This window comes from Manis pentadactyla, chromosome 14 (assembly GCF_030020395.1).
Source record: "Manis pentadactyla isolate mManPen7 chromosome 14, mManPen7.hap1, whole genome shotgun sequence".
NCBI lineage: Eukaryota > Metazoa > Chordata > Mammalia > Pholidota > Manidae > Manis > Manis pentadactyla.
Window position 1 is genome coordinate 77801100 of NC_080032.1, and position 144179 is coordinate 77945278.

General features: G+C 36.3%; 1 protein-coding gene and 1 non-coding gene across 30 annotated transcripts; one reads left to right on the forward strand and one right to left on the reverse strand.

Moving 5' to 3' along the window:
* Window positions 1-852: 852 nt before the first annotated feature.
* Window positions 853-1042, forward strand: LOC118914597 (U2 spliceosomal RNA). Its single transcript, XR_005025677.2, has one exon. It is a non-coding gene; the product is annotated as a U2 spliceosomal RNA (small nuclear RNA).
* A 3414-nt stretch (window positions 1043-4456) lies between these two features.
* C2CD5 (C2 calcium dependent domain containing 5) lies at window positions 4457-99433 on the reverse strand. Of its 29 annotated transcripts, none has more exons than XM_036889318.2 (29): window positions 99006-99432; window positions 91493-91579; window positions 87813-87984; window positions 85340-85435; window positions 82902-83057; window positions 79480-79678; window positions 74377-74528; window positions 71274-71465; window positions 69582-69667; window positions 68935-68967; window positions 63841-63949; window positions 61097-61162; window positions 43580-43694; window positions 40719-40814; window positions 37296-37487; window positions 34026-34212; window positions 31141-31305; window positions 24228-24368; window positions 22793-22856; window positions 22342-22403; window positions 22026-22124; window positions 21454-21543; window positions 20946-21033; window positions 19897-19983; window positions 11544-11594; window positions 10535-10606; window positions 9036-9226; window positions 6975-7121; window positions 4457-5774 (listed from the first exon to the last, which is right to left on the reverse strand). In XM_036889318.2, exons 1-29 carry the CDS (start codon window positions 99093-99095, stop codon window positions 5643-5645), a joined length of 3417 nt encoding a protein of 1138 aa, XP_036745213.1. In that variant the 5' UTR covers window positions 99096-99432; the 3' UTR covers window positions 4457-5642. The 29 variants fall into 29 exon arrangements, with proteins under 29 accessions (XP_036745213.1, XP_036745212.1, XP_036745218.1 ...); XM_036889317.2 differs by having other exon boundaries at window positions 10535-10636; XM_036889323.2 differs by lacking the exon at window positions 22026-22124 and having other exon boundaries at window positions 10535-10636; window positions 99006-99433.
* Between the last annotated feature and the right edge of the window lie 44746 nt (window positions 99434-144179).

A 144179-nucleotide genomic window follows, 5' to 3' on the forward strand; every position in this document is an offset into this window, starting at 1 on the left:
AAAAACATGACATACTTCTGTATAAAGCCCCCATCCCCACCTAAAATGCAAGATTTGTGTACTGAACAATGACAAATACCCTATGATCTCACTGACAAGTGGAATCTAAAAAACAAACAGAAATAGACTCATAAACACAAAGAACAAACGGGTGGTTGTCTTAGGGGAAAGAGCTGGGGTAAGGGTGAGATAGGTAAAGGGGATAAAGAGGTATAAACATCTACTTATAAAATAAATTAGTCACAGGGATGGAAGTACAGCCAGGAAACGGAGTCAATAATATCGCAATATCTTTGTATGTAAACAACCAGCAACTACACACATCATGGTGAGCATTTAGTAATGTATATATAATTGCTGGATCACCATGTGGTACACCTAAAGCCAATATCATATTATATACCAAACATATTTCAATTTTAAAAATATATTGAATAAAGAGGGGAAAAAAAGATTTGTATACTGAACACTACAAAATATTGATGAGAGAAATCAAACAAGATCTAAGCAAGCAGAGAAATAGCATGTTCAAGGATTGGAGACTCAATATTAAGCTGTCAATGCTCCCTAAACTGACCTATAGATCCAACCCAACCTTAGTAAGAAAAAAACAGTAAGTTTTTTTCATATAAAAATTTGCAAGCTAAAATTTATATGGACAAAACAAAGAAACTAGACAAAGTTTGAAAACACACATTCCTTGATTTCCAGAACTACGATAAAGTTGCAAGAATAAAATGAGGAGAAATATGTAGAATACAAGTCCAGAATATAGGCCCATACACACATATGCGGTCAATCAATTTTCAACAAAGATGCCAAGTTCAGCCAACGTAGAAAGTTAGTTTTCTCATCACTTCTTGGACTTTTGGCTAAGATCAACTGTATTACCTGTTCTTGTCAGTTAATATCTGATACGCCCTCTATCAGAGGACAATATATAAAATGGATTTGGGGAGCAGGGAGATGGAATAGGAACTTGTTCCATCTACACTACTCATCAACCTGGTATTGCAGTATCTCTGGGAACAGTGCACCCCTTTGAGGGGAAAAAACCCGAAAGTCTTTGCAACAAACTGTGCAGTAACAACTGGACATCAATATGCCAAAAAGAGCACTGATCCGTATCTCACACCATATACAAAATGTAACTTGAACTGATCGTGTACCTAAATATAAAGCCATAAACTGTGAAATTTCTAGAAAGTCTTTGTGATGTTGGGTTAAGCAAAAGTTTCTTAGAACACAGAAAGCACAAACCACACACAAAAACGACTTCATCAAAATAAAAAAAACTTGTTCCTCTAAGACAATGTTTAAAGAATGCAAAATAAGCCACAGACTGACAGAAACTTGCAAAATATGTATTTTTTAACTGATATCCAGAATTTGCAAGAAACTTTCACAATTCATTAGACAGTTCGGTTGAGCACAAGGAACTGAAAGTCGGCTGGCTTTCCTGGGTGGGGGAGACCTGGAGGAACTGAGAACTGGCTGAAGAATATGCAAACCTGTATAGGTCATCGCGGCAGGACTCGTCTTCTACTGCGTAGTACCCAATTCCAACAGCGACACCTCGTGGCAGTGGGAAGCAAATGCAATAGTGTACAACGGGTTCCTGTACTCCACACCTCGGTGTGGAAACTCACCTTAAACCTCTTGTGGGCTGCGTTGATAACTATGGATAATTTCCCCATCTCAAGATCTTTAAACTTTGATCATACCTGCAAAGCTTCTTTTGTCATGTAAGGTAATATAGTCGCAGGTTTTGGGAATTAGGCTGTAGACATTTGGGGGTGGGGGATTCATCATTCTGCCTACCATAGGTATACTGGGTTTTTTTTTAATATTTAAAAATCTAATCTTAAAAATGTCTTTACTTTCCAACTAGGGAAAAGCGAACTTCTTAGGATAGCATTTACCCTATCTTTCCTGCTGTATCCTTCACTGTTCCTTATTCCCCGCCACTCATGCTATACTAGATTTAACCCAGGGTCAATAAAGGGATTTCAATACACCTGAAGTTGTGAACAAAATTTCATTCATATGCTTACTTGTCTAGAGAAGTGCAGTGCTTACAACAGATTCTCAAAGTACTGTGGAAGACCCTCCCCTGGAAAAGAAAAAAAACTACAGAAGTGTTTATAAATAAATGTGTCGCTTCCACATTTTTATGCATCTTGGTCTGGGAGACTGGGAGGTGTAGTGGAAAGAGTACAGGCTTTAGAGCTCCCTCGGGTATCTGAATCAAGCTAACACTGGCCAAGTGGTGATGGCATTTATCTAATTAAAAATAATGAAGGGCAGCAAGCTTGACACGGAGTCAGCGAGATGACAGCAATTTGGAACATGTTAAAAGTTTGATGAACCTTCAAGATGGCCAAAAAATCAAGGGGACATCACCTTAACTAAGGGAATCTCAGGAAGGAAAAATAGTCATATTGCCCATAATAAAATTAAAGTTTGGATATGATAAAACCTACCATAAAATACATGGCTGGATGGCAAAATAAGGGGAAACTTTGTCAAACGGGAGATTATCTATCCGTAAGAGAAGTCAACTCCATAAACAAAAATTCAATTTTCACAGAAAAGTACAAACTTAAATAAAAAATAGCTCTTTTCATATAGCCAAAAATGTTGCCCACATACGGATGCATCTAGAGAGCATTGTGAGTGACAGCTGCCAAGCACAAGGTCCCATTTACACGGAATGGGAAGTGGGCTGACTGCAAAAGGACAGAGGGGACTCCTGCGGAGATGCTAGTAGTGGTCTTGTGTGTGTGTGTGTGTGTGTGTGTGTGTGTGTGTGTGTGTGTGTGTGTGTGTGTGTGTGTTTAGTGGAAACGATCTTTAACTTGGCTAATGGCAATTCATTTGTCAAAACTCCTTTGACTGTACATTTACAATAGATTTTTATTGAGTGTTAAATTATACCCCATTAGCACATCTTAGTATGTAAGGATAAATACTAGGTTTTTAACAAAGATTGGGAGGGATGTGATGGGGAAAGAAAGCCAGGCAAAAAGGTAAAAAATAAAGCCAATTTAAGAATTGTGTATATGATCCCATTTATGCATTTATGGAACATTTTGCGTAAGCATAATAGAGTTTGCCAGCTATCCCACATCGTGATACTACAATCCAGCCCTTGTATTCCTGGCATGTTCAACCTCAGGGACAGATTAGGAGAGGAAAGCCAGTTGGTAATGGATTACGAAAGAGTAGGAGGGGAAGATATGGGACAGGGAATGCAGCAAATCTAGCAGTACCTTCAGAGCAGCGATGAAGAGTGAAAGAGATGTGAGATGTGCTGTCAATACTGTTAACTGGCCCTGGTATTTCCTAAAGAGTAAGTCCCAGCACATCTGTTTAAAGGGACCACATTTCTGAGGGAATCCACTCACGGCGGGGAAACAGCTTTTCGGGCACAGGGTAACCTCAGCTTTTCTGGAAGACGGCCATCTTGGTGTGGGCTGACTGTGCTTCAAAGGTCGCCACAGGAGCCAACAGCCCACGTGAGCAGACAGACAGCAAGCCTGAGGGGTCGAGGAAACCCCAGCTTTCCTAGAAATCAGTCTGGGCCTCTGCTGAGTATACAACTGTTCGTAACAAGAAGGAGATAATGCCATCTGGCTAGTTTTTTTATAAGAATTAGTAATAAGGTATATGGCACAGGGCACAAAACAGATGCTCAGATCAGTGAGATTAAATGACTATTCCCCTGCCTAGAAAGCACTCTGAAGCACTAGGCAGTCACAAAATAGCTGTTGGAGGGATGAATGGCTGGATGGATAAAACTATGAAAAAGTCAATTCCAGTGAACTGCCTATTTTTCCAGACTAAGCTTAAACATTTCCTCTGGGAAACTACCTTCATCCCAAGATACACACATTTTTTTCACTTTTCACTTAATAGTGTAGGTTACACAGCCAGATTGCCTGTGCTTGAATCTTGGTTCCACTACATACCGTTGTTTTGGGGCAAATCGCACAAACTCTAATTCAGTTTCTTCAACTATGAAATGGGGCTTAACCTCATAGGGTTTCTGTAAAGATTAAAAGGGTTACTACAAAAATACCTCTATTAGACTGCCTGGCTCATAGTAAGCATTCAATAAACATTAGCAACTGTGTATCACATTTTATAAATTATTTGTGTAGTCACTGAAAATAAGCTCCACAAGAGCAGGAACTTGGGTATGTTTTGTTTGCCACCTAAAACTGTGCCCTGAGAGATCTAGCAGGCATTCAATAAACAGCTGTTGAATGAATACCTACCTACCAAATACATATATTCTCCCCAACCCCAAATTAAGAACAGGGCTTTGCATATAGTAGATGCACGACAGATGTTTGCTGACTGAAGGAATGAATGGATTATGATCACATGGAAAGTGATTTCAGACTACTGACAGTACTATATCAAGGAGGCAAAAAAGAGAGTTAGGAATATCCCAGTTTATCTTTATAAACTTTTATTTAAAAAATAAAATTATAAACAAAATACAGAAAAATATTGACACCTATGATAACAAGGAAATGACTCCTAATCTTTAGGGCAGTTTGTTATCCTGGAAAAGAAATATGAAGTTCATAAAGAAATTTTATTGTGCAAAGGAGGAATGTACTTTTTAGGGTTCACTTATAATAGGTATTTGGCATTGACAGAAAAAGTATTTCTATGTATACATTCAACATTTTGCAGCATTATCTACACTCAAGTTACATTTCCAAATTCTACGCCAAATACAATCTAACTCACCACCAAAAATCCCTAAGATATTACTAAAATTCTGTTTATTCGGTAGAAGTACAGTATGGTTTCATTAGAAAATAATTTTATGTTCCTACTAGATCAATTATATTTTACCCACTTCAACAAAATTCAAGAACCTGTTCTTCCCAGTTGAAGCCAAGTCTCTTCTGCATAAATTAAACATTAACTGAAATTCGGCCATTTACAAAGTTCCAGGATAAGTTTTTCCCTCCCTCCTTAAAGACATTAAAACTTTCAATGGAAGGACACTGGCTTTGTTAAGTTATGTTTTCTTTAACAGTGGTTAGGACATATAATGGCTACAAGTTGCAGAACTTTAACTTCTTTTAAAAGATGGCTGAAGCACTTTTCCCTTACAGTTGCTACCAAACCCTCATTAAAATAAAACACAGTTGTCTGAAAACTTTTTTCCATTTTCCCCACACATTCCTCAAATCAAATTACTTATTAACAATTTGTGAATTTCTTGCTTAGGTTTTTTAAATTATGCTAGGGTGACTATCCTAATTTCCTGATCATCTTACCATTTGATTTTTTTAAGTATGATTTTATTAAAATTAACATAAATTACAAATAGCTTTCGTGTTTGCTACAGTTCTCTGAGAAATTTATCTGAACTTACTGAGAAGTCAAGATTCCACAGGGCCTGTAGGTCTAGACTTGGCAAACGAAACACCGAGATTCGAAAATTCTCATGCCTCCAAGGGATTCGAGGCAAATCAAATCTACTCATAATATATCAATTCCTTCTTAATTGTCTCAAATGAAGGTCATGTTTTAAAGTCTAATAAGATAATTAATGACAAAAAAAAATGGAGACAGGTTAATTTCCTTTAGTTGAACTCTTTCTTTCTAATTTATTTTCAGGTTGTAACTTCTCCTCCAGTACATGAGGGCTGGCAGTTGGCAGTAGGTTGCTGAGTTGACACTACTTCTAATTCAGATTCACGTACAAAAATCACTGCATCACCACTTACATTTATAAGACACTGTGCCTGTAAGAACAACAGGAAATGTTCAGTCACAAAGGCAGCAGTGTGTTCATGCTCTTGCATTAGATCAGGAGCAGTGCTGTACAGCTGAAAAACCATAGGCTTGTTAAGTCATCAGAGAAAAGACAGACAACCCAACAGAAAAATGAGGAAAGGATAAGAAGGCATTTCACAGGAAAAGAAACTCAAAAAACCAGTTAATACAGTTATTTGATTTTTGTAAAGAATCTTGAACAATTTTAAGTGAATTATTTGTTAACAAAACTGATAAAAAAATTAATTCTAAAAATTAACCTAAGCAACACCCCTTTGCTCCTATTAACAGAATTATATTACCTATTAGAAATAAACAGTGTGGCCGATGGAATATTATTCAAGCATAAAAAAAGAAATACTGCCATTTGCAACAACATGGATGGATCTAGAGGATATTATGCTCAGTGAAATATCAGGCAGAGAAAGACAAATACCATGTAATTTCACTTATTTGTAGAATATAAAAACAAAGCAATAAAGAATGAACAAAACAGCAGTATACTCACAGACACTGAGAAGTGACTGGTGGTTATCATGGCGGAGGGGTTGGGGTGGGGGGGGCGGTGTAAGTGGGATAAAGCAGCATAAAAATTCTCAATCATAATGTAGGATGGTCATGGGGATAGTAGTACATGGAGAATATAGCCAATGATACTATAACATCTATGTTGACAGATAGTAACCACACTAGAGGGTGAGGATTTAATGCGTAACTGTTGAACCACTGTTTTGTATATTTGAAACCAATATAAGATTGTATATCAACGATTCTTTAATAAAAAAAAAAAAAAGAAAGAAAAGTGTGGGCCCATCACAATGTGCTTTTCACCAGTACAGCAATTAAAATTGGATGGCAGCACAGTGCAAACCAAAGGGCGTCTTTAACTCTCCTCAATCAGCTATCACGGTAAGGCCCACCAAGAAGATGGTGGAAACAGTAACTTAGGAGCAAAACTTACAGAGGTATTTAAGAATTAAACAACTAGTCACCTGGGATGCAAACACAGCATCTGATCTATGTACGACCACGGTTATTAATATATTCAATTAAAACATGTTTTAAGAATCTAGAATCAAAGAACTCTGTAGAGCAGTTCTCTTTTGTGGGGGAGGGTGGGAGGTGGGAAATTCTCAGGTTCCCCATCAGAGAGTTCTAACTGTACTCACCTGGTTTTTATTTGGATTCTCCATGAAAACACACTGCTTCATGATGTAGGAGACGACAGCATTCCCTCCTAAAGCGGCGACATGAGCTCTCACCATAGCAAACACTTCAGCAATAAAAGCATGGAGAAAACCACTGACTCCTCCTTCCTAGGTAAGAATGCACAAGAACAGCCAACCTCTACACATGCACACACCAATATACAGAATACATCAAAGAATATGTATTAAACATTTTAAATGATCTTAATGTAATGGATAACTTTAAATTTCCTTCAGCATGGGGACTTCCTGCATGAATGAAAAAAACAACCTCCACTGAACACATGGCTGTAACAGGGATTGCTCTCCTTACTTTACAGATGATGAAAGTGAAGCTCAGAGAATCTGCAATAAGCCCATGACTACAGCTAGTAAATAAATAGCAGCACAATAATTCAAACTGTTCTTCCATCTTCAGCATCTCCCTGTATCAAATCGTTCCTATCATCATTCACATAAATTGATAGTAAACATAAACACTATAACTTCTCGGCTCTCCGGATGTTATTTCAGCCTACCTCCGACTCAGTCATAGCTCAAGTACTTCTTTTCTTCTCCTTTTATGAGTTTCTTCCTGCCTTTTAATCAAGAAATTCTAATGGCAGAGTACCAGAGACTTCAGAGGGTAATTTTAAATAGATTAAATAATTGTAAGCAAGTAACTCATCAAGCAATGAGTAAGTTTGGGGTATTAAGCCATACAGTCAATATTACAAATATCTGTTGAAGCAACATTTTTGGGTATGGTTGCTTAAGCATAAAATTTTATAGATTCCAAATAGTGCACTGTCCCTGTGCTTTTAAGAGCAACCGGAAAAGGTTAATCCACTAAGCCATGCCAGCTTCTCATACCCAACTTGCTCTGTCAAACTTAAATGGACTTCAAAGTATCACATATTTTAATTCTATATTAAAATGCCTTTGAGAATATCCTAAGGAGGTTCCTTTTCCATCTCAACACAATTAGAATATGTTAAAAACCTAATTTATTTTAAAGAAAACATCTAATTAATCAATCTGCCAGAAGTCATTCATTCATTTCTACGAAAACAATGTCCTAATTTGCACTGTGCAGGGCACTATGCTAGGTGAAGGATGATGAGCATATATTAAAAAATGGTATGTGGGCTTGTTATTTCTAAGAAAGTATGGAAATATTGCTGGCGAAACAATGGGGAAAAGCATAGTTAAGTCATCTTTATAATGCACACACTTTAAAAAATATAAAGTGCTGCTAAAGTAAAATCTGAAGAGTTACTGGGTTTCACACCTTAATAATTAAAAATTTTCCCCATTCACAGTATTGAGCAGCTCAACAGCCCTGTTCTACAACACAAGACACAGTATAAACACAATTTTTTTTCTCATATTTAAATTCTTGTGTAACAAAAAACATACTAGGCTAACTCAGATTCTTTGACCACATCAAGCAAAATGTAACTACCATTACTTGAAAACCAAATTAAAGTTTAATGATACCCAATGTGAAGTAAGATTCTGCATAAATGCAGTTTCATAAACTGATGGACAGGGAAAAAAAGGAGCAGTCTCACTGTTTCTCAGAGGAAGAACACAGAGCTAAATCATATAAACTATCCCTATAAACATCGACCTGTAATATAGCCCCCTACTATTTCTAAATGTAAACCCTTAAAAATTGCTATTTAAATATATCTTAGGCAAATAACTTCTGAGAAAACTAAACTTTTTTTTTTTAAGGGGCTGTTTCAAACCTCTAGTCATGGGTAAATCTGTTTTATTTACCGTATGATAAAGAATGTCTGGAATTACTAATAATAAATAGGTTTAAACTCAGTATGATGCTTGCGATAATACTAGCTGCTACACAAAATTTAGTAAATCTAATGTAAAGCCAATCCAGACAGGTTATTGAAAAATAACTGTGTGTGTTTGTTACTTAGGCAAAAAATCACAATTTGGATAGAACTTTTTTGGTTTTCTTACTAATATCTTCAATCAGAGAAAATTCACAGAACAATGAAATAACATCTATAAAATTACCTCACGAAGAGAAGTCGTTTCCCGAATAAAAAACATATTAATTATCCCAAGATATTTAGTTATTTTTGCTCCAGGAATGAAAGAAAGAGGTGTCATCTTAACAACCCCAACTGAAGAATTTGCACAAGGTGCAGCAGAACGATTCCGTACATTTCCTTCACCCACTGGGCTTGCTTTTTCAACCGTCACTGCTAAAATTGGAGAAAGGAGAGAAAGCATCAGGATGAGACGCTGGAACGCAAGCATTCCCTAAGGTTTCCAAATAAGTGGTGACAACATTCAGCTGTCTGTGAGGCTAAGCCATGTCATGAAAGAAAAGGAATTATCATGCACTGCATGCAATTAAAAAGAGAAAGAAAAACTTAAGAGGAAATGCTGCAATGGAATTCTTTTGGAAGAAAAATGGCAAATGGCATTCCTGCAAAAGAAAATGTTGATGCGGTGTGGCTACACACACAACGATCGTTATAAGGTGAAGGGAAAGAAAAAGCAGTAGAGCATTAAAGATTATCTGCTGTAGGAACAAATTATTATAGAGAGTGTGAAAGTTGTTTTATTTCCCAGTGCGGTTTTTTCCATCTTTTTCAGAGGACTTCGTCATTGTCAACTTGTAGATAAACCTTACATTAACTAGTTGTTAACAGGTTTCTCCTCCAAGCCTTTTTGATCAAACTCATAACTTAAAAAAATTAACAGATGACCTTGGCCATCTAAAAGTTGATTGTTTTTAGAATAACATAAGTAATAATAGCTACCACTTAACAAATAACTACTATAAGCCAGACATACATGTATCTATCCTTTCAAAAACACAGCAACATAGGTATTGTGTCCCCATTTTACACATGAGGAAACTGAGGCTCTGAGAAGTTAAATAACTTGCTCAAGGTCAAACAGCTATAATGGCACATCTAGGATTCAAAACCAGATCTCGCTGGTTCCGTATCCTGTGACCTTTCCTCTAAAACCTAGAGCTCCTTCCCTTTCATCGTACTGTAAACTCTTTCACTCAAATACATTTACCTTAATGTCTACCAAACCACAGGGCATGTAGGACATAAAAGTACTGATCCTGATTCTGGTAGTGAGATGAGAATTAACTTTCTCTTCAGAAAGACCTTGTTCTTTCAGCCCTCTGGCTATCACTCCTCGGAAACTGACAGACACCACATACTACCTAGTATCTTGGGTCCTGAAAGAGTGTCTCTTCGTTAACAGCTCATAATTTTCTTTCATTAGGATAAAATATCTATTTATATACTTTTAAGAATATCTTCACAAAAAAAGTAAAATTCTAAAAAAAAAAACAATCTAGGATAAACTGAACGAACTAAAGGCCCTTCAATAACTTTGGCTAAATGGCCATTAGAGTCTGCAGCTTTCACACTCCACACGTGATTGATTGGCAATGTCACTCCTGGTAGTAAGGGCCAGCCTTCACCACTGGGAAATCAGGGATAGGCTTCTCAGGTCATAATGTGGTAGAAACATCCGCCTACTTGTCTTAATTGATCCGCGCCTTATGGTCTGAGCTTTCAGTTTAATGAGCTCTATCCAGCTGCTGCATCTGTCTGCAAAGGAACTGTAATCAACTGACGTTGCTGAAAACACAGACAGAAAACAAAAGAAAAAACAAAGAAAAAATATGGATGACGGCTCTTACTCGTCATAACACTCCTTCTGATGATACAATTTAACCATGACTTAGAAAGAGAATGGTCCTTTCAAGTCGGAGAAGAGAGATAGGAAAGAGTCAAGCTTTAGACACTGATTTGTCCAAAACCGAGTTCGTAGCTGGCTGGCTGAGCCCCCTGGCGGTGTCACAGCTGTGTGGTCTCTCGGGGGGAACAGGCGGGGGCCCCGCAGAGGCACCAAGGAAAGGACCATCTACTGTGTTTTAGCTGACTCTACTTCCCATTCTTCTCACTTAACAATGTTTTAGCTAATCTGTATGTAAGGACTTCACTTATAATCTAAACTTCATGAATACTCCCCTTCCCTCTTTTTACCCTATTTATTTAAAATCAAAAATAAAAATGACAATCAATGGTGAAGAATACATGAAAAAAAAAAAATCACTAGTCGAGTTATCTTTTATTAAAAACACCTTCTTTCTACCATCAGCCACAGGAAGGCCAAAGGGTCATTTTGTCAGGAATTCTGTTTCTATGTCTGATTTTGGCAACAAAGCTTCTGATGACATGGGGCTGAGGGGGCAGGTGTGAGCTTCACAAGTTCTTTTAAAACAAGTAGCATTCACTATTACTAGGCCAAAAAAATAATGTAGAAGAGCTAATATTTTATTTTTAGAAACTGGGCAGCTATTAAAATGCTAAAAAATTGAAATATTAGTTTAATTAATATTTTTAAAGACACAGTCTAACTACAATAAAGCCACATTTTAGTGTCTACTCCATTGTCCAGTGCATTTCTCCGGTGTCTGTCTGTGCACCACCACACTAGAACTTCACACCTTGGGCGACTATTTGCTTAATTAGACAAACTCACCTCTCTGTGCAGCTGGTATACCTGAGTTAGAACTTGCACTCTCCAGGTGTTCTAATAAGACAATATGAACAACATTAGCTTGGGTGCTAAATACAAGGCGGTATTCTCTTCTTTGTTGTTTGTTAATACTCTCTATAAGCCAGAAGAATAGGAGGAAATCTTTATGGCTTCATTATAAAAGCAAACCAAACAGAAGTATTTAGGTTTAAAATGCAGTTTCTATTGATATATGAGAACTAGCTCAGTTAATAAATACCATGTCAAGGACCAACTACTGGTTAGTTACTGTAACACAATCAGAGTTTCAGAAACTTTACAGACATGAGAAAATATAAACACAGTAACAAATGTTAGTAGGATGAAAGCAGGATATGAGAAAACTGAGCAGAACAAAGGGTCAATGTATTGGGAAAGAAATCTGAAATGAAAAATGGAAGGGAAATGTTTGTGGGGGAAGAGCCAGTAAGATTAGAAATTACAGAGAAGGCAATGGTTTATGTCTTACAGATAAAGACAAGCTGCCTACTAGCTATAACCCTCCGCTTCACCACCGCGATCAACAGCTCCCTTTGGTGATATCAAGACTTTGTGGAGCTAAAACATGGCTGCTTTCCACAGAAACAATTAGGAATCCCGAACTAGTCACTCCTTCCCCAGTTATCTCTTACAAAAGTGGCATCCCGAATTTTCCCTGAAATTTTGTAGTTTTATTATAGATATTTTTAGAATATTGAAAAAATGTAAACAGTACTGTAAAAAAACATCATAAACTGTTTCTAAGGTTCAGGCTCTACCCACACTAGCATACTTGAATTTTTATTTCAAGGAATTTTATAATTGAGAGAATAAATGGTGCCAAGTTAGAAATAACTCATATAAAACACAGAGAATAATTTGGGTCAGCCAGTATTTAAACAAATTTATAAACTATGCAAACACCTGTCTTTTTCTGACTAATGTGTTGATCTTTTTAATATTTCTAAATTAATAAAAGTTGTACTTTTCAAAAATTAGATTTGTACAGAATGTTTCTGCTAATTGGGCGCAATGGAAGTACCTCCCGCCCATCCCCTCTGTGTAACGCCGGCGACCACCAGCTAATACTGGAGAGTGTACAGTGGCTGACATTCCTCTTACAGCACAGAGCTGGTGAATAAAAGGGATCACTAGTTAGGGTCCAAACAATGGCTGTGGAGGTACCATGACGTGGACATGCCCTCACGCTGCAGACCTGGACAGCGAGTCCTCCTGGTTGGGATTCTGAAAGCCACTGGGAGCCCCGGAGGAGACGGAACCTACAGGAAGAAGACCACAGCGAAACTGCCGTTCAGAGGCTTACAGCTCTCTGGGCACAGCTGGCCGAGCACCGGAACGGCCCTGGCGCAGAAACTGGGACAGCTTCCCCAGGCTTACCTATCCCAGGAAGGACCCGAGGCTCCCGTATGTCCTGTGTCATACAGACTTACAGAGAATACAGTTGACATTAGGAATTCTGTGAAGGTTTTTTAAATGCAGGGTAGAGGAAAGAGGTTAAAAAAAAGGTTAAAATTACCAAAGTGAAATTATTTTCTGTATCTCATTATAAGCTAGGTAATACGGAATTCCCCAGGAGCAACTGTATACAAATTAATGGCAAATGCCCATAAAAAAGAGTTTAAACGTGTAGAAAATATCTGTTCCCTTGTCTAACTATATCAGAAAAAAAGAAAAAACCAAAGGTACACAATGATCTATAAAGTATTGTGATGTTAAAGAAAGGATAAATAGAGTACCTCTGCAAAGACAGGCAATAATCTGTTAGGAGTAGTTGCCTCTTGGAGAGGGATGTGAAGGAAGATGGGAGCTTGATTTTGGACTATGTGATTTTTTTATAGGATTTGAATTTTCACCATGTACATGTATTACTTTTCCCAAAAAATTTTACAAAGGGTGGAGAAGAAGGGAAAGAAGCAAGGGAAAGTGTTTATTCTCTGCCCTCAAATAATGAACATGTTTGAATTAAAATCTAAAAAAAAAAAAACAGCTTTTTTAAACTGGAGATTATTCTTATGGGAAAAGGTGAGGAGACAATTGTTGATTTCACTTGAGGAGGGTGGGTTCATCTACTAACACGCTTGCTATGATCCCAATTTTTCTCTCAAAGACAAGACCCTAGGTGAGCTGATCCTGGAAGCAATGGGCATCAGTACCTCAGAATGGTCTGAATGCCTCAAATATCTAATAACCTCAGACTTTCAGTCACTCTGCTCCTTCTGATTACAGTTTGGCTTCCCAGGTAACAGTCTTTTCAAAAGAGAAGGTACTGGAAATATAAGCTGTCTGGTTCACTGGCAAACTAGTGATTCTGGTGAAAAAGAAATAAATGCATAAGCAATCTTTAAGCCAATACTAAATAAAGGACAACATATTTCATATTTGGGCATATAAATCTTATTAAGAGTCTTTCAGGCGTGGTTGAGGAGCTAACGCCCAGCTGTGGGCCGTTCATGTATCTGCGCGGGAGAGTTTGAGACAAACACTTATGTTAGTTGCCCATCACACGTTTGTAAAGGGAGTCTCAATCAAGCCACACAGCAGGCACACTTCTTTTAACGATTTCCTTCCCCACTGAGGACAAGAAAAAGATTATCCTATTAAAAAGTCACCAGTAAGTGATAACCCTTTTATCTAGAAATGAATGACTTTGGAAAGTTAGCGAGATGAACGTGTCAGAACATACAGTTTTATTATTCTTAGTACACTCTAGCAACAAGCCCAAGCAGTGTAGGGAGGGGACCTAAGTTAGATTAGTTTAGGGGAAATCAGCATATTGGTAACAGAAAACAATGTACCAAGGAATCTTCCTCCATTATATATGCACTAATGCTTTTAAAGTTTGAGAAGTCTCCATTCTTCTAAATAGTTTGTCATAACCAATGACACAGGTATTGGTTAGCTAAGATAGAGTTCTATACTTATCACTAACTCTTCTGATAATTTCATCACCTTATATCATCAGAATTCATAGATCTTTGTTCTGAATAATTAAAAAATATTTGAGAAAATCTTATCTGGTCATCTTAAAAAAATTACTAAAAATGAAAAAAATTTCTGCAAATTCTGAACATTCTCCAGTAGATTAAAATATGTGAGATCTGGAGTCTTTAAAATGTATGCTTTAATATTCCTGTTTAAATACTCTCAATCTTAATTATGGTCAAACTTTGGGTTTATGTCCTTTTAGGCGTTTCCATTAATTTATAATAAACTGAGTAATTACGTTCCTTAACTATAAAATCTGGCTTAATGACTGAGTTAGACAACGATGTATATAAACATTTGGTATAAACCTTGTCTAAAATGATATTCAAATACTGGTGAGCTGATAATGAAATTGCCGTATTACAGTTAAAAATTATCACAGCATAGAGAAAGATATCAATAGCTTCAATTTGGATGATCCACTAGGGAAAAAAATTCAAGTAATACCAGGTAATACATACCTTGGATGACAAAGACAATTAGCTTCTCTACTTGGGTCATTAAAGCTCCCATCTAACGGTGCACAACACCCTACACCACTGGTCTTCCTTCTTCAGTCCCCATCTTGTTTTCCTGCCTCTGTTTCCAGGCACCTACTCTTCCTCTCATTCCTATCTTTCGAACCTTTTCTTCCAAATAGTCCTATTTTTGGACAGTAAACCAATTCAATTTTCTTTGATTTGTACTTCCTCTTCCTCTGACCAGATTTCACTGTCCTCACGCTGCCTTGAAGCACCTAAGGTTCCCTATCCCTATTTCTCCATCAATTCCTTCCTTCCTTCTTTCCTATTTCTTGGATGAGTTCCCCAGACATGTTCCATTCTAGTTTCCTGCAATCTCAATCCCCTTCCTGACTGCATCTGTCTGCTTTAAGGACCGCCCAATGACTGTGTGGCCACTGATAACGTGGAGAACTTCACATTTTACTGCTGCTACCATTCAGTCATAGCAACAAAATAAATTTTTAAAGAAAGAGAAAGAAAACAAGTATGCAATGAATTGGTAATAGATATAAAGACATTTTTAGTTAGTATAAAGAATTATATATACTTGTAAGAATTCAGAACCATTAGTTGACAGGAAAGAGTAAAACCTAACCTTTGCAGTTTTTAATAGATTTATAGTTCTCCTAGTTGAAAGTAATAGGAAGCAACTCAATAAATTTAAAAAGCTAAATGATCTTTTAAACTCTTACTTGGTTTAAACAGAAAGTAACTCTTGCAGCCTATAATAAAAATAAAGATAAGAAACTCAAATGTGGCTAATGAATTATGGAGTACAATGTATTTAGAGAATAAGCTGAATTGTTTTCTTTGATACTGAAATCCGGAATTTGACCTATGCTTGTCTCATTCGTCAGCAGCTGTTTACTGAGAGGACGGCTCCTGCCACCGTACAGCTTATGCCATTGAACATGAGGCTATCACCCCAGCATGAAGCAAAATGAAAGCAGCAACAAGGTGGGTATAAAAAACACTTCTTCTCTACACTATCATCTGACAGTATATAAAAACTAAAACTCACTTAAACCTTTTTAAAGCCTTAAATTCTCAAAGTTAAATGAAAACTATTATCCTATTGTAGAGTAGATTTATAAAGTATTCCAGATATATTTATAGTGGTATATAATTCACATACATTTATCTAATATAAATTCTTAAGCCCCACAAAATGGTATATAATATCTCAAGGCTTAGGTCTTTAGAGATGTATCTAAAGTAATATCTAATCTTTTATAAAAATTACATGCATAAGGTTTTTTAGTCTCTGAGAAAAATCTATGAAAAAAATATTTTTTTACTTTTTTATATTTTTCATTCAGATTCCTCATTTTTACTATTTTGCTCTTTTTTCTATATGTATATGTCATTTTTAAAGTCTCTTGAAAACAACTTCAGAGTGGGACATAAATATTTAGAAAACTTAAGTGTAGGTATTACTGATGAGGAAAAAACATCATGAAAGCGGTATAAAAAATTTGGTATAGCCACCTTTTTTCTTGTAACACAACTTCATTAAAAAATAATTTATATTGATCCCACATAATCTACGTTCCTCATAGTATTCAAGGAATTTTGATGACTTTCACTTGATAATGTCCCTTAAGAAATTACCTTGGCTCAGCACCTTTTAATATTTCAAATCAGAAAAATCAAGATAACTAGCAAGGTAACACCAAATCAACCATACGTTGGAGACATACATCAAATTATTTTGTTACCTTGAGAAACAGAACCAAATATAATAAAAGATGGAAGGAAAAAAATTGAACATGGATGGACAATTCAGGCCCAGGCTTACTCTACACAGTGAATTAGGATACATGTAATAGAAGCATGTTTCCTTTACATAATTTCACTCATTTTCAATAACACAAAAAGAAGGAAAGGTTTATCTACAAGTGAAAAGATGGAAGTATTAATAAACATATTGTGCATAGCTCTTGAAACTACTCTCTCAACATAAAAGGAAATGAAAAATTTTAATAAATCATCCTGTTTCTGGTAAGAACATGAAAAACAGACTTCAAAGTTTTCAGAATTAAAAAAAAGGAAAAAGCTCTGCTTACTAACTGACAACAAAACTGCAACAACTACATGTTTACTTATCAGTATTAGTATTCATGTGCTCTGCGGTTGCACATAACAGAGCAGATATGTTTTTGAGCATTTACTTGTAGTACTCTTACATTTCTCTCTCCTGCCTGTTTCCTCTAAATTCCTAAGCTTAACTTTTTCCAGATATTTTTATTTTCTATTTAAAGCCTCCCTTCATGTTACAATGCTCCGTAATTATATTCATGTTATAACACTGTTACAGCACTCTTCAGACCTTTTCAAAGCCCACCCTATCCTCAAATCTTCCACAATACTTTGAGACAACTTCAAACATATTTAGATAGCCCATGCCCTCCTGAAAAGACTTGAGGGAGCAAAAGACAATAAACATGCAACAAAAACTGTAATTTGCAAAACTATTTACAAAAGGTACATATAAACATTTTAGTGTTTACTGATGATTTTAAAATGTAATATTCAAGGAAAAGCATGTAAGTTTGGCATTTAAGCCCTCAGTATCAGAAGTTCTATATGTATTAGTAATAGATGTGATATTGATTACTATGAAGATGATGATGATAATAAAGATGGCATGATCTCATTCAGTGGTTTTCACTTTTTGAAACCCTTTCTTCCAACAAAATCACATACAGAAAACCGGTATGTACAAGCATGCTCAGTGGAACCTGCTCTAGTTCAGAGGCAAGGGGTCCAGGGACCCATCCTGTGACGCCCCTGCTCTCCTCAGCTCCCTCCCCACCCTACCCTCCCTACCCTCCAGGAAGGCCATGAGGCACCTCTGAAGAAACTATGGTTTGAAGGAGCACAGTTTTAAAATTGTTGGTTTAACTGATTTGAAGCTATCTGGAAAATTTTTAATTTAACTTAATTAACAAAAGTTCAGTGTGATCTAAGGGATAATTTAGTTTTGATTTACCCCTTTAGTAATGGGAACATGTTAATAAAGGAAGAACCATAAACTACAGAAATCCAAGGAATCAGGGTATTTTAAAGATTAGAGAGAATCTTAATCCTTTCACACTTTACAGATGAGGAACTAAGGCTTACTTGGCCAAATCAGAGGTTAACTGGCTCAGGCTGTCATACTTTTATCTGCTGCAGAGCTGAGAAGAGAACCCAGGCCTGCCACTTTATGACTCCATGTACGGTCCCTTCTCCACACTCCCTAAAGTGAATCGCAAATGTTTTAGGAACTGTTCAGGTACTACTTAATCTACTCAAATTCTTCTTTCTCTGTTCTTCTGTTCACACATTATCATTTGTACAAAATATACTAATGACCACAATAAGCACTAGTTAAAGTTACTTTTGAAAACTACTGCAGAACTGTAAGTTATCAATTTATAGATACAGCAAACTTACAGTTTAATCTTCCACAGAATTCAGTAGCTATTAACAATACGGTAAAATTGAGCTAATAGGGACCTCAAATCCACAAATATATATTCCTATAGATTCCAACTGATCATATCTCTTTTTTGTTGATTAGAATTTTGGTGTGGAACTAACCCTGTGTTAAATACAAATTACGGTATAAGGCAGGTATTTAAAAAAAAAAGATCCTGTCCTTTTTTTGGTCTGAAAGCTCTACTTAATGTTTAAGTCTGAACTCAGATTATCTTTGGGTTTGATTTTTCCTCTCCTTTCTTTCCAGGAGTTGAGGTATGTTCTCTTTGGAGTTCTAAATTAGAATTTCAATTTAGGCAAAAAAGGAAAAAGGACCAAATTTACCGTGTTGAAAGTTCAGAATCTGAAAAGTAGCTTAACTTTACATCTCCAAAATGTGAGACAGGTTCTATTTTTCTACATAGATAGGCCTTGCCCTGATTTAGTAAAGAGTCTACTGACATATACAATGTAAATATAAAGTAATTCTTGTATTATAACTAATTTTGTATCAGATAAAATAATTGACAAGTAGAAATTGTAAAATAATTTCACTTGTATTATAAAATATAAAAATTAGAAAAAGTCAATGTGGTTTAAAATTATAAATGCACCATTCCTCAGAATAAAAAATTTAGGAAAAAATACAAACTACATTTATTGTATATGAAATGTATATATATGAAATATAGCACAGTAATTCTGTAAATCTATATAATAGAAATTGTACTGCAATCAGAAGAGAAATGGAAAAAACTACTTCCCCCTTTCCTCCAAAGATTGTAAAGATCTGAATATATTTACTACTATTAAGTTAAGGGACAATCATTTTGTATTTGAAAAAATGGCAGCATCTTGTAAAGTACGTAACAGTATTCCTTAATTATAATTAAGATGCCCCAAAATCAGAAAGCTTATCCTCTTCTCACTTGTAGTACCTCCACCCAAACCTCTCCACTTATCTTCAGAAGAAAACAAGTATTTTGTTCAAAATTTCTGTAAAGGTTTAATTGTTGTTGAAAAAAATAACTTAACCAAATATAATATAAATATCAACTATACCTTGTGTGAATAACTACTCTTGAGAAATCCAGATCTCTGAAAAGAAAACTTTAATCCACTTGGAGGTGTAAGAATGGAATATCATACAAAAAATTACCTTAGTAACTCCTGGTAAGATTACTTGACAAATTAAAATTAAAGGAATAGCACTCTCTCCCCTTTATGAACATGAAGAAATACACAATGAAAGAAGGAAGAATAAATCTTCATCTTAAGAATAAGTAAGACTGCCTACAGTGAAGAGGCAAGTGAAAGGAACTAAAAACTACGATTGTGTTTGCATTTCCCTGACTTAATTAACCAACCTTTAGCCGGTGGAAAAGGGTGAGCTGAAAGTGAGTCCGAGCAGAGCTCCAGTGGAAACTGCAGAAGTTCTTCATTATCTGTAGAGGCTTGAGAGGCCAGAAAAACAGCAGTCATTTAGTAGTGATCTATTATTAATTGTTTAAAAATTAAGACTCTGCAATAACATAGGTATTTCGCCCAACCCAATTTATTGTGGCTATTTTCTTCTTGGTTTCTCCAAGGGAACCCTTCACCTGCACAATTATGAGAGTAGCACTATCTTCCTTGGTAGGAGGGTTGTGAGATTTAGAAAGGATAATGTGTGAACATCTCTTAGCACAATGCCTTGCAAATAATAATGACTCAGTAATAATATTACCCCACTCTTTATACTGTACCAGTTCTATGATACTTAAGCCAGTTATTATCTATCTTCTTTGATAAATATCTGAACAAAATTATTTCATTCATCTATTTAACATTAATTCAATGCTATACATGTAGAATGTAATCGAGTTAAAAAATTTTAGACTAATAATGAGTATTTTATTTAGCCAATAAATCATTAAACTTTAGAAAGTATACTTTTTTCCTCTTCTTTTCTTTTAGGGTACATAGTTTCTAATAATTTGGATTTCTTTGGAATATATTAAGAATGGTACTTCCTAAATTTTACTGAAGGACAGTTCTGAGAATCTGTTGAATACTATGGGACTTTTCCTGAGAAAAATACATTCTGCTTGCTAAATTCAGTAGGCCCTCAGATGCCTTGAGGACCTCCCCATTCTAGAATAGAAACATCTGAATTATTGCAGAATTAATATGCTATATAATCAAGGTCTAAAAAACAGCAGCATTCTCTATGTAAATACCATTCAACAACCTATTCATATGTTTAAAATATGAAGTCAGCCATATGCTTATCCATACAGTTATCTTGTTAAACATAAAAAGTGGCAGTATCTCTTCAAGAAGTAAGTCATTTATTTAATCTACCTATCCTTTATATTTTTCATTGAAATATAAGGTGGATGAACACGAGCTATTCAGTAATCCATCATAGGTTTACCTCTTTGCAATGACTTTTCAACATGCGATTTTGTAGTCTGTAAAGCCTGATTTTTGTCAAAAGTTATTGCAACTGCTGTAACTGTAACCTAGAATCACAGAAACAATTGTGAAAAATAAAAATAATAATCACTGTCAAAGTTACAAATCTTTTTCTACCATGGAAAAACTTACACTAATTGACTAATTTGCCTTTCCGGTTAAGATTCTTAAACAGAATAACACATAATCCCAGATATTCAGACTATAATTAAGCTCAGCATGTATAAACCTAGATATTCCAGGAAGAGCTCAAGAACCTTCTCTAAAAGATGGAGACCGGAGAAATCGCACATTAAGTACGTATCCTATGACCTTCAGAAGAATGAAATGTACATAGTCTGATTCATACTAATATTTCAAAAAATTCTTTGAAGTAAAAGTTTATACTTAATTATGGCAAATTTAAAATATTAAAACATATCAGATAAAAGCTAGAAATCTTCTTTAATAGACTGAATTTTAATTACCTGAATTAATTCATCTTCAGGCAGAGACACTGTAAAGTTTACATGACAAAGGCAGCAGGGGATCATAGACCGTAGTTTAAAATACAGGCTCTACACAATAGAAAATATTAGTTCTTTCAATTAAAAATTTTATGAAAAGTGTTTTTTTAATGCATGTATATTATGGCAAATGGAAAGTTTACAGCATTAAATTACTGTAATAATTTACTGGTCCTCTTCTGTTCTATCAATTCTTATATTAAGAATGCATTTTAAATATCTAAGCAGACAGTAAGATTCAATTATATCCATCAGTAAGTTATAAAAAATGTTTTTTAAAAAAATTGTTATACATATACAATAGATTTTTATGAGGTTTAAAGCTATGAAATAAAATATATTTCTTTTATATTATGGTATATTAAGATGAAAAGGACAACTTTAGTATTCTACCTAGGCAGTTATTGATATGTAAATAAAAATAATTCAGCCCACAACTGTAAGGTATTCCAGACAATATAAATTTTATTTTTTTTATGTCATGATTCTTAGAGTAGATTTAACTAAAATATAGTTAGTCAGAAGGTTCCTACCTTGAGCAAATTTTCACAGAGATCATTAAAGTTCTTATTAAGGGCTTGATTAGTCAGGTTAAGGCTGCTTAATCGTATTACTCTTACTGATGTGAACATCTAAATATGGGGAGATATAATAGCATGTCATTTTATTACTTTTAGCTAAATACTGTAACAGTTGGTAAAACTGCAAAATAATGAATAATAAATAATGTGGTACGAAAAAGTTAACATTTTAATTGCAATAAGGAGGTCAAAAGGCAAACATATTAAAAAGGAACTTGCTAAAATCATGTATGTTGCATTTGCTTAAAATTAAGAATGAAAGGTTTACCTGTATTTCAGATGTCCAATTATTTATACCAGGCATAATTTCTGTATTACAACTATAAAAGCCTGTCAAAACAAATTACAGTTAGCCATATGATAATGTCCCATTTATTTTTGTGTTAAAGAATAACATTTTTCAATTATTGCATGAAGTTCTACCTGTAAAATCCATTCACTCTTTTTCCAAAAACTCTTACCTTCAGGAAACTTTAGACCATCTTAATAAATTATCAGTTTTTTAACATATAAATACAAAAGGGTTAAAAATCAGTTCCCCTAGGTTCCAACATAAATATTCTTAAACGATAAATGTTTTCAGCCTTGGAGCAGTAAAGCACATGACAGGATGTGACACTGATAAAGCCTTTACAATAAAATTGATACTATAATAATTATGAATTTAAATATTGATATGCAAACTAGTCTCATCGCAAAAGTAATCTTTTTCTGTTCACCTGAAGGAGGAGGAACATCAGTAAGTAGAGAATGTACATCTTCCATAGCATCTGTGTCATCAATCTGAAAATAAAAAGATTAAGACTACTACATAAGTGGTAAATACATAATCATTTCAAATTTTAAACAGAATTATTGTTTTTACTATTTACTAAATACAAAACGTAAGTCAAAGTAGAGTCACTTTTCCCTAAGTTAAAACACAGAACTTGAAAAAAAACCTCTAATATCTGTATATTTCTCCAAAGTAATATACTTCCAAGTGAAATATTTTATATTATAAAGTATATTGAGTTTTTTAAAAAAGCTTTTCTTATGCCTTAATGAAGGCATTTTTTTTTCAAAAGACAAAGATACCACAGCCATCACCTCCATTTGTTTAAATTAATAAAGTGCAGTTAAAACATTAAGTAAAATCTTTTTACTAAATACAGAGCTGCTTAAAAATATAACTACGTAGGAACAGAATCTAAGTCCGGACTCACGCACCCTAAGCCTCCCCTCACGCCACCCTTGGGACTTCGAGGCCACTTTCACTTCAGCGTTACTTTAGCTACCCACGGTCATGGGCATATCTCAACCCACTACTCCCAAAGACCTTCCACTCCCACATCTCAAGCACTCTCCAGCTCCAGTTCCCTGTCTCTCTGTGCCTTCTCTTACTGACTCTGCACCTTGCCCTCAGTCCTCGGCCCACACCTGTTCTCTAATTAGCCAGGACCCCAAACAGAAATATCAATAGTGCTCGAGATCCAACTTCAGGTAATGCAGAGAACAGCTGGACTGTTTGTTAAACAGGCTCCTGGATCCCACCTTGAAACTTTCATTTACTGGGTCTCAACTAGGGACTCTGGAATTTGCTTTTCTCCCAAGCCTGACCATTCTATAGGGGAAGGTGAGGGAACAGATTTGTGAGGGAGGAAGCTCCATAAACTTTTCATGCCACATTTGTTCAACAGGAATGTTAGTTCTGAGTGGATTTTTATAATGAAAGCTCAGTTACACCTTCTGCATTCAGTAAGAAAACCCTACACTCAGAATTCACGGCACTTATTACATTACATGTAAAAATGTTATCATTATAGTAACATGTTAAAGCATATTAAGCAGGCAATAATTACAGTAAGTGAAAGAATAGCATTTTCTTATTTAAATTTATTCAAGTTTGCAAAAATAGCTCCAAGAGCTTATTATTTTAATTTCATTTTAGCCCATACATTAATTATAGATTAATATATCAGTCATGCAGTGTTACATGAAGAATATATTACCAAACTCTGATATTTTCAAGTTTTTTATAATTTCTATAATAAAACTTTGAAGTGTTACAAGTTTTAATGATACAAAAATATCACATCAATTTTTAGATATGATTATAAAACCGCACATCTTATCTCCCAAAAACGTTAAAAGATTAGTCCAATGAAATAATACCTCCAAAACAAAAGCATCTTTTTTCCCATGTGAAAGGTCCAATTCTGTAACTTCATCAGAGCTTTCTGACTGAGATCTTAAAAGTCTTGAGCGTTGTCTAGGTTCTGGGATGGGTGATCCTATTATCTCTTCTGATATCTCCTAAAAGAAATAAATCAGTTTGTATCATCTAAGTTTTCTTCAATTTTGTTATTTTTCTTATAAACTGCCATCTTTTCTTTTTTCCTTTTATTGAGGTATAACTGACATGTAACATTATATTAGTTTCAGGTATTAGTTTCATTACATTAGTTACAGTTTCCTATTTGTAGATTTCAGTTTGGCTTAAAATCTTTGCTAATAGACAAATACCTGTGGGGAAAAGTCTACAAAATAATACAAATACAAAATAATACACAGTCTATATTTAATTATATCCCTTATGACTAATTAATCTTTTACAGAGTAGGTGGATAATTCCTTTTAAGGATAATAAGCAGTATTGCTATTTGATACACTCAGAAACATGTCACAGGCATAGCAAGGCAATACTGACATCTCGTGTACAGAGAGGGCACTACAACTGGCAGTCACAGCTCAGAAGGTACTTACTACTCAACATTTAAAAGACCTAATAGTGATGCAAGGATGGTACAACATTCGAAAATCCATCAACATCATCCACCACATAAACAAAAAGGACAAAAATCACATGATCATCTCCATAGATGCTGAAAAAGCATTCAACAAAACTCAACATCCATTCATGATAAAAACTCTCAACAAAATGGGTATAGAGGGCAAGTACCTCAACAAAATAAAGGCCATATATGAAAAACCCAAGCCAACATCATACTGAACAGCGAGAAGCTGAAATCTTTTCCTCTAAGATCGGGAACAAGACAGGGATGCCCACTCTCCCCACTGTTATTCAACATAGTACTGGAGGTCCTAGCCATGGCAGTTAGACAAAACAAACAAATACAAGGAATCCAGATCGGTAAAGAAGTCAAACTGTCACTATTTGCAGATGACATGATATTGTACATAAAAAACCCTAAAGACTCCACTCCAAACTACTAGAACAGATATCGGAATACAGCAAAGTTGCAGGATACAAAATTAATACATAGAAATCTGAGGCTTTCTATACACTAACAATGAACTAATAGAAAGAGAAATAAGGAAAACAATTCCATTCACAACTGTATCAAAAAGAATAAAATACCTAAGAATAAACCTAACCAAGGAAGTGAAAGACCTATACCCTGAAAACTACAAGACACTCTTAAGAGAAATTAAAGCTGACACTAACAAATGGAAACTCATCCCATGCTCGTGGCTAGGAAGAATTAATATTGTCAAAATGGCCATTCTGCCCAAAGCAATCTACAGATTCAATGCAACCCCTATCAAATTACCAACAGCATTCTTCAACGAACTGGAACAAATAGTTCTAAAATTCATATGGAACCACCAAAGACCCCGAATAGCCAAAGCAATCCTGAGAAGGAAGAATAAAGTGGGGGGACCTCGCTCCCCAACTTCAAGCTCTACTACAAAGCCACAGTAATCAAGACAATTTGGTACTGGCACAAGAACGGAGCCACAGACCAGTGGAACAGAATAGAGACTCCAGACAATAACCCAAACATATATGGTCAATTAATATACGATAAAGGAGCCACGGACATACAATGGGGAAATGACAGTCTCTTCAACAGATGGTGTTGGCAAAACTGGACAGCTACATGTAAGAGAATGAAACTGGATCATTGTCTAACCCCATACACAAAAGTAAATTCGAAATGGATCAAAGACCTGAATGTAATCCAGGAAACCATAAAACTCTTAGAAAAAAACATAGGCAAAAATCTCTTGGACATAAACATGTGCAACTTCTTCATGAACATATCTCCCCAGGCAAGGGAAACAAAAGCAAAAATGAACAAGTGGGACCATATCAAGCTGAAAAGCTTCTGTACAGCAAAGAACACCATCAATAGAACAAAAAGGCATCCTACAGTATAGGAGAATATATTCATAAATGACAGATCCAATAAAGGGCTGACATCCAAAATATATCAAGAGCTCATGCACCTCAATAAACAAAAAGCAAATAATCCAATTAAAAAATGGGCAGAGGAGCTGAACACACAGTTCTCCAAAGAAGAAATTCAGATGGCTAACAGACACATGAAAAGATACTCAACATCGCTAGTCATCAGAGAAATGCAAATTAAAACCATAATAAGATATCACCTCACACCAGTAAGGATCGCCACCATCCAAAAGACAAACAACCACAAATGTTGGCGAGGTTGTGGAGAAAGGGGAACCCTCCTACACTGCTGGTGGGAATGTAAATTAGTTCAACGATTGTGGAAAGCAGTATGGAGGTTCCTCAAAAAACTCAAAATAGAAATTCCATTTGACCCAGGAATTCCACTTCTAGGAATTTACCCTAAGAATGCAGCAGCCCAGTTTGAAAAAGACAGATGCACCCCTATGTTTATCGTAGCACTATTTACAATAGCCAAGAAATGGAAGCAACCTAAGTGTCCATCAGTAGATGAATGGATAAAGAAGATGTGGTACATATACATAATGGAATATTATTCAGCCATAAGAAGAAAACAAATCCTATCATTTGCAACAACATGGATGGAGCTAGAGGGTATTATGCTCAGTGAAATAAGCCAGGCAGAGAAAGACAAGTACCAAATGATTTCACTCATATGTGGAGTATAAGAACAAAGGAAAAACTGAAGGAACAAAACAGCAGCAGAATCACAGAACCCAAGAATGGACTAACAGTTACCAAAGGGAAGGGACTGGGGAGGATGGGTGGGAGGGGAGGGAGAAGGGGGGGAGAAGAAAGGGGGCCTTACGATTAACATGTATAATGTGGGGGAGGCATGGGGAGGGCTGTGCAACAGAGAAGACAAGTAGTGATTCTACAGAATCTTACTACGCTGATGGACAGTGACTGTAATGGGGTTTGTTGGGGGGACTTGGTGAAGGGGGAGTCTAGTAAACATAATGTTTCTCATGTAATTGTAGAATAATGATACCAAAATAAAAATTAATTAATTGATTGGTTGATTAGTAAGTAAATAAATAAATAAAAAGACCTAATAGCCCATCAAGAATTAAAGATTTACGTCTCCAAACGGATTCTAATCTTTCATATCTTTTCTTACCCAGTGGTAATTTTTTCAAGCTCCACAAGGTACAATATGCATTATGAAAAATATATGTGTTATGGGAATGTATAGGTAATACACAGATTATGCATGTATTTACTAATGCAATTTATTAAGCTGAATTAATTTTTGGTAGTTACAAGAATGATCTTGAGATCAGTGTATGGTGCAATCCTACATGGGTTCATTAGCTTTTACAAGTATTACACAGCCAAAGATCAGAACTAATTAGAGGTTCTAAGTATCTGTTGGCCACAAAGAGTATTAAGAGAATTTGGATATGCAAGCACAAATACAAAAGGCATATCCCGTTATTGGTGTAAAAGTTATCTTTTAAAAAACAAGGAAATTATGAGAAAAGGATTTTCAAAACTGTACTTTTAAATGTTCACTGCTAACGCGTACCTTATGTAACACTATCATCACAGTTTCATAACATAGCTATCTGTAAAGCACTTCACATTCATTTATCATATTTGCACTCTAAATTAACTTGCCCTATATATATTTGACAGGGTGCCTAGTGTAACTACAAATGATAGAGTTGCAGTTTGGAGGAAAGTAGTTTGCCTGGGTGTGAAAACTAGTAAGTAAGGAACTTGTTTAGATCAGTTCTTTTGCCTCTGAGTGCAATGCTCTTCCCACTATTTACCACCCTTCTTTTTATAATTTACAGTAACTTAAAATTCAATAATGCTGCTGTCCACTGTATGATAGACCTAATAAATGTACTTATCTGGTGTTAAATAGAACTTAAATTCATAATGAGGTTTCACCACTGGTATTTTTGGTTATTCTAAAAGTCTTACATCTTATTTTGGTACCTCTGGTTGACTGAATTATCTCCATTTAAGTGATATTACATCTCTGCATTAGAAACATTTTTTAATGTATTGATTAAAAAAAATAATAGCATTTACATGCTCCACATCGCTAATTACCAGGGAAATGCAAATTAAAACCACAATGACATATCACCTCACACCAGTAAGGATTGCCACCCATCCAAAAGACATACAACAACAAATGTTGGCGAAGTTGTGGAGAAAGGGGAACCCTCCTACACTGCAGGTGGGAATGTAAACTAGTTTATCCATTGCGGAAAGCAATATAGAGGCTCCTCAAAACACTAAAAATTGAAATACCATTTGACCCAGGAATTCCACTCCTAGGAATTCACCCCAAGAATACAGGAGCCCAGTTTCAAAAAGACATATGTACCCCTATGTTTATCGCAGTACTATTTACAATTGCCAAGAAATGGAACCAAGCTAAGTGTCCATCAGTAGATAAATGGATAAAGATGTGATACATATACACAATGGAATATTATTCAGTCATAAGAAGAAAACAAATCCTACCATTTGCAACAACATGGATGGAGCTAGAGGGTATTATGCTCAGTGAAATAAGCAGGGCGGAGAAAGACAAGTACCAAATGATTTCACTCATCTGTGGAGCATAAGAACAAAGCAAAAACTGAAGGAACAAAAAAGGAGCAGACTCACAGAACCCAAGAATGGACTAACAGTTGCCAAAGGGAAAGGGACTGGGAAGGATGGGTGGGAAGGGAGGGATAAGGGGAATAAGGGGCATTACAATTGGCACACATAACATAGTGGGAGGGGGGACACAGGGAAGGCAGTATAGCACAGAGAAGACAAGTAGTGACTCTATAGCATCTTACTACGCTGATGGACAGTGACTGTAATGGGGTATGTGGTGGGAACTTTATAATAGAGGGAATCTAGTAACCACAATGTTGCTCATGTGACTGTAGATTAATGATACCAAAATAAAAATAATAGCATTCACTTCAGCTGGGGCTACCTTCCTAACAGAAGGAACAAGTGTGATCCACACTTTCAGGATGGGCATACATTGTTTCAGAGAAATGAAAAGACAAAACTATAATATGAGTAGTGGCTTGGTTCAATTTATCAAATTCTAAGATATTACACTAAAAACCTGTAATGTAGTCATATCTGATAAAAGGCAAGACATGTTAGAAGATTCATAAATTGATTAGCCCTTTTGTGGAAATAGTCATATTCAACACATGAAATCCACATATGCTGAACTTTTGAGAATCATAACAGATTTATTCCCTCCTCTAAACTGTCTTACTAAAATAGAAGCTCAGTATTTATTGAGTGAGTGAAGTCACTTAATTCACATTCTCTAAATATGTCTGTCTTCAATAAAAAGAAGACAGACCGTAAAAGCAAAGTGCTATAATACTTAACAGACACCATGACAGAAGCACAAAGAGGTACAATAGGAACACAATGGAGGAGGGGGTCGATTCTTCCTGTGGGAGGTCAGGATGAAAGGACAGAGTTCACAAACACTGTTAAGCAAAAGAGTTCAGCTCATATCATTAGAACTGATAAACCAAGCCCTAACATACAGCTTTGCAAATCATTCTCCCCAAGAGTTTGCATAAACACTATTAGTGGATGTTCAACTATCAAAATATAAACAGAAAGAAAAAATAATACTCCAAAAAAGCAGTAAAGTGCTACATGGAAGCTCTTACAAAAAGCATTTAAGCATTAATATATTAATACATCAACTTTTTTAGTAATTTAAAGAAGCTCTATAATAGCACTGCTCAATAAAATAAAAAGCAAGCCTCATAGGTAACAATAAAAAAAAGAAACAAATGAAATAATTTTAATAAAATATTTTATTTCATTCAATATATCCAAAACATTGTATTTCTAACATGTGATCAATATAAAAAGTACTCATGAGCTATTTTACATTATTTTTCATACTCTTCAAATTCTGGTGTGTATTTTACTTACAGCACATTTCAGTTCAGACTAAGCACATATCAAGTGTTCAAAAGCCAAATGTGGCCTGTGTCTACTACGCTGAACAGAGTGACTCTAGGTCATATCCTTAAATTTCCTCCCAGCTTAACAACTTTGCTAGAAAGCTGTAAGTCTGAACTATAATTCAGATGCATTGTTCTAGATCAATCAAAATTCGACAGTATGTATAAAAATAAAAACACCAACATTGTTATCCAAACACTTTCCTTTTATAGAAGCATTTCCTTATCAAGACTCATAAAATTATTGTCACTGTAACTCCAATACATCTTTCTTTGGATTCAGACTATGGCTATCAGGCTCTTTTCAGCAGCGGGCCCTGAGACACCTACAGCAGACTTGGTTGGAAGCCTCACTATGGCAATAACCAAGGGGAAAGTTGTAAGAAAGAAGCTGAACCTGAAAAACTATATTCTTTCACCACAGGCAGGCAAGCTCTCTTTTTACTAAACAAGAATATTTTAAGCCTTTATTTAGTAATTCAACAAATACTTATCAAGAGGCTACTACCTGGAGGGACCTATATTCTAGGCATTAGGAATACAGCCCTGAAGGAAGTACTTCTACTGGAAGTAACAAGCAATTACAAAAACAAAAAACATCTCTCTCTGTGTATATGCAAACACACAGAAATAAGAGAAATAGGAAACAATACAACAGAATGGGGTAGAAGTACCAAAAAAGGCAGGAAAATTACAATTTTCAAATAGGGTGGTCAGAGTGGATCTCCCTGAAAAGGAGACACTTGAGCGCAGACGTAAAGGGTCAAAGAGTGAATAATGAGGAGAGCAAACCTAAACAATGAAAAATATATACATTTTATGTCCAAAATAATGTAACCAAAAATACACTAACATCTAAATGTATTCAAAATGTCAATTTACTTACTGGAGGATTGATTTCATATAACTCTTTATTCTTAGCAATCGTGTCATTTATCTTCTTTTGCATATGAGATATATGCTGTTCGTATGAGCCATCATTAGGAGTCTTCCCAGCAATCTGAATACCACCAGGAGTTGGTAAGGCCGCTAAATATACACCTGTGGCCGACTTGTAAAAAAATGAGGAAATAGTCAGAAAAAATATCTAAAAAACAGTAGTTCATAAGTTTTCGTACTTAGAAAGTGGTCTTTGCCCTGTAGGAAAAAGATAACTAGCATCAGGGTTTGCACAGGACATACATGGAAGGGCACAGAAAAACGTAACTGGTAAAAAGGGTTTGGCTGCATCTGGTGAGAACCCTGGGGGACAGAAGTGAAAGGAGGATTCACTGTTCACTGCATTCTCAACAGCATTTAAAAATTTTTACCTTATGATTGCAAAAAATAAGATGCATTGAATAAACAGCTTAGAAAAAATAATAAAAGGTTTTCATGAATAAGATAATTTACCTTTAAAGTGGCAAAAGTAACAGGGAAATTTGCAAAGCAAGTGAAGAAAATGAAGTTCAGAAGGATAGGAAACTTACTCAAAATCACACTGTCAATAAATGTGGAGAAAAGGTCTGAATCTGTTTCTCACTCCAAACCCCAAGACCTTTCCACTACACTACCCTACCTCCATAATTGCCAAGAAAGAAAACTTTCATACAGATTTATTTTAAATATTTAATTCTGTAACTATTCATTTCTGATTCTGTAACAGTATGATATGCCATCCACACTGGAAAAACTATCTAGGGAAATACAAAATAAGATATTTTATATGTACACGTACATACACACACATATGCCACACACATACTCTTTTAAGCATCTACGTTTAAATATGCACCTATGATCCAGTCTCAGATGCTCAACCTCAGAACACCCTCTGTACCATATGGAGCCTTAGCGCAACATGTCTAACACTTTCTTAACTGCATTTACTAATGAGGCAACAGTACAGAATGGTTGAGAATACAGACTGTGGAACTAGACCAGCCTGGGTGTGAAATCCAGCTGCAGTACATGTAACCATACACCCTGGCCAAGTCTCCACCTATCAGAGCATGCGTACTCTCCTCCTGTAAAGTGAAGATAGTGCTACATTCCTTCTGGAGCAGCACAGTGCCAGACACCGAGCAGGCGCTCGTAGGAATGGAAGCACTCATTACCATGGAAGCTGCTCCTGAACTGGGAGATTGAAGTGTACAAGCTGAAGCATGGCACAAAGGTTAAAATCTCAAACAGTTGTAATTAGTACCAGTAGGGATCAAGAAGGGAAAGATTAGTAAGTATCAGAAAAGGCAATATCTGAAGCAAGTATTGAAGAATTATACAAGGGGCATAAACCAGTTTGCTGGGGCTCACCCATCAGAAGTGTTTGGCATAGCCGGCACAAGGCTGTTTAAATCTTTGAATCTGAATTCAAGCTCTTAATTCTCATAGACACCCACTAATAACTACAGTTTTGTATTTAGCCCCTATTACATATTTATATTAAGTCCTCACTAAGCACGTAAGTTTTTAGACTAATGAATTATAATGAACACTTTTTTCCCCATATTAACCTAAATATCAAATGTTTTAATACAAATCAGATTACAGACTAATTACAAATATTTTAAAATTGTGATTACCTAATTAGTTTATCATTTTCACACAATTATCCCCCTATATATACTAAAATTTACATATTTGCCCTTATAGAAATAAGAGATGAAGCAGGAAACAATTTAGCATTTTTATCTAAAATGCATAAAGAAAAAAAAAGAATCCAAGATGCATTAATTTCTTAAAAGTAAATTTCTATGCATAATTTTAGAAAGATGGTGAAAAATTCCAATTTGAAAAGTGCCAATGACACAGAGAAAAATTCTAGCTAGCAAACTCTCTAGAGTATGAGAGGATTTCCCTAAGTACTGTTGATCAGCTATATTTTGCAGGCATCTAATTCTCTGGGACTCGGGCTACTCATAAAAGTAGTTCTCACTTTCTTCACTGACAACTCTCTAGTCAGAACTTTTTTCTAACAACCCAAGGTGAACAGGAAGCTGAGATAAAGAGCTTTTCATTGCCTCACAATTTATTAGCACTTAAAAAACACACACATATATTATTGTACATTCTGTTGACCACAAGTGCACATTTATGATGACTTAATTTTCTAAGAGTAGGCAGAGTCTCTCTCACATTGGTTGCTTTATTTTCTCCATTAAAACTACAGGTCATTGTAGCACAGCGGTCCTCCCCCTCAGAGTGATTCTTCCCCCTCCCCCCACTCCCAAGATATCTGGTAATGCCTGGAGACATTTCTGGTTGTCACACTGGAGGGAAGTTATTAGCATCTAGAGGGCAGAGGCCAAGGATGCTGATAAATACCTTAACGAACAAGACAGACCCTTACAACAAAGAGTTAGCCAGCCCCAAATGTCATCAGTGCTGAGAAAAACCCCTTTTAGAAAAACCCATTTTAGCAATGGATAAACAATAAAGTCCAGAACACAGGTGGCCAACTTATTAAACAAACTACCCATGATAATTTTTAGATATCTGACTATTGAAGATATGGTCAGAATATAAAAGTATATTAATAATGTAATTACAAATAATTTTATGTAAGAATTTCATTTCATTTCATTTTAAATAATAATAGATATAATCTTTACATCTAAAAATATTTGGAAGCCTATCACCAGATTTTTTACTTCTTATAATGTCCCCACCCCTTAAAGGTCTTGATGTCAGTTTTTTTAGGTAAGTCTTTTTAAAAGACTCTTTGAATCACATCAAACAGAATCCGCTGCAAATACAGGAATCACAAAACACAAACACAACATATAAACTTACCGCTAAGCCCATCAACATATTTTCACCCACTGTGATCTGAATTCTCAGACCAAATAAAGCATTCATTCCTTTGAGTTTCAGTTTATTCATTAGCTGAGTATGTACTTCATATTCCATGAATGGCAACAGATTACTGATGGCTGTAGCATTTGCTTCTGCCGGTGCCTTCTTTTTTAAGCGGCATAACCTGTTAAAGCAAACGAATTTAGTCCATGGACAGTATTCTTGGTACCATCTTAAGAAACGTACAATTTTTAAAACTTTCTAAAATAATCTTTACTGCCATTTTTTTCACTGTACACGCTTTTGCAGAAGTCTTATTTCAATAAACAAAAAGACAAAAATCTCGAAATCTCTAGAAATGAAATAAATGCTGACCCAAATCACTACAGAATGTAACTTTATATCTTAGGTTTCATAACTCCCTGTGATCATATGATGCATGGACAGCAGAAGAAAAAAAAGTTAATTTACTCATTAACAGAATGCAAATCTTACTTGAGTATCTCACCATGTGCCAGGCACTGTTCTAGGCAGTGAACACTAATCAAGGAACAAAACCCAACGTCCCTGTTCTCACAGCTTTGTCCCAGCAGAGATGGTGGATGGGAATAAACAAGGAAGCAAGACAACCTCAGATTAAGTTTAAGACAAGTATCTAAGGAAAATGAACTAGGGGAAGTGACTGGGGGTAACCAGAGTCCTCACAGGAAAGATGACACCTGAGCAGGGGCCTCAGCGACATGATGGAACTGGGAACCTTGGGGAAAGACAATTACAGAATGGAGCTGGCTTATTAGAAGAGCCAAAGGCAGATGACTGTAACTGAAGTGAATGGGGCAAGGGTGAGAGCAGTACAGACGAGGATGCAGTCAGGCAGGGCCAAGACTGTATCAGCGGCTCCAGGTCATGGTGAGGAGTTCCCCTGTGGATGGTGATGCTACTGAGACCACACCCTGAGAACTGCTGATGGAAACTAATCCCTCCTACCTAAAACAACAAGTAAAAGGCTGAATAAATTATTTTTTTTAATCTTAAAAGCATCACAGGATCTGTGCAAGAGGCAGTGGGGGCATAAACATAAGGAGGTACCATGAGGAAGTTCTTCTGTGGTGGTGGAACAGTTCTGTCTCCTGACTACGGTGGGAGTTACACAAATCTATTTGTGGTAAAATGGCTTAGGACAATACATTACACACAAACACATAAATGAATGCGTGTTTTAAAAACTGTAAAAACGGAGTAAGGTCTGAAATATAGTTAACAGCATTATACCAATGTCAATTTGCTAGTTGATACTCTACTATAGCTACATAAGCTGTCAGCAATGGGGGTAGCAGGGTGAAGGGTACAAAAGGACTCTCTACCATTGCAACTTCTTGTGAGCCTATCACAGTCAAAGCAAACAAAACACAATGAGTAATAACCAGCAGATACAACAGACAGCAGAGAATTCAGATAGTAAAATTATCAGTTACAGAATCAGTCTGTAACATGTGACATTATAATTGAAAAAAGACAAAATGAAACTTCTAGAAATAACAACAGACTATCAAAAATTAAGAACCCCAATATTAGGCTTGCTAGCATTTTAAAGACAGCTGAAGAGAGATTTAAGAATTGGAAGATAAAGTATCCAAAATATATAGTATAGAGAAACAAACAGATTGAAAATACAGACAAGAATGTAAAAGACACAGATTAAACAGTGAGAAAGTCTAACACATTTTTAACTGAAGTACCAAGAAGGGAGAAGAAATGAGACATGGGAAAACTAACATCTAAAAATTTTCTAAAACATATGAAAGATACTAATCTACAGATTCAAGAAGCCCAACGTATAACAATTAGAATAAAAAGAACTCCACACCTAACACTTCATAGGGAAATTGCAGAAGACTAAAGACAACTAGAATAGCACACACAGCCTGTGGAAATAAAATAAGCTCTCTTTGAAAGAACCACAGTTAATCAAATAGGTTACTTCTCAACAGCAGCAATGAAAGACAAAAGGCAGTGGAGGGGTATCTTCAACATGCTAGAAGAAAATAACTGCCATGCTGAAATATCTTTAAAGGTAAACATATTTTCAGACAAGCAAAAATAGACAGTTGACCATTTTAAACCTACCAAAGAAATACTAAAGCATATACCTCAGGCGAAAGAGGAATAATCCCAAACAGAAGGTCTAAGATGCATGAGAGAATGAAAGCAAAAGTAAATGGATTAGAAATATATTTTAGAAGAAAACTCAACATGACTTTGTAAAGTAACAATGATGGGGGGAAGTTAGGAAAGAGGACAGAATCAAAGAACACCTACCATCTTTGGCATTAAGAACTGGACAAAACAAGGTATCATTTATTAAAACAGAGAAGACTAATAAGAAAGAAGTAGAGAAAATCAGCAGTTCAGTTTGGAGTAAGTATGAGATACCTATGATATCAAAATGGGTGTGAAGTAAACAGTTAAGTATATGAAGCTCAGAACAGAGTTCTGGGTTAGAATTATAAATCTGGGAGTCACAGACATACAGACAGCACACAGTCAGATAGAGGCTGATGAGTTCAACTAGGAAGAAAGCTTTGAAAAGAGGTCTATACCCATGGCTCTCAAGGCTCAAGAAATGAGGAAGAATCAACACAAAGAGACTGAAGACTATAAATAAAGGTAGGAAAAAGCAGAAGATGTGGTACTGTGAAGTCAAAGGAGGTTCAAGGAGAAAAAATCAACTGTGTGACTACTGCTGAGATGTTCAGGCAGATGACAGAAATGTTCATCAGGTTTGGTAACCTGGCAGTTGTTGGTGCCCAAGACAGTTACAGCTGTTTCCTGGAGACCTACCACAATTTGGCATTTCCTGCTCCAGTATATTTTCAAAGGAACTCTTAGCAGCTAAGTGAAGTAGTAGAAGAACCACAGTATAGCACCGTTATTTAAAGAAAAAAGTCTATTTCCAAAATGTATTCCATATTTAATGTCATTAAAGCATACTGAGTTACATCTCTAGCCTGCAACAGGTAAATTAATAATCTTCATAATAATAAACATTTGTATGGAACTTAAATACTCAAAACCGCTTTTGCATATAAATGTGAGTTTTTGTAAGGAGGGTATTTTCTGTTCAGTAAAATACAAGTTTCAGATAGAATTGTCCAGCCTGCCCAGGATCACACAGGAAACAGTCAAGCAGATATCTGAAGATACATCTATTTGACTCCATACCCCAAACTCTTTCAGGGACCCAAAATATTGCTTTCACAAACATACCTTGCTTGAATAAGACAACCTTTTCCAATAACTGTTGCATCTGTTGGGAGGTCTATGGTTGTAAAAAGAACATCAGGAACTTTCTGTTTCCTGCAGTTATAGCAGTATGTGAGATGAGCTGGAAAAGGCATATTCAGTTCATCATACGGTATATGGCAAAATCCACAGCCTGCAGGCAAATTTTCTTCTGTCCTACATGAATGCATTAAAAAAGCATTAAGGCATTCTTGAAACTTCTTTGCATTTTTTTCAAAAACATATACTACATATGCAGTACCTGTACCACAACTTTCACCACAGATTATAAGAGTACCGCTATGGTTGGTAAGAATTAGAAATGACGATGAAATCAGGCCATACACTTTCCCATAAGAGAAAATATTTATACAAGTAGAAAGTCATTTTTTATCAATTCATATGTTTGATGACTTACCACCTGACATAAACCATTATTATACCAAAGTTTTCTCTTTGTGATACATTGAAAACAAATGGTCAGGTGATTAAGAGTGACATTTTCCTACTGTCTGACAAACACTATATATCACAAAATAGTCCTAAGGGAACTTTCTTTTTTTAACAAGACAACCTAACAATTTGAAAAAAAAATTATGGTTAGAAACAAATCTATTTAAGAATGTAAAAACTAAGTCAAAAATAGGCATACTCTAATGCTTCTAATTTCCAATGACTGTTTTAACATTGCTGAGAAACTGGGACACCTGTTTCAAACATGGCATGTTCCACAAATGAACAAACCACAACCGCCCCATTCACTGTAAAATGTTTGTTGTAATATGCTGTTTATGAATTCATTTTACAGTAAGTATTTTTTCACTCATTAAATCTGAGGTAATTACGAGGATAGCAATGGAAACAGAGGGAGGCTCCACAGAGAACGCCAGACTCTCAGAGCCACACCTTCCAGGGGTCTGGGAAGACGTGGGGTTTCAGTTCTCTCTAATCTAAAGCAAACCATTTGAAGTTGAAACTTGGGAAGTAGACAAATTAAAAAAGAGAAATGCTACTGATACTGTACCACTAGGAGTCAGGCTTTTCTGCAGATTCTTTGTATACATGATTTCACTGAATTTTCACGACCCTCTAAATCAAAACAAAATACTTCCAAGATATCACTCTTTTTATTGTTGAGATAGCATTCTGGTATATGAAAAGTAACAGGGGAATCAGACATATCTGAGTGGAGATGTGTGGCTCTGAGCAAGTTACTTAACCTCTCAGAGGTTCTTCAATGAAACTTGAACAATATCTACTTAGAAATGGCTTTGCTTTTTTTGAAGATTAAGTAAAAAAACTATAGCTAAACACACCCTCCCCAAAATAATGCCCAGCAGATAACAAAACTAGTTCCCTTGGCCTGAAACCAACCTAAGTTGGTTATAACACTAACTAATAATTTGTCAGTTAATACACTAACTATGTCAGCCACACTAAATACAAAGGAGCAGACCAGTCTGTTTGAATCCAAGGCCCAAGTCCTATATGGGGACATAAAAAAATGAAAACTGGGACACTTTTTAAATAAACACCTCACAGAAATTTGAACATACATGTTACAACATAAAGTATAAAAAGTAAAAATTCTAAATTTATGAAAGCATTTGAAATATGAAATGTACAAAAGGGATTGTCTCCGAATAGTAAGATCTTAAGGAATTTTTTCTTCCTTCTACTCTCCTATACATTCCAAATTTTCTCTAGTAAGCATTAATAATTTTATAATGAAAAACAAAAAGTAAGTTTCCTCTTTCACAAATCAGGATGGTATCTATTGCACTGAACTGCCGTGTAAGAGGATTAACTGTATACATCCAACGTACAATACCGAAATGACCAAACTGCATGGAAAGGGTCATTTGTTAAATTAGGCTTCTGTCGACACAAGAATGAAATCTACTTAGACGCAAGAGAGCTATATTTCAGTACAGGACAAACTGCTGGCAAAGTCCTTTTTCCCAACAGAACACTCCAATTGTTTAATATATTTCAAAATGTTCCCCTTTAACTTTCTTATTTATGAGGACTTCTAATGGTCTGGAATATATTATGGTTAAATCCATTTCTAATACAGACAAAAGAAGAAACTGACCAATGTCTTCTGTGTGCCGGCCTACCCAAGCTAGAGTATCTCTGTTATATAGAGACTTGCAAATAGATAATAAATCTGATCACATAATAGAACTTGTATATATTTTGCACACTATATGTATATATTAACATAGAAAAAAAAAGCAAACATGAATTCTGTGCGTGTAATTTCAAGGAGGAGTAATTAAAATTTTATTACCCAAATAGACTCTGGACCAAATTAATTGTTTTCTATGTGGGTATGTGTATACATATGATAATTTTATCTGTTTACAGAAAGCATTTATGACATTTATAGAAGCTAATAAAGGGGCCAGTAATCAAATTAACCAAAAAGTAACCACATTTTACCTAATGTTTTCAAGTTCACCCTTTTCTTTAACATATATTAAAGTTATATTTCACTTTTCATGAAGCTTTTATATATATAATCTTGGTATAATATAGTATTTTGCTAGCTTTGCAAATTAAGAATTTTCCTTATGAAAATTGTCTCATGGCCTTTTACTATTTGGAGGTTAAGACAAAGGAAAAGGAAGAGAAAAGTTAAATAAATTATAGTTAACTCAAACAATGCAGGGAACCCCCACACAGTTAAAATTCTATGTATAATTTTGACTCCCCAGAACTTAATTACTAACAGCCTACTGTTGATGAGAAGGCTTACTGATATAAACAGTTGATTAACACATACTGTATGTTCTATGTATTATATACTGTGTTCTTACAATAAAGCAAGCTAGAGGAAAAACAATGTTTTTTCAAACTGGTGCAAATCTCCAAAATATTTCCCAATATATTTATTGAAAAGACTCCTGTATAAATTAATGACTCTAAAACATCTTACTACATTGATAGAGTGATGGCAATGGAGGGGGTGAGGACTTGATAGTATGGGTGAATGCTGAACCACTATGTTGTATATTTGAAACCAATATAAGATTGTATATCAATACTTTAATAATAATAAAAAAGAACCCATGTATAAGTGAACTCGTGCAGTTCAAATCGATGCTGTTCAAAGATCAACTGTATTTGTTTTGTAACAAATAAAAAAATGTACACTTGAAATTCTTCAATTGGTAGTCATACATGTCACTTATCAAGATGCCAGAAATAATGTATGTCGTGTAGTGAACTCAATACTTGTCTGTTGCTATGTGTTAGGTAAAAATCAGTGAAGTGCGTGGTCCTGATTTCTACACTGTACCACAATAACCCACCCTCACAGAAAAGAATTATCCCAGCTCTGGGAGAAAAGTCAACCTCTCCCTTCTCTGCCCTTATGGAAATAAGCTAGGCTGCCATGACAACCTCTGTTCCAAACAGCCCTCCACGGTGCCATCCTGCAGAAATCTAGGGTTCAGTACAGCTGCTGTGCCGGATGCAGATAAAATACAGACCTCTTCACTATAAAAGAAAAAAACATAAACTAGTTAACATTTTTAGGCAATCTAACTTTGGAAAATGTTAACTATCAAAGTGATTTACAAGGGTGACAGTTTAGATTCAAGTTATATTCTACTAAACACTAATAATATCACAGGATTACCTGCTGTCCTAGGACAGGAAATAGAAGTAATGTAATACTATTAAAATGGAGAGAGTAAGAACTCTTTATTACTTAAAAATTGTAAGAGACAAACCTCTTCTTCTTCTCTATATCTGCATATAACTTTTCCCCTTTCAAATGATAAATCTTTAAATTGTAAAGTAACAAGATTTGCATAAAATATTGTAAAGCTGATAAGACCAGAATGTTTCAAAGTAAAACTAGTAAATTATATTGCTAAATCAAGCAATAATTCATTACACTATATTACAATACTTAAAATGTGTATTAAATTTTATTCTAAAACCACAACTGTGTAAATATCTACATTGCTGTAGCTTAATTTGAACTTTATAATAAAAAGGTATCTGAAACAAGTAATATCCAAAGTATACTAATCAGAGCTTAAACTACATCACCATATGTATGATAAAAACCGATTTTCAAAAGAATTCTCTGTAACTATTACATATCACCCATTTGAAAGCTGAGAAATTACACAGCACAACTGGTAAATGAGATCACCCAAAGCAAATGAGCAAAGTTTTGGCCTAGAGACAAAATGCTGGAAATAAGGTAAAGTGTCAAAGGACCAGAAGCCTAAGAGGACATGAAAGAAATGGCCACTTGATCTGTAGCTGAAAAGAGAAAGGCCAGAAATGTTTAAGTGAGCACTAAGAATGGAGAAGGGATAACACGGAGCCAGTGACGGTGCTGAGTCAAGGAGCTACCAGACCAGAAGTGCATTTCAAGGTGTTTAATCCAGTTATCCTCAGTAGTAGAACAGCAAAGATTAGTAAAATGAGATTTAAATACAGAGATTTTTTTGAGGTCTAGAGGAAAAAAAAAAGACATTTTGTCAGGTGAATCCAAACCTCTAAGTAAATTAATTGGACTCATTTCTGTAGACTCCTGCATCTGCAACCTATCTCCAACCATACTCAACCTGTACCTCTGGCCTTCTCCATATGCTATTCTCTTAGACCTGAACACTCTTCTATGCCTCTCCTCTTCATTTATATAATTCATACACATCCCCCAAGATGCATTCAAGCTTCAGCTACTCCATTAATACTTTTTCTAATCCTACTTCTAACCTCCAGCCCCCTGGGATCCCATAGCATCCTAGAATATCTCTATCATAAAATGTATAACTTGTCACAATTCTCCAGGAAAATATGAATCTGATGGTAAGAACTATGTCTTTTAAAACTGTATCCCTAAGACCTGAAAGAGTACAGCATTAAATCCATGAATGAAGTAGGACATCTACTAGGGAGTAAGTTAGGATAAGCAAAATAAAAGTTAGTGGTTTAGCAGCCAAACAAGAGTAGAAAAACTACAGTGGGAACAGAAGAGCTCAAGAGTATATATATATATATGTATATATATATATATATACACACACATAGTATGTATATATATGTAGTATATATGTATATACTACATAGTCTGCAGAGGAAAAGAAGGGGCCCTCAGTTGATGAAATAGCATAGATCTGTACTGTCCGCATTTACACGATCCAGGCATTTTTCTCTAACAATAATTATCACCACAAGTGCAAGAGAATTATCCATGTAATAGCTGGCTGGCATTTAAGAATTATCCAAGGACAGAAGGTGTAAAAAACAAGACGGCAGAAGGTCAGTTTCTAGATGATACCTATTGTAAAGTTTTACAGGTGCTGAAAGCAGGGTTCAAGGATAATAGACGGCGAGTCAAGTCAAAACCTGAATAAGGAACTCAGAACAACCTTGGTTAAGATAAGGCTCAAAACAAATCTGGTGTAACATATGGCAAATGGAACAGGGGGAAATATACTGTGATCCAAGAGTGAAATTTTATAGGTACAAGTTTTTAATAAGGAACAGTTTTGAGTAACAATGAGGTCCAAAATAGTTGAAAGTTAAGAAGGGGTAAAGGACTTGAGAATGAGAAAGTATAGTATGAGGACCTTAGAAGGGAGATAATCAACTTTAATGGAGGAAATGGCAGAGAAGTAATTAAGATAGGTAGAAGAATGTTTTGGAAGTAGTAAAGTCTGAACTGTGACATGGGATGGACTTTAAAGGCGGGAGAGGTTGTTCAAACGGAAGGTAGGAGAAAAAGGAATTGAGAACTAAGAGTATGCAAGTCCCTAACTTGACTGAGTTCAGAAGGATGACTTGTTGGCAGGAGGAAGTTACGTTGCAGTTAATGAAAGGCAGGAGTTTGCCGACAAGCTTAAAGACATATGGCAATTCATTTACAATAGATGAAGGGTTGCAAAGATCCCAGAAGGAGGAGCTAGTGGAGTCACAAATTGGAATAAAGTAGGCCCAGAATTAATACTTGCTATGTGCCAGTATTATAGTCTCATTTAATCCCTCAGTAGCCTAATTGATAGGTGGTTATCATCTCCACTTCAATGTATAAGTTGAGGCTCAGAGGAGTAATTTTCCCAAAATTCCACAGCAATTAAGTGGTAAAAATGGCATTTGACATACTCTAAGGCCCATGCTCCTGACTCACTCCACTATTCTTCTTCTTCTTCTTCTCTATATCTGCATATAACTTTTCCCCTTTCAGATGATAAATCTTTAAGTTACAGCATCTAGAAAACCAAGTTGTTGTTATCATTTACCAGATGCTAGTTGATTCACTGTAGCCCACTACAGCATGACAGCCTAATGCTTTAGCATGTGATTTTATTTCTTGTCTGATTTCTGCCCACCACGCATCTCGAGTTTCTGGTTCATCTGAAAAATAAATTTTAAATCAGTTCACTACTCAATAGCACATTATCTTTCTGAACAAAAAACTTTTAAAATAACTTACTCTGGAAGGCAAAGAAGTACTGTTCTATAACAGATTTTAAAACATCACATCTTTAAAATGCTACTTCTCAAAAAGCGTATTAACACTGTAATTTAAGGCTACTTCTCAAAGTTTAACATTTTGAACTTGATTACTAGAAAACAAACCACCTATTTCTATTTGCTTTCTTATTTTGAGGAACATCTATAGGGATGCATTTTATTAGATACAGCTCAAAACGTAGATCCAGAGTTTCCAGTTTCCTATCTTAAAATGAGAAGATATCCTATATCTCACCTCACTGAGTGAACACCTTATGAGTCATATCCATAGATTTAATTTAAATTGTGATTTCATTTCCTGGTAGCTATTTTTTTTTTATAACCCATTATGTTCTGGGTTCTTTCCAAGACAAAGATTTGTCAATGTTAATAAACGGAAAGCCATCTATACCCATCCTTCTAAAAAGATGTGGGTCCTAAAGCAAAATGACAAGAAAAAAGGGACTAGCCAACTCAAAGAAAGCAAATACATTTAAAAGATTAACACAAATAATCTGGTTAATGTACGTAAGGACAAGTTTCAGATACAACATTCTAACTCCATATAACTAATTAAGAAAATGCCTTAGTATCACAGAATTGAACTTTTTTTACCACAGAGAAGTCCAATATTGCTTATAATGGAGCATCTGTCACACATATTTCCTAATCACTTGCATTTAGCTGCAAACTGCTGGTGAACAGCAGCTGCAAATTACAGTAACTTTTTATGAGCAAAAATGTTAAAAACAGAAACAGTCTATAATCAGTATATCCTAATTTATTTTTGTGGCCAACTTCATTTGGGAACAATCTGAGATAGAAAAAACGTAATCAACTCTTAATAGGATGCTAAGCTCTCATTGTCAATTTTACACATAAAAGGCACTATTAAAACTGAAAATAAAACAATCCAAAAACTTTCTTTTTTGAATTTCAATACATATCCAGTTTTCAAAATACGTTTTTCAAAATAAGTAGAATTATACTCACTAGTAAAATACTGAAGACAGCAAAGTAAAGAAAGTTTAAAAGGCTTGATATAGCTCACATTTCTATGATGTAATTCTGTTTTTTCCACAGGGAGGAGATAAGCAAAAGGAAGAAATGAGGAGCTAAAAAGCCAGAACTACAAATGAGGCCAGCCAGTTCTTGAATTAAAGTTTTGGATCCAAGACAGAGCTACCCTAAAACTTTCTTTCAGAAGAAAAGGAAGAAATGCAGACTCCAGGAAACTGAGGAAAAGATCAAAGTGTGAGATAAAATAAAGGAAGAGAAATAGAAAAGACTACAATACAGTGTTAGCAATCAGTATTATGAACTATGAAAGTTGTGAGACAATTTGGTGACCCTATTTTTACATGCACTATTATGTTAAAGAATTTCTTCATAGTCCTAACTGAAATGCAGACATTAACAGCGCAAATACACTTCCAAATCCACTCTCTTCTTCTTCTAAGACATGTTCCCAGACCAATTTGGACACCTATCTGACATCATCCTTTCCTAATAGGGAATTTTTATTTCACAAGACAAATGATTATTCAAGCAGTGGCTCAATCTATCAAATTAGTACAGTTCTTTGAACAAAGATTATCACAAAGAACATTATAAATATCTCAGTTTAGAAAATAATCAATTTCCTGAAAAACTGTACAAAATAAAGAGTCTAACTTTTCCTAAATGCACTATTAGAACCTGCTATTTACTTTTTAAATGATTCTAGAAGTTAAAAATATCATTTGCTACAGCAAATAACTGTGAACAATGTTTTTATAAAAATACATTTTCTCACATTAGGTTGGCCTACTTCTGTGCCACAAGTAATACATGGCACCTTTTCTGCTTTTCAAAGTGAATTTTTCAGAAAGTAATCCATAATATTGTTTTTTAGGTTAATAAAAATTGGAGGTAGTGACTTATTGTAAAGTTCAGGATTTATTTATTTGGAAATGGCGAGCATGTCTAAATGGAAAAGTATGTAATAATAATTGCTATGAGATACATGTAACCACATGGAATACAAAGTTTATTTACATCAAACTTACCTTGATATAACACATAAAATAATCAGATAATTAAACCAAACACTATGAAAGAAGTGGCTGATTTAAAACAAAACAAAACAAAACAAAAGGCTGAATGCAGCACAAGTGGAGCATTCATATTCTTCTGACGAGTTCACAAGCAGCCTTTATTTTGACACATGAGCCACACAACTGCACATGGGGATGCCACTGTTGTATTTAATAAAGTATTTACAAGTTTACGAAAAGCTAAAAGAGTTACATAACATGGGAGCTCGGGAAGCAAATGGCATATGTCCACACTCCAAAGAATTTCTTAAATTTTGTTTTTGGCTAAAGCAAAAGCTCAGAGAACAAAGGTTTTGCAAAGCAGATTCAGCAGACAGGAGCCAGAAACAGTGGGTATTTTGGCGCATGCTTGGATCAGGTGACAGTACAGACTGAAAACTATGGCAGCTCACTGAAATGGTTACAGAAAGTAATGGCCCTAGATTCTAGGTGAAAGCAAGGCAAGCATACAATAGGGAGCACTTAATCACAAACCAATAATTGGATTAACAATAATTACCTACAACTGTAAGCAAGAAGCCAAAAGATGAATTTTTTGGCTAATAAATTTAGGGATTAATTAAAATAAAATTAAGATTAATTGGTTTATTCAATATTAAAGAAAGATTAAATTTATCTTTAAAGCCTGCATTATACATATGCCAGAGATAAGCCAGGGAATATTCAAGTAGTAATTATGATTCAGCCTCACCTGTTACAACTGAAAATTCATACAATACCCTAGTATTTAATTCCTACAGTGGAATTTTTAGACCTTAAAAACTGCTAACTACATTCTTATAGGAACACACTAGTGAATTTGAATTGTTTTATTCACCCTACAAAAGTCAAAACTGAGGATCTACCACACTTGTATAAGAGGCAAAAACAAAGAATCTGACTTAAAATTTACGGCAACTATACATGCCATATGTGAAACTGGATACAATTTAACACAGTTTAGCAATCTGAAGGTTATACAGCTGAGATGTGAGTGTGGAAGTTAAATATTTCAGAGACACCAAGAAAAAGATTATCTTTACTTTAAATACCATGCTACTCCCAATAATCTGTAGAATGCTTATTGTCATAAAGAGGTATTTTAGGAGATATTACCATTAATTTATTATACAAATTACATTTCATACTATTTTATGTTTTCCTTCTATGGGTCACAACTCTTCATAGATAATATCACAAATCTTTTAATAGATCCTTTTAATGGCTGGCATGAACTGAGCTCTAGATCAATACCTCACTTTTGCCTCTTCTGGGGGTAATGTCTGCATACTTGGGTTACCATCACAACTAATTCATTTTACTACTGTTACTTTTCTAGGGCATGGCCATAGCTTGGTATCTTGCCATCCTATTATCATTTTATCTTATTTCTGAAGTACAGGTGAAACTGGTCAAGATTCCTAAAATAACAGTAATAGTTCATATCTCAGAAAGTAAAGAAACGAACAACTCAATATAGTATGCTTTTATAAAACTCAATCCTTCTGAGATTTTAGGAAATCACACCCTTGCAAATAAGAAACCCTGACTGCCTGAAGTGTTAAATTTATATTCCCAATTGCTTAAGCCACTTGTCAACTTATATCATGTGAACTGATCAATAAATTTCACTACTTGGTTGTTAATGTAGACAAATTATGGCATTAATTAAGCTCCAGTGAAAATGTGGCCGCTTTTAATTTCAGCAGACGCTGTCATTCCATTTGTAATACATGACTACAGAGGCAAATACAACGCGATCATGAATTATCACTAAATATTTATAGACAACACAGCAATTCTGAAAATAGACACAAAATATTTTCACAATGAAACCATCACTGTGTGCAAAATCTGAACTAGGTGGTGATGAGCTCCAGTAGGAGCTGCGAAGAGAATCATAATGTTGTAGCTCAGCAAAAGAATTACATTTGTATATTTTTCTTTCACCATCCTGCCTCCACAGACTATGTCCCTTATTACACAGAAATCATTTCAAATTATTTTCACAGAATTGTTTCAAATGTTGAAAGATAGTCCTGTGGAAGCATATGAAAGCTTAAAAAATAAAACAAAAATATTTAAAAAAAATTTATATTTCCATAGCTCTGGAAGATAATAATTCTGCCCTTGAGAATCTTTTAATGTGATTTAAAGAGAAAAAAGGAAATGGACAGTTATTCAATCTAGTTTTTAAATGAACAAGAGGAGATAAAGTGTTAGGTAGGATCAAATAAAGATTTTTAATACAATGATAGGATTGTATTAAATGGACAGCATAAAAAGCTACATTCTCAAATACCAGAAAGTAATATTCCAGCCCAAAACAACTTCTGAATAAGATAAATTTCCCCTAATGAAATAGAAATTAGAGAGTTCAATACCTTCCTATGGCAACAGATAGTAGATGCACTAGGGCAGGGGGTGAGCATTTAATAATATGGGGACCTGTTGAACTACTGTGCTGTATACTTAAAATCAATGTAAGATTGTATATCAAAGATACTTCTATAAAGAAAAACATCCTTTTAATAAAAAATAGAAATTAGAGAGCTCAGGTTCAGGGGCGTATACAACCTCAGACTAAGTAGGGATTCAATATCAGACTAGAAGGAAGAGTCTCATTATAAAGGAAGTGACGTGCAAATCGAGACCAAAATCAAGACATAGTCATTTAGGACGGCAGCTGAGCTATCATCATACATGCTCGACCAAAATGGAATCTTCACTATTCGTGAAAAAAAGGCAGACATGTAATCTATTCCTTAATTGTGAAATTTTACTCTTTATATATATATATACATACACATATTGAGAGGAAATTATATGTTACATTCATATCTTACACTATAATAATGTAATGAATATCCCAATATAGTATATATATACATATATATATGTATAAAGAGTGAAATTACACAATTAAGGAGAGTACATATCTGACTTTTACAGTTAGTAAAGAAATGAACTAATGAATATCTAGTTACAGAGGAGAAATTATATATTACATTTGTCTATGTATATATCATATATAAAGAAACATTCACATGTCATACATACTGTATTTATGCCTTTTTGAACTCTATGTATCTACTTCCTGAAAACCTTATTGAAATGCTGAAAACCAAAAGCTGTTTAACTACTTAAGGCTTAGTTTGCACATCTGCTCATGAGTACTTCTCAGTAAGAAGAATAACTGCTGAGATTATCAGTAGAATTCAAGTTCTGAGAAAGCCTATGTCCACTTAACTAATACTAATACACACACACACACACACACAGATAAATATTGTAAGAACTAGCCGAGACTAGGTATGCAAACAAAACAGTCCACCTGGATGTCCACCTGTCTAAACAATGGTGTTCCCAATCCCCAACGCTGTGCTCAAGACATGGCAGGCAATCTGCAAACATCCCCTGATTAAGAGGTTTTTACTTAAAACTGAAAAAAAAAAAATTGAACCATCAGCCTGATATGAATATTCTATAAATATTTCCTTCCACATCAGCTGACTCACATTTTGTCAAAATTTAAATATTTTTAAAGTAAAAATGATACTTATTTTTCTAGGTTTTTAACTACTAATTTTTGCCCCACAAATAACGAATTTTCTAAAGAACTGTAGTTTTAATGACTAACAAAAGAGTAACATTATCTAAATTCAGACAACTTATCCTTTGCCTTATCATTTACAAAAAGATCTATTGTAAGATTGAGAAAATCCTAAGTATTAAATGTCCTAAAATCAACAATCTGACCAAAACATGCTTTTAAAACTTTATAAAGTTTTCTAAAAAATAAAAGAAAAGTTATATAGTTTTAAACAACCTGTTTTACTAACTCAGGACTTAACATTCACCAAACATACTGTCTAAGTTTAGAAGCTTTTTCAAACAAGTACTTTTTAAACCATATTATATAACTACTTTGTATTTCCTTGTATCACTTCCTGAAGAAATATCTGAACTGACATGCATCCTATACAAAGAAAAACAAATTTTCCTCAACTACACAGACTACTACTAATTCAAAAATTATATATATGAACTATTCAGAAATACTTTTTACTTCCAGTAAACTCAGAAGAAAAAGAAAGACCATAGGTATCTGAGAAATAATGAGCTACAACTTTAAAAATTTACTCTTATATTTCTTACGGGAGGGAGCCCAGATGGCAGCGTGAGTAGAGCAGTGGAAATCTCCTCCCAAAACCACATATGTCTATGAAAATATAACAAAGACAACTCTTCCTAGAATAAAGACCAGAGGACACAGGACAACATCCAGACCACATCCACACCTGCGAGAACCCAGTGCCTCAAAAAGGGGGTAAGATACAAGCCTCGGCCCCGGGGAACCCGAGTGCCCTCCTCCCAGCTCCCAGCGGGAGAAGAATAGGCAGAGACGGAGGGAGACAAAGCCCAGGACTTTTGAAGACCCAGCGCAAGCCATCTGGACCAGAGCGCAGACACAGTGCGTGTGCGGGGCCCTGGATACTAGGGAAACAGGGCAGCAAGACCACTGAGCGGGCACTGGAGGCCTGGCGCCGGAGGACATAAGAAAAGCGAGCGGCCATTATTTTTTTTTCTTTTGCTGTTTTGAATTGGCGACGGCTTTTGGAAGTCTTAAAGGGATAGGGACCCCAATACTAGGGAAACAGGGCAGAAAGACCGGAGAGTAGATGCCTGAGGCTGGCACCGGAGAATAAAGAAAAACGAGTGGCCATTTTTATATTTTCAATTCAAAAAAAATTTATTTTTTTTTTTTTGTGGTCGTTTTGTTTTGGCGGGTGCTTTTTGGAAGTCTTAAAGGGGCAGGGCGGGTCACTTAATCCAGAGGTAGGGAATCCGGGATCTCTGGGCACCCTAACCCCTGGGCTGCAGGGAGCAGGGAGGCCCCTTGCGGAGATAAATAGCCTCCCAGCAGCTCCTGCTCCAACGCGACTCCACCATTTTGGAGTAGCTGCCCGAGCCAAGCCACGCCCACAGCAACAGCGGAGATTAACTCCATAGCAGCCAGGCAGGAAGCAGAAGCCCTGTCTGCGCGCAGCTGCGCAGCACAAGACACTAGAGGTCGCTGTTCTCCCAGGAGAGGAGGGCCACAAACCAACAAGAAAGGAAGTCCTTCCAGCCGTCACTCATCTCAGCTCAGCAAACTATTCCTATCACCATGAAAAGGCAAAGCTACAGGCAGACAAAGATCGCAGAGACAACACCAGAGAAGGAGACAGACCTAACCAGTCTTACTGACAAAGAATTCAAAATAAGAATCATAAACATGCTGACAGAGATGCAGAGAAATACGCAAGAGAAATGGGATGAAGTCCGGAGGGAGATCACAGATGCCAGAAAGGAGATCACAGAAATGAAACAAACTCTGGAAGGGTTTATAAGCAGAATGGATAGGATGCAAGAGGCCATTGATGGAATTGAAATCAGAGAACAGGAACGCATAGAAGCTGACATAGAGGGAGAGAAAAGGATCTCCAGGAATGAAACAATATAAAGAGAACAGTGTGACCAATCCAAAAGGAACAATATGCATATTATAGGGGTACCAGAAGAAGAAGAGAGAGGAAAAGGGATGAAAAGTATCTTGTAAGAAATAATTGCTGAAAATTTCCCCAAACTGGGGGAGGAAATAATCGAACAGACCACGGAAATACACAGAACCCCCAACAGAAAGGATCCAAGAAGGACAACACCAAGACACATAATAATTAAAATGGCAAAGATGAAGGACAAGGAAAGAGTTTTAAAGGCAGCTAGAGAGAAAACGATCACCTATAAAGGAAAACCCATCAGGCTAACATCAGAATTCTCGACAGAAACCCTACAGGCCAGAAGAGAATGGCATGATATATTAAATGCAATGAAACAGAAGGGACTTGAACCAAGGATACTGTATCCAGCAAGACTATCATTCAAATATGTTGGTGGGATTAAACAACTCCCAGACAAACAAAAGCTGAGGGAATTTGCTTCCCACAAACCAACTCTACAGGACATCTTACAGGAACTGCTCTAGATGGAAGCACACCTAGAAAGAACATAGCACAAAACACCCAACATATGAAGAATCGAGGAGGAGGAATAAGAAGGGAGACAAGAAAAGAATCTCCAGACAGTGTATATAACAGCTCAATAAGCAAGCTAAGTTAAGCAGTAAGATACTAAAGAGGCTAACCTTGAACCTTTGGTAACCACAAATTTAAAGCCTGCAATGGCAATAAGTACATATCTTTCAATAGTCACCCTAAATGTTAATGGGCTGAATGTACCAATCAAAAGACACAGAGTACCAGAATGGATAAAAAAGCAAGACCCATCTATATGCTGCTTACAAGAAACTCACCTCAAACCCAAAGACATGTACAGACTAAAAGCCAAGGGATGGAAAAACATATTTCACGCAAACAACAGCGAGAAGAAAGCAGGGGTTGCACTACTAATATCAGACAAAATAGACTTCAAAACAAAGAAAGTAACAAGAGATAAAGAAGGACACTACATAATGATAAAGGGCTCAGTCCAACAAGAGGATATAACCATTCTAAATATATATGCACCCAACACAGGAGCACCAGCATATGTGAAACAAATACTAACAGAATTAAAGGGAGAAATAGACTGCAATGCATTCATTCTAGGAGACTTCAACACACCACTCACCCCAAAGGATAGATCCACTGGGCGGAAAATAAGTAAGGACACGGAAGCACTGAACAACACAGTAGAGCAGATGGACCTAATAGACATCTATAGAACTCTACATCCAAAAGCAAAAGAATATACATTCTTCTCAAGTGCACATGGAACATTCTCCAGAATAGACCACATACTAGGCCACAAAAAGAGCCTCAGTAAATTCCAAAAGATTGAAATCCTACCAACCAACTTTTCAGACCACAAAGGCATAAAACTAGAAATAAACTGTACAAAGAAAGCAAAGAGGCTCACAAACACATGGAGGCTTAACAACACGCTCCTAAATAATCAATGGATCAATGACCAAATCAAAATGGAGATCCAGCAATATATGGAAACAAATGACAACAACACTAAGCCCCAACTTCTGTGGGACACAGCAAAAGCAGTCTTAAGAGGAAAGTATATAGTAATCCAAGCATATTTAAAAAAGGAAGAGCAATCCCAAATGAATGGTCTAATGTCACAATTATCGAAATTGGAAAAAGAAGAACAGATGAGGCCTAAGGTCAGCAGAAGGAGGGACATAATAAAGATCAGAGAAGAAATAAATAAAATTGAGAAGAATAAAACAATAGCAAAAATCAATGAAACCAAGAGCTGGTTCTTCGAGAAAATAAACAAAATAGATAAGCCTCTAGCCAGACTTATTAAGAGGAAAAGAGAGTCAACACAAATCAACAGTATCAGAAACGAGAAAGGAAAAATCACGACGGACCCCACGGAAATGCAAAGATTTATTGGAGAATACTATGAAAACCTATATGCTAACAAGCTGGGAAACCTAGGAGAAATGGACACCTTCCTAGAAAAATATAACCTTCCAAGATTGACCCAGGAAGAAAAAAAGAATCTAAACAGCCCAATTACCAGCAACGAAATTGAAGTGGTAATCAAAAAACTACCAAAGAACAAAAACCCCGGGCCAGATGGATTTACCTCGGAATTTTATCAGACATACAGGGAAGACATAATACCCATTCTCCTTAAAGTTTTCCAAAAAATAGAGGAGGAGGGGATACTCCCAAACTCATTCTATGAAGCTAACATCACCCTAATACCAAAACCAGGCAAAGACCCCACCAAAAAAGAAAACTACAGACCAATATCACTGATGAACGTAGATGCAAAAATACTCAACAAAATATTAGCAAACCGAATTCAAAAATACATCAAAAGGATCATACACCATGACCAAGTGGGATTCATCCCAGGGATGCAAGGATGGTACAACATTTGAAAGTCCATCAACATCATCCACCACATCAACAAAAAGAAAGACAAAAACCACATGATCATCTCCATAGATGCTGAAAAAGCATTTGACAAAGTTCAACATCCATTCATGTTAAAAACTCTCAGCAAAATGGGAATAGAGGGCAAGTACCTCAACATAATAAAGGCCATCTATGACAAACCCACAGCCAACATTATACTGAACAGCGAGAAGCTGAAAGAATTTCCTCTGAGATCGGGAACTAGACAGGGATGCCCACTCTCTCCACTGTTATTTAACATAGTACTGGAGGTCCTAGCCACGGCAATCAGACAAAATAAAGAAATACAAGGAATCCAGATTGGTAAAGAAGAAGTTAAACTGTCACTATTTGCAGATGACATGATACTGTACATAAAAAACCCTAAAGACTCCACCCCAAAACTACTAGAACTGATATCGGAATACAGCAAAGTTGCAGGATACAAAATCAACACACAGAAATCTGTGGCTTTCCTGTATACTAACAATGAACCAACAGAAAGAGAAATCAGGAAAACAACTCCATTCACAATTGCATCAAAAAAAATAAAATACCTAGGAATAAACCTAACCAAAGAAGTGAAAGACTCATACTCTGAAAACTACAAGTCACTCTTAAGAGAAATTAAAGGGGAAACTAACAGATGGAAACTCATCCCATGCTCGTGGCTAGGAAGAATTAATATCGTCAAAATGGCCATCCTGCCCAAAGCAATATACAGATTTGATGCAATCCCTATGAAACTACCAGCAACATTCTTCAATGAACTGGAACAAATAATTCAAAAATTCATATGGAAACACCAAAGACCCCGAATAGCCAAAGCAATCCTGAGAAAGAAGAATAAAGTAGGGGGGATCTCACTCCCCAACTTCAAGCTCTACTATAAAGCCATAGTAATCAAGACGATTTGGTACTGGCACAAGAGCAGAGCCACAGACCAATGGAACAGACTAGAGAATCCAGACATTAACCCAGACATATATGGTCAATTAATATTTGATAAAGGAGCCATGGACATACAATGGCGAAATGACAGTCTCTTCAACAGGTGGTGCTGGCAAAACTGGACAGCTACGTGTAGGAGAATGAAACTGGACCATTGTCTAACCCCATATACAAAAGTAAAGTCAAAATGGATCAAAGACCTGAATGTAAGCCATGAAACCATTAAACTCTTGGAAGAAAACATAGGCAAAAACCTCTTAGACATAAACATGAGTGACCTCTTCTTGAACATATCTCCCCGGGCAAGGAAAACAACAGCAAAAATGAGTAAGTGGGACTATATTAAGCTGAAAAGCTTCTGTACAGCAAAAGACACCATCAATAGAACAAGAAGGATCCCTACAGTATGGGAGAATATATTTGAAAATGACACATCCGATAAAGACTTGACGTCCAGAATATATAAGGAGCTCACACGCCTCAACAAAAAAAAAACAAATAACCCAATTAAAAAATGGGCAGAGGAACTGAACAGACAGTTCTCCAAAAAAGAAATACAGATGGCCAACAGACACATGAAAAGATGCTCCACATCGCTTATTATCAGAGAAATGCAAATTAAAACTACAGTGAGGTATCACCTCACACCAGTAAGGATGGCTGCCATCCAAAAGACAAACAACAACAAATGTTGGCGAGGCTGTGGAGAAAGGGGAACCCTCCTACACTGCTGGTGGGAATGTAAGTTAGTTCAACCATTGTGGAAAGCAGTATGGAGGTACATCAAAATGCTCAAAACAGACTTACCATTTGATCCAGGAATCCCACTCCTAGGAATTTACCCTAAGAATGCAGCAATCAAGTTTCAGAAAGACAGATGCACCCCTATGTTTATTGCAGCACTATTTAAAATAGCCAAGAATTGGAAGCAACCTAAATGTCCATCAATAGATGAATGGATAAAGAAGATGTGGTACATATACACAATGGAATACTACTCAGCCATAAGAAAAGGGCAAATCCAATCATTTGCAGCAACATGGATGGAGCTGGAGGGTATTATGCTCAGTGAAACAAGCCCAGCGGTGAAAGAGAAATACCAAATGATTTCACTTATCTGTGGAATATAAGAACAAAGGAAAAACTGAAGGAACAAAACAGCAGCAGAATCACAGAACTCAAGAATGGACTAACAGGTACCAAAGGGAAAGGGACTGGGGAGGATGGGTGGGTAGGGAGGGATAAGGGAGGGAGAAGTAGGGGGGTATTAAGATTAACATGCATGGGGGGGTAGGAGAAAAGGGAGGGCTGTACAACACAGAGAAGGCAAGTAGTGATTCTACAACATTTTGCTATGCTGATGGACAGTGACTGTAAAGGGGTTTATAGGGGAGACCTGGTATAGGGGAGAGCCTAGTAAACATAATATTCGTCATGTAAGTGTAGATTAGTGATACCAAAAACAAAGCAAAAAAAAAAAAAAAAAAGGGCAGTTCCTGTGTGGTAACCACCAACGAGTTCTACACAAGGGTATAAAGGGCATATAAAAGTGTAGGCAAAGGGTCTGTTTGTGTTTATACAGAGGATCAAAGCCTAATTGGGCTACCCCGAAAATGAACTAAGATACGATATGAAAAAGAACTTCCAACATCTGCACTCTCTGGAAGACTCATGCCAGAAGATGATCATCAAAAAACCCCAACAAAGATCCACGCACTGCTACAGCTGTAGATGCACTCATCCTACCAGTTCCTGGACTTGCCATGGGAATGAGGAAGGAGATATCTAAGCTGGCCTGTGCATACAGTAAAACAACAAATTTGACTGGATCTATACTGTTGGAACTCAACCAAGAATTTGGAGAAGTGCAAATTGTAGCGCTCCAAAGTCTTACAACTACAGACTATTTACTGTTAAAAGAACATATGGCATGTGAACAGTCCCCAGGAATGGTTTGTTTTAATTTGTCTGATTTCTCTCAGACTGTTCAAGTTCAGTTGGACAATATCCACCATATCATAGATAAGTTTTCACAAATGCCTAAGGTGCCTAACTGGTTTTCTTGGTTTCACTGGAGATGGCTGGTAATTACAGATATGCTTTGGTTATGTAACTATACTCCTATTATGTTAATGTGTGTGCGCAATTTAAGTAGTAGCTTAAAACCTATACATGCTGAAGTTACTCTACGAGAAGATATGTCAAAGAAATAATCAATCTTCCCATGTTTTCTTCCGCCTGCTACTTCTATAGCTTTTCTTCTTCCTTCCTAATTACAACCCTTAAATAGAATTCGTGCCTCATATCAAATTTACCAAGTATCACAATTCTTCCAAGTGGTAAAGATACCTCAAGACAAATGCTGGGCATAGAAGCCACAGGGCATAAATATGCAAAGAAGTAAAAAGCTAACCTTTTCAAACAATAAGGCTTCTCTCTCACTTACCAACTTCACATTTCCCTGTATGGCCCCGGAAGATGACTGGTTAGCCAGAGATGGGTAAGATTCCTCAAGGGAGGAACAACCTAAGACAGGCACAGTCGCAGGGGGGCCATCAGGTGAGAAATTGGGGATCAACAGAGGTGAGGCTTAGAACCTCACCCCCCCTGTTCTGAGAGAAATCTTCTGCATACATGGATGTTTTATTGCCCTGGTCTAGCTTGGATTAACACATAGTCTACAGGCACACACCTGATCATCTACATGTGCTCTCTTACAACACTAAACTATGTTTTCTACCTTTATCTTGTATCTACCTACCACTTCAGCATTTTATTAAAAATAATAATAATAAAGAGAGAAATGTGGTATCCACATATAAATCAAGTATAAAAACCAAATGAGTATTCATATTTGAACTGACTGTTTAGAGTTCATAATGCATGAGCAAAACCGAAAGTTTCTGTGATGACTGCCCTTGTACTGTTCACTATGTAACTTATTCATTATGTAAGAATTTGTTCTACATGTAAAAACTTGTTTGTTATGCCTCAGAAGATTGGAGACTGATGAAAATTAGGCTTGGGGTGGATTAATGATTGTGCATTGAGCATTGACTCCCCTATACAGAATTTTATAGTCGTTAACAACCATTTGATCAATAAATATGAGAGATGCCCTCACAAAAAAAAAAAAAAAAAAAAAAAAAAAGAACAGACTTCCAATGGTAAAATAAATAAGTAACCGGGATGTAATGTATAGCATAAGGAATATAGTCAAGATATTGTAACAGCTTGGTAGGGTGATAGCTGGAACCTAGAATTATGTATATAAATGTTCTACCACTGTGTTGTACACTTGAAACTAATGTAATGTAATACTGTGCGTCAACTACCCTTCAATAAAAAATAATTATTTAAAAAAAAAAAAAAAATAGGAATAGTACCTATACCTCAGAGTTGTGTTTTGAAGGTTAAATGACTACCATACAGCACTTGGAAGAGTGCCTTGCACATCATAAATGCTATAAACTCTAACTTTCCTATTACCACCAAAGCCAGGTCACTCACTTATCTTGCCAGGGGTAACGGGTCTCCCTAGCTCTAGTCTTGTTGCCTTTAAATCTATTCTCCATCCTATAGTCAGCGATCTAATGCAAAAGTGACCATGGGCTACCCTTATTTCTATGCACACCCTGTTCCCGGCATGTCACACACAAGATCCATGCTGCATCCCCCTTCCTAGCAATAAGATTCCTCTTGTCTTCATCAAAGCCTGTTACCAGGCCAGAAACATAAGAAAAGATAGTAATTTTTAAACAAATTTGCAGATACTGAGTTCCCTTCTTCCTTCTCTATAAAAACATTTTCTATCACTGTAGTTAACGCAAACCAAGAAAGCAAAGCAGGAGAAAAGGGGACAGGAAAAAAATGCTGAACTACCCAAGACATTTTGTACTCAACCTATGAAGTGACTATGTGAACATCACTGAATATTTGCTCTGCAAATGCTTGAAGTTTCAGAACTATGATCAAAGGATGTATTAACATGGCTCCAAATAAATCTACATCAATCTCCTATATTATCCTTCAAATCTGAGCTCAAGAATGATCATCTCACAGTTAATCACAGCTTCCTCTTTAACTCTGTAGCTTGTATCACACCGCACCATGCTGTAAACCATTTACATATTTTTCTACCATTCCAGAATATGAGCTTCCTGAAAACAGGGGGACTGGCATCTTTGCCCACCTATTATCTAGGCAATTGCATGGCACAAAACAAACTCTAAGAAAATGCTTGCATGATAGATCATTTTTGATGAAATATTATTGTGATATAAAATGTTTTCCTCTTTTCCCATTTTCATGTTTCTGAAATAAGGACACATAATAATTAATATTTAATACAATGCTGTTTCTCTTTCCTCTTGGAAGTTTATTATTAAATTGATGGTAAATCACATAACACATGGTGTCAGAGAAACCAGGAAATACAGTATGAATGAACAATTTCTAGCATTAATGAAAACTGTATCAATAATTATTTTCTTACTGATGTGGTCAATTCTTCATTTTCTATGGTAATTCACTACAGCAGTAGCTAAATATTCCCTAATTATAGGAAAGAATACATATATTATTTGAATATGTTTACCAAATACATCATTTTTTCAGAATTATCAAGTTATTTTTCCTAGTGTAATATCAGAATCAGCCTAATTTCTGAATATGTAGCATTACTAGAAAGATTCTAATACCTCAATCAAAAGCATACAACTCTGAGAACATTAAGACGAAAGGGTCTTTGTGTTCTTTAATATTCTATAACTTACATCTGTCTTTTTTCCTATACTTACTACCTGACTTTATTTTAAATGATGGCAAGATATACTACTTCCTCAACCATGTTTCTCCTTGCCAAATTCTATAACTTGGCTTATATAGGACAAAGTCTTATTGTGTTTACAAGATTTAACTTTTGCCTATTCTACTTCCCAAGTCTGTTCTATCAGCAGACTTACACACATCTCAACCTTAACATCATTGCCCTGACAAGGTTTCAGCTCCTTAAATCACTAATTATCAATCCGCTCTCAATGTCCTTTTCTTACAAATTAGCCTTTTTCTCTTCCCACTACACTGCCTATGTTTTAAAAATATATTATTTTTATTAAATGAATCAACCAGGGTATTTCTAATTTCTCACTAAAACGAAGTATAAAACATTACATTAAAAATGATTATTTTAATTCCAACCAACATCATAACATGTTGGCAAAAACTTGAATAGGAAATAGAGGTAATTGCCCTAAAGATTCACCCACTGATGTCAGTCTAAATCTGCAACGGTTGGAACTGATGATATTGTGTACTTAACTGAATGTAGGTAAATCTGTACGACAAATGTAAGTGACTTTGTGGTCAAACATGTATTACTTACATGAGAACTTACATCCTGGATTCCTAAGAACAAAAAAAGTTTACAATATTGAAAAGATTATGAGATATTATCTAAAAATGCTGAGCTCTTGGCATTTTTGTTTTTCTGTAAACAAATAAACTTTCTGACAAAGAACAGAAAAAAGTTCTTTAGGCAAAATATCAGCTTCTGTTATTGAATCAAATGGTTTTTTAAAATTTAATTCTGAAATATAAATAACAAAAATTTAGGTATTTATATTATTATGAGAATATACTTCTATGAGAAAGAAAAATTGGCTTTGACTCTAAACCACATCATCAGCTGTAAAGTTAGTTTAGTTTCTTTAAAAGCTACAAACTATATCCAGATGTACAATTACTTTATAAAAAGAAATATTATATTCTCATGCAGAGGGGGAAGGAGGAAAGCTTATGAAAGCTATTAATTCTCCCAAATCTGCTTTTAACAAATTTTGAAACACTTCTAGAACTATAAATAGAAATAGTTATACTTTTATAGTACTTATACAACACTAAATATTTCAAATCTAAATTGAAGTTAAAATATATTTTAAGATTATTAAACTAGTCTTTTACTACTTTATTTAATGTTTCCTTTATTGTAAAACTAATGCCTATGTCATTTACCTATATGAAAAAACTGTCCAAAAGATAATAAATATAATTTAGTTACCATTTTTAAAATTAAACACCTAACAAAAGTCATTCATAATTTATAGTATTTCTGTGGTTTTAATTCATTTTAGTTAACACATTTTTATATTTGCATTTCCATGGAAATTACAAAAGTTGTAACATACATACTACAAAATATAGCTATATAACTAAATTGACATTAAACCTATTTAATCTAGAACATTTCTAAGAACTTCACTGAGCTGCCATAATTTTTGTCAGCATATGTAGTACTGAATGACCATTAAAATACCTGAATTGAAACTATTCCAGTCTAGCAGTTTGTAAGATCTTGTGTTACCCATAATTCCGACAAAGGCTGAGTTCAAAACAGCAAATTAGTAGATCAGTTTTAGGTGCAGAATAGTAGGGGAAAAAATCAAAAAATACTACAAACAAGAACACAATTGACAACACCACTCGACAGGAACTGGAAAGACACAGACAGCAGAGTTAATAAGAAGTAGAAATAGAAAGGGAAGAAGAAGCATGCTATCATAATCTAACATTAACTAAAGCCTAATTGTTTAAGATAATTACCTTGATTTTTAAAACCACCCCATTCTTTCCCTTGTTGTATGATCCTGTTTGCTTAAAATTTAACAAAGGAGGAAGCTCTAAAAGAAGTAACAACTCCAAAATAATAATCTGTAGAGTTCTCAGGAGGTGGTGGTTTTAAAATAAGATTTTTTTCGTTCTACACTCAGTGTGAAATGAAAATTTCCCACATTCACTAAGTCAAAAAAGATAGCTTCAAGATTCAACTAAGTGCAAAACGAGCACTTTTAACATTAGCACATGCTAATCTCAACCCATCATAAGTTTCTCTTAGCAGAGTAACTCAGTGTCATAATATTAATACATCATCATTATGGTGGATGCTAATCTGCAGTCTTATTTTACCATTCAGCTTTTTTCAACAAATTAAAACTGAAAAATAATTATTTAAGGGACCCTAGAGATTAATAACATGTTAATAAAGTGTTCCTTTTAATGCATAATACATATGTAAAACAATGAAAGAATGTGACATTTATATTAAAATAATATTGGTACCATTTGAATATAAAATTCATTTGTACTTAATTGAAAGCAAAATTAAAATACAACTTATATACCATTAAAAGCATTTAAATGTGTACAGTCATAATCTTTTAGGAAATAATCCATTAGTAACTGGGAATTTCTACATGTGAACTGAGAAAATGTTCTGAAAGGAAGAGTATGGGTAAGCTGGTAATTACAATACACAAAATGTATCTTACAGTTAGGAGTTCTGTTTTCCTCCCCAGACTTAGATTCTTAGATTTCTTACACAGCTAGAATAAACTGGCAAGTGTGATAAACCCCAAAAAGCAGGTTTTTGTAAACAGTAATGTGATCTTAAATATAGTTCTCTACTTTTAAACTTATTTAAGTAACCTTCCTTTGTTCTCCCAGACTCTACAGCTTACTCAGAGTTCATGGAAGCAACAATAAAATCAAAATGTTTTCTGACATTAGACATCACCAACAACTGAATATACTCCCGAAACCACTTTTAGAGCTATCATGTGTCAGTGAGCACCATCTATCAAAATATTTAAGTCAATGGTCTAATGAAATACAGGTAAATATTCTTGAGTAACAGTTAAAAATCAAATTAACTCAGTATTTCCTTGCACCTTCCAAATAATTAAAGTTCCTAAACAGAAAGATAAGGAACTTGAGTCTTCAAGGTCTCTACATTAAACTGGCATCAGTCTAAATTTGCCTTTAATTACTACAGAATATACAAATAGTACATGAAAATCTTAAACTGACCAGAAAATTAAGGAACAGAGGGGAAAAATAATAAACCAGAAAAGAGGAAGAGAAGACTGACACTTAAAAGATGCATTTGCTCAGCTTTAGTTAAATAATCCTAGCTAGTATTGCTTTTCTGAAATCTCACTCAGGGTCTAGAAAAAATCCACTCAGTTTTTCTGTAATTATTAACTCAAACCACAGGGCACAGACAAACTTTTTTAAAATTTAAAAGAACAGTAATGCTCTATATCCTCAAAATCACTACCTGCAATGTTCTGCATGCACTAATTTCAAAGTATTTTCCTCTTTGTTATAGCAGTTAGTGCAAGCCTCAGGAAGAGGTTATTGGAAGTGACAATTTAAAATTTCTGAAAATATATGTATATATACCAAATAAGAATACTAATATAACTTTAATTTTAAGGTATGTCATTCAAATTATAAGGGACTCAAGCAAGTTATTGGGCTTTTAATCAATGAGAGATGCAAAAAAACATTCTATATGGAAAGGTCCTACCACACTTAACAAGCTTATTTTAGATTTAGAAAAAAATCACCAAAACATTTCTAATCCAAGGGCCTGAAATTTCTGGGGCTTTGATCCCTTTCTTCTTTTATAATCATGGCCCCATGTTTTAAAGGAGTGAGCTACTATTCTTATTTGTTCCTCATTCAGAACAAACAGCTACATAAAAGAAACCAAGGACCCAGAGACAGTAATTCCTTAAAAATTCTTAGATGCTATACACAGTGTTTACAATTACATCTTAAAAGAGAGCTTCTTTTAGGAATAAGGAAATTATTTAAATAATCTATAAAAAGCTAATGCTAGTGAAAATAATTAACTTACTACATTAAGTGAACAGCCACAATGGTGAAATTGTAAAATTTGTTATCTGCCTGGGTCAAATAAAGTAGCTGATTCAAAAGTTACTTAAGGATTCCCTCAAAGTTACATCTTTGGCCAAAAATGAATCAAGATTTGTTTGTTTTGTATAAAAGTGTAACTAAAATATATTTCTACTTAGTTTATTTTTAATTAAAATTACTGTGCACATCTTTTAAAGCAACATGTGCTAGTTTACACTTTCTTCTTCACTCCTCTTTTTGGATAGATATGGCCTTAAACAAACAACATTCTAAAAATTCATTTTAATAACCACAATTTAAGTAAATGAAACACAGAAAAGAAACTTCCAAAGAACATACCAGGATTGTGGATTCGATCCAGAAGCTTCACAGAGCGTGCACTAACAACACCACCAACATGCATAAGAAATCCAGGAGGAAATGCCGTCAAGGTGAAAAATGGAAATTCCTAGCAGAAAGAATGGGGGGAAAAAACAACTGACCACATGTAAAGTACAAAAAATTAGCTTGTTAAAATGCTTATCGTCAGAGACTGTAATGGGGTGTGTAGGGGGGACTTGGTGATGGGGGGAGTCTAGTAAACATAATGTTCCTCGTGTAATTGTAAATTAATGATACCAAAAAAAATGCTTATCATAAGGAAATAAATTCGATCCTTTAACAAAAGGCTACCAATTATACATTATACATACTTTGTAGTTAAAATTTTCTTATGATGTTTAGGGTTTCTAATCCATTTTCCCATATATACCATGTTATACAGAATCCAAACCCTCTTTTTATCAATTCTCAATGGAAAAACATGTTCTCAGAGCTCTGACTTGAGCTATTTAAGCATACTCTTCCTTTCCCTCAATCTCCTACCGTGATACAACTTTCCAATGAGAGGAGATTCCCTAACCCCTCTACCCCACATCTACTTCTCAGCTGGGTAGACCACCCTGCCCCCTGCATACAAACCTGATTGTAGGCTACTTGCAAAGCCTCTAAAGGCCTGGGGCAAAAGCCCTAAAAGAACGTGGGACTCGGAGTGTGGGGATGGGGGGATGGCATGAGCAGTGTGGGTTAAGAGATACATAGAAAGGTGAAGATTAGGGCAAAAAATCGAGTTAGATGGGTACAGAATCCTTGTGAGAGATTATTTACCCTACCAAAACCAGGGCAGCAGGAGAAAATATAAGGACATAAATACACCTTAAGGAAAAGGGAGAGGTATGTAGATGACAGCCAGGGAGGCAATCAAATTCCACAAGCTCTTCCAAACTTTATTCTCTCCTTCTCTCTCAAGGACATCAATCTCATCAATTTAGAGACAAAGAGAAGCATGCAAGAGAGAAAGGATATTCATTGAAATAACACCCAGGATGAAAGGGAAGCTCCTGTGGCTGCCCAAATACAGAGGTCCCCTCTCACAAGATGCAAACTGGATGCAAGTAAGAGGAAGTTAATGCCTGACTTATCTGGCTGCAATATTAATGTAGCTCACTTAACCAGAAGTCACTTACCAGTAGCCTCAGCTATTCAGAACATAACTGAGAACTGGAAAATAAGCAAAACAGGGCTCTCAATAGTCAAAAGAACTGTTACAGTTCTAAGTACTAAAGTTCATGTACTTTATAGGAGATCCCTGCAGATCATATTCAAATTCAGATATACAGTAATTACAAACATAAAATTCTAAGAACATTTTCTAAAAGTTATCAGTATCTTTTCTTCTGAACCACAGCAGATTATACGCAGCAAATAAAAGGTAGGAGATAAAAGAGATACAAGGACTACTAGAAGCAGGCACATTAAAAGCGGCAAGATTACTGACTGGCTGCTTAAAGCATGGAGAATACGAACTCAAAAAGCATAATTCACAAAGCATAGCAACTTGGAGTCATTTAGCACAAATGCAAAGATTCTTGCATACCTCAGTAACCCACGAAGACACAGCATAAAATTTATATATGTGTGTGTGTGTGTATACATATACACACACACACACACTTAGAAATAAATTCAGTTAAAACTTGGAAGTAATCTTTAAATTAACAAAGGTTAAGAAAAACCTAAGCTATATTAAAAAAGGATAAAAGAAAAAAAAAAACAGTCAATGGAAGTGGGTATGTTTGGCCCCGCTGATAAGTAGAGGAAAAGGAGGAAAAGGGAGAAGATGGAAGGGGAATTTCACTTTCAATGTATTATAAACTGTTTAGTCAAAATGCCTCCTTATTTCCATCTGAATCCCCTAAATTTATGTTTTAAATGAGAAATGCATAGGTAAGCTTATGCTATTAGAAACTAGAGTATTTTACCTAATAAATTAGGTCTTAAGATTTTTTTTTCAATTTTAAGAACAATGAAGTTTTCAATTTCCTTAAAATACTGAGGCATAGTGTAAAAAAGCACTTTACATTTAATCTTTATAAACATTTCAAATATTCTGGGCAAGAGACACTGAAACTAAAATCTTTGGAAGCTAAATAGAAAGTAGTACTTCCTTCTAAGAAAACAGAAATAAGTTAGGTAATTTCACACATTGGAAAACATCTGTATATAAGATTTTAGATAAGTATGAAAAATGCACCTAAATGATTTCTCTATTTGAGGTTCTTTGACTCTTCTTTGCAAATTTAAGATGGGACAAAAGGGACAAGAGGCATCATACTAGAGCTGGTCATAGCAGAAAAACTCGGGGAATGGCTGACCAAAGAGGCAGGCCCACTTTGCCAACTTAAACTCTGTCCTACATGTCCCTAGTTCATCCAATCAGCACACCACTCACTTTCACACGCAATATTTAACCTAATAATGGCATTGCTATTCCACCAAAACTACATCTTCAGACAACCCTCCACAGAAGAGCTACTGTTGATCATCTGCAGCCAGCTGCTATGAACACCTATTTCCACCAGCATCACCAGTGACTCTCTGGAATACTTAAAGTACCAGCCTTGTGCCCAAGTATCTAAAAACTAGGCTTTATAATCTTTGCTATACCCATGAGGGAGATTCTATTCTATCTATTAGGTTTCAGGTGAAACACTGAATTCAGGAGGGCCTAGCAACAAACTGTTATCATCTGGCTTCTTGACATTTCTGGCTAAAACACTGAATTAAAGAGTTGATTTTAATCTCTAGTTTATTATTACACTTGAATTCATAGGTTCTCTTCCTTTGAAAAGGACAGCTTCCTTAAGATCAGCCCAAGCATACCCTGCTTTCAATGCCTTGATGAGAACTTCAGCTACTGTAGAAGGCATTTTCTATGGAAAGTCCTAATAGTTAAAAGTATGTTGCCCTGTGGTATCTAGACAAGTCTTCATATGTTGTTGCTGTGACATAAGCCAAGTGCATACAGCATAAACTGACTTAACAGCATGTGCTCAAAACCATGCTATCTGAAAAAGCTGAGAACACCTGGGAGTATGTTTTTAAGACTTAAATAGGATTTTTCTTAGAAGATATTTAAATATCTTTTAATCAGATATTCTTTTTATTATCCCGAGACTAGAGTAAACTTTCTAGATATAAAACTCCATGCCAGATTTCTACTATGATCTATTGTATAATTTTAGCCCCAATTCTAAAAAGATCATAATTCATCAAGAGTTTGCTTTATATCGGTTTCCCAAAGTATGTTCCTCACTAATAGGCATTTTAAATGGAAAGATTCCCTGATAAATGTATTTGGTAAATACTAGTTTAAACTTAGTCAACTAGGTTTCTTTACTGTAGAAAAATATATATCCCAGCATCTAAAAAACACCTTCATTTTTCTTATGTGTAAAAAAGTCATATTGAAAAATAAATGTTTGCTTCATACCAAATAGTTAACAGATGGAATCCAATTCTAAATAAAACTATTATCTCCATTTCTCATCTCCCAAATATCTGATACCTATTACCAAGATCTTGTCAACTTATTTTTTATTGCTCAGGAGAGAAAAAAATTACACTTTTATTTTTGAGAACTTCTACTTGAATAAGCCATTAACATAAAAGATGTTGAACAAATAAAGTTTCCCTTTTCCTCAAGGGAAAAAAAAACAATTTATTAAGGGTGGCAAGGGGGAGAAATGAGTATTTAAAAATTAATATAAAAAATTATATAAGTGGATCATGTGTTCAACTTGATCTAGTATTCAACTTAACAGAGTTCAGGCATATCTACACATATGGGGAGAATTCCTCATAACTCCGTACAAATTTTTCCCAAAACAAAACCATACTAATGGCAGCCACAGATGAATGGGAAAGGCAAAGATCATAATGCTTTTTGTATTTACTATGTACAAAGGGTGGAGAGGCAGTCTCTTAAACTCAAGTACCTGTTATCAAGGTTAGCTAAGGTAGAATACATTGCCAACTCAGGTTTACAAAGTTGTAAATGATAACTACAGTTCTCCACATTTTGGCTGTTAATTCCATGAACATTATATACTAATATATGCCCAATGTGTTCATGGGTCCAGAATTTTCAGACTGTTTAAAAGCATGTTTTAAAACATAAATTTTATCCAAACTGAATCCAAACAATTTCCACTGAACTAAGTATTTTTTTCTTTTAAAGCTAGATGCTCAGAAAGTTCTTAGTAGATGTAGCAAAGTCATAGGCAAAATAGAGGTAGAATCTCATTATACCAAACATCAAGGTAACCCAGGTTTTCCTGCCCATGTGAATTCTAGAATAGTAATTAGATGACAGGGAATCTGGGAAGTCTAGAATGACTACAGGGAAAATTCCTCATGTAAGGGACTCTGGAGAGATTATAAAACTGGGGACAGCAAAGAGTTAAGAGCATTCTGACCTAAAAAATGGTAGGTGGGCACATACATCTTCACTCTCACTCTGACCCTCTTCTCCACGTTTTTCGTCTTTCTCTATGCTCTGTTCAGTGGGTGGTTCGAATGTTTTAGGTGGGCTTTTCCATGGTATCAGCTTGTGTGCATAACAAGGTGTGAGAGTAGCTGAAAGGCAACTGCTGCCTGACACAGGGTATAAAGCCAAGCACTGGCTTATTTTATTTAAAATAATAATAATAATAAATTATTGTCCTGTATCCAGAAATCTTTGTTTCATAAACTGCATCCTTTTACAGGTATTTGTTTCACCATTTTGTAAAAAAATGCTAGTGTACAATGGAACATGTAAAAGAAAATTCCATAAATGCATGTAACTTTCCAATCAGGCATAATGGAAGCTATGGAACAATGCCTTCAAGTAACTGTATGACATATAAAATCATGCACTGTATTAGTTAAGTAGAAAAAAACACGTGAGCCTTGTAGTGCTATTAAATTAAAAAAAAAAAAAACTTTGCATTATGAAAAGAAAAAAAGCTGGCAACATTTGTTAAAGCTGAAATAAAACTTAAATGACCAAGATTAAAACTACAAAAGCTACCAATACAAGAAAGAGGCTCTCACACATGTACAGAAACATACCCGCCTTCTACAGAACCTATGAGGCGATCCTCCCTTAGCAATGAAGTTATACAAAAAAATAAAAAATAAAAAGAGAAATATCATCCAAAAACTTCAACTATTCATTTTCCCATTTAACATATTTAACTAAATATTAAACTTAAAATCATTAAGAGATGTATTCATACAGAGTAACCACATTATTTATGTTAATCTGTAGAAATATGGAACTGTTCATTTCTTACCCTTAAGAGATTGGCCAGATAAAAATAATCTCAACAAATAAATATTAATATGCTAAGGAGTTATTTTAATATAATACAACTAAAATGTTTTTTTCTAGAAAAACGTCTACTATTTCCTTTTACATATTATTTATAACCAATATAAAATAAGAAATGATTTCATCATTCAATGGATATTTCCAAATAGATTATCTCTAATATAAGACTGGAAGAAAAAAAACAAAAACAGTTCTAGAATTATTCCAAATTAAAAGTAATTTATTCATGAACAAATTATTTGGATACCTTAAATATTTGGACTTTGAAACTATAGTATTATAGATACATGATCAAAACCAGTCTATGAAGTAAGTTATAAGTACAAGGAAGCATAACAAAATCGTATTAACAGTGTAAAAATAAAGAATGTCGAATGGCTCTTACCCTCTGTTCCAATGCTGACTGAGTCTGTTGTCTTAAAAGAGCTTTAAATGGCCCCCCTTCTTTTCCAGCACTACCACTTCCCATTCCTACAGAACATCAGTACATAAATAACAACCAAGAAACAACTATAGAAACAGAGTTTAATTGCATTCATCTTCATAATTATCATGAGTCAAAATCTGTTAAAATAATCAATATTTAAAGTATTTGTGATGGCAACTAAGCACATATTTACTCCATTTTATTCAGTTTTCTTTAGAAGCAGAACGTCAAAGTCCTACTGATCACAGGTAGATATAGATTTATTTTGTTCTAAAAAACTATTTTAAAACTTACATTAACAAAATGAATTTTTGTATAATATTTAATTTTTAAAAGTTGTGTCTTCCAATAATATTCAAGATAATTCAAATTACTTACTATGTTAACGAATTTAAGAATATTCAAACAAAAGAAAAATGTTTAAAAGTAAATATACGGAAGAAAAGCACTAATCATGCTTATTTAAAATATTCCATTCCAAAATTTTCTAGAGAGCATGAATTTTAGGCAATTTTGAAATGTAATCAAATCTATTTCCTGACAACTTCCCATTCCTAAACATAAAATTTATGACAGAAATGTAATAATATTCAATTTTCAACACTTATTAGCAAAAATCAACAGAAAAGTTTTTTAAGAAACTAAAAACCATGGACATATAATAGACACATCACAAATGTACACAGTTATGGATGAAAGAATTGTATTTCCCAAGCTCTTAAATGTGTTTTTTAAAGGCTTAATTTTAAAGTTCTTTCCCTACCTTATTTTATTCTTTTGATAATTTCAATAGACCAACTATGGCCAAAGAATTACAGAAAGCAGGGGAAAGGTGAGAAGCCAGTGCTCTATGCACGGGACTTAATATTTAATCCCATCCTTTCAAAACTAAAGATACATACAAATTTAATACAATGACTTAAAGAAGAACTAATTCACTTTTACATTTTTAGCTGTTCTTGGATAAGGAAACAAAGGTTAGCATATGTATAGTCCCATTCTGTTATTTTAAAATAAAAAAGAAATTCATATTTCTTGTAGTAACCTAAACATGTTTTTTTAGAGACTATACAATACTAAACAAATAAATGAAACTAAGATCTGTATATGAAGCATATTGAAAGCCATAAAATAAAATATTATTTTGTAGAGATAAATGAAACATCAGAAAATTCAGAATAATTTGAAAATTAATGCAATGGACAGAAAAAAAATGGATAATAAAAGAATATCCAAATGAGACTTAAACTGATTCAAACAGAGTATTTACTAATGTAACCATATGGTTTAGCAACATGATGGTACAGGTCCAACATGAACAGAATTGGTATGAAGGGAAAGAAAGTAAAGCATCTAAAATGGAAACTCTAATAATGAGAACCTAATAATTATTGGAAATATGCTCATCGATGTCCTTAGACATATCATTTTTTTAATATATAAAATAGTTTTAGCAGCTTATTCATAATTATCTACCAGTCCTCAATCATGTCCTCATGATAATTCTAATCATTTAACTCTGTCAATAAGAAAAATAAGAAGTACGTCCTGTGTAAAATACCCAATACTTCTTTATAATATAAAATAAATAATTTTTTCAAAGCTGATTTAAAATAAAGGGATTAAAAAGCTGACATAATGTGATCATACCAGAAGCAGCCAGGAACAGCTCTTCACTGAAAGAAACACTTTTCCTCAGAACTGGGCTGACAAGGCTAGAATGATGAGGGGGAAGGCTAGATTCCGAGAGGAGGAGACAGGACTGTCTAAGATGAAGGGAACCAGGAGAGAGAGAGGGGGAGCTGGGACACAGGTAAATCCTAGGCCCCTGTGGGTAAGGTGCTGTGGAGGAAATTAGCAGAGAAAAGATGCAGATTCAGAAGATGACCAGAAAATGCAGAATAAGGAAAGCAATGATGAAGCAAAACGTAACAGTAAAATGAATTTTAAAATGCATACACAAATTACATTAAGCATATGAACTCATTAGCAAGACCATCTATCCAACATAATAAAAATAAAAGGCACAGTCTAAAACTTAAAACCTTTATAACCTTCGTATTCATTAACATATTGTAAATCACTAACAGAGGATCTTATGCCAACCTAATCGCTTTTAGCTGATTTCTTAAAAACACTTAAATAATCTTCCTTTTTTGCTTTAGAATGTGTAAGGTTAAAAATGTACACTTGACAAATTTTTAAAGCCAGAAACTTGTTGGCTCAAATACAAATCCTTAAAGAGGTAAAGTACGATTCTTTAAATGTTACTAACTGAAACATACCACTTAATGAGTATTAAAAAACTCAGTTAACAGATTAACCAGTTGCCATTATTCATTTTAAATAAAAGATTAACTTCTGTCCAGTTTTGAGATGTATGTTAATACTTTTCTTTTCCCATAAAATTTAAAATACTCAAGTCTGATCATATTACTATTTCATTTACATAGATTTGAGTACCTAAGGGGCTAATACCCTCTAGCCAACAAAAACTATACTTGGTTAAAGGCCTAACTAAGAAAGTAAAAATTAGCTTGAATCAAGTGTCAATCAATATCCTAACACTAGCATTCTAAAATTCCACTCCTACTAGTTGAAGGCATGGGAAAAGAAAAAAAAGAAAAGAAAACTTTGTAAAATGTCAAAAATTAGAATCTACAGAAATAAATCTTATGAAATTTTTAAAAACAAGAGCTTTGAAAAACAGGGGATAGTTTTAACTACAAACAGAAAAAAACACTTTCCCAATCTAAGCTTTATTAACTTTATTCTAATTTTGGTTCCACAGTTTACATATAATAAATCAATTATAATCAGCTTATCTATTCCCACTATTTCTCAAGAGACTGAATTTGTATATACATAAATTAGAAGACAAAAAATCATGAAATACATGGTGAATTACAGTTTCAGAGATCTTAAAACAATCATAGATTTGCTATTTAAATCTCCATGAAAAGTGGGAAAGCTCCTCAGGAGTACTCAAAGATACTGAAGTACACATGATAATGCCGAAGGATTAAAAATTGCTAATTTCCTATACATTTGCTATTAAGATAGTGGATAATGATAGTCAAAATAAAACAATTTATTTAGAGGTAGCCTATAAATACAAAAATCCATGAGGATACCACCTCTATTATAAATGAGTCTTTAAAAGTTAAAAATATGGAGGTTAAAAAAATGCAAAGAAGTTTTCATTGCTAATATAACTGACTGCCTACTGAAAGTTAAGAGAAGAAACATCTGGTTCAGTTAATTTATTATTTCACAATCTTTTTTAGACTTGGCCTTTGTAGTGAATTAAAGAAAAAGAAACAAAGACCAAGGAAACACTTATACTTACAAAAATTGATTTTTGGCATGGCAAAGAAAAATAAAGGTAAGAATATTGAAAAGTAACCCAGAATACACAAAAAACAGCCAATGGACAAAGCCTCAAAAATATTATTATGGAAACTTATTCTTCAAATACCACCCCAGGTCTTTCTTGTTTTGATTGTTATGAATATCAAGACAAGAATCTCATTCTTTATTTTAAAAAAAAACAACTTTACTACATTTTGAATCATTCAGTTTTTATAGCATAAAAATGGTTAAGATCACACTTCAAAGCATCATTATCAAATATCACATTATTTTTTAAATATTATTCATGATTATGAATATATAAAAGTAAAGCTATTCTTTTCAAGGAATTAGGTATTCATAATTACCTTCTTCACATTTTGAGACTATATTCATAAAAAACAGATTAAATCTATGGGCTTCTTTAAAAATGTCCTTTCTTTATACTTTGGCAGTAGCACTGGTTTTGGGATTAGATATCTTTTCAATGTCCTCATAAAATTTGGAGTCATTTTGTAAGTTTCTTGTCTAACACAAAAATAAGATTGTTAAAGGTAATAAATTTAAAATAACACATAAGAACTACGTAAAATATTTTTATTGATCTGGTGAGGAAAACTGCCAGATAAAAATACTATTTACAAAAATTGTAAACCATTAACTTTTAAACTTACAAATTTTTACTAAGAATTAAAATCTAATTATTTAAATACATTAATTTCTATTTTAAGGAGTAAGGACCTAGATTTTTTTTGTCACTTTTTATCATAAAATATATTCATTAAAAACTCAGAGAAATTATTCATCAAAATACAAATAGGAGAGGGAAAAATGTTAAATTTCATACCCTGAGAGAGACACGGTAAGTGAAGCAAAACTGCCATTTTCTAACCTAGCAAGCAAGACTACCAAAACCAAACATTTTAAATAACAGGAAAATATATATGTATGTATTCCAATATAACCATTTAAGTTGCTCTCAAGATTTTTTTCATATAAAATCTTAGAATTCAGAAATGGACAGAAACAATGAATTCAAAAATGCTTACACTGCATGAAGATTGCAGGCATCTAAGGTTTCCATTTGAATGTCTTAAGATTTTATTCCTCTTAACTTGAGCATGAAATGAAAAATGTCTACATGCAAAAATAAATCTCGGATTTCACATCTACACTATGATTATACATCTGGTGTAGATCTTCGAACAGATCATTTCTGAACTATACAAAATTTCCATATTTTAATTACAGTAACTAAAAATGATCAGTATTCAACATTTTAACTTAAATGCCAAAAACAGGAGGAAAGGCTTGGATGAAAGCTAGTAAGACAAAGAAACAAAAAAAATAAATAAAGGAAAATAAAGAAAAAAAAGAAACAGTGAGTGAAAGTGCGCCTTACCAGTTTTGGGTGTCAAACTCAAATCTGTGTCAGAAGAAGAGGACTGCCGACTGTAGGACTTGGAAGGTGAAAAGGAATAAGTTTGGTTTTTCAGAGGGGTTGAGGGTCCTGATGAGTGAGTATTGGGATTGGGATCTTCATTGAAGGGAATCCTGCCAGAAGAAGGTGGAGAAATATTAAGCAATCATGTGCCAAAGGACTTGACGGAAGGCAGCATGATCCAAACCCAGAAAAGTATTGGGGCAGGGCCAGCACTCATTTCTTAGGTGTGGAGCCGGTATGAGGCCAAAGACAACCAACTGCTGTTCAACCATTCATCATTCTCCAGAGAACTAATTTATCTGCATTGAAACAGTTAATAAGCCAAGTAAAAAAGCAAAAAAGCATGAAATGACGGACCAAGGGGATAAAAAATATTAAAAGGAGAAACAAAAAGAAAAAAAATACATGACTGAAAATATTTTCAAATAAACAATGCTTTTTTAAGCTACAAAAGAAAAAATGGTAACTGCAAATGGTGTGTGTAAATATTCACAACTGTTTTTATATTTGCACACACACAGGTATCTTGAAAAGAAAAATGTTTCCTTATCCTATAGCATCAAGAGTGCCACAGCTAAAAACACAGCAGAGAAAAATGAATATAGCTACACAGAAACATCGCATTTTATGCAAAATAGTTGCTTACCTGTTTTCCAATAGCTCTCTTCCACAGAATGCAACAGACCCTACCTATGTAACGGGTCTTGTACATTAAAAAAGTAAGCAAATTGGAAGGTTTGGCAGCCATTTCATTTAGAATCCAATTAGCAATTTAATTTCTAACTAAATGCAGAAATAACGGCAAAAATACATACTGGAGAATTCTCTTAAAAACTCACAGTATCCATATACAAGATAGGGTTCTCAGAGGATCTATGGAAGAGACATTGGAAGCTGGCAGAGAACCTTCACTCCCATGCAGTTAGAGCCTCCGCGGTGGCTAAATACAGAACTTCCTCACTGCAGCTGGACTTGAAGTGGGGAGAGGCGGAAGCAGACCTGTGGTGCCTGCCTAGCTGCCTGCCTGCCTGCCCTCTGTAGCCACTCCACCTGGGCCTGCCTTCCCCAGCTCTGGATGAGCAGTCTCGTACCAGCATAGATGAGAGTGGGAACAGACACAGAGAAGTTCTGAGTAAGTCGTGAGCCAGTAGCAGTGTGAATTGGGCTGTTGTGAGTCGAGCGGCATCCATGGCTTGGAGGATGAACCAGCGGAGACCTGAGGGAGTTTGTGGCCAAAGTGGAAGAAAAGAGAACAATACGTACACAAATAGCAAAGTTATGTTAAAATAGTTTGAAAGGAGCTTTAGTTAGGGAAGAGGAATTACTTTTAATCCCTAGCATGCAAAAAAACAAGTTGAAATTTTAAAAGAATAGCTAAATATTAATTTGTTTAAGATATCATTATAGTTTTAAAGGATCACATTAATAAATTAGGCCTGTGAACAGAGAAAAAATAGCCAGCCCAATAGTTAGTAGAAGTAAATAAGAAAAAAAACTAAGATTTGGATTTTAAGTTGCTTTAAAATTTTTGTATTATTTTTATTACTATAGAGCTCAGTACAGCAGTTTAGGAAGAAAATACCCAGAAGCATGAAAAATCAAATATAAAGTTCTGGTATTACCTTTGAAACTGAGATGTGAATAACTGCTGATATAATTAATTATATTTTTCTATAAAGAAAGTTTAAAATAACTGCTTATGTCTAGAATCTCAAGACAGGAGTACTTAAGGATATGAAAATGACAGCATAAAGAAAAATGAGTGAGCCGAATGGATATAAGCAGATAGAAACATTCCCATATTTCAGTACACCAATTACATAGCTTAAAATTAGATTCAGTGGTAACAAAACTGCTTTTAAAAACACATTAATAAAGCAATGTAAATGATTTTTTGTCTAGCTTTCAAACAGAATCCTATTTAAATTTAAACAGAATTTATTATTTTATTTAAAGTACATTCTGAAATGAAATTTTCTAAGGTACCAACTTACATTCTGCAGTATGTGCATTTATAGATATATTTAGATCAGATACACAGATATATATTCATATATAATGTTTAAAATTCTCACCATTTTGGCTAAATGGGCACAGTGACACTGGATGAGGAAAAAGGGATATAATGAAACACCCTGGACTTCACATTAGTCATCCTCTCACTGTGCAGTGCCTTCACCTGTGCACAATGAGGGGCAAAGAATCACAAGTATACACTTTGAAAAACTATCACTCCCACTTTTGAGAATTCAAATTAAAAGCAGGGCAATTTTTAAAAAGAACCCAACTTTTCCTGGCCTTTTCTTTTCTACTGCCCAGTGAACATTCCCAATAATTGTGATTTGTCAAGGTTCAAACACAAGCTATCACAGATTGGCAGTAATGGTCTCTCATAGGGTCTACAGACTACTTTCTGAAAATATCACTAATTTTCCCATAGGATATATGTTTCTGCTTCTGTGCTGGTTTAAATTAAAAATGTATTTAATATAACTGGTGAAAATCATCTCATTGGTGATCTATTTGTACACAAACAACTGAGTGAGGTTTTATTTTTCTTTCTTCTTTCTCTGTTGGAGTTAAAAAAGTCTAAAAAGAATCAGTGCCATTCAGAGGATAAATTATAGCTAGTCTCTTAGAAATTACTTGTTTTTAAGGGAGGCAATAAATCATGTTTAAATGCATTTTCTACAATCAAAATAATTCAGCGAAAACACCAAAGAGATTTATATTATACATTACACTAAATATCTAAAAGGAAAAAGCGAATTGAAGAGAACACACCATTAATAAAGGTAAAATAAAACAAAACAAACTATGACATCAAATTAAAATCCAAATACACTAGAGTATCACCTTAATGTATTCCTGCAGTTCTTACTCTTATCAGTTTCCTTGCATGAAGGGCTGCCTTACAATAATACCTCAGTGGTATTTCCAATATTAAATCCATTCAGATGGCAACACAATCCAAACTACCTTTTGTCAAATTCCTGTGTAGTGTAGAATCAACAATGTTATAATTAAATTCCAGAATAATTTTAATCAGCTAAGTCATAAAACAATTTTAAACTAGCAGCTAAACTTACTATCAAAAATACAAAGAAGCTGGTTGAAATAAAGCAGCCTGGGTACTGAACTTTTTTTTTTTTTTTAATAATAATGACTTGAGTAGCAAGATGCCTTTCACAAAATCTTAATGAAGCTACTTCAATTCTTTGTGGTGTGAATATTTGACAATTTAATGCAACTGGCTACAGCAAAATTAGAAAAGGACAAAGATTAGAAAAGGAAAAAACAACTCCAGAAGATTTACATTCATGGAACTCTTCCTGAAAGTAGGCAAAACTTACTCCCCTACTCTCCATATATCTATCATTCTAAGCCACCAACAGATTGACTACACAGCTTTCTTTCACAAAGTAACAGCAAAAAGAAGAAAACTTCAGACATCACAACTGCACAAGCCAGGCCCCTGCAGGCAATGTAGCTAAGGCAGGAGAATGGCAGGAGGAGGAGAAACCCACATACGGATTTTGTATGGAAAATTTAAATTTAATAGGGAAAAAGAAAAACATCTGAATCATGTGATATGACTTTACCTGTAGAAGCAGGCTATTCATATCTTTTTAAGACATATTTTAAATGGACTATAAAGCAAACTTACTCTTCAACTTATTTGAAACAATTACTTCACCTGTCAATGTATTTCCAAATAAAACTAAGCAATATATATTATACTGTACTCTGTTGTGATTAAAATTTAATCCAAATAACTGAAGACCAACGGAAAGGAAATAAAAATAGCTTAAGATAAAGAGGAAAACCTCACTATTAAAAAAGGTGGTGACTGTTTTCTCACCAGCCTGTCTTGACTAATGCTGAACTGGGAAACATTTCAGGTTTTCTGACTACAGAATTCTGACTCCCTGACAATATAGGACAGGGGTCAGCAAACCACATATTACATCTGTTTTATAGATAACTAAGTTGTACTCAAACAGCTGACATTCATTCATTTGCATAGGGTCAGTGACTGCTTTCTCGCTACAAGGGCAGAGCTGGGCAGCTGCTGTTAGAAAAATATAAATTATTTCTTGCACCTTCCAATCATTTACAGCAAGTTTGCTAACCCTCGACCTAGAATAATCTCTAGCTCAGTAGTTCTCAATGAAAGTAATATTGGCATTTTGGACTGGAACAAAGCTTTGTTGTACAGAACTGTCCCTTGCTGTGTAGGATAGTCAGCATTTCCAGACCCCAACCATAATCTTCCTCCTCGCTTCAATCACTATGACAGAAAACGTTCGTTTCAAATATTTCCATGTCGACAGCCCCATCACCACATTAAGAATCTCTGCTTTAGATACAAATGATGACACATAAGCCAAATCCAGCCAAAAGAAGTGTTTTCTGTTGGATCACACATAGTTTTTTAAAAAACATGAATCTAAATTACTTTAATTCAGTATGGGCAAACTCCTTTTCTTGGAACAAAGAAACTACATGGCCAGTGCCTGAAATATTTACTATCTGGCCTTTATAGGAAAAGTTTGCCAATATCAGCTTTACACAGTCCCCAGTATTCCTATTTAATTATACCCAATTATTTTACTTATATAAACTGCCTGGCCTCTGTAGACATTTGTTTGAGACCCCGACACAAGGCAATCTTTCCTGCTTTCTATATGTGTTGCTAATAATAAGCATAACTGGATCTTCAGACACAGTGTTGGGTTTTAAGCATTCCCCAGAGGATAAAAATTCCACAAACATTCATTTTATGCTTTAGATATAACATACAGTCTCTACAGACCTGAAATGAGGTTAATTTTATATTATATAATTGGAATTTCATATTAAGACAGTACAAATAAATACTGTCTTAATAGTATATCTGAATACTTTTAAGCTTCAAATTTCAATAGTCGTTTCTAATAGGAAAAATCATCATAGGAAAAAGACGAATGTTGAATAACTACTAAAATGTTTCAAATCAAATGAAAATGTACAGGTAAATGATAAAAGCTCCATAAGAACAAATCACTGATTCATACTTACTCCTTCATTTCTTTGGATGGAGAATTACATGCAGGAAGGAATGCTGCCGAGCTACTTAGTTTATCCAGTGTACATGCTGTTCCTATGGCTCGTACCACTAAACCAGATTCGCCTTCCAGATCAAAACATTGCAAGTACCCAACGACTGCATTTCCTCTCATTTCAAGTACTTTCAAGCCAATCTTCCTCTGAAGTTCACCTACAGAAAAAGGAAGAAAACCATAGCTTTTTAGAACTTGACAGGAAACCTGAAGGATTATCTACCCCAGCCTCCTACTTTCAGGGAGGTAAGATACTGGCTACACTTCACAGACACGGGAAGTAAGGTTCACTCATTCATGCATGCATGACCAAATAACTTTGGTGTCTACAATATGCCTGGTATTCTTCCTTCTTCTAAGTTCTAGAAATACAGGGATGAAAAAGGATGTATATTGTTTAATATATTAAATAAAGTATTACATATTGTTACATGTAAACATTAACACACTTATCTTTATAAGAATTAATTAAATACAACTGATATTATATTTAACATGTTAATATAATTGTAAATATATTTTTATATTTAAAGATATATGTATTTATTGTATATAAATATGACATATTTATACTTTATCATCTGAGTTGTGTATACACGCACACACACTTGCACATATATACAGATAAACTTTAGATGCTAAACAAGTTCTTCAATACAAAGAAAGAAAACTTAATAGGTTAAGAGGGGCAGGGAGGAGTAGAGGGAGCTGTAACAAGTTGTCAGAGGACTATGAGAAGGCAATGTGTGAACAGAAAACATTAGAGAGATTACAGACATACCTCAGTGACACTGGGTTTGGTTGCAGACCACCACAATAAAGTGGATATTGCAATACAGCGAATCAAATTGATTTTTTGGTTTACCAGTGCATATAAAAGTATGTTTACACTATACCATAGGCTATTATAAAGTATGTAATAGTATTATGTCTAAAACAATGTGCATACCTTAATTCAAAAATATTTTATTACTAAAAAATGCTAACCACCATCTGAGCTTTCAGCAAGTTGTAATCTTTTTTGCTGATACAGGGTCTTGCCTCAATGTTGACGGCTGCTGACTGAACAGAGTGATGGTTGCTGAAGCTGGGGTGGCTGTAGCAATATCCTAAAATCAGACAATGAAATTTGCCACATCAATTTGACTCCCTTTGACAAACCATTCTCTGTAGCATGCAATGCTGTTTGATAGCATTTTACCCACAGAAGAACTGTCAAAATTGGAGCCAGTCCTCTCAAACCCTGCTGCTGCTTTCTCAACTAAGTTTATGTGATACTCTAAATCTTTTATTGTCATTTCTACAATCTTCACAGCACCTTCACCAGGAGTAGGTTCCACCTCAAGATTAACTACTTGCTTTGCTCATCCATAAAAAGCAACTCGTCTGTTAAAGTTTTATCCTGAGATTGCTGCAATTTAGTCAAATCTCTAGGCTCCACTTACAATTCTGATTCTCTTGCTATTCCCACCACATCTGCAGTCACTTCCTCCACTGAAATTTTGAACCCCTCAAAGTCATCCAAGAGGTTAGAATCAGTTTCTTCCAAACTTCTGTTAATATTGTTATTCTGACCTCTTCCCATGAATCACAAATGTTCTTAATGGCATCTAGAATGATGAATCCTTTCCAGCAGGTTTTCAATTAATTGATTTTGCCCAGATCCATCTGAGAAATCACTATCTAAGGCAGCTCTAGCTCTATGAAATGTATTTCTTAAATAATAAGACTTACAAGTTAAAATGACTCCTTGATCCATGGGCTGCAGAATGGATACCGTGTTAGCAGGCAGGAAAACAACATTAACACCGCCGTACATCTCCATCAGAGCTCTTAGTTGACCAGGTACATTGTCAGTGAGCACTAATCTTTTGAAAAGAATCTTTATTCTGAGCAGTAGGTCTCAATGGTGGGCTTAAAATATTCAGTAAATCATGTTGTAAACAGCTGTAGTGTCATGCAGGCTGTTTTTCCTTTTATATGTATTTTTAAAACATCAGAAGAATTGATTGAGCATAATTCTTGAGGGCCCGAGGATTATCAGAATGGCAAATGAGCACTGGCTTCAACTTAGTCATCAGCTGCATTAGCCCCTAACAGGAGAGTCGGCCTGTCCTTTGAAACTTTGAAGATAGGCATTGACTCCTCTTTAGCTATGAGTCTTAGATAGCACATTCTTCCAACAGAAGGCTGTTTTGCTTACACTGAAAATCTATTGTTTAGTGTAACCACCTTCATTAATAATCTGAGCTGGATCTTCTGGATAACTTGCCACAACTTCTACATCAGTACTTGCTGCTCCACCTTACACGTGAGGTTCTGGAGACAGCTTCTTTCCTTATGAACCAACATCTCCTAGCTTCCAACTTTTCTTCTGCAGCTTCCTCACCTCTCTCAGACTTCAGGGAATTAAAAAGAGTTAGGGCCTTGCTCCAGATTAGGCTTTGGCTTAAGGGAATGTGTGGCTGGTTTGGTCTTCTACCTATCACTAAAACTTTCTCCCTTACTCAGCAAGAAGGCTCGCTCACTTTCTCATCATTCATGAGTTCACTGGAGTTAGCCCTTTAAACTTCCTTTAAGAACTTTTCCTTTGTATTCACAACTTAGCTGTTTGGCACAAGCTTTTCTAGCTTTTAATTTATAGCGAGAGACATGTGACTCTTCCTTTCACTTGAACATTTTAGAGGCCATTGTAGGGTTGTTCACTGGCCTAATATTGTGTGTCCCAGAAACAGAGTCCCAAGGAGAGGATGAGAGATGGGGGAATGGCTGGCCAGTGGAGAAGTTAAAATACACACACTGATTGAGTTTGCCATCTTATGTGGACATGGTTGAGGGTGTCCCAAAACAATTACAACAGTAACATCAAAGGTTACTGACCACAGATTACTGTAACAAATAACAATCAAGTCTGAAATGCTGAATTACCACAATCAGAGACAAAGAGACACAAAATAAACAAATGCTTCTAGAAAAGCGGCACCTATAGACTTGCTCGATGTAAGGTTGCCACAAACCTCCAACTTCTAAAAAACCACAGTGTATATGAAGCACAGTAAAATGAGGTATGCCTGTACCTAAACTCTGATTACAAAGAACCCAGCTTCCTACCGTCTTGCTCAGGCTTCCTTCCAACCTTGCCACTTCGTGAGCAGGGTGCCCTTTTACTATCTAGTTAAGAAGGATCTCTAAGCTTCTGAATCAGATTTCCTGTTATAAAATGGAATGCATGTGTGTTCAGAAGGATGGGGCCAAGGGAAGGGAATCAGTCACTTACAATTCATATCCTTCGTTGTAAAATTTCAGATAGCATGTCAAAACAAAGTTGAAAAACATAAGAATATTAAGTCAACCCGTATTAAAGTTGTTTTTAAAAAATACCTGACATTAAAGAAATGAGTCTCTGTCTGGCCTCATTTGATGCCCTTGGTGTGCGAATTCGATCAATCCACTGATACTCTGGGTCTTCATTGACCACAAGTTCTTCCACAAATCCATGAATTATCACAGCTTTATAGCACTTCGGAATAGATGTTGCTATTAAAAGAAATTTCTATTATGCTTCTATTTATCAAAAAGTTAAATATATTTTTAAAATATTGTATCATTAAGTTATATTTTACCTTTTGGATATATAAGAACACCTTTTACTATGACAATCCCAATGTGATAATAGTAATACTTTCAGTCAGTCTTCTAAGTTTCATTTTATTCTTAGAATAACTGTTTTCTTTCCTGAGACCTGTCACCTTTCTCATGTAAGCATAGTAGATATAAATTTTATTTGAATAATTTAGAGAATAGCTATAGACAACTTTAAGCAGCATTCAACACAAAATTTTAAAAAATTAAGATTAAAGTTAGGTGGCTGATAATTATATAAATAGGTAGGAAGTGGATAATACAAAAACTTCAATTATTCAAAGCCCTTTGAAAAAGTTAGTACACCACATAGCTGCAGCCTCAAAAATCAAACTGTTGCGTTTCTGACATAATCTGAGGAGTCATACAGCCCCACAGTTTCTAATAATCCATGGCCATATGGCCATTTGGTTCAGCAGTCACTGTACTTCTTAACAGACTCATTTAATATGTGGAACACCTAATGTCACTGGATTTAAATAAGATCTGGTCAGATTCAAAAAGGGGAGAACCTGAGAACAGCTGTACCAAACTAGTCTCTTAAAAGAGGCATTTGTGCCTTGAAACTAACTCAACTACTTAGGAGTTTTCAAACCCCATTCATCCCTGCTGGCTGTGAATTACCCTGATCTGCCCAATTCCAACCCACATTTCATGGCACTCAAGGAGCTGTGAGCCTGTAGAAGCCTATGTAATGTAGGACAGCACCACAGTGCTTGGCTATAGTGCTCTGCTCCTATCTTACAGTGTATATACTAGAGTAAAATACCACTGGGTTTTCCTTTTTTCTCTTTTGACAGTTATACAAATTTAATAAAGTCGTATCTTTTACACATTTGATGGAAGCAACTTGTTCTAATGTAAGAAAAATTAATAGGCAATATTAATCTCTGTGAAAGTAATAAGACAAATATGTACAAATTATTTTAGAGCTTATTTTTCATAGGTGTTAACTGGCTGGTACAAGAGTAAAACCTGCATCAGATGAGTGGATCCAAGTGTCTCTGTTAAGTTAGTGTCCAACAATAATGCTTTTTAAAACCACTGGGGACTTCTGCAAGATACACCTGTCCATCCACAACACATGGCCCCACATCTGTATTACCTGATTTCAGACCACCCATTTGAATTAAGTCTGAATATGCCACTCACATAGCCTCACCAAATTTATTTCCCCAAATGTAGGTATTAGAGAATGTGGGGTCTGTTTTCATTGATTTTCAAAGTGCAACAAGTCCTCCCTCTATGCTGTTGCCGAACACTGGCAAGCAGACATTAAGGAAGTACAGGTTGCGGTTCAGATACAGTACATCACCTAACTATTTTATACCACAATTTTTATATCAGGCTCACACATGAATAGTTCAACGAGGCAGTGATTTTCTTTCCACATGTGGCCTAGATGAACTGCAGACTCTTTCTGTCCACCACAAAGTATAGGTCAGTTTAGGTTTATCTCTTAATTGTTTGCTTTTCTGTGAGGAGCTATCACACTTTGCATGCCCAGACCACAGTTATTAGATCCCATTTTTCTCAGGGTGAATTAATTTGTAGTACTGAAGCAAATAAAATATTCCACTTTTATTTTCAAACTTGTTTCCAATCATTCTTAGATATTTCAGTGTCATATTTTTATGTAGTGCTTCAGCAATCAATCCTCCACCTTCGAACCCAGTAACATTAAACATCAGACTGAAGTAAATGAGATTACGTTGTTTCACTAATATATGGATTCTTTGTTAAAATTCTGGAAAGAATCCAAAATCTTAACCTGTTACTCTTCCTACTGGCATTAACAGACTGCTGACCAGCAAGCTCAGTATGATTGCTTCCAGATGCTAGAGAAGGGGCCTGCGCAGGGTGGGGGAAGGCCTCCTCCCAGCTGCACCACGAACTCCTCTGACCCCCCAAGACAACAGCCTGCATACCACATATCCCAATGGATTTTTCTAACAAACTTTGTAGGGACTTGTAAAAACTTAGATACCATTTTCTTTTAAATCAGATAAATAGTCCCCAGAGCTACAGTGTTTCCAAAACATTAACAATTTTCTCTCTGGCATTAATACTGAATTACAATAGGTGTTCCATTAGCTTTCTGAAATATTAATTTGATTTTCCATATTTAACAGTTATTAAATTTCCTGCTAAATGAGTAATAAAATGTATTTACTTACTGCAAAAGAATTTGACTCCACATGATGACTGCCTAAATCGATTTAGATCATTGAAGAGGTCTACTTTGACGACAACATTGATTTCCCCACGGATACCTATAATATCAAGAGGAAAAAATTAAGTTTCTACCTTAAGCAAATAAAGTACAATTAAATAGTCAAGGAAATAAATTCTAATTAATGATTTTAAAATAATGTATCAATCATAATCATAATGCTGACTTTGTTTCCTAATTGTTTTTGTTCACAGGAGTTTATTACATTTTCTGAAGGACATGTATGCATTAGAGAATGAATAAATTTTCATTTTTACCACAAGTCTCCACTTATTTGAACCAAGACTAACTGGAAAGGAGTCCCCTTTAAATTGATGATGTTGATATCATCTGCTGAGCATTGATAATGTTTTAAATGCTTTACACATAGTATATCACAGTGCTCACACCAACCCAGTAAGGTAACTTCTATAGTACTGTCACTCCCATGTTACAGTGGAAAACATTAAAGTTTAATAAAAGTTAAATAATCTGCAAAATGTCAATAGTTAGTAAGTGGTGGAACTAGGATTAAAAGTCAGATCTTCAGGATCCCATAGTAAATGCTCTTCACAACTATTACAAGAATCTGATTAAACACAAAAGCAGTTTTGTTCTTTTCAATATGATAAATTAAAAGGAGCTAAAACTCCAAGAAGAGTTTTTCAGGACATGATCTAATATATACAAATGACTTAGTCCCTTAGTCTAAACATTTACTAAATTATTTTCAATTGACTGTCCTGACTTCATGTCAAACTCATACTTGTGGAGGAAGGCCCTATAAGGAAACTGACTTGCTCATTTATTCACTGAAATAATTAAAGATTATGTTCCTAACAAAGGGCCCATAAACATACTAAACCAACTATAAACAATATTAAATATAAAATGCTTGAAAAATTCATTCATTCACACAGCTATTGCCTTTAATCCAAGCTCAGGTTAATTCTTTAGTGACTTGCTTTATTAGAAATATAATTTTTGAATGTAATATTGTATATCAATGATACTTTAATAAAAAATATATCATTTTTGACTGGATTTTATTTCCTGATTACACGGTAATACATATGCATTGTAGGAAATAAAGAAAAATGAAAAGAGGACAAAAAGAAAAGTAAGGTTGTAGTCCAGAAATAAAACTATCCAAGGATAAACATGTTATCAAGTACTGTCAATTTATGCAATATCACATACATGCAATGATTTTATTTCTAAACCAATACAGAATCATCCTATAATAATGTTTTATAATCTGAATTTTGCAATGCATAATATACTACACATTTCATTATGCCACTGCATTCTGAAAACATAGTTTTTGCTCTGGCTGTGTAGTTCATTGTCTTACATATGCTTTAATTTATATAAGTAAATTCTGTTTTCCAATTTATTTTACCATTTTAAACATTAGTAAATAAAAAAATTGTCCTATCACAATAGACATTCTTTTACATAAACCTCAGTGAAATCTTATTTTCTTATAATAACCACTACTAATGGAATTTCCAAGTCAAAAATATAAGATAGGCAGAAAGATATGAGACTGTAGAGAGAAAGCATCTGCCAGTTCCTTCTGGGTCTCTGTCATCCTGAAGAGATGGCATATCTTTAGGCTAACAGTTCTCACATTTTTTTGATCACAGAATGCCTTTATAATCTTAAAATTCTGGGGGAACCGCAAAGTGTTTTTGTTTATGTTGGTCATTATCAATATTTACTATATTATACACAAAAACTAAGAATTTAAAATATTTACTTATTAAAGTAATAATAAATCCATTTATATTAACATAAAAAACATTTTCATAACTCTATTTTGGGAGAAAAATGTAGTGCTAAGAGTGGCACTCTGGTTACATTTTTGCAAATTTCTATTTGGCCTAAGTTAATTTGATTTGATTTTCATTTCTGCTCTGAAATCAATGTGCAATAACATGCATTATAAAACTTCAAGAAAACTCCACTGTACACTTGTAAGAAAATGAGAGTGAAAATAGTAAATGACATAATATACATAAGAATTATGCTGAAAATGATTCTAATCTCACCTCCAGAACGTGTGAAAGTAGCTCAAGTATCCCTAGGATAATCTCCCAAGACTGCACTTTGAGAACCCTGCTTCAGGCAACAAAAAGCCTTTGAAGAATTTGTAAGCAGGAAAATACCAATAGTATCCACTTGAAAATATGTTCTAGAAGCAGAGTTATCAACATTAAGTGATTTTTTAAAATAACGCATCTACTTTGCTGTACAAATTCAGCAGGAATTTCATTATGTTCAGGAAAGTAACAATTCTACCAACAATGTTTTACTACTGCATGCCTACTAAAAAGACATATTTTAAAGATGCACATTTTAAAACCACCAAATGCAGCACAAAATCTTTAAGGATAAATTTAAAAGACTACATTTTCTTAAAATAAACTACTTACCATGTATGGTGTCATAAATTGGAAACCATCCCGAAATGACTGTGGCGGCTTCACTGTAGAGTAAAGGATCGATATCAATGTACACTTTACCAATAGCGTCATTTGCGCTGTAGGTATCATGGTCAAGAACTGTGATTTGTAGAGGTTCATCTTGTAAATCTTCATCATCCACCTAAAAGCATACCTTAAAATTAAAATCTTTTACTTTTAAAATCTTCATTACCACAAATGTATGTATATGTATGCCAAACGTAAAAGATTATTAATTTCTGAAAAAAAATCTTACAAATTTCTCTCTACAATTACCACATAAAAGGTTTTAATTCTTTTTTCTACACGTTATCCTGTGTTTTACTACTGTACCTATGATATCCAGCAAAAATGATTAAGGACTATTAGAAGCTCTAGGCAAAATAGTAAATTCACTAAATTTTAAGGAAAATGGCTAGTAACTTTCGTTACTAAAGTTCACTGATATTATCAAAATCCTGTATTTCAGAAAAGTACAAATACATTTAAAAAAAAATTTTTTTTAAGTATGATTGATATACACTCTTATGAAGGTTTCACATGAAAAAACAATGTGGTTACTACAGTTATATTTACTACCCATATTATCAAGTCCCCCCCATACCCCAATGCAGACACTGTCCATCAGTGCAGCAAGATGCCAGAGATCCACTATGTCCCTTCTCTGTGATACACTGTCCTCCCTGTGATCCCCCCACCACGTGTACTAAACATAATACCCTTCAGTCCCCTTCTCCCTCCCTCCCCACCCACCCTCCCACTCTCCTCCTCTTTGGTAACCACTAGTTCATTCTTGGAGTCTCTGGGTCTGCTGCCATTTTGTTCCTTCAGTTTTGCTTCGTTATACTCCACAAATGAGGGAAATTATTTGGCATTTGTCTTTCTCCGCCTGGCTTATTTCACTGAGCATAATGTCCTCCAGCCAAATATATTATTTTTAAAGTTACCTACGTTTAGCACTTTATAGCTTTAAAAATTACCAGTATTATAAATCAATAAAATGAAATACTCATTTTCTTAAATATGAATGTCACAGTATTATGAAAACTAAAACATAAAGCCCACCTCCTCCTACTGTTCCAATAACAATGTAACTGACCAAGACCATTTGTTTTTAACCATTTCTAGGTTATGTGAAAAGGAAAAAGCCATCAAAATGAAGCTATGTAAGCACCTAAATGTTTTCTAAGGTAATGAAGATACACTTTGTAATTTTAATTCCATCTGAAACTGTGTAAGCAAGATGATCTAATTACTTTCTCTGACTCAAATATTTCACATTTTTACCTTAATAATATAGTTAAAAATGGCACAATAGTTAATACATGTGCAACAATAGATTTTTCAAAATACATAATGTAATTTTGGAAGAAGCTAAAAAAAAAAAATCTGTGCTTATACACCATGTACACAAAAGAAAATAAGAAGGGAATAAAAATACTTCCTGACAAAAAAAAAGATTAACACAAAAGAACAAAGTTGGAGGACTACCACTTCCTGCTTTCAAAACTTATCACAAAGTTACACTAATCAAAAAATTATGGTAATTGCATAAGAACAGATACGTAAGGCCAATGGAATAGAAGTCCAGAAATTAATCTATACATCTACATCCAACTGACTTTTGGCAAAGGGGCCAAGACCATTCAGTGGGGTAAGAACACTCTCTTCAATAAATGGCACTGAAACAACTGGATTTCCACATGGAAAAGAATAAAGTTGGACCTGTATTCACACCATTACAAATATTAACTCAAAATGTATGACATAAATGTTAGGAGCTAAAAACATAAAACTCAGGAAAAAAAAAAACAGACCTCAGATTTGACAACAGATTCACTCATTTGACACTAAATACATCTCTCATTGGACACTGTAGTTTGGTGTACAAAGATCTGTTTAGCTCCTTGTTTTCAGTTCTTTGGGTATGCAACAAAAGAAAAACAGATAAATTGGTGTTGACTAAAATAAAAAAAATAGTAAAAGTGCATAGTCAGAGAAGACAAGTAGTGACTCTACAGGATCTTACTATTCTGATAGACAGTAACTGTAATGGGGTATGTGGTGGGGACTTGATAATAGGGGGAATGTAGTACCACAATGTTGCTCATGTGAAACCTGAACATAAGATTGTACATCAATGATACCTTAATAAAAAAAAATAAAAAATAAGTTGTGCATAGTGAAAAGACAACTTACTGAACACAAAAAAATATTTGCAAATCATATATCTGATAAGAGTTTACTATTCAGCACATAAAAAGAACTTCAACAAAAGATAAACCACCCAACTTAAAAATGGGCAAAGGACTTAAATGGACAATCTTCCAAAGACACACAAATGGCCAATAAGCACATGAAAAGATGTTGCTCAACATTACTACTCATTAGGGAAATGCAAATCAAAAGCAATGAGACACCACCTCACATCTACCTTCTTTGTATTAAGCTAGTCACCAGTCCTGTGAGGCATACCTCTATAATGTCATCTCTAAATATCTTCTTTGGGGTTAAAATATGAGGCAACACTTCAAAGTAAAAGAAACGCAAATGGTCCTTAGCCATAAGAAATCATATGTAATATGATGTGTATTAAAAATTCATATTAAAATTATATTGCAAATATCACTTCAGACTTACAAGGATGACTATGATTTTTGGAAGAAAAATGAAAAATATCAAGTCTTGACAAGAATGTGGAAAAATGGAAACTCTCATACATGCTACTGGTAATGTAAAATTGTACAGCCACTGTAGAAAGCAGTTTGGCAGTTCTTCAAACAGCTAAAGACAGAATTTACCACATGAACCACCAATTCCACTTCTGGGTACAAACCCGGAGAACTGAAAACAAGGAGTCAAACAGATCTTTGTACACCAGGACAACCCCAAAAGGCAGAACTCCCAAGTGTCCATCAATAGCTCCATGGGTAAAGAATGTATAACAGATACATACATACATACATACATACATACATACAATAGAATATTATTCAGCCATAAGAAGGAGTGGATTTCTGATACACCCTCCAACATGGATGAGCCTTGAAAACGTTATGCTGTGTGAAAAAAGCAAGACACAAAAAGACAAATATCCTATGATTCCACTTTTATGAAATATCAAATTCAAAGAGACAGAAAGGAGATTAGAGGTGGCCAGGGGCTGGGGTGAAGGGGTAACAGGGATTTATTGCTGAATGAGTAGCATATCTGTTTGGAATGATGGAAGAATTCTGAAATGGTGATGATGGTTACACAAGTCTGTGAATGTAATTAATGCTACTGAATTGTTTTCAAATATGGTTAAATGGCAATATTCATATTTTTTACCATAATTTAAAAAAATTTTTAATCTATACATGGATTTTAACATATACCCAAATCACTTAAAAACAAAAGAAACTTACTCTAGTGATAAACATATAATATCTTTGAGGGATTCTTTTTTTATGTTTCCATATTCATATACTGTATATTTTCTTAACTGTAAAAATTTTTTTAAAACTCAATATTCTTAGTTAAGCAGAAAAAAATATATTTTTATGGTTTAGGAAAGCTACTACACCTGTAATAAAAGGTACTCCTAGCATTCCTGGGTAAAAATAGTCACTTCAAATAACAGTCAAAAATGCTGACATTTAAAAACTTACCTCAAATTTAAACCATTCCGAGTTCCACTGAGGGTTCAGGGACTTGAGATACACATCTGTTTTAAAGGTGGTATTACCAAATTTTACCTAAAACAAGTAAGAAACAATCAAATATTTAAAATGTGAATAAAAGTAAATTTTAATGTCAGCCAAGCAATGGGCCTATGAAACAAAAGGAAGGGAAGTATAGACGGGTCCAGCTAAGCTTACAGCCCACACTTGGAACAAAGGCTTAACTCTGCTCTGCCTGGCCAGCTCTGCAAGGAAATCAGAAACATAGACAATTATGTCGGTACAGAGGGAGGAGCCAGCATAGGCATCATGAAACATGAGTTCAGACAAAAAAGGAGTCTTGATGGCAGAAGACAGGCAAAAACTAAAATCAGAAGGTTAAAAAGGCCAGCTGACCATCCTCTTGACATCTCAGAAAGGGAATCCAGAACTACTGCCCATTATTATAAAAACTTAGTCATATACCTTTGCATTTTCTAACTTGCCCACGTTTGTTATTTTTTTAAGTCCTATCTCTGTACACATCATGTTCAGCAATGAACTAGTAATACTACAGGTTTTATGTCCCTATATGCAAGGACAATGAAAGGGGTTGGATGGGAAGACTATCTTATTTCACAGCCAGTCTTGGCAGGCACTGTACAATCACAGAGAATCAAAAGTAAGTAAATAAGAAGGAAATGAAGAAGGCAGAAAGCAGGCTAAATCTCTGGTACTTGCTTCCAACAAAGTGTGGACATTGTGAAACCTCAGACTGGACTTGAGACATGGTCAGGAAGCTTAAGAACAGAACAGCTAGGCAACTAGTTTGTAGACTACCTCACCTTTCCTAAATTTGATCTCTTCAAACTCTTCTGTAATTCTGTTGGTTAGCACAGCACCATTAACCACCCTTCCTAACCTCAAAATTCACTAAAGCTTATCCCCATTATGACAACACCCAGCATACAGAGTTTTGCACATTATGGATACTTAGGAAACGCTAGTTCAGTCACATAATAAATGAAACCTCCTTTCCTTTGATATGGCAATACTGGCCGGTACTGTTGTTCAATCAGTCCAGGAAATTTTCTAAAAGCAAAATATCTAAACTGTAATTATTTTTATCTTCTCTATATTTTTCTAATTATTTTATCATTTCACTGAATTATCAGGCATGGTATCAACCATCTGGTACCGAGGCAGTTTGGTTAGAGGGGAGAAAGTCTTAAAAAAAATTAAATAAAAATAACTTCCTGTATGGTAAAACACAGTAAGCCAAAGATAAATAAGATACTGAGAAAGAGCATTTGTCAGATGTGTCACAAAGAGCTACTTTCCTCAGTTTCTAATGTGCTGATATAAAGCAAAAAGAGCAACAACCCAACAGAAAAATAGGACAAGGACATGAGTAGACAATTCAAAGAAATGGAAATATGGGTGTTTTTTAAATATATCCAAAGATGATTAACCTCATTCATACTGTCAGAAATGCAAACTAAACCAACATTTTTATCTACCAGGTTGGCAAAAAGTTTGATAACACAGTACTGTGAGGTACTCTCATACTTGCTTGGTGGGAGTGTAAATTAGGACAGTCTCTAAGGAGTGCTGTTTGACAATAGATATCAGAGTTTTAAATGCCGATACCCGTCAAGTTCTTACAGTGGAGTGCAAAGATGTATAAAGTGGCATTATAGTAGCAAAAGGTTGGAAACAACCTAGATGTCCATCAATTTGGTAAAGGTTGGATGAAGTACAGTAAAGCCAAAGAATGCAGTGCTAAATAGATGAAGCAGTTCTTTCTGCACTGGTACAGAGCAGGATCCAAGATAAATTTTTCTGCTGTGGAACAAACAGTGTGAATGGCAAAATGTTATAAGACATACATGTCTATGTTGCACAGATTTATGTCTACAAGGATATACAAGAAATGTTAACATTGGCCACTAGAAAAAACAGAATAGGTTGGTGAAAACAAACACAATAAGGAAGGCTGACTCATTTTGTACCTTTTGAATTTTGAACCATGCATATAATACCTATTTTTAAAATGTCTTATTTTAAAATTCAAAAACACCAAAAATTTAAATTTAAATGGCAGTAACTTTATTTCAAATAAAATCACAGAATTCTTGGTCAACTTCCAGGAACTTACCCTAAAGAAGCACTTTCACGTAAGGCCCCCTCCCAAAAAATACACAAAAACCTAGTCGTTCAAAAGGAAAGTTACTAAATCACATGCATTCTTACTAAAGAATGGAGTTGATTACATGTACTGTCATGTGAAGATGCCAATGAAACAACAGCTGAGAAAAAGTAGAATATATAAAGTGCATAATATACATTAGTTTTAAAAATATAATATGCAAAAGTTGTTTTTTTTTTTGAAAGGAAGAGCAGGAGAGTAAATGAACACATGCCAAAGAACTGACAGCAATTATCACTGAAGAAGGGACTGACAGGCTATAGGAAATACAGTATATATAGTACGGTGATGAAGGAAGAAGTGAGGGGCTTCCATGGTTGACTTTAGAGTTATTTGAGTCTTCTGTAACAGAAGCTAGTCATGTACTACTTCTATCATTTTTTTTTAATCACCAACTTTTAAGACATGAAACTTAATGAAAGGGGGAAAAAAAACCTGGGAAGAACAGAAGTTATTGCTCAGTACTAATTTGTGTTTCATTACATTTCAATATTCAAACCAGCAAGGAAATTCTTATTGCTTTATTTACCTACAGACTGCTTTATCTTAAGTACAATGTTGTGAGGACTTAAAAAACCATTCAAAAACTTTCAAAAGCCAAATGTACTTATGGGTTTGGGCTCAACTGCCACAAACAGCCTATCATTTGTTACATTAGAGTTCAGATCCTGCTTCAGTTTTGACTGACTATATACCGCACTGCCATACTGTGCCTTTTATTGTTTTTTTGGCCCATCCCAGATATATTAAAGATCCGACAATCCTCTAGCCACACTGAACAAATAAACAAGATTTTAGAAAAAGAAAAAGGCTAGGGAGTATATTGTGCCACTGTGGTAATTCCTCTTCTGCTAAAGAAGAACCACAGTTCGTTTCGTCTTACTTAATTCAAAGGAGATTTTATTACTCAGCAATTAAATGAATGCCTTACAACTTTGTTAAAGAACATCAGGGATTTTAATGAGATTCTCTAGTAAAGTAAAAGCATTCTCTTCCCCCACTCATTAGCTAAATTACCTTGAGAAAGTTATTTAACCTATTATTTAAGGCTGCTTCCTCCTCTGAAAAGGGGGGTTGCCGCCAGTATTACATGAGATAATGCATGTAGAAAAAATATCTGGTACATCATTAAATATTAATTTTTCTTGTCTCCAAAGGCTCCTAGGTAAACACAAATTATAATGTAGTCTGCCAAACAGTGTGTAACATGCACATTCATATTGGGATATATTTCCATTAATACTTCCCTTGTACAGAACACCATGCTATTCGTCCTGGAGATTCCTGACAAGAATAATCATCTTTAAATATTACTTGGTTTTCACCAGCTTCCTAAACTCCTCACATCATATACAGTAGACATTTCCTCAACCAATGCAATTACTACTTCATCAGTTAATCAAGTAATTTGGTTAAATCAGAGAATCATTAAAAACAATAAACAGTAAACATTTTAACATGAAATACATAAATAATTCATTCCTCTATCTTTGAATGTAAGACTAAGGCCTCTTCTTTAAGTAAGGATTCACTGTTGAGAGTTCTGCATCACCTTTTTTGCATAAATTACACCTATAGTATATAATCTGTGATGTCCAGGGTGGTACTTTTTATGTGGTGGTGGCACTTAACATTGCTTGCAAAAAAATATGGACAAAGAATCTTAGGTATTTTTATAATATTTTCTCCATCTAATTCAAGGGTAATATATAATGGTATTAGATATACATACATCTTTACATATCATTGTTAATATCAATTTCACACTCCACCAGTTGATACAGGTTTAAATAAATCACAGTAATAGAGTTGTATTAACAGGTCCAGGAATAAACATAACTGCCTTGTGGTAAATATATCAGACAACTAATGAGAGAAGCAGGCATACAGGCACACTGGACAATAATATAACAATATGGGGTATTCCAGAATATGCTTATGGAAGGAATGAATGTAGAGCACTGGACTCTGTGATGACTACGTTAATGGAAACTGGTTAAGAGAATTTCTGAAAAGACTTCTCCCCTCATTTTTGGACTACTCAGTAAGTAATCTATATCTCACCAACCTAGCCAAATTTTACTCCCCACTTCTATTTAACAAGAATCCTCCCTCCAATTACATAATGCTCTTTCCCTCTTTTGCTTTTACCAAGTTTTTCCTATTCATCTTTAAAATACTCCTTTCCCTCTCTGCCAACGGAAATTTTACCAACCTTCAAGCCTAACACAAAGATTGCCCATGACCAGCCTAGGCTTTATCACCTCCTTTCCCTAAGAGCTTATATAGTACTTACAGTCTCTCACAATTTATCCCTTTATTATTGTAATCCTTCATTATCCCCTTTTTCCTGAATTAATCTTTCCCTTTTGCTGGATTATTCCTATTAGAACACAAATATATTCTAATATCTTCTAACATTTTTTAAAGTACTAAAAGCTACATACTACCCAAATGCCACACTATTTCACCTCTCCCCTTCATAACTATATTCTTGAAATAACTGTCTATTCATGCCATTCCTACTTCCTCACCTCCTGTACTTTAACCTTCTTCAATTCACTACAATATTGGCTTCCATCCTTAACACTCCTCTGTCAAACCAATAATAACTTCATGTTGTCCAAGCCAGTGATTTTTCCATCCTCTTACTTGACCTCTCAGTGCCATTTGACAGTTGACAGCTTCCTCTTTCTAGAAATTTCCTCTCTTTTGCCTTCTGAGACATTGCTTTACACACACACACACACACTCCCTGAGCAGCTGGTTCCTTCTCATCTAGCAGATCTTTGACTGACACTTTCTCAGACATCTCCCGATTACCCAAGCTAAAGCAGATGTTCCCTGTTACTCTCTTTTTATTGCTTTCTTTCATAGTATGCACCACAATTATGTGTTAATTAAGTCTTTACTTTTTAAAGCCTGTCTCATCTCTCCTACCAAAATACAAACTCCATAAAATAGGAAGCAAGTCTATTTTGTTCACCATGTGTATGAATCAGCTCCACAGTGACTAGTAGTGGATCTGGCAAAAAGCACTTAATAACTATTTGCTGAAAGAAGGAATTAATGAATCATCCTTGAATCCAAAGCCTTCCTCACCAGCAAAAACATTTGTTATCCAAGCTTGACAATTTTACCTAAGAAATATCCCTCAAGTCTTTCTTCTCTAATCTATTCCCAGAGCCATTCTCAACGTACACAGACTGCCTGAGCACCTTCTTAACTGATCTCCCTGCCTTATTTCACATCTATCCAGTCCACCACCATTAAAGAAACAACCTCCTACAAACATGATCTTATTTCATTTCTGCTTAAAAAGCTTTCCTGGCTGACGCCTTGCTTACAGAATAAAGGAAAAATTCTTTAGTATAAAAAGTGAGGTTTGGCTCCAACCTACCTGCCCAGCCTCATCCCCCACAACCTCCACTACCCACATGTTCCCTTCTACTTCAGACACGTTCCAAACTAAGACGGTTCCTGAACATATCATGTATCCCATTCTGTGCACTTGATGTTCCCTCTGCCAGGTAAAATCCTGGGTGTCCTTCAAGGTTCCGCTCAAATGGCACTTTCTTAGGAAGACTTCCTAGTACTTAGGCAGAACTAAGTTTCCATATTCTACAGCAATACTCACTATATTTCTTGTCTGAAGAGGCAGTATTAGCAGTGTTGAAGAAAACAGACCACAAGGCTATGGAGATTTACGAGGTTAAGTAACCTTAGGCAAATTACAGTTCCTAGGCCTCAGTTACCTCAACTGTTATGTGGAATGATAACAATACAATAGCAGGACTGTCATAAGGACTAAGAATTAAAAAGTACTGAGTACAGACCTAGTAACAATGAGAATGAATAAATGTTAGCTATTGGTTGTTAACCTAACCTGTGTGGGGCAGTCTCTTAGCTACTGGGAAGCAGAGACTACGCTTTGGTAACGCTGCATCCCCATGACCTAGCATCTGGCCCAAGGACACATTCAGTAACTTTCTCAAATGAAAGTAAAGTTGGGATTAAGAATCACCACGGCGGAGAGAAAGACAAGTGCCAAATGATTTCACTCATTTGTGGAGTATAACAACAAAGCAAAACTGAAGGAACCAAACAGCAGCGGAGTCACAGACTCCCAAAAGAGACTAGCGGTTACCAAAGGGAAGGGGATGGGGAGAAACGGAGAAGGGGATTAAGGGGCATTATGATTAGCAATCACAATATAGGTGGGTCACAGGGAAGGCAGTACAGCACGGAGAATACACGTAGTGACTCCATAGCATCTCACTACACTGATGGGCAGCGACTGCAATGGGGGGTGGGAGGGACTTGATACTATGGGTGAATGTAATAACCACAATGTTGCCCACGTGGAACCTTTATAAGATTGTAGACATGATACCTTAATAAAAAATCACCATGGCAATGTCAGGGGATGGTTGGGGTGGGGGGGGACTGCAGTTATTAGGTTAGAAAAACTTTAGGGAACATAAAGAATATCTTACATTGAGATGAAATCAGGCTCTATATTATCATTAATCAACTCCAAACATTAAGAGCCCAAATGATTATTGTTCTAATGATCTGGTTCATGATGTCAATTTTTATTAGAATTTTTACTTGGCTCCTTTCAGACTCTGGGTTATTACTTTCCGGGCCCTAGGCCTCTGCTAATTTGCATGAGTTTTGGACTAATCATAGATTTAAAAAGCAATTTTGCAATTTAAATCCATGACACCTAATTGGCTTCCTACCTCAAGGCACTAAATTAGCCTACAACAGCTCATCGGACCTACCAGTCTAAACAAGAACGGAAGTGTTAACAGTTGTGTTTTAGAGCTTACACTGATGATTCAGAAAACGGTATGCTGAAGCGTGGATCTGCGCGCCTCGTAGGTCTCCAAGTGGCCATAACGGGCTGACCCACACTCTCAAACGCCCTCTCCATCACCCTGGCGTGAGAGCCACCCCTCCGCCAAAAAAGAGCGGACGTGTGTGCGCGCGTTTCGGCGCGAGTGTGACTGTGTGTGCGTGCGTGTGTTTCGGCGGCCGCGCCTGGGGATCTCCCGACTGGCAGGTGGCCTGTAGGAGCCCCGACACCAGGGTCACGCCAGCATGCAGAGCCGCACCCGCCTCCCCGCGCGGCGGAGGGCGCCCATCACCGGGGCTGCAGTCGCGGCAGTGAGCCCTCCCCGGAGAGCTGGGCGAGCACGGCCACAGCAGGGCGGTGGGAAGGCTGGGGGCTGTCGGGCCGGGACGAGGCGGGATCCGGCACGGGCCTCGGCGCTCCCTGTGCTGTGAGGGGCAGGACTCTGCACCAACCTCCACGAAGGCATCAGTCAGGTCACTGGCTCGGTCCATCACTGGCAAGTGGCGCCCGGCCACGATTTTCACCTTCAGCTTCCCAGGCATCGTCTCGGCCTCGGCCTCTCCCGGCGCTCCTGCAGAAACAAACAAGCGAGCCTGCGCCGAGCGCCAGCCGGGCGGGGGCGGGGCGGGAGCGCGCGGGGAGCGGCGCGCGCCGGTGGGGGCGCGCGGGGTAACTGACGACGGAGGGCGCGCGCGGGCGCGGGTCGGCGCTCACGCCCGGCGGAGACGGGGCGCGGTTGTCCCGCGGGCCCCGAGGCCTCATTCCGGAGAGGCAGCCGGGGGAGGGACCCCGGGGGCCCCGCTGGGTTCCTCCATCCCAGTCCCGCAGGCCTGGCTGGAGAGGCGAAAGCCAGTCAGCATCCCGTTGAGCCTCCGCCGCCGCTACATGTGTTCCTTCTCCCCCCAAAATGGCGGCTCTCTGGGCCGGGAGGAAGCATCGACCATTCGGCGCTCTCGGCCCACCTCGCCGGGGAGAGATTAACTGCGCGGAATGAAGCGGGGCCGGCGGGGCGGGACGGACTTCGAGGAAGCGGGCGGGCAGGGAAGTGGGTGGAGCCCTGCATCATCCACCGGGCCGGCCCCCTGCCCAGTGCGGGTGCCCAGCTGCGAGCGCCGAGCCCGGCCCGCGGTGACGGAGGTCGCCTTCAACGGCCCGGTGGGGGTGCGTAAAAACAGTTGAGCTGGTTTTACCCGGAAGGGGTGCACGGTTTTATATGAAACAGAATGAGGAATTTTAGGGACATCTCGAGTAGTCGAATAAGTATTCAGTAGTAACATTTTTATTCAGTCATATCCACTTTTACTGTGAATTAGGTTTAGATGTTACTGTAGGTCTTGTGGGGGATAAAAAACACTTGGAAACCCAAAGCCGCTGCTTGAAGGAGTTTCCCCTGTGCTCTTAGATGGTCTCAGCGTGCTTATTAAGTATCTTAAAGCATATATACACGTATACATATGCATACATATATATACACATACATACTTATATATACATATAGATATGCAAAAAATGAAGCATAGTATGTAGGCTTAGGCCACCAGAACAAGCTTAGAGAAATTGAGGCTATATATACATAAATATATGCACACACGTACATGTATATATACACACACATAGATAGAGAGATAGATGCAAAAAAGAGGCATAATATGTAGGCTTAGGCCCTCAGAACATTATTAGGGAAATTGAGGCACCTGCACAGGATGTAACTCAAATCACTCCCAAATATCAAAAACAGCATTGACAATAATAATACATGCCATATCCAACACCAAAATCACCATTAACAGTTCCAGTAGAAATATTATACCACTGGATTCATTAGGAATGGAGAATTCCCAAATAAAGATTATTTTCTTAGCTGAAAGAACTTTTTAACTTGGAATATACTGAGCAGGCTGAATTTAGTGCTCTAGCAATGGTGACCCAGAATTAGCTTTTCAAGGCAAAAATTCCTTCTTCAGATGAAATACTCTTCACATAAGGGAGAAGTTGAACGCTTCCAAAGAGAAAAGAAAATGACCTCTTCAAAATAAAAATCTAAAAGATAGTAAATCACTGACTGTTTGGACTAGAGACACCTTTGTCCTTTTGAACTCTGGCAGAAGGGTAGAGTCCCAGAACTCCCATGCAAATTTCCTTAGGTGCATACCTGCTTTTTGTGGAACCTAACTCTACCATTAAAATGCCCTTCCCAAACTCTAAAGGTCAGCTACACTATGTGATCAGTTAATTCTGATGTCTTGTGTTTTGTTTTGGTGGTAGAGTTGACACAGATTTTTGCTGAAATCAAAGTATTACCATACTACCAGTTCAAAAAAAAAATCTGAAACATGAAGAAAAAACATTAGAAAACTGATACTGGCAACAATCTTAATGGAAAGTATTATATTGTATTACAAGATGTGGTAATGTAAAAAAAATTTGCAAATTGCACAGTTAGAGGTTAGCAATCTCAGCCTCCTAATTAAGCAGCCTGTAAGGTTCTTACACATACCTGTTGCCTTAGGCTTCATCAATGGGAGATTATAATTAAAATACTTCCTGAAGACTTTTTTAAATAGAATTAAGCCTGACTTCAGTTTGTTTTCTAATTAATGTACTAGTTTTTTTTAATTAATGCTGAGAATAATGCTGACTTTCCTGACTAATCTATCATGATCTGGTTCCTGATTACCTTCTTTAGTTTCATACCTTGTCATTCTTTTTTTTGCATTTTAGATCCTACAATAATAACGAGCTAACATGTATTGAGCATTTTCTATGTTAGAAATGCTGCTGAATTCAGTACTTCACAGCTTTTAAGCCTCCCTAAAATCCTATGCAATAGGGATGATCAGTCTTCATTTTATGAAGGAGGAGTTGAGGCTTTGCAAAGGTATGATTGATGATTACCCAAAGACATGGAGCCTCTAATGTTGGAGGCAGCAATTATTATCTTAGCAATGTGATTCCAAAAATCCATGCTCTCTAAAAGTTACATGTAGTTTTCTGATTAAACTATGCATTTCTCTGTGCAGTGAATGCCTTTCTTATAGCATCCTAGAAGACACTTAAAAATTCATAGCTCAGTTTAAATGTTACTTCTAATGTCTTTCCTGATCTTCTTCCTAATAAACACAGTCACCACTCCCACTGCTGTGCTACCACTGAATATAATGCATCTATTGTTGCACTTTCCAGACACATAATTATTTTATTTATCTGTCTCTCTCTCTCCCCCCAGTTAAACTTTGAACATCTCAAGAGGAAGGACTGTTTTCTACTCATCTCTAAATTCTCAGTTTCTTACCCTGTGCCCTTCATTTGATCAACATAAATGCTTGTGGAATTAAATTTGAGTAACACCTCATATACATTTACAACTTTTCTCTCTCTTTTCTGGCTTCCTAAAATGTTCCTTTTAATCTCTCTCCATCCCTTCAAGGTTAAACTTCTCTAGCATTATCTATATTTGGTAGCTTCTCACCTCACAGGCACTCCCCAGACTATTTCTGTCTGGCTTTAGCCACCACACTCTAACAAAACAGTTTTCACCAAGGCCATCGATAGCCTTTGACTGCTAAATATAGTGGACAGTTTGCATTTCACGTGACTCTCAATAGCGTTTGACGCTCTTGAGCATTCTCTCCTAGAAGTAGTCTTCCTCTTGGTATTCCAGATGCCATGCTTCTCCTAACCTATTCTGCTGTATACATTTCCCTTCTCAGCTGCTCGCCATCCTTAACAACGTTGTGGTTTCCTCAGAGTTTAGTTCTTGACCCTCTTCTCTTCTAACTTTACTCTTTCCCTAGGTGATCTCATTCATGCTTATAATTTCAATTTCTGTCTGTTTAGATAAGGATTATGGCATTTTTATCTTTAGCCTGTAACTCTTCTGGGATCCAGACCTACACACACAACTGTCTAGTTCCTATTTCCACTTGGAGTATCGAAGTGACTTTAAAGTCAGCATATCCAAAACTGAACGTATTTTCTATACTACTCCTACAATTACAATAGCAATTACAGCAACAATAAAAAAAAGACCTGTCCTCTACTATGTTCTTCATCTCAAACACTAGCAACACCAGTTACCTAGTCAAGTGCTTGAGCCAGAAACTTGCTGGTCTGAAGGTGGAGAAAAGTGGCAGCTTGAACTCAGTTCAGTTACTTTGATTTACTTCTAAGCAGCCTATCAGCTGAGCAAAGGGTAAAACTGAGCTAAATGGACTGCTAGGTAGGTTCATCTTCCCATTGGTTCTTTTGTATCTCATAAAGATGTGTCTAATGTACAGTGGGCATAAGGGCGGCATTAAATAAAATGTTCTCCAGAATGGAAGATTATTGAAGTGGAACACATCACTTTGTATAAGTATCTATCAGTGTACTTAGTGAGCCATGTCACCCAGGTGTAATGGGCAAATTATAGGCCTTGACTTCCTTATTGTGCCAAGACAAACTCCCTTTATGGGTTGTCTATACTGCAAAGACTAGAGGTTTTCTGTTTATGTCTACTTAAGGCCTTTCTAGGAAACTCTAGCCACAGTTGACAATTATCTTTGGTTCTTTCTCTTCCTAACCCTTAATGCCCTGTCACTCACAAAGTGCTATTGTTTATAACTCCTAAAGATCTCTCAAATCCATCTACTCTCCATTTATCCCAGGAAGACTGAAATCCCCACTTCCACACTTGCTGTCCTCCAATCCATTCACCACAAAGCAGTCAAAGTGATTTTTTAGATAGCAAGTATATTTGTATCACTGTAGTTTTAGGGGAATTTTTTTCCCCCAAAGATCAGGGGATACTCCCTTATTCTTGTCAGACTCTTTTCTTTATAAGAAAGTAGGAATGTACAGAAATTCAAGAATGGGATATCAGTTAGAAGTGACTTTTTAATTTAATTTAATTTATTTCCTTTTTGAGTTTGTTTAAAATTAAACTGTGGCACCTCTACCTTATGTTAACATATCATCAAGTGCTAGATTATTCCATTTTAACTGAGTTATTGTTCAAATGAACTGTTCAATTTCAAACTGAAGTAGGTCCCAATTCACTTCAGTTCATGGGACCCAAGTTATATGCCTGACCCTTAAAAAATTTTGCTACTATATTTCCTCTTATGGATGACATTTTTCTTTTGCCAATTAGGTGGCACTAATGGAGTTCTTATAATCCTATAGGCTGTTATTTTCACAGAGACACTAACTGAACTTAATTCAATTAATTACATTGATGCATAATTTTCCAATCCCTTTTTTTAACTTCCAATCATTTCCAATTGTTAGAGGAGTGGTTCAATAATGTATAGATGTGTCTTGGAAAGCAAAGTTGTATGTATGTTTACTAAATTTATCATGAGCAATATTCAGCTCCCAAGCTGAACTCACTGTGGACAAGGATTACTCAAAGGTGGAGTGCTAACAAGTGGGGCACTTACTAATTACTGCAGTTGATAAGCAAAACAAAAGTGAGTTAAATCTACCCCAGTACCACCCACTGTGATATGATACCTTTCCTGTCTGTTCTAGATTGCTGACTAAGAGGTTTCTAGACCTGCTGTAGATTGTGTTACTTCTCATAGGAGGGAGTAGTTTCACAAATTACAGGTACCATCCATGTAGACAGCTACTGCAATTCTGATGAAGTGAAGTAGAAATTTTAGCAATATTTATGGGAACCATATTGGAATACAAAATGTCAATCATATGTCTTTTAATACTAAAGATGTTGGGTTTGAGTAATCCTCCAAGCATAAATTCAGCTACAAGCCCTGGGACCTTAGCCACTACTATTCCCCTGGGTGGCTTAGAGACCCAGATAGCTAATCTATGTCTTGCCTCTCTCCCATTTGTACAAAGAAAGTGACACATTACCAGCCCCAGCTAAGGGAGGTTTGCTCAAACATCCTTTGATACATGCTACTCTTCAGTCTCTGTCTATTACTATTAAGATAAAAACCAAATTTCTAATCTAGACTATAAGACGATGTGATCTGTCCCCTTCCAACTTTACTTGCTTACTTTTCATGACTCGGCACTGACCTATTCCATCTACATTGGCCTCCTCTCAATAAACATCGTGTTCCATTTCTTAAATTGATATTGGGATAACTGAATAGCTGTATGGAAAAAGGAAATACTGAATGTGTTGTTTACATCATAATACTTGGAACTTGTATCATAGGCAAAGGATTATTATCCCTGATATATAAAGAGCTTTCTAAAAGAGCTAAAATTCTTTTGAAAAATGGACAAGAAATATAAGCAAATGATTCACAGAGAAAGAAAGTGAAATGACCATACACCATATAAAAAGATGTCCTTGATAAGAAAGTTATAAATTAATACCATAATGAGTTATCATTTCTTGCATATCAGAAAGCTAAAAATCCAAAAATTTGACAACATACTCTGTTGGCAAGCCTGTGGGGAAATAGGTACTATCATACATTGCATGTGGGAGTGCAAAATTATATAACCAATTTTAGGAGAATTTGGCAATATTTAGCACAATTACATATGGATTTGTGTTTGACCCTATAATATAACTTCAAGGAACCTATCCCCAAGAAACACTGATAAAAACACAAAAGTTGAGTGCACAGGCTATTAATGGCAGCGCTCTTTGTAATAGCAAAAGACTGGGAACAACACATATGCCCATCATAAAAAGATTGGTTGAGTAAACTATGTTATTTTGCATATTTAAATAATATGGAACTGTAAAATAAATGAAAATATCTATGTGGCATAATCACTAGGATATACCTATTAAGCATTAAAGAGAAGCATGTTTAGGGGAAAAAAGCAAGTATCTTTTATCTAAGAAAGGGAAAGGATAATAATACAGAGACATGTATTTATATATATTATTTTTTAATAAGGGATAAAAGAAAACTAATAAAAATGTTTACCTCTAGGGAGATAGAGAAGAAAGGGTAGATGAAATAGGAGTAAAGCTGAACTTTTCTTCAGAAAGGTACCTGGTTTTGCAGCATAGATTTTGGAAACATTATTTTACATAATTATAAAACAAAAATTTTTAATTGAAAATGAAATAAACCTCATTAGGTGAAGAGATGGCAAATTAACCATGAGTGCCTATACAACATAGGAATGTATCTGTTGTATCAGGAGAAACCTCTAGTTTTCCACCTGCCCACAGAAGTGGACAAACCCCCATCCTCCCTCCTAGACTCCTTTACTCCTCATACAAAACACTTCACTTACGGTCACCAAATGTGTGGAGGTTTTTCCCCACAGCAAGCAACTCTCTGCAACACCTGTGGGGTACCCTACAATTCAGTTCAATTCAATTCTGATGCTATCTACCTGAGACAGCATTAAATCCCACTGGTTAAGGGCTTAGTCCCACAAGGCTGCACCCTCCCCATTTCACAACTCCTAGGTCCCCAGGTTACCTACTATTCTCTCCTACTTGACTGTAAATAAGAGGTTCCATGACCACCTCCCCCTTGGATTCATTTATTTGCTAGAGTGACTCACAGAACTCAGGGAAACACTTATTTACATCTACCAGGTATTTTTTAATTAAGATATTATCGACATACACTCTTATGTATGTCATGAAGGTTTCACATGAAAAAACAATGTGGTTACTACATTCATCCATATTATCGAGTCACCCCCTATACCCCATTGCACTCACTGTCCGTCAGTGCATCTACCAGGTATTTTGAGGATATGATAAAGGATGCAGATGAACAGCCAGATGAAGCACAGAAGTTTCTGTCTCTGTGGAGCTGGCTGACTCATCTTCCAGGTATGTGGATGTGTTCAACCTGGAAGCTCTTTGACCCCATACTATTGGGATTTTCGTGGAGGCTTCACCGTGTAGACATGATTGATCATTAACTCCATTTTTCAACTCTCTCCCTTCTCAAGAGAATGGGAATCAGGACTGAAAATTCCAGGTCTCTAATCATGGCTTAGTCTTTCCACTGACCAGACTTCATCCAGGAGCCATCTAAGAGCCTACCCAGAATTGTCTCTTCAGAAGAAAAGGCACACCTGTCACCCTGGAAATTCAGGAGTTGTGTCAAGAACTAGGGCCAAAGACCAAACAGTAGAACAAAAGATGCTCCTGGTGCTCTTACTACTTAGGAAATTCAAGGATTTTAGGAGCTCTGTGCCAGAAAGAGGAACAAAGACCAAATATGAATTTTTTATTAAAATCATAATATCACATCTATCCATACCTACTAGGAAATATTCTAAGGACAAAAATAACTGCAAAGAAACTTAACCTGTCTTCTGTAATCAGATTGTTGGTAATAATATTGGTGGTCTTTATCTGGAAACATATACACACATATACATATATTATCAGAACACATCAAATTGAATAGTTTTTTTTCAATTTTAACACGTGTTTGTAAAAAAATCCTAAGTCCATAATTAATTAACAACAGAAATTTTAGAAAAAACTTTATTGAACCTTATGGAGAATGCTAGGATACCAACACATTATTCTGAAAGCAGAAACTAAATAAAGAGAATGAATGAATCACTTATCTTGCCTTTTCTGGAAAAACAGTGCCTCAGGATAACACAAGGGAATAATCAATGAGAGAAAGTTTCTCTGTTGAGGAATAGTTCAGTTAATAAATGAAGAAGGAATGCTAAAATTAAACTACCAATCTGTCAAGATATGGAAGCAACCTAAGTGTCCATCAGTAGATGAATGGATAAAGAAGATGTGGTACATATACACAATGGAATACTATTCAGCCATAAGAAAGAAACAAATCCTACCATTTGCAACAACATGGATGGAGCTGGAGAACATTATGCTCAGTGAAATAAGTCAGGCAGAGAAAGACAAGTGCCAAATGATTTCCCTCATTTGTGGAGTATAACAACAAAGCAACACTGAAGGAACAAAATAACAGCAGACTCAGAGACTCCAAGAAGGGACTAGTGGTCACCGAAGGGGAGGGGTGTGGAAGGGCGGGTGGGGAGGGAGGAAGAAGGGGATTGAGGAGTATTATGTTTAGTACACATGGTGTGGGGGATCACAGGAAGAACAGTGTAGCACAGAGAAGGCACGTAGTGGATCTGTGACATCTTGCTGCATTGATGGACAGTGACTGCGTTGGGGTATGGGTGGGGACTTGATAATATGGGTAAATGTAGTAACCACATTGTTTTTTCATGTGAAACCTTCATAAGAGTGTATGTCAATAATACCTTAATAGAAAAATTTTTTAAATAAACAAATTACCAATCTGTCACCCTTATAAAACCCTGGATTCAAGCAATGGTGGCCAATGGCTGCTGACGTCATGAAAGGAGAGACAGTTAGGTTTATATGTCTCGTGATCTGATGTAATAGGATGTATATAGCACCTATGAAGTATTCTGCCCTCACCGCATAAAAAAAAAAATTGAACCTGAATCTGATAACTCTACACCTAATTACCAGTTTTATAGAAAATACAGGAGACAAACATGTTAAATAACATCACAGAGATGCAATCAGGAAAATCCAAAGTAAGGACAATTCTCTAGAACAAATTAGTCAGCTTCTTAAATATATTGGAAGAAGAAGAAAAAAAGAGGTGGTGAAATGTTATACATTTTGAAAGATTTAAGACAGGATTCAAACAAATATAGTTACGAATCCTAAGTGGAATCTTATGTTAACAAACTAATTAAGAAACAATTTCTGAGACAATTAAGAAATTTAAATTTTGACTGGGTATTTGATAATCTTTATTAAAGTTTCTTAAGCGTAATAATGGTATTATAGATACTTTAACTCTGTATTTCAGAGATACATAGAATAATAGTTCCCTTTTAAAATTCATCTACCATAAGGCATTTTACTTCCCGCGTCCTAAATGCTCATGGCATGTGGGTTGAAATCTGAAAGATGCATAGGAGTCAGTTTCAACCCAAATGTTGCTTCCTCAAATAAACCTTCCCTGAATCCCCAGACTAAGTTTCTCTTGTTATATAGTGTCAGAAGTACCTCAGCTTATCCTTTGTGATGCTAAAATCATTGTAACCAATTAATTATGCAAACACTTGTTTAATGTGTTCAACCCTAAGAGTATATAAATCCCATGAAATCAGGCACTGCCCATTTCTGCCTCATAATTGCATCTCTGGCCCATTATGCCCAGTAGGTATTTTTACTGAATGAATAAAATGTCACAACCTTAGGGTAAGAAGAGCCTCTGATGGACTCCCAGCTCCACGGCAATGCCAAGGACTAGCAAGGAGACAACATCCCTGGACTCAGATCTTGACTCTGTCATTTACTAACTGCGTGAGACTGGGGAAATTACTTACCCCTTCCTGTAAAATAAAAGATTGTTGGGAGAATGAAGATAATGCACATAAGTTTCTAGTACACAGAAGTATCCAATAATTGTTAGCTGTTGTTTAGTTATTCATTCAGCAAACATTTTTTAAGTGGCACAAACTGTTCAGGGAACTGGAGATTTAATGGTGAGTGAAAAGGTGATATCCCTGCCCTCAGGGAATACATTTTAGTAAAGGAGAAATTAGTAAGCAAGTAAATGTCTACTGTAACTGGGCAAATATATATATTACAAAGAATGATAAGGAGGCACTATTTAAAATAGAATAACTTGAAAATAACTCTCTGAGGTGATATCTGAGAAAAGGGAGTGAGCAATGCAAAAATATAGGGGGAAAGGGGAAGAAAAGAAATTACCTTCTCCATAATAATCTACTGTGATTGTGTGTTGATTTATTTCCTTAGAGTTCTGTCAATGTTTTTGCTTTATATATCTTGAGGCTGTTATTCTGAGCATGTAGAAATAAAATTGTGATATCTTCCTGACAAACTGAACAACATTATGAAGTGACCTGCTAGTAATTTATATTAATATAGTTTATATTAATGTCGAGAGACCAGCTTTCTTTTTGGTTTCTCTATTCCCACGGTATATATTTTTCCTACTCTTCTTTCAACTTTTGGGTATATAATTTTGGTTTATTGTAAGGCATGTTTCTCCTAGAACAGCACCTATCTTATAGTGAGCACTCAGAATATTTGTTGAATAAATGAATTTGTTGAATAAAAACAGTTTTAGTGTCATTTATAGAGAGAGAAGATGCATGTAAATGGTAGTTCCTCAGTGTTTTACTTGGCCAATTGTGTGACCCTTTCAAATATGTACAAACAGCACCTCTTTCAAAGGGCTCTTAGGAACTTTGGACTATAGGTCTCTTCTTTCCCCCACCCTGCTGGGTGTTAAGAGGCATTTCCTCCCCTACTAACCAAAAGACATCTCCAGAGGTGGGGTAGGAGGGTAGGACTTAAGTATAAAATAGATCCTGTAATTTTATATGTTAAGGAACTGGGGTATGGTGGTGATTTGCTTACAGTTAGGGAACACGCCCCCTCTTTCCTTCCTCTAACAGAGTTCTTGCAAACAACAAAGTAATTTTAAAATTCTCTTTCTGTGCTCATATTTTCCACAACAACTGTAAAAGTCCTGAGGCAAAAATGAGCATCACTACGCCTTGGTAAAAAGCAAACAAGGGGAAAATTGATACTTGAGTGCTTTTGTTGTTAGGTAATTAAACTGAACCTTTAGTTGATGTTACCTTTCTCATCTCTGAGACATATTACATATGTGCTCCCATCCAAGTACTAACCAGGCCCAGCTCTGCTTAGCTTCTGAGATCAGAAGAAATAGCGCACATTCAAGGTAGACGAACAATGCATTTTCTCAGTTGTTGCTCTGCTTCCTTTAGAATGTCCCTTCTCTCCCCACCTACCTACCCAAATCTTATCTTACTCCCCCCTTCAACATCAATTAATATTTGACACACTTTGTATTTTTATAAGGTATAAAATATGGTCCTTTTGTGTGTGTGTCCTGTAGAAGTCTATTTATTTATTTATTTTAGTGAAATATATTTGATATACAATATTATATTGGTTTCAAGTATACAACACAGTGATTCAACAGTTACAGACATTATTAAATCCTTATCCCAACTAGTGTAGTTACTGAAAGGGTATCTCGCCGTGACCCTCCTTACCCAGAATGACTCAGGAGACACGGGCCCATGCAAGAGACTTTATTATCTGAAGGAGAGAGTGGCTGCCCCAGAGGGAGTGGGGGGAGAGAGAGAGAGAGAGGGAGAGAGAGCAGCGGGACAGAGAGACAGAGACAAAGAGAGAGAGAGGGCAGCAGAGAGACAGACAGGGAGAGAGAGAGGGCAGCAGAGAGACAGACAGAGAGAGAGAGAGGGCAGCAGCGTGGTGCCTTTTATTGTGGCGGATCCGCTCGGCCTGTTGCCTTGGGGGAGGGTCGGGATGTTTAGAGATAAGGCGGGGTAAGCCCAGCAAGCCCCAGGCAAGCCCAGGCATAATTCTCACCGGCTTATGTGCTTGGGACCATGGGGCAAATGGAGGATAAATTACTATCTATATTCTTACATTCCTCCCTTTTCTGTTTTATAAGTGGTAGAGCATTTGGGAAGAGGTGCAGGTCAGTCTTCAGTAACTGCTTCTTGCTGATTAGGGGCGATGAAGTTCATTTTTGTATTGATGGAGGGTGGTCCTCAGATGAGCCCTTGGTCTGCAGTGGCCATGGCATTTTCCAGGTTCAATAAGGATCATCGTCTTTGGAGAGGGGTTGGTAATCCTGTAATATAAGCTGGTTAAGGGTTTGGTTAGAAATTTTTTGCATTCGGGCTGATTGCTATGTTTACATAGGGTGGCTGAATTAATAGCATTTTGGGGGGACATATGTGTAGCTAGCAAAGCAACCTGCAGGGCAAAGGGAATTCTTGATGGTGCAATCTTTTGGACAGTCTGAAAGAGAAGGGCTGGTGTTGGGAAGATAGGTCTGGTGAGAGTAAGTGTTGAGACCAGGGTTAACAATCCTGAAGCATGATGCATGGCAGTTGTAAGGGAGGTCTTAGGACTCGGTGCAGGCAGAAACTTCTTCAGTGATGAGTGGAAGTGGAGATGAGCAGCGCGAAATGCGGAGAGTGAGAGGTCCCGAAAAGGGCGGAGGAGTAGGAACCTGTGGGAGATTCGGGGGGAGGGGAAAACTGAGACAAATGGCTTAAGGTGGGAGTTGTGTATCCAATGGGGAAGACCCTGGAGTTTAACTGCAGTTGGCGTGGAAAGGATTACTGTGTATGATCTTCGCCATTTGGGAGTTAGGGATGGTGTTGCTTGGTGTTTGGGATGGGCATGGTTTGGAGAAGTTTTTTCCTGTCTATGGTAATGGCCTCGTAGCGTGGGGAGAGCTGAACTCCCAGCTATGTGACCTGAGCGGCAGACAGCTGAACTTTGGAGGGTGAGACCCGATAGCCGCGTTCTGAGAGAAAGTTTAAAAGGAGAATAGTATCCTGTTGAGAGGTTTGTAGGGAGGGACTGCACGGGAGGAGATCATCTACGTATTGAAGAAGGGTGGAGCTCGAGAGAGTAAGGGATTTGGGGTCTAGTGCTAGAGCCTGTCCAAAAAGGTGGGGACTATCTGTAAAGCCTTGGGGAAGGACTTGTTAAGTGTTCTCTGAATATTAAAAATTAACTTAACATAAGGAATTTCCTGCCTTGATTTTTCTCTGGGATATCGGCATCTTGGTCTGGGAGCATATCAAAAGGCTGCCTGCTCAGCTCCCAAGGTGGGCTGAGGTATTGTCTATTTGCTAAAGAATCCTGCCTTTTACTATGCCATCTACAGCTGGGTCTGCATGCTAAGTTAGTTGCTCAGTTTGCAAAATTACCTCATCAGATCTGAAGAAGGAAAGACAGCACATAGGCCTGGGCCCTTTAGTATGCTAAAGTGAATCTTATACACGATTACAAATGATTAGCATAATAAAACGTGCTACTCTTCTTTATCTGGGGAACATTAACTGATCTCACTGAAGAATGATTCTAGAGCTTAATGTTCAACATAGCTTTAGTAGGGGGGGTAGTTCCTAGCATGCAGTTTTACATTGCTCTGACTGCAAATATCCTGCCTTGCTTTCTCCAGGGGCTCTCACCTTATTCTAAGCCTATGGTCCCTGTCTCATTCTCCCCTCTACAGATGGAGACCGTAGCTGCTGCTAGGGAAAAGGGGCGACGACCGCTCTGGCTGCTTCATGCTAAGAGGGGGCGCAGTAAAGGGTGCAGCTAGGTCTCCATCACTGGTCAGTTGAGAGGGCCTCGGAAGGTTGGCACTTCTATACCGGGTTTCATTTCTATTATTTGCAGTTTTGTGGCTTTTAGGCAAGATAGAACAAACTGTTATTAGGTTAAGTAGCAACATCTGGAGTTGGATTTTCCATTCTGGAAGGACAAACTTGACGAAATTAAGAATGCATGGCTGAATATGAGAACTACAAATATGAAAAGTCTAATTGAGAATTATAGCCAGGTAGCATGGGGAAACTAGAATTCTAGATCGAGTTTACATCTAAATGACTAATATTAGGATTTAGTATAGGTAAGACAGCATTATTGAAACAATACTTTTCTCTAAAATCACCCTCATTTTTATTAGAAGTAACCAGGTTAAGAAAATAATTAACAGTTGGCTTGATTATTTGCATAAGTGCAGCAAGAAGAGTAATTGATTACATGGGATCTTTTAAATGTGCTTTGCTGGAACTTTTTGTAAGGAATTTCAGTTTGGATTTTTAAAGGCTTCTTGAGGCCAGACAGTCAAGCCAGACTTGCCATCAGGTTGTGCCTGCAGTACCTGTAGATTTGGGTGAATTCCTCTCTTCCTGAGGTTCCTGCACCTGCCAGGAAGTGACCTTCCTTACTCACCTGGTAAGGCTGCTGGGAACTCTGTAAGCAAGGTACCAGGCCAGTTCTTCTAAAGGGCTTTGTTGGCTTTATAAAGTCAATCTTAGTTCCTTAAAGCTGTCTGTTCATATCTGAGTTTACACACGTGTGTCTCAGGTATGACGTTCCAGTCAAAGCCTTGGTAATATAACCAGTATTTTTAATTAGTCCTCTTACAAGGAAAGCAGATTCTTATTGAACTTGTGCAAATAAACATACTGCCATGAAATATAAAAATAGTCACTGAGAGTTTTTAAATTCTGGAGGGATCAGGTAGAGAGAAAGATAAAGTTTCAATTCTGCTTATAAAGGCAGTCATTTACTAAACTGTTGTCAGCTTAAGAGAACAAGCTTAAAACACTTTATCAACAACATTTGAGACAAAAAGCTACAAAATCATCTTCCTTAGTTTACTTAATCTTATGTAACTAATACCTGTCCTGCTGAAATCTATTTTACTAGTTCAGGAGTAATAAAACAGTGACTATAGATGACAAAAGACTTACAAATGACAATGGTTAAAGATCTGATGAGAGCTTACTGTAAGACAGTTGTCATAAGGAAATCTGGATATTTCTGTAACACAAAATATTCAGTAACAAAGTTTAACATCATTCCCTGTGACAGTGCCTTCTAGGTAATTAAGCAGGTAAATAAGCCAAATTAGCCAAATATTTTCCTCAATGATAAAAAATTCCTCTGACATGTTCCAGGGGCCCTCTGGAACATATCAGAGTGAACTAGAGGTAAAAAGCACTTTTTTGAATTTGATTCTGGGACGCTGTTAAAGGTTTTAAGGCACTTGCTTAAATAGTTACTCACATTAGACAAAGCTACACTTCACTTTAAGCAATTTTCTTTGAAAGATTTAACAGAGAGCATCAACTTAAATGACTTTAGGTAAACTTAGGCAGCTGATAACCGTAAGGACATGTCTATTCAGTTCAACTTAAATTAGCATTAATGCTTAATATCTTCTATTAGAATTTTCTGGAAATTTTAGAATGCCCAATTTTTACAAGCGCTTGTCTTTAAATCAATTTTTATTAATACCATCCGGAGGTAGAAAAATATTTTTCATTTACACACTTAGACACAGACATACAGATTGAGATGTAATGGTACAGTGAGAGGACAGACAGAGCTCCTGGCGTGAGCCAGGAGGGGACAAGAGAGCCCGTGGTGGTGCATTGTCTAGGAGTTTTATAGCCAGTTGAGGATATTTGGGAACGTGAAAAAAGCTTAGGGGTGTGGACTTTAAGGCAAGTAGTAGGTGTTTAGGATTGCAGGGGAGACAGAGAGAGAGCTTGGTTCAGAGGTAGGAGAAAGCCTGGATATATGGGATCTCTCTCCATTTGCCTGTATGCTCACAGAAGTTGTATAAGTCGCAGAGAATTTTAGGATCTGAAGAGCCATTGGGGGCCATTTAGACTGATTGTCCAAGGGATATTGTGGCCAGATCTCATTACAGTAGCAAACAAGCTTAAAAGGTTTGAGGTCTGGAGTGAGGTGGAGGGGCTTTAGATTATTGAGTAAGCACCCTAGCGGTGAATCTGTGGGAAAGGAGGGGCCAGATCCCATGGTGAGAACGAGACCATCCAGAAGTTGCTGAGGCATCCCTGAGCGATTGAGAAGGTCACGGAGAAGAACAGGCACAGTTAGGGGGTCATCACCACCTCTAACTGTGGGGTCAAGGCGAAAACGCCGGGGAGGCTCGGTACCTGGTACCAGGAGTTATTTATAGCAACTGTGAATTTAGAGAACTTTCTTTTCCTTGAGATCATTTATAAATGTCGCCCATTTCTTGAGTCTGGCAGAAAAGTTGTTCTGTTAACTGGTCTTGCTGCTGATGAAGCAGAAATTTCCTGTCCCAGGACTCAGTCCTTTTTCTGGCTTAGCATTTGTAAAGGTTTATCAATAAGCCCTTTTATTTCAGAAACCTCTTGATCTCTCGAGTTTTTTATTTTTCAGTGTGTAAATAATATACATGAAAGGTGTAGCAATAGTAAACAACTATGTAGTGAGTGTGTAACTCTGGGGAGAGGAAATCCCAGGGCAAAATACCTAGCTGAAACCGAAATCAGTCAAAGGGAGAAATAAAGTTTAAAACCTGTTTACTGCTTACAAACTACAACTCTCAAGTTCAGAGCTCTCAGTAGCCCAGGTAATTACCCATTGATATGGAGATTAGCTACTTCTCTCCACCCCTTAGGAACGCCTGTTCATATGGAGATGTACTAAAGCCAGGAGAGAGATTCTGGAATATAACAATTTTACCCACAGAGTGTTAACTGAATGGCTTGTACATTAAAATATTAAAGGAGTTCAAAAAAATTAAGAATAATCAGGAAAGAAGCATCACATAGAAGGTGAAATTCAAATTGGACATTTTTGAAAAAGTGAAATCTAGATAGTGGGAATTCATTTGAGTTAAGCAAGAACAGAAGTATTAAAAAATGTTTATGACATAGTCTAAAAGCAATGACTAGTCTAATATGGTTGAAGTTGGGGTCTTTTTGGAGAAAAGTGATAACTTGGAAGAAAGACAGGTTATGCTGGGAATATACATGGCAACCAGAATTGGGAAGGTGATTCAATACATAAGGCTAAAGAACAAGTGCCTATTGTGTAGGCAAAGAAAGCCAATTAAGGATTTTTTGGTGGAAAGAAGCATCCTTAGAGCAATATTTTACTACAATGACAACTACATGAGGACTCTGGTGAACTGCTGAAGACCAGAAGCAAAGAATTGTTGTACTTTATTAAATTGACACGAAGATGGTGGCAGTGTTAATGGAAGGGAGACTGAGAAGGAATCATGAGGGAAGAACTGATGAGACTCAGACACTGTGTACCAGGGAGGGAAACGAAGGGGAAACCATGCCCGTTTGAGGTTTTTCAGAACATTGGGGAATGGTGGCACTAGTACTAGAAAACCTGAAAGACAAGGAAAAGGAGTCTGATTGTGTCTACACTGCATTCCATGAAGTCTTCCTCAACTATTCAAATCTGTTTGGACCACCCCAAAACTTGGTAACTTTCCAACAAGTATTTCTCATGCTCACTGTTGTCTGGGTCTGTTGAATGGTTCTGTGTGTTTTGCTGGGCCACTCAAGTAGCCGCATCTAGGTCGGCTAGGCTGGAATGTGGCCTTGCAAGTCCGGCCATAGGTAAGGGCTCTCAGCTCGAGGTCCAGGTCTCCTCGTGTGGCCTGCCATCCTACGGTAGGATAGATCGTTTCTACCATGGTGGTCTCGGGCAGCATCCCAAGAGGGCAAAAGGTAACTGATATCTCTTGCCTTCACTGTTTGCAAAGTTGGAAAGATCCATTCATAACAGAACCCCTTTGTCATGACCTAGTCACTTCTTTCCTTGCAGAGTGACCTTGCTGCCTACCATGACATGACATCAAATTTAAATGATTTTTTAAAAAATGTAAGGCCTTGAAAGGTGGGTTTCCTTTAATTGAAGTGTTACAGTCATACAGAAATTCTCATGGCATAGAGTAAAATACAACAAAGACAAAAACATCCTTCATACTTATGCAAGTTTTTAAAAGTTATGTATTATAAATCAAATCACCCTAGTTTGGGGGCACCTTGAACTTCTGGCAGTATCAAATTCATCTCTTTCCAGATAAAAGAGAGCTTGTCACATAGCCCATGTTGAAGTCTACTGTTCCGAGAGTCCTTGTCCACAATTTTCTCCACTTTTTGTTTTCCTGACTCAAAAATAGAAACAATGATTTGAGGTGTTTCCTGAAGATTAGTAATTTTGTGAAAAAATAAGTAGGGATTAGCAGAGTGAGCACACCTTCATTAATACCTCAATTATTATAGGCTTAGAATAAAAATGCATGAAGATGTAATAACTAAAATGTAAGGGAAAAATAGTTGATGGACGGCATCTGGACTGTGCCTGGAAAATTTTTGCTTGGGATCAAATAAAATAAGTCAGAGATTGAAGTCAAACATAGAACATAGTACTTTTATTTGGTTGTTTCATTATGTAACAAGCTAAAATGTAAATGTAATAGTTATTCTTAAATGCTTTTTAAAGTAGAAATAATAATTGAGTCAAAGGCTTATTTCAACTGTCTTCTTGTCTTGCCAGGGTGTAACCTGTCCACAGAGAACACACTGATGGCTCACCACAGGGTGATGGTGGCTGGTATCACACATATGGAATCACACATCTAGGAGAACATAGGAGGTACCTTGCTCCATGGGTATTTTGTTTTAATCGTTCTCTATGAAGTGGTTACAAAAGTTACAATGTTTTTGCTTAAAATAACTGATTCTCTGCATAATAGAATGGAAACTTAGCAAAAGCTCTGGATTTCTAATATTCTAAACAATGCACAAATTCCAAAAAATAAATAACCAGTTTACTTACTCTGCGAAATCTAGAAACTGCCCAGTGCTGAGGAAGAATCTGACCGAGCTTTTGCTCACTTTTCAATGAGCTCTCATCACGTTCCTCACGCTCCCAGTGCTTTGCTGCCTCCATTCATGCTTCTTTTTTCCTGGAAAGAGTAAAAAACAGTGCCTATGTTCTAGACACCTGACATGTGACACCTAGATCTAATGTGTCACCCCATGAAAAATGGACATTTTTATAATAAAATTTTAAATTTTGAGATGAAATTTGGAGATTCACATGTAGCATAGGAAGAAAAGTGTAGATTCACATCACTTATAGGAAGTAATATACAGGGAGATCCTATGTACCCTCTTCCCAGTTTCTCCCACTAGAAGTATGTTGCAAAGCTCTGCTACAGTAACACAACCACCATCTGATATTGTTAGTTCTCCCCAAAAAATGTTTTGTTGTTTTATGGATTAATGAACTCCTAGTCCAGCAGGTACCCTACAGAGGCTAATTGCATAACCAATTCAAGTCAAGCGTTGTACTGGAAGAATTGGGTTACTCATAGTAATCACACTGAATGAAACTAATTATATAATTATGAATTGTTAAAGTTTAATTCCTTCAAAGGAGTGGTTCTTTATAGGAAAGTGGGAAGCACGAAGAAAAATCTTAGGCGTTTTGTTTATTTGTTAGGCTGTTTTCCAAGTACACTCCCTTTCCCCATTCTGACAAAAACTCACGGGCAGTGGTATGGAACGCAGAATTCTAAAGGGGCACCAAAACTTCCCAGCCGTTTGTCAGACATGCTCTGACAATCCCTGGGACTGTGGATATGATGAATTTTCCTTTTATGGTGGAAGTGATCTTAAGGTAGGGAGATTATCTGGATAAACCTGACTTGATTATATGAACTCTGTCAAAGTACGGAGTTTTCTGTGGCTGGTTGTAGAACTGAAGTTCAAGAACTGTGCGGCAGCTGGCCTGGAAGAAAGCAAACAAAACATCCATGTCATGAAGTGACAGGGGTGGCCATCTGTCATGAAGATCTAGGAGCGGCCTCTAGTTGCTGAGAGCAGCTCCCAGCATACAGCCAGCAAGGATACAGGACTTCAGTTCTACCTCCACAAAGAACGGAATTCTGCCAACCACACCAATGGGCTTGAAAATGAGTATTTCCCCACAGCTCCAGGAAAAATCTCAGTCCAGCTGATGCTTCAGTTTCAGCCTTGTGATACCCTGAGCAGAGAACCCAGCCACTCTATGCAAGACTTCTGAACCGCTGGTTAGGTAGAGGCTGGGAGGAATTCAGGTGATTCCATTATGACTGCTTCACAATTTTGTAGTGGCCACTCCCTTTGAGAATCAGTATGTTCAAACTACATTGCGAAACTAGGGCTCAACAAAGGTTTATGACAAAAGGAAAACAGAAATAAATAAAATATCATGTGGCCCTGACTCATGGTGGAGTCATACTCAATAGTAACAAGCCAAGCACAACCACATTCAATTCACCATTTTCGTGAATAAAAACTCTGGCAGCTGGCACATGTGTCATATCTACGTGTCTTACTATGCAAAAAAAAATGTTGAAGCCCCTGTTAAACCTCAAAATTTCTTAATTATTTCACTCTCTTGCTTCATTCATTTCTCTGAGGAAAGTAGGTTTCTCATTGTCAAGGTAACCACTCCCTTGATCTCTGTTCATGGGGCATTTAGGAAAAAGCCCATTCCATGCCTTATTTTTCCTTTCCCTTTCTTTGCAGTCTCATGCCTTATTTTTTCTTGCCAGGAAGACAAATTCAGTTGCATTTTAAACTAGCCACTACACATGATTTTAGTAGAAACACATAATCTCAGCCCTCTTTGATTGAGAAGTCATATATATTTTTTCACTCAACAATTATCTATTGAGCTGCAGCTATGTATCTGTAAGTTAGGCTCTGGAGGGGATGAAGGAAAGACGTGATCCCTGCTGGAGGAACTTACTGTTTAGAGGTAGAGGTGGGCTCCTAACAAGGAAGTGCAATGCAGTAAGGCTCACGCTGGGAGAGAGGAAGGACAGGGAGTTGAAGGAACATCCAACCCAGTTTAGGGGATCAAAAAAGCCTTCCCTGTGGAAGTGTTTCCTCGTGCCGCTGTAACAGATTGCCACAAATTTAGTGGCTTAAAAGAACACACATCTGTACAGCATGGCGACTACTGTTAATAATACTGTAACTGTATATTTGAAAGTTGTTGAGAGTAGATATTAGAGAAGTTACCATCACATGGAAATAAAGGTAATTATGCATGTTGATGAATGTTAACTAGACTTACTGTGGTGATCATTTCACAACATATACAGATTTTGAATCATTACATTGTACATCTAAAACTAATATAAGGTTCTGTGTTGTGCGGGCCAAGGGCAGGCTGACCCAAGATGTACCACTTTGGCTTGTAAATTATGTCAAAGCTGGAAACATTCAAGGCCCAAAAGACATAAAAACCTACCCCTAACTACATGAAAAGAATTTAGACAGAGAAACTGCTCTAGGAAAAGAGCTATCACCCTAGATAACTACATTATAATGTGACCTAGGTGTGGTGGACAGAAATGTTGCAGTCTGTTGAGATTCCTCTCTGTGTCCCATTGTTTCTGAGTGGCCCAGCAAACATTTGTTCACTAAACATTTACTTTTTCATAGTCCTGTAAATTGCTGCCCTTACTCTCTGAAGTCCCGGACCTCTACCCGCTTCTCCTTAGTGCAGGATCACATATACGCCTCATTGTCTCTGACTGTCTTTGGAATCTCATGTACGTATGCAATTAAACTTTGGTTTTTTTCTTCTGTTAATTTGTCTCATATCAATTTGCTTCTTAGGCCAACTAGAAGAACTTTGAAGGATAGAGGAAAATTCTTCCACCCCAACAAAGTCGATTATATCTCAATTTTTAAAAAAAAACCAACAATACAAATTTACTATCTTGTAGCTCTAGACATTGAAGATCCAAAACGAGGTGTTAGCTGGCCTGTATTTCTTTTGGATGCTCTAGGGGAGAATCTGCTCCTTATCCTTCTACTTCTGTAGGCCACTTGCATTCCTTGGTTCATGGCCCTCTTCCAGCAAAAGCATCACTTTGACCACTGTGTGTCTGTCACATCTCTTTTACTCTGATCTCTTTGTTTGTGATCACATGGGACCTCTTATCAAACTGAGCCCTTGGCTCTCTAACCTATAGAAATTGACAAGAACAAGAGTTTCAAGCAAGGCTTTATTGGGGCTCAAGATGGAGCACAAAGGAGACAGGGCAAAGGAAGTAGTCCTCAGGCTGGCTCCCCGAGGAGAGTTTAAAAGAGGCTTCAGGGGAAAAGAGTATAGAGAGTGGAATGCATGATGCTCGAGCACTTAAAGGTCATGCTTCTTAGGCCTCCAGAATTTCATTTGCATGTTAAATCTGCACCACTGGGTCTACTTTTTTAGCATTAAAATGAGGGGAAAAGTCCATGGAAAGTCAGCGCTGGGGTCCATCATGGCTTGGTTCAGGTTTTCTACAGCTGTATTCCTCCTTTTGCTAAACATTCTGCATTCCTGCAAGATACTCCCAGGAGGCATGTGGAACAGTTTCCCTTTTATGGAAAATAGCCAAGGAGTGCTAGATTGTTTCCATCAGGCATGAGAGACGAAAGGAGATAGGAACTGGTCAGGTCCTTTTCTAGTCTGTCCCAGCCCCACCCAGATAATCTGGGATCATCTCCCCATTTAAAAATTCTTAACCTAATCACATCTGCAAAGTGCCTTTTTATCATGTAAGGTGAGAGGTTCTGAGAATTATGTGATGATGAGTGACGGGGGAAGAAGTCTAGAAAAGAGCCTGAAATATAAAATAGCAATCAGGGACTGGAGAAGACTGATCTTGTTGAGGTCTTGTTGAAGTAACCTGAAAGGGATCCACTGAAGAATTTTAAGCAGAAATGTGGCATGATTACATATGTATTTTAGTTGACTGTCCTGGCTGAATGGAAAACAGATTGTGGAAGATAAAACTAGATGTAAGGAAGAACTGGAATAAGGGTGAAGTGAGTGAAGCATTCACTTTGTATGCACAATTTTAGGAGGAACCAAAGGATTCAGTAAACAAGATTAATGATATTTTAATGTATTCTTTTTTAAAAAATAAAAATTAAGGCAAAACAATTCATGGTGAACAACTTATGAAAAATTTTAAATGAAGGCAGGTTATTAGCAGATCAATGGAAGAGCGTTATTAATAATACTGGGGAAAGATGATGAGAGCCTGAGGCAGGGGAGTAGCATTGGATATACGATCAGTTGGATGGATGAGGGAAAATTGGAAGGACTTGTGGTGGGTGAGGGTTAGTGATGTCTTATTCCAAGAGTCTGCTCAAGGGGAGGCCAAATGTTAATAGGAGGAGATGGTAGAGTGTGTCAAGGCGGAAATCAAGTCTGGTTTTGGACATAGTGAGCTTAAGAAGCTTGTGATACATTCCAGTGGAGATGCCAGTAGACAATTGAAATGTATGAATATAAAGAAGCAAAAATTAGCCCAGCTGTTCTGCTTCCTTGCCTGTTAGCCTTTATGTTCGGTTAAAAAGAAAGAAACGGGCCCAACGTGGTATCACTTCTGCTAGGCCAAGTCACCAAACCAGGGCCTAAGACTTAAATCAAATTACAGTTTCAGCTTCCCCCAGAAACACAGTCAGGATTTTCTGGTCAGTGTCAAAAAGGTAATGTCACATGTGTCCTCTCCATTCCCCAAAGGAATCCACCTGATAAGACCCTATATCCCTAAATGAAAGTAACCTCACCTGAAATAATCCTTTTTTTCTGTTTATGACTTCCTTGTCCTGCCTTTAAAAACCTCTCCCTCTGTTGCCCTTAGAGCATCTCTACTTGCTAGAGGGCTTACTGCCTGATTCATGATTGCTTAATAAAGCCAATTAGATCTTCAAATTCACTTGGATGATTACGTGTTTTTTTTTAAAAACACTTTCTTCACTATTGTTTTCCTGCCAACCACTTCTTTGGGAGGAAAGCAAAGGATCTTGAAGGACCTAATTCCTTGTGCTATCATAGCAAAGAGCTGTAGGGTAATTTTCAGCAGGGAGAAGGTCCAGGAGTGTCAGGCGTGTTGGAGCAACTAATGGATCTTCCCTTTGTCCCTGAACCACTTTCAGATCATACATTGTCACCCTCAGTGTTCCTTTATGTTCATGTCTGAAGCTGTCTAACCTCTAACCTTTGTTGATACTGTCATTTATTGACAACCTGGTCATTTCCTCTTTCTCATCAAAGACTTTGACCCCTGGATGAGACACACACATCCTGTTATTAACCTGGAACTCTCTCACTCTAAAATCATTAGTCCTAACATAGCACTCTAGGATTTTAACCTTCCAGCTCTTCTCTTATCTAAATCACTCCCATTATCAGTTCCTTGAGCTCATCAAAGCTTAATGGCACTTGACATCCTAGACTCAGTGTCTATTAGTCCTTTCCACCTCACTTCCACTCCTATCCAGTGTTCACTGCAGTGGTGCACCACTTAAGCCATTTTGGTACCATTCCCATACTTTGTTTCCTGTTGTCCTATCATCTGATAGACTGTAACTCTGTGAAGGCCATCACTTCCCTAGGTGCGTGTTGTGCACTGCACAAAAGCACCCTGCAAAGGGAACAAATGGAAATCAACCCAGGCTCAGGTAGTTATCCCCTGATATGGCAACTTTTTCTACTCTGCCACATAGTCTAGTGCAGAGGTTCACAAACTATGAGCCCCGCAAACCAGGTCTACCTGCTTCTTGTTTTGTATGGCCCACGAGCTAATAATTATTTTTACACAGTTGGAAAAAATCAAAATAATAATAATTTTTTGTGACACATGAAAATTATATTAAATTCAAATTTTCATATCTATAAATAAAGTTTTACTGGAATGCAGCCATGCTCATTCACTTACATATTGCCTATGACTGATTTCATGTTGCACAGGCAGAGATGAATCGCTGTGATATGGCCTGCACATCCTGAATCATGCTCTTCACAGAAAACACTTGCAGATCTATTGTCTGTCCTCCCAGTAGCAACACCCGGGCTATTAAATATTTTCTAGAGAAAAATCCATCAACTATTGGTGCATTAGACAATATATTCATGATCTCTAGCCCCACCTGGAAATTCAACATTACCTGGATATCCTTCTAATTTCCCTAGTCAGCTTTCTGTTTTTCTTCAGCCTTTCATTTTTTTCACTCTTCTAAACCTCCAAATACTTCACTGCCTCATCTCAACAGATAGCTTACCTCCTGCTTCTAAGTGAAAATGGAAGCCATCAGATTGGCACCCTCTCAGTTTCCTACGCCCACACCTACAGTTTTGCCTGCAGTTGCCCTCATCCTTCATTTACTACCTCTTGTTGCAGCAGAAGTGGGGACTTTTCACTCATTTAAAGCAAACTCTTCAAACAGTGCTCTGGACACTATCACCTTCCTCTTCTCTGGTGTCGTACAGCAAATGATTAGTCCTTCTCTCCTGTTCAGCTCAACCTTTCCCTGTCTATAATTTCCTTATCATGAGCACTTTGACAATGCTACTATCAGTTGACACAGCAAACCTCAAATCCTCCTTGAAGCAGTTTCTCCACTTGGCTTCCTTGGGGTCACATTGCCAGTCTTCCTCCCTCCCCATGGACTGTGCCTCTTCTTTCTCCTTTGCTGGTTCCTTCTCATGCCCCCAAACTTCTAAACTTCTTGGTCTCAGGTCCCCCTTCATACTCTTAAAAATTATTGAGAACTTAAAAGAGCTTTGGGTTATGTGGCCTGTATCTCTTAATATTTACTCCACTGGAATTGAGATTTAAAATAATTCTTTTACAAATACCTATCTATTAATTCACTTAATTATAAACTCATTACATGCTAATAGAAATATCATTTTTATGGGAAAAAAGCCTGTATTTTTCAAAACAAATTACTGAGATGACTGACATTGTCTTACATTTTTAAAAATCACTTTACTGTCCAATTTAGAGGTCCAGGGATCTGCAAACTACAGCTTACAAGCCAAATCCAGCCCATTGCCTGTTTATGTAAATAATGACTTATTGGAACACAGCCATGCTCATTCATTTCCATATCGTTTATGACAGCTTTCTCACTACCCTGGAAGAGTTGCATATTGGTGACGGAGCTCATATAGCCTGCAAATCCTAAAATACTAACTCTCTGGACTCTTATAGAAAAAATTTGCCCACTCCTGGTCTAGTTTAGTAGAAGACAGCTGTGTTTATTTCTGCTTCTTATTCAATCTATTGTAATATGTTATTTGCGTTGAAGCATAGGCACACAGATGCATATTTAGAAAAGGAAGGAGTATTTGAATAGCCTTTTAAGATCCTTGTCAATGGTCTCCTTTGATCCTGCACCTGAACTCCCAAAGGTAAGGTGCTTGATGAGTTGTAAAGTGCAGTCTGAAACCTTACGAATGAACTTTTTTACTCAGTTACATTAAAATTTACTGGCCTATCTTGTGCTTGGTATGGCTTTTTTTGCCCATGCATGGTTTTAGGTAATGTTACGCATTGGTCATTTGGAAAATATTCTTTCCTTCAATTATGCAGATTATCCAAATGTTAGCGCATCTCATATGTTCTATAAGAAAGCACATTTGTTATTATTACCGCTGATCTCATAGACAAGTACTGGGAATTTGTCAAGCTCACAGGACAGAAAAGAGTTTTTCAAAATTCTAATTTTTGCTCAAAAACTCAAATTTTATCACTGACAACAAATGCTGTCAGTTGTTTTCCTAGAAGTGGCAGAGTTACTTGGTTCATCTTCAGGAAAATGTCTGTGAAGACCTCAAGTCTGAATAAGCATAATATTTTCCGATAACCATTTTTTCTTTTCAAGTAAAAATTGTGTTCCATAAAGAAAAGCAGTTGGTCCAACCTACAATTCAAACAGTGGCACATGTGTCTTTTCTCAAGCAGGCAAAGTTCTTTGGTTTTAAAAGTGCTTTAGAAGGTCTTTCCATGTTGATAGAAAGTTAAAAAATTGTATACTGAAGGGTGGAGATTGAATAAAATAAGTAATGTTTAGTTTAGTCCTCAAGGGTGTTCTTAAGTTAAACTGGCACCTTTTTTCAAAATTAAAAGGACAGTGATGAAAATTATGATGATTTCTAATAGAGTCTGATGCCACTGTCTTGATTTGTGCTAAAGTGACAGATTTACCCACCATTGTTTTTTGTATTTTCAGTGCAATTGCCAACACAGTAGAAAAGGCAGAAAAATACCTGTGCATTATTACAGAGTTTTGACCTCCAGAACACCATGAAAGGTTCTCAGGGAACCCCATGGGGCCACAGACTGTACTTTGAGAACAGCTATTCTGAACACTGAAGTGTCCTAGGACTTAATCCTTGGATCTCCTTGTCTCAATTCACTCTCAATCCCTAGAAAATTCAATCTAGTCTCTTGGCTTGAAGTACATGTATGCTTACAACTCCTAAATTTGTATCTCCAGGCTGAATACTTTTTCTGTGGACTAGGTGTGTATAGATGTGGTGTTGTGATTAAGAAATGTCTATTTGATCTTCATCCTTTTCCTGGCGCAAAGCTCCTCTTACCCTTGGAATATTCTAAGTGATAAGAGCAATAAAGGTGTCTTGATACTCAAAACAAACCCTTCTCAACCACACGTGAGTTTATGTTCCTGAAGTGACTTTCGGACAGCAAATACAAATGGGATTTTCTTCCCAGGGGAACCGACCATGTGATTGCATGGCTGTAATTTTCTTTTGTAGCCCTGTTTTCTGGGGAGGGGAAAGGTGCAGGAAGTTAAATCAATGGCCAATGACCAAAGATTTCATCAATTGTACCTCTGTAATGAGGCCTCCATAGAAACTCTGGGCTTTGATAGCTTCCAGGTTGGTGAACACATGGAAATTTGGAGGGAGTGGCACTCCTGGAGAGGACACAGATGCTCTGTGTCCCTCCCCACATACTTTGCCCTGTGCATTTCTTCCTGAGTTATATCTTTTCATAATAAACCAGTAATCTAGTAAGTAAATGTTTCTCAGAGTTGTGTGAGCTGCTCTAGCAAGTTAATCAAACCCAAGGAGAGGGTCATGAGAACCTCCAACCTGTAGCCATATGGTCAGAAGCATGGCTGGCAACCTAGACTTGTGACCAGCATCTGAAGGTGGCAGGGATGGTCTTGTCCTACAAGAGCCCTTGATGTGCAGAAACTAATGCTATTTCCAGGTAGATCGTGTCAGAATTGAATTAAATTGTAGGACATACAACTGGTGTCAGAGAATTGTTTGGTGTGGGGGAAAAAACCCACACATCAGAACTGGGTGCATAATGGTAACAGGTATTTCAAGTTAACATACTCAGATAGAAGTCCTGATCTTACTAGTAAGTCCTCCACCAAATTACTGTTTCCATCTTCCCCATCTCATTAAGTGACATCATCTGTCCATTTGATTGGGCAAAAATAATCTTTGAGCCATCCTTGACTTCCTTTTTCCTTTGTACCTCACATTCAATTTGTCAACAAACTACTCTTTTAGATAAAGAAACCAGATTCTTCCCATTTACCACCTGCACAGTTACTACCCCAGGGCCTGAAGCCACCATCATATCTCATCCAGGTAATTCCATCACCTTTCTAACTGATCTCTCCCTGTTTCTTCCTTTAGCTGCCTATGGTTGTTTTGTTTTTTTCAAATAGCAGCCAGAATAATCTTTTCCAAAGATTCAGGTCCTGTCACAGCTTGGCTCAATATCCTCCACCATCTTCCTATTTGTATTAGTCAGCTTGGGCCAAAATACCAGAGAGTGGATGGCTTAAACAGAAATTTGCTTCCTCACTGTTCCAGAGACTAGAAGTGCCAGATCAGGGGGCCAACAGTGTGGGTTCTGGTGGGAGCCCTCTTCCTAGCTTGATGGTTATCTTCCAACTGTGCCCTTACATGTCAGAGAGAGAGAGTACACAAGCTCTCTGGTGTCTCTTCTTGTTTTTCTAAGTCTTAAACAATTGTTACAGATATTATTGAGTTTTTATAATGCTTACATAAGCTTCAAACATCACATTTTTTACTGTAAATTAGCATTTTATTCTGCATTGTAGTTAGTGAAGAGAATTGCCAATTCTACAGTCACCTCCAACAAACATGGACTGAGGTATTACTTTTCTGGGGCTGCCATAATAAAGTGCCACAGACTGGGTGACTTAAACAATAGAAATTATGTCTCACAGTGCTGGAAGCCAGGAGTCCAAAATCAAGGTATTGGCAGGGTAGGGTTCTTCTGAGGGCAGAGAGGGAAAATCTGCTCCATGCCTCTCTCCTAGCTTCTGGTGGCTTGCTGGCCATCTTTGTAGCGTTTAGAGACATCTCCCCAGTCTCTGCCTTCATTTTTACATGGTGTTTACCCTGGGTGCGTGACTCTACCCATAGTTTTCCTTTTTGTAAGGTTGGCAGTCACCATGGATTAGGGGCCCACATGCTGCAGTATGACTGCATCTTAACTGATTAAATCTGTGACAACCCTATTCCCAAATAAGGTCACATGCTGAATTACTGGGGACTAGAACTTCAACCTTATCAGTTTTGGAAGGGAACACAACACAATTCCACCCATAACATGCATGTTCACTTAAAAATTAAGTACTGTATCTCCACTGATGATAAAAGTGTAATTTGTATGACATGTTCGCCACTACTCACATCCACCGTGGGGAACATAGTGATAGCACTGACTACTGACTACTGAAAATCCAGAAATCAAATCAGTTGAAGAAACATCGGCATTTGCTTTAAAAGTGAGTACTTATTTCAAAAAGACTATTCTCAAAGGCAAAAAACTTAATGGGTACAGGTGTAGAAAGCCCAGTTGCATACCACTTAGTGATGCATTAGACCAAATGGCTGTTTCAATTAATTTCACTCATTTTTTGCTGAATATTTTCTTATACACTTATGAAAAGTGGAGCAATAGCTGTTAATGTGTTGGCTCTATTAGCAGAACAAAAATTGTACAGACTATTAAATGATGCTTGCTTTTATGTCATGTTCTTAGCTGCATCAAATAGGAACTCAGTTCATTTCAATAATATTGTTTTTTTTTCCATCCAATTCATGGAATTAAAATAAACTTTTTGGAATGTTATTCTAAGGTGAAAAAAATCTAAATATCTAACATTATTGTGAAGGCTATTGTAAATTCTGTTAAAAAAAATCTCAGCATTGAAGCCTAATTTTGGCAGAGATTACTCAAATAAAAATACTGATGAATCACAGCATCATAGTAAAAACAATGTTAACAAATTAAGAAATCTGTGTAGCAAAAACTGGTTTTCATGCAGTAATATTCATAATTATGTGCAAACATGCTTCACAAGAAGAGTTAGAGATGTGAAACAAGTACTTGAAAAGAGGGTCAATGTCATTAATCACCAGGGAAATGCAAATTAAAACCACAATGAGATACTAGTACACACCTTTATTAGCCTGCTTTGGGAACCATAACAGGAATACCATAGGGTGGCTTAAGCAACAGGAATTACTTTTCTCAGTGTGTTGGAGCCCAAAATCAAAAACCAAGGTGCTGACAGGGCTGCTTTCTGGTGGAAGCCTCCCTTCCCGGTTTGCAGATGCTGCCCATCACTACCCAGTCACTGTCTTCACTTAGCTCTTCCCTGTGCCTGTGCACGCTGGTGTCTCTCCCTCTCCTTAGAGGGACGCAATAGAATTAGGACCTCTCCCTCATGATCTCCTTCAGTCTGTATTACCTCTTCAAAGGTTCTATCTCCCAATACATCACATGGGTGGTTAGGACTTCAACGTATACATTTAATCGGGGGGATAGGGGGCACAATTCAGTCTATAATAATACCTACTAGAAAGGTTAAAAAAAAAAAAAAGACGATACCAAACACTGGCTTAACAGATAACCCAGAAATCCCACTCCTAGATGTTTACCTAAGAGAAGTGAAGCCTTTTGTCCACACAAATACTTCTGCATGAATATTTATAACAGCTTTATTTCTACTTGCCCCAAAATGGAAGCAACCCAAGTGCCTATCAGCTAATGAACAGAAAAAATACAATACATCCATACAATGGAATACTACTTAGCAATAAGAAGAAACATATTTGCCTATGCATTCATCTATGGATGGTCATTTGGGTTGGACCCAGCACTGAGCTATTATCAGTGAAATTGTTATAAATATTCAGGATCAAGTCCTGATGTAGATATATGTTTTAATTTCCTTTGGATAAATATCACATAGGGGAATTGCTGGATTGTACTATACATCTATGTTAACTTGATTTAAAAACTGCCAAACTATTTTCCAAAATGGCCACACCGTTTGCATTCCTCCCAGCAATCTGTGAGTCCCAGTTGCTTCACACTCTCCCCAGTCCTTGAAGTTGTCAGTCTTCTTCATGTTAACCGCTGTAATGGATGGGCATGGTATCTCATGGCTTTAATTTGTATTTCCCTGGTGGCTTTAGATGTTGAGCTTTTTTTTTTTTCTGTGCTCATTTTTGAAAAGTAGACTGTTTTATTTTAGAACAGTTTTAGATTCAGAGCCTTCCCTGGACTCTGCAACTTCCCTTGATCTCTTACATGTTGAATTTCTGAGGCTCTGCCTTAGGCCGTTTTTTCTCTAAAGTCTTTTCAGATCAAGCTTATTTTCTCCTATGCCTCCAGACACCATCTAGATGCTAATGATTATAAAGCGTTTAGTGGTAACAATAAATATTGTTCCCATAAAAAATAAAAAATGAATATTCAAAACAAAATATCCTGATACTTCTGCAACAGGGAAAGTATTCATCTTAGAATCCCCACATTGCCTAGCAAAGGATAGGTAGATGTCCACTCAGCATGTAAATTTAAATATTGTATACTTCCTACCTTCAACACATGACATTGTACTACACATTTTTTAATTAAAGTATTGTTGAATTACAATCTTGGTTTCAAGTGTACAATGCAATGATTCAACAGTTACCCATATTATTAAATCCTCATCCCCACTAGTGCAGTTACTATGTCAACATAGGAAGATGCTACAGAATCATTGACTATATTCTCTGTGCTGTACTACCATCCCCACAACCGACTTATATTATGATTGAGAATTTGTGTGCCCCTTTATCCCCCTCACCCTCCCTACCCATCCACCCCAAACCCTCCCCAATGGTAACCACCAGTCACTTCTCAGTGTCTACTGCTATTTTGCCCATTTTGTTTTGTTTTTATGCTCCACAAATAAGTGAAATCATATGGTATTTGTCTTTTTCCATCTGGCTTATTTCACTTAGCATAATACCCTCTAGGTTCATCCATGTTGTTGCAAATGGCAGGATTTCATTTTTATGGCTGTATAATATTCCATTGTATATATGTACTAAATCGTCTTTATCCACTCATCTACTGATGGACACTTAGGTTGCTTCCATAACTTGGCTATTGTAAATAATGCAGCAATAAACATGGGATGCATGTATCTTTTCAAATCAGGGATTTTGTATTTTTCAAGTAAATTCCTAGAAGTGGAATCACTGGGTCACATGGTATTTCTATTTTTAGTTTTTTGAGGAACCTACTATATTTTTAAAAATACAGGTGATCCAGGGAACAATTGATTCTTGATCAGGAAATAAGAAAAAGATAGATATCTTTTAATTGCATATATATATTTATATAGGCACCAGATAACAAAAAGTATGAGCTAAGTAATATAATGCTTTCAGACTAAAGACTTCAGATGGGATGAACAATGAAACCTCTAGGAGGTGATAGCTCTGGAACATGGACTTAAAGGGAAAGTACAATTTTAATAGGCATAGAGTAGAAAGCATTATGTTCTGGACACAGAGGATGCTGTGTGTTCAGTGTTATGGAGCAATAACTAAGTGATGAGTACAATAGTACTTCTCTGAACTTTGGAGATCCTTCCACTTCTGCTCGTTCAGTTAAACTACAAAATAACTTTGCCAGGTTGGCAGAGGAAGCTGTACTATCTCCACTTCATAGATAAGCTACAGTAATGTCACATGGCAGGTAAACAGCAGAGCCAGGACCAGAATCTGCTCTCTTTAATCTTCCTTCGAAAACTACATACCACTCCAGGGAGGACATTTGTAGAAACAGAAGCCCATGTGCTTAGATGTTTTTCTTTCTAGCTCAAGACAGGTTTGCTCTTGAAACCCTTGTATTTAATAATAGAGGTAAGTTAATTGCATAAATGTAAAATGTAAAAGGGTTATATAGTGCAAAAACACATTATTTGCAGCAATAGCCACTTTTATTCCTAAGATATCTTTCAGATCTGCCTCAGTTTGCTGATAGGAATGACAATTTCTAATTTAAGTATTTTAAGTATCTTTCTAAGCTTCTTACATTCCATTTACACATAATTGTGACTGTAGGGCTTCTTACATTTGCATTGTATTTGACTAGGATAAAATTTCAAATTAAATCCTCCCTAGATGCATGCTTAAGAGATGTAAGGGAGTAGTACTGATTCAGCACACAAATACTAGAATGTAAAATGAAGAGGGTAAAATGAATTCCACAGTGTCAGAAAGTGTGGTTACAGAATAAGATTGAGGAAATAAAAACAAAAGGTCAACAAAAGGAGATGTATAAATTCAGGCCTTTATCTACCCATTCCTAGAGATTTGGGGACCCGGGGGAAATTGTAAGCCTCTGGTTAGGTAGAAGCCACTGGTTAGTGAACGGCTGAACTCAGTTGCAGTCCTGTCCACTGGGAGATGGGAGTGCTTATCGTCTGGGAAACCTACAGTGAGTTCTCTGAGCCACTTACAATTCTGTTCCTTGCAGGGCAGTACTCAAAAAAGAAAAAAAAAAATCTCTCTCAGAAATTTATCACTTAAAATATTTAAACATTCAAACTAAATTTTGGTATAAATTTTAGCCATTGAATTAAACAAATAGAAAGACAAAATGAAAGAACACACATAAACATACATGGTGACATTTTATTCCTTTTCAACAAAAGCTGTTGAAATTGGTGAATTTCTCTTTCCATATTATATCAATGAGAATATTATGTCCTTGACAATGACTCAAGAAAAGATTAGTTGAGCTTATTAAAATTAATGTTTATTAATGTTATAAATTTAAAAACTTATTTATTCTTAAGCTTTCCTCTTTGTTTCATAAATCACATTATTCATTTATAAATCTGAAAAATTTTCACAATTTTAAGAGGCCTTTGATTAATATTTGGTCCCATTTATAATTTTAGTGGCATATTTTAATTGGGAAAACTCAAGTATTTAAGTAGCTCATTAATCTAGAAAATTAAATATGTATATATATTTATACTGAATCTCAAATTCTTTTAAAAGTCATAATACTATTTATAAACCTAATACCGGTGTTTATGCCTTTCAGTATGTCTTATGCCTTAAAATTGCAGACTTAAATGAATGAAACTTCTTATATTATTGGAATCATAAGGATAATCTGTAAAAAATTAAATATGCCAAATTCCTTAGAGCATTAAAACATTTAACATTAAAATATACCGATGACAAATTGCTTATTCCCAAACCTACCATAAAAATATTAATACTGTGATTTTGGTTTGTATCATCATCTTGATATGTATTTCTTAATGGAATTCTCATTCTTGTCATGGAAAGACCATAATTCTACATATATTAAAATGGCATTCTAATAAATGTTAGTACATTTGTCAGAATTTAGTGTATGACTTAACTTGTTTTGTAAGATACCCCAAGTATTAAGGCAGTTGGGAATGGTGGGTGAGGAGATAGCCCTGGCAACCATTAATTGCTAGAAGCTACCAATATTTACAAAAAAACTCTGAAAATTGCTAACAGGCTAAATTAAGTCATCTTGAAACACACTGTCTTTCAACTCCTAGCACAGTGCCTGGCACATAATAGATTTTCAGTAAATAGTTGTTGGATAAATCAGTGCTTAAAATATTATATAAAATGTACAATCCTGTTTTACTCTTCTTAAAGGAGTTATAAATTTGACAGCAGAACATTTCTATTCATATATCCCACCCTGCTCTCAAATTCAGCATATTTGAATTTCTAATTATTAAATCAATTCTATTTCCCCATGTTCCACTATGCCAAAAATGTTCTCGTGCACTGCTTTATTTATTGTTGCATAATAAACCACCCCAATAATTTCATACCTTTTAAAAATAATCATTTATTTGTTCATGATTTCTGCAGTTTTCTACAGGGTCCATTGGCAAGAGCTTATCTCTGTTTCGTATAGTGTCAGCTGAAGTCGTTCATGCATCTGGGAGCTTATCTGGGCTATAATATCCAGGATGTCTTCCCTCTTGGGGCTTGGCAGCAAGTGCTGGAAGCCAGGTTTCCTCTCTTGAGGTCCCTGCTCTTTCACTATTTAGGGGTCTGGCCCAAGCTTATGGCATCTGTATTCCAAAAAGCAGAAGTCCTTGAAGGCCTGTGCTTGAATGTTCTAGAATGTCACTTCTAACACATTCTATAGGTCAAAGCAAGTTACAATCCAGCCCAAATTCTGAGAGGACGGGAATTAGATTCTACCCTTTGATTGGTGGGTGACATGCACATGCAAAAATAAGATGCACTGTTGACAGCTGTATTTACCACCACTTACCACGGTCTGTCCTCTAGCAATTGCCTTCCACCCACATTCAAAATACATTCATCCTCCTCCCCTGCAAATCTCATCCCATGACTCTGCTAGCTCAAGATCCCAAGATCTTGTCATCTGTATTAAGTCAGGATGTGAGTGCTACTCCTCAGGTTCAGTTCACCTTGATCTGGAGAACCGGGAGTTAAAAACATGTGACTTCCTACCCCCACCCTGACCATATGCAGAACACATTGGTGAGAAAAGGATAGCATGATTGCAAGAGAAAGTCAGGTTCTAAAAGCAGGAAATGAAAGACTCATAGTAGTCCCTGATCACTGGCCCATAGCGATCTGAAATCTGGCAGGTGCATGTAGCCCATTCCCCAAACTTCACAGATGGGTGCAAGTTCTGTTCTCTGCAAGTTTTCCACATTCATTATTCTGTTGATTCTTGGTTTAGGCCTCTGTGGGATCTTTGTTCTTCCTAAGTTATTGTTACTTTTTCCATAACTAATTCTCATAGCCTGCTTTCCTCCATTAGAAGGTGGACGCCCAGGGGCTTCTTTCAATGTTAGCTGTCTTTCCAGTGCTATAAGATTACGGTGCTTTTTGCAGGGCAATTCTTTTAACAACTTTGAAAGTTTTATAGGTTTATATAGTTTATAAAGTTTATAGTTTATATAGTTTTATATTTTAGGGGCTCACGCTGTTCCGCAGAAGCCAACTGATAATTTTTTCCAAGCCACCCTCTCTATTTGAAGCACATTAGACTTCCAAGGGCAATGTCTTTATGATTCTTAGAAGGCTTTTCTGTAAATCTAAGGATCTACAAGATAATTGTTCTGAGGTCTTAACAAAGGGTCTTTATAGCTGCACCTTTGACTCAATCTTGACTGTGTTTTACTGGCAGAACTCTGGATTTTAACTTCACCCTCAGGACATTTCTTGCTTTGAGAATTCTTGCTTGCTAGAAGCACTGTCTTGGGTCGTCTGTATGTCCTGAGCCCTCAAATTTTGCTTAAAAATTGACCAGTCCCTTTTTTCATCCTCACCTTTCTCTTGTAATACCTATCATGTGTTGTTGCTAAAAGAAACCTACTGATACTTTTAAAGTTCTGTCTGGAAATCTCCATCAGCAACTCTGTAGCTTCCTTGAGTACATTTTCTCTTCCAAATGACTATAGATGGTAGGCTTGCTGACTGTTCTGCCACTAGGTATTTTGGGTTCCCCTCTTCTTGTTTCCAGTAATAATTGCCTCATTGCCTTACCAGTCTCCACTAAATATCATTTCTGCTATTCCTGCCATCTTTATGGGCAGCCTCCTCACTGCTTTTCCAGCTTCGCCCTGAGTCTCCTTTTATCCTTCCATTCTCTGCCCACTGCCCAGTCCAAAAGCCAAAGCTGCATATAGTAAAACTTTCGTTTTGCTGCTTGTGGGGAAAATGGAAGTTCCTATGGCCAGGATCCTCACCTGACCCTAAACTACTTGATGATGTAATTGACCAACTGCTAGGCTAGTGCTTCCATACCCAGAGGCAATGAGCTGTTATTGACTGAGTCACTATATTAAAGAGCTCTTCCCAGTGCTCTGGGTGGAGGCAGAGACGGAGGTGGACTACAGACCTGCAGACCAGACTGCTGGATGCAGGTGGGATTCTAGTGCTCCATCTACTGCCAGGAGAATAAAGCCAGGTATAAACGCTTTTATCTCAAGAACATTCACTTGTCATTTCTTTGTCTTGCTGAATCCATAGTGACCTTGCCATGGCTGAAAACTTCATGCAAGACAGACTGAACTCCACACCCACTACCAAGTTCTGAGTTATCTTACTGAGTAGCAAACTATCCCAACACTTAATGGCTTAAAACAACAACGTTTTATAATCTATCATGATTCTTTGAGTTGGCTAAACTCAGCTGAATGGCAACTCTGTCAACATGTTGATTGAGGTTACTCAAATGATTACAGTCAGCTGGGAGCTCAGCTGGGGCTAGTGTTCAAAATGACCCCTTAAAGAAAAAGGCCATAACTGCACAGTATCACTGCATGAATTAACTTTTGCCATATTTCATTGGTCAAAACAAGTTCCAAGGCAATGAGAAAAGCAGCATGGAGGAGCTGCTGGCAGTCATTTTTGGAGATTAAGATTCTACACCCATTTCCAATGTGTGGGAATATTTCCCCTGCACCAAGCAATTCTCTGAGCCCAGCTGGTGTATGACACTTCAACCCAGTTCAGTTAAATTCTGACACTATCAACTTGGAGAGAGCGTGATATCCCACAGCTTAAGGGCTCAGTCCCACAAGACTGTCCCACCCCACTTCAGATGGCAATTGAAATCCAGGTTGTCACTTGTGCTTCTGACTGATTGGCTGTAAATGTGAGGTTCTCACAACCTCCTACTCAGGTTTGATTAATTTGTTACAGTAGCCTAGAGAACTCAGGGAAACACTTACTTACATTTATCAGTTTATTGAAGGGTGTGATAAAGGATTCAGATGAACAAACAGATGAAGAAATCCATAGGGTAAAGTCTGGGAGGGTCCTGGGTGCAGGAGACTCTGTCTGCATGGAGTTGAGTGCATCACCTGCCTGGGAATATGGATATCATCCCCGCTTTGGAAGCTCTCTGAACTCTACTGGTGAAATTTTGTGGAGGCTTCCTTACATAGGCATAATCAGTTATTAACTCCCCTTCCAGCCCCTCTCCCCTGGGGTGTGAGGTGTGGGGCTGAAAATTCCAAGCTTCTAATCAAATTTGATCTTTCTCGTGACCAGCCCCCATCCAGGAGTTCACTCAGAGTCATCTCAGAATAAAAGTGCTCTCACCACTTAGGAATTGTCGAGGGTGTCAGGAGCTCCATGCCAGGAATGGGACAAAAACCAAAAGTATATTTCTTATTACAAATTACAATATCATAGAGATTATTTCTCCGACCCCTCACAACTTACTTTTGTTTATTGTACTGTTCAAGAAGTCACATGGGCTTGTATGCAGAAATATCTCGAGTTTATTCATCTTCTTTAAACCTAATCCAGTTATTTACTATCTTCTGTTAATAATTTCTGAAAAAATAGCTTTTAAATATGTTCTTTTATTTCTATTATCTCAGCTTCCACCCTTGTTTAGATCTGCATCCCTCTAATTATGAGGAAAAAAGTAAGACTGCATGACAAAAATCTAGAAACACTCAGTATATACATTTTTTGCCTTAAGTAAAAAGCACAATTTGACATGTTTAATGATATTTCTGGTAGTTATTGTACCTCAGGTTTGCGAATCATGAAAGGTAAGCAGCCCACACAATAGCTGTAATTCATCATATACAGTCAAAAGTAAAATTTTAATATTTTCCTCTTATTTGTAGATTCTTCATCTCTCTTTCCAGCATCAATATTGATGAATTTTTATGATACCTTGTAGCATTTAATCACTACTAATGTCACACACACTGACATAGATCCTCTGTATTACTTCCTGATAATTCATATTTTGCTGGGGCACTTCCTCCTTTTTCTTCTCTATTCATAGCCAGAATTAAGCTTTTATATGTCTTACCTATCTTTCCAATTCTCTTCTGTGCCCTTTCTCCGGGAAATCTTGGTAAAATTGATTAAATTAATCTGTTCCACCAATATTCACTCCACTCCCTTTCTAACTTGCTGTGGGCTCCATTGTATCTTTCCTCCACTGACTTGGGGATTGTCTGTGTAAGAATTGCTTTGGTCATCCAAATATGATGTGATAGGAAGTTATGAGGGCACAGGATTCAAATATGCTTGTCAAGTTTGTCTCGTCTTGTGCAATGGTGATTTGACCTGGGTGGCTGCCATAGAAACATTGGAGGACGCTTGAGCCCAACCTGCAACGTGGAACTTGGAACCCAGAGGCCAGAGTTAGGAATCTTGCCTAGAATAGCCAAGGAGCAAGTAACCTACAGATCTGTAGGAGAAAAATAAATGCTTGTAGTTTTAGGCCACTGCATTTTGGAACAATTTTCTGTAGTTGTATTGCAACACCAGCTAAGTAGAACACTTGGGCAGTTACCATCTTTTCCCCAGAAAGGAAATAAAACCAATAAAGCCAAATGGATTGACGCTCCAGAACCTTTGCATCTAGAAGTTGTATATTGTACTTTAGGGGTGAATGCATAGCCTGTAGTTTGTGTTATGAATATATAACCTGTGCTGTATGCAGTTTTTATAGAATTATCACTACATAATACGTAAGTGCTGCAGGACAGTTGAAGAATTCGAGCAACCAATTGCAGATTGGGATTAAGGGAATACCAGTTCTGAACCTGTTGTGTAGTAGACTGTCAATAAACATGGTTTTCTTCTTACTGAGACTTGATTAAATAACTGATCTGTCTTCTTTGAAGGCAGACACCATGTCTATCTTAATTATATGTCCCCAGGCACATATATTCAGTAAACATTGGTAGAATCTTGAAAATCTTGAAAAATTTAAAAGAAAGCTAAGGGGACAAGTGTGGCTGAAAATGGGCAGAGAGAGTCCCAGAATTCCCTGTAATCGTCCCCTTAGTATCTAAAGTTGCTAAGGCTTATATTTCTTTAGTGCCAACATTAGGTCTATTTTAATATTATATACACAAAAGACCCACATAATGAAGTGGGAAAAAACTTCTTCCCTCCTTCCTTTGTACTAATGGGATACAAAGCCTTTTATTCAAGTAGAAATAAACAAATCTAGTAAAACACAGATATTATCTGCAAACGAGTTTATTTAAAATTAAAAAGGTCAATGCCCAAACTAAAAGATGCATAGTAGGAAAAAAAATAGCTATAAAAAACATTTTTTAAATGATTGGGAAATTTAAAATACGGAATGGATGTTAGATGATAGTAGGTAATTATTGTTAATTTTCTTAATGTATTTTAGTTACATAGGAGAATGCCCTTATTCTTAAGAGATACATGCTGAACTATCTAGGGGTGAAGTTTCATGATATCTGTAACTTAAATTCAAATTGCTTAGGAAAAAAAAAAAAATATATATATATATATAAAATAAAAAAGGATAAGGCAAATGTTAACAATGAGTAATTTTTGAATCTACATGGAGAGCCTATAGGAAATCATTTTTTCAACTTCCCTATATGTTTGAACATTCTCAAAATAAAATATTGGAAATAAAAGCTGACTGCACACTAACAGCTGGGGCTCTTCCACTGGAAAGGAAATAAAAGCTGAAAGATGCTGATTCATAAAATGAGAGGGATGTTTTTCAAAATGGATCGGAGTGAGAATATTGTAAAGATTGAAATAAATTTTACCTAGTTCACAGTTTTGTGGTGAGCTGATTCCCTGGTTCCACCCGAGCTGATTTGCTTTATATTTGCAATTTAAAAACATATTTCATCTAACTAAAACATATTAAAATGCTTATGAAGTTTACACATCAAGGAAATGTTCAGGAAAACCCACTATCTCATTTATCTGTTCAAAGTTAAAATTTGCAATTTGCAAAAATTATTTTTTCTTGTAAGAGCATGGTTGGAAATTGCTAGTTGCTTACCAAAATTCATGTAAAACAATTATATCCGGACATGTGGCTTCCCAGACAAAGACTACATTTCTCTGCTTATTGTTATAGCTAGACATGGCCACCAACCAAGTCCTTGTGAGCAGAAGTAATATATGCCACTTCCAGAGCAGAACTTTAAAACATTGAGAATGCACTTCTTTATGTTCTTCCCCTTTCTGTAAGTGGAAATACTGCTTAGGACTCAGCTTCAAGCCAAAGAGACACCCTAGGGCAGAGGTTCTTAATCTTAGGTTCATGAACTCGGATGGGAAATTATTAGATCCTCATCTTCACTAGCCTCTAGCTGAAATTAATATTTTCTTCCATTTTTAGTACAGCAAACAGTCCACAATGTGGTTTTAGCAATTCCTATAAATTTGCCACCCAAAGTAATATTTTCATATTGCATTGCAATTTTTCACATCCTCCCTAAATATCATTTATACTTAATCTGCTTTAAAGTTATGGTTATTATTACACCCCTGGCCAGATAATGTTTAATGAATTAAGAAGTGTATTTATCACTGTATCACAATTTAGAAAACTATTTTGATAACTATAATCCAGTAGAACAGATTTTGTTTGAATCCAAACATACTTCATTTTATGCACGGAAATGTATAATTTGTTTTAGATATTATTCTGAATGAGAGGCCATGTGCTTGAATAGAGTAACCAAAGGAATTCATGGCACAAAAGTAGTTAAGAACTCTTGCCCAAACATGAAACTAGTATCAGATGCTACTTATTTTTCAATTAATAAAAAGAACTCTTGCCATAGGCAATGGTGAAGACACAGGATCCTGGAGGGAACCATTTGATAACTGGAGCAGAACCAGCCAGAAAACTTGGCCCAATTACCTCAGGATTATTAATATGAGAGCACCTTTTTAAGCCACTGTATGTTGGGCTGTCTGTTTTACAAAAGCTTACCTTAAGAAATACACTGGGTGTAGGTTTTGCTAGTAAATGTAAAATAATACATCTGCAATTTTGATATCTATGTAATTAAATGACATAATGAGTATGCAATTGTAGGAATTTCAGAAAAAGAGATGGTATCATGGGGCTTTGAATTCGAACAGATTAAAAAATAGTAAATTCCAGACTTAAGGAAAGTCATAAATCTTAAAATTCAGGATGTATACACCAAAGTACAAAATAAAATATTGTAGAATAAAAATAAAATAATCTATATACCTAGTCTTACTATAGTGAAGGCAAAAATAGATCATCTTAAAAGCAAAATAGGAATTCAATGCAGCAGTAAAAAAAAAAAATTTCTCTGTTGATATAGAACAATATGATACATCATTAATGAAAAAAGCAAGGTCAAAATAGTGCATAAAACATGCTACCATTTGTGTAGTGTGTGTCTGTGTCCGTGTGTGTAACTGTATTTAACAACCTTCTGAGCCAATATAAGCTGGCTCCAGCACACCACTAATTATAACTTTTAAAATAAACTACAAATCCACAGTAGTGGCAAGAGGTTGTTTCCCTTGTAATGCCAACTAAGTGGTGTTCCCAATATTGCTTTTCTAACTCCATATCATCCATTATATGTGCTACAATTCAATCCAACTTGGACACTTGCTACACAGTATTAATGTCAGACTCCATAGATTTAAGGGCTCAGTCCCACAAGATTGCCCCTACTTCAGATGCCAGTCAAACTATGTATAAGATCCCCAGGTTTTTCTATTCTTTTGTCCAAGGTGGTTACAAATTCAGGAGTTCTCCCAAACCCACCCTTCTGCCAGTTTCCAAAATTTCTAGAACAAATTGCAGAACTCAATAAAATGCTATACTTACTTCTACAGTTTATTGTAAAGGATACAAAGGAATACTCAGATGAAGAAATATGTAGGGCAAGGTCCAGAAGGGACCCAAGCCCAGGAGCCTGTGGAGCTGTGGGGTGCCACCCTCCTGGCACAAGGACATATTCACCAACTGGAGAGCTCCCTGGATATTTGGGGGTTTTATGGAAGTTTCATTACATAGGCATGATTTTGGTCATTGGTGATTTATTCACTCTGCAGCCTCTCTCACTTCCCCAGGGGTTGGTGTGGGGTGGGCTAAAGTTCCAAGCATCTTATCAAGACTTGGTCTTTCTGGCAACCAGCTCCCATCCTGAAGCTATCTAGGAGCCACCAAGACTCACCTTACAGAGCAAAAGATGTTCCTATTACCCTTATTTCTCAGGATAGTACAAGGATTCTAGGAACTTTGTGCCAAAAACTGGAGACAAAGACCAAACATCTCTCTTCATATTCCACAGACAGAAAGGGAAAGCTCTTCTTTACAGTAGAAATCTAATGAATAGTGAATAGTAGGAAGAATAGTGCAAATAGAGAATAACCACTTGGCAATAGTGGTTACCAAGAGAAGGGGATGGGGGTGAGTGGAGAGGGAGGGAGCGAGCAGGGGATTAAGGGACAATATAATTTGCAATCACAATATAGGTGGGTCATGGGGAAGGCAGGTACAGCATGGAGAAGACAAGTAATGACTCTATAGCATCTTACTACGCTGATGGACAGTGACTGCAAGTGCGGGGAGAGGACTTGATTATATGGGTGAATGTTGAAACAACAATGTTGTTCATGTGAAACCTTCATAAGATTGTATATCAATTATACTCTAATTAAAAGAAAAAAAGAAAGAAAACCATTTGGCAAACACCATAGTAGAAATTGTTTCAGCAAGTGTTGTCAATGGATGTTAAAATTATACATTTTATCACATATATAGGGAAATAGGTGATTTACTTAGTCTTAAAGTATCTCACCATAAGATATTAATTACAAAGAGAAAAATTGTAATCCCACAGTGGAGAAACCTAGCAGACATTATCTTCACCTAGTGATTACAGTTAACATCACTAGTGAGATATTATTATCACTTCCCAATAGGATGCACTAAGAGGAGCAAAACATCACTTATGTTGTGTCCGTGTCAAAATACATAACCTGATCACACCTGTTACAATGGTTTTATCAAAAAGACGAGATATAACAAGTGTTGGAGAGGAGATGGAGAAAAAAGAGAACCTGTATGCAGTGTTGGTGGGAATGTAAATTGGTGCAGCCACCATGGAAAACAGTATAGGAATTCCTCAAAAAATTTAAAATGAAACTATCAGATGATCCAGCAATTCTACTTCTAGGCATTTTTAAAAATAAAATGAAAATGCTAACTCAAAAAAGATATGTGCACCCATGTATTTATTGCAGCATTATTTATAATAGCCAAGGCATGGAAGCAATACAAGCAACCATCAATGGATGAATGGATAAAGAAGAGGTGATATATATATATATATATCATACAATGGAACACTACATTATTAGAGGGGAAAGTACATTGTAGAGTGGGCACAACAGGTGAAGGGGCTCAATTGTGTGATGTGGATGTAGCTAGACTTTGTAGCATATACAAATAACAAATTACAATGTTGTATACCTGAGGTGTATATAATGTTGGATACCAATTTTACCTCAATAAAAACAATTCATAACCTGGATGCCATCATGAGGAAAAATTAAATAAACTCAAATTAAGAGCATTCTATAAAATAACTGTACAGTACTCTTCAAAAGTGTCAAGTTCATGAAATACAAAGACTGGAAAATTGTTAGGATTGAAGAAGAATAAGGAGACTTGACAATGTCCTGGATTGAATGTTGAGCTTAAAAAATTAACCTTAGTGGACAATTAACAAAATTTAAATAAATTCTATTCATTAGTTAATGGTATTGTATCAATGCTAAGTTACTGATTTTGATCACTGTATTGTGGTCCTGTAAAATGTAGCTACTTGGGGGAAGCCATGTGAAGGGTATATAAGAATTCTTTGTACTGTTTTCACCTTTTTTCAAGTCAATTTCAAATAGAAATTCATAAAAATACTACTATATGATACTTATAGGAGACAAACTAAAAACAAAACCATGAAAAGGCTGAGAATAAAATGATGGAAAAGTTAAACAAGGAAAAATTAAACAAGGAAACATACTGCAGAAGATAGCTGATATAGAAATAGTAACAGCACACAAAAACTTAAGGCTAAAAAATCAACAAGGTTAAAAATGAAATAAATGAATGCTGCATAATGAGAAAGGATCAACACATTAAGACTTACAATAGTGATGAGTTGGTATATTGCTAGTAATATAGTTTCAAGGGAAAACTAAAATCTCCAATAACACTATCAAAAATTGATGAATCAGACTAATAATTTGAAAGGATATAGAACATTTGAGT

Coding starts and splice junctions, on each gene's coding strand:
- C2CD5 (XM_036889317.2), bottom strand. CDS start 99,095: ATGCCTGGGAAGCTGAAGGTGAAAATCGTGGCCGGGCGCCACTTGCCA. Junction 83,058..85,339: donor TGGAGTCAAATTCTTTTGCA/GTAAGTAAATAC, acceptor TTCTTTTAATAG/CAACATCTATTCCGAAGTGC. Junction 43,695..61,096: donor CTGGAATAGTTTCAATTCAG/GTATTTTAATGG, acceptor TTTATTTTTCAG/ATGAACCAGAAACTCGAGAT.